At 46.0% G+C, this 133491-nt stretch overlaps 1 long non-coding RNA gene across 3 annotated transcripts; it reads right to left on the reverse strand.

Annotated features, from left to right (window-relative positions):
• Positions 1–5082: 5082 nt before the first annotated feature.
• On the reverse strand, positions 5083–70554 carry LOC308588453. 3 transcript variants are annotated; one of them, XR_014008779.1, is made up of 3 exons: positions 60975–61127; positions 60692–60777; positions 5083–5222 (listed from the first exon to the last, which is right to left on the reverse strand). It is a non-coding gene; the product is annotated as an uncharacterized lncRNA (long non-coding RNA). The 3 variants fall into 3 exon arrangements; XR_014008780.1 differs by lacking the exons at positions 5083–5222; positions 60975–61127 and adding an exon at positions 70444–70554 and having other exon boundaries at positions 60614–60777; XR_014008781.1 differs by lacking the exon at positions 5083–5222 and having other exon boundaries at positions 60614–60777.
• Positions 70555–133491: the final 62937 nt, after the last annotated feature.

Below are 133491 nucleotides of genomic sequence, written 5' to 3' on the forward strand. Positions count from 1 at the left end.
CAGATCTGAAGTGGCGATGGAGTTTGTGCTTTAGTACCAATACCCTCCTGTGAGCCACTACTCTGAGGCTGATTTGCTGACTGGAGGGGATTAATTTGCTTTACACTGAGTTCCCCACAATTTGTCTTCTCCTCCACTATTTGCACTGGAAGTGTTAGAATTCCTGCTCCATGATTGCAGTCATGGGATTTTTGTTTTTCACATGACAGTATATGTTTTGACTCCACAGAGTGGGAAGTGATGGAGACAGGATGTTTGTGTTACTGTGTTCCATGAAGTGGGACTATTGTTCTTTGTTCTTTCTCTTTGCTATCTGATACTAGAGAGAGAGGGAGCCATGTTGCAGTGCTCTCTGTGTGTTTATATGTAAATAAAGTAGATTAGCCAAAATGCTGAGTTGCTGAGGTCTGTCACGCATGATGCGCAGACTCTGCGGATCCCTAAGTGTGCCAATGTCTGTTGGCATCGGTCGCTGTGATGTTCAGGCAGAAGAAAGCTTCTTTAGCTCCCGAACGATTGACCAGGAGGGAAAGAACATGCCAGTTGGGCATGTGTCTCTGCCAGGGTCCTACTCGAGTGTAAGCTCGACTCCTGACAGGAAGATGGTCAAAGCCATTTTCAAGAGAGCATATTTTAACCCCCTCCTTTCTGCATTGGGTGGGTTGTACAGAGCCTTCCCCTTTTCATGGCAAAGTATTTAGTGTTCTCCATTTCTCTTGCACATCCAGGCCTAGAACTTTGTCACCATTGACCAACACACACAAAAAAAGACGTCGGAAATGGATGATGGATTGGCTGAGACAGGAAAAGGCAGAGGTTTCTTCCTGACTAATTCAGATGGAATCAGAATGACTGGCGCTGTGTGTGCATCTGTTATTGCAATATTGCTTGCGTGTAGCCAGATGGGTGGGGTATTATTATTATTATTATTATTATTATTATTATTATTATTATTATTATTATTATTATTATTATTATTTGATTTATCTTTAAAGCATCAAAAAACCACTTTAGACAAATTTGTTCTGGAAGGATGCAGTTAATCACCAAAGCCCCTTAATTGGGACACTGGCCAACAAAACTGATATGCTTCATTCTTATAACAAAATGTTGGCATGTGTGTGTGTGTTTCTGTAACTATAATTTCCAGTCATGCCTTTGTCACTGTTGGAAAACAACTTTTTGCCATTGAAGGTGAGAAGCATAGTGAAGAAAAGTCCTTGAAAAGATTACATTCCTCTGCATCATTTCATTTTGCTTCTCAAAGGAATTGTGTTGTTTCCTCCCTACTATGAATAACATTTCCCTGTTGCCTGAGTCATCCTGAAATTCACACATTCTGGGGGTGATTCATAGTGTGTTCAGTCGCAGCAAGGCAAAGAGGAATCGCAGCCTCACTGGGTGCAAAATCAGGAACCAGTTCAAGACAGCCAATGCAGTAAGGTGCAGAGGTGCCGACTAACCCCCCACCACATTGAGGGGTCGCAGTGTCACATGACCCATTCTGCCCCCCTGGCCGGGCCAGCTCTTGCCCATCAGTGGCAGGGAACCCCTTGCCCCCACCTGGTGGGCTAGTGCTTGCCTGGGGGGGTGGGGGACGGTGGACCCCTCAATATTGGGAGCCCAGAAATAGTCAGAGGGGACTGAAACCCATTTTGCCCCCTATACTTGCACCCCTGGTGAGGTGCTTAGAGTGTTGGCTTAGGGCCTGGCAGACGTGGATTCGAATCCCCAATTGGCCATGAAGCTCACTGGTAGAACCAGGAACACCCCCAAACTGTGGGAATGTTCAGGGATGCAGGAGAGGGTATATTGTTTGATTATAGCCTTTCCAACTTGTGTTAACAAGTTCACAATTTAGCAGAGTAACATCCCCCTTTTTAAACTCAGCGGATGCGTTTGCTCAGGCTCGCTAAAGCCTCTATAATAACTCTTCTGGTATTTCCCCCTTATTCCCTCATAAAAGATAAGACACGACACAGTCTTCTATAAAAGTATAAAAAAGAGTTTACTCACATTCTGTTCACAATCGGATCCCAGAAGGCAGACTTAGCTTAGAAAAGTAACATACACCTGGAAACTATCCCATAAAGAGACAGTCCCTTTGTCCTCTCTTGGCCAAGAGAGCATCTTTGGCTAAGCAGATGTGGCTTCTTCGATGCATGTAGTCAAAGAGAGAGATGGCTGCCCTGCCCTGTGCTTTTGTCGTTACCTGCACAGGTGAGGCCACGCCCACCTCTAGTCACATGCAAAGGAAGTCTGTCTCAGCCCAGAAGGAAACAGGAAGTTTACCTGCTGGCTGGACAAAGATTCCTCCCCATGTGTAAACATGTTCACTCTAGGACTATTGTACTTGACTGCTCTTGTGTTTCACATCGCACACAAACTATGCACCTACTCTTTCAAAAAGAGTTCAGCCCATGAACCACTTACTCACAGAACCTCTGTCTTGCCAGGAATTATGAGGATGATCCCAGTGCATTTAATTTTCTCAAACTTTGCAAAGTTCTGGATAAAACCTGAGCTCTCCCTGCCCCCATCCCCAGAATATTCTCAGATAGCCTGGAAAAATTGAGTGCTCTCTTAGGTAAACTCATTTAGTTTCCCCACAAAATATCTGGCGCCGCTTGAATTCTAACACCTGACATAGTTTCCTGAAGGGACTGGCAGGTCTGTCAAATTCAGTTTCTCATCCCCCCCCCGTCTTCAGTTCATTCCATGTCTATTTGCTTTTTCTTTTTGTAGAGTTGCCATATGTCCTCCTTTTCCAGGAAACACCCTCATTTTCATGGGTATGTAAGATGAGTCGTCATAGCGATCCAGAGTTAAAAGTATGGCAACCTTAAATCCTTGTGAACATTCACCAGCATTTTGAAAAGCACATTTATTTTTTTTAAATGCACATTTTTGTACACAGCTGTGGCTATGCACAGTTTTTGAAAGCAATGTTCCCTAATATTTCATTTTTGAATGTTGTTTTCATGAAACATGCAGTGATATGCCCACTTTCCATAATTTTTGGAACACTTAAAAAAAATTGCATTGCAAAATTCAAATAAGTATACATTTTAAAGCTTCTTATTCTTATTCTTCTTTTGCCTTTCATCTACAGATCTCAGGGCTGTTTGCAAGATAAAAATGCAAAGTAAAAGCACAAATAAATAGTTAGAACAAAAACAAAACAATAACCGCCCTTCCACAAACAATATAATGTTTCAGAAGTTTGAATTAGGTAGATAAAGATACAAAATGAACTGAATTTCTATACCACCCTAAACTGCACACTTGGTCCAGCTGGCCAGGTGGGTATTTGTTGATTCCTGTTTAAGGGAAGCTTTTTGCGAAGTGTGAGTTTCCAGGACAGACAAGCCCAAATCTCCTGTTCTATTATTCTGTTGCCATTCTCTGTGTTTGTTCCGCCATCGTGCTGATTTAACGTGGTGAATTTCTAATGTTGCTTCCAGATCTGGTGCATGCAGAGTTTGTGGCGGTTTCCAGTGACAGCATGTGCTCACTGATGGTAACACAGCACAAAAAAGGAACATTAATAAGGATTCATGTACACAATCACATTCTGTTTTGTGCTGTGTTCTAGCAAATGACATGCAAAAACAAAACACGAAGCAAGAGAAGGAATTGGAAGCTGTGAGAAGCAACTAAATATGCACAATGGTCCATATAAAATTTCTGATTTTTATTTATTATTTACTTGCAAGTAAGAGTAGCCGAGTGGTGATGCTCTGCAAATAAAACATAGCACAACCCTACAACTGCCCTGTTCCAAAATTCTGTTGAGTTCTGTGGGGCATAGGATTGCAGGAAGAGAACCTCAAAATCTGGGAAGAAGTTGTTCAGGGGACAATTTCATAAACATTCTACCTCTCTTTTAAATCAGAAGCAGTGAAGGCAGTGAAGGTCCTGTGTGAGTGCCTGGAGGCGGTTGGAGGATGGATGGTGGCTAACAGATTGAATCATAGAATCATAGAATTGGAATAGACCACAAGGGCCATCGAGTCCAACCCCCTGCCAAGCAGGAAACACCATCAGAGCACTCCTGACATATGGTTGTCAAGCCTCTGCTTAAAGACCTCCAAAGAAGGAGACTCCACCACACTCCTTGGCAGCAAATTCCACTGTCGAACAGCTCTTACTGTCAGGAAGTTCTTCCTAATGTTTAGGTGGAATCTTCTTTCTTGTAGAAAGAAATTGTAGAAAGATTGAGGTTGAATCCTGACAAGACAGAAGTACTGTTTCGGGGGGACAGTGGGTGGGCGGGTGTGGAGGACTCCCAGGTCCTGAATGGGGTAACTGTGCCCCTGAAGGACCAGGTGCGCAGCCTGGGAGTCATTTTGGACTTGCAGCTGTCCATGGAGGCGCAGGTTAATTCTGTGTCCAGGGCGGCTGTTTATCAGCTCCATCTGGTACACAGGCTGAGACCCTGCCTGCACGTGGACTGTCTCGCCAGAGTAGTACATGCTCTTGTTATCTCCCGCTTGGACTACTGCAACGTGCTCTGTGTGGGGCTACCTTTGAAGGTGACCTGGAAACTGCAATTAATCCAGAATGTGGCAGCTAGACTGGTGACTGGGAGTGGCCTAATGTTTGGGTCCTAGTGCTCCCATTGTGGGGAGCAAATGGATACACATAGCAGAGGTGGATTTAGGGCAGATTTAGGCCAGTTCCCCTGGACTGGGTGCTGAGCCAAGAGGGCGTTGTTGTAGCTATGATGTAGTGCACACACAGAATGGAAGGTGAGAGTCATGGGGCAAATTTTGACATTTGCACAGGGCATGGTTGAAGTTTGAAGGAGCAACGTCTGCCGCTGTGCACACACAGACATGAATTCAGGAAAGAAAGAGCGGGGTGTGTGTGTGTGTGTGTGTGTAAATCATTTTAGGCCCTGAAATGCATAACATTTGCCACATTTCTATATATGCAAGATAAATTTAGAGCGATTCAGTAACCAACTAGTGGTGATAAATTAGCATAGCATAAATTACCCGGCAGTCTCCACTGTTTCTTTAAATTCTTGGCTGCGGTGATTTAATCTTGGCAGAGCGTGACTTCCTGGTTTGACGTCATTTGCTACGAACAATGCAGAAATTATAGCAGGCAGCTGTGTTGAACTCCACATCCCTGCCTCAGCCATTCTTTTCTAATGAATATGCAAATAGGAGGACAGCCATCTTGGATTGGATTGTTGGCTCTGCGTTGGTTGTCTCCTGCTGGGCATGTTAAAAAACTAGACTGTTTTCTACAGAGGCTCTTTTCTACAGAAGCACTGCCATCTTGGTGCTTGCTGTGCATTGCTGTAGAAGAATCCAAAATGGCAGCCCTAATGACATCATAGGAATTTAGCAATGTCTAGGCAACACGATGGGGGACGCGGGTGGCGCTGTGGGTAAAACCTCAGTGCCTAGGACTTGCTGATCGTAAGGTCGGCAGCTCGAATCTCCGCGACGGGGTGAGCTCCCATCATTCGGTCCCAGCTCCTGCCCACCTAGCAGTTCGAAAGCACCCCTAAGTGCAAGTAGATAAATAGGTACCGCTTTATAGCGGGAAGGTAAACGGCGTTTCCGTGTGCAGCACTGGTGCTGGCTTGCCAGTTGCAGCTTCGTCATGCTGGCCACATGACCCGGAAGTGTCTTCGGATGGCGCCGGCTCCCGGCCTCTTGAGCGAGATGAGCGCGCAACCCTAGAGTCGGTCACGACTGGCCCGTACGGGCAGGGGTACCTTTACCTTTACTTAGGCAACACGATGACCATGTATATACGCAATAGACAATCTTTATAGAATTCCTTCAAACCATGACAAGCACAAAATGAAATCTTTAGTTTCAAAGTTTCTGAAAATCTTTAAATGATGCGAGGTACCAGACTTTGTACGGTGAAAGACAAGCTGTAACTTTGTACTGCTCCTTTAATCCCAAACTCCTTGTATTTGTATTGTTACTTTGCACTGTACCTTTAAACTCAACCTCCTTGTTATTAGCACCACCTGGAGTTGGCTTCATATGTTTTTCAAAAAATATTGTTAGCAGCAGTGACTACACTATTACATAAGCACTGTTCCACAGCATTTGATATTTTCATTTTCATACAATCATTCAAAATAAGATGGGGTACGTACTCTTGTTCATTACTGTTTGTATTATAGTTTATAATTTTTGTAAAGTGATATGTCATGCAGGTCATCGTCTGTAAAATTTTATTTTTGGTTTATGAAGCAATTCTATATCCTCCCACCACACTGACGAAGAATTCTACAAAACAGTAGTCAATCACTGTTCAGTGTTGGACATCATATTTGCTGAATACACAAAGCTTCACAGCTTGTCTTTCATCGTACAAAGTCTGGTACCTTGCTTCATTTAAATTTTTTCAGAGACTTTGAGACTAAAGATTTTCTATTGCATATGTCCATGGTCATTGTGTTGTCTAGACATTGCTGACATTCTCTTTGCAACACAGGGGTTTGTTTGGTTAATCATAGGAACTTAGGCAGCTGAGTCAATATGGTGTATACAGACTCATACAGACCAAGTGTCCCATTTTTATCAGGACATCACAAATTTCCAGAAGACCCCTTGGCTTCTTACTGAATCCCAGAATGTCCCGGGATCCATGCATCCTCTCCTGGGCAGCTGCTACTGAGGAGCATGACTTTCTCTCTTCCCAGTGTCTTAATAATTTTAGCAGTGGCTGTTGGGAGAAGCCTCACTCTCCTCTAATCAGAGTGGACATCGGGGAGCAGAAAAAAACACTGTCGTGATGGGCTGGTAGCAGAGCAATGGTGGTGAAGCAGAGAGATGAGGAAACTAGGAGCCAGGCCTGCTCTGCATCGGCCAAGGGCACCAAGAAGGCCTGATCACATGGTGTGCACCAAGGGAGAAGGTCTGACTGCACTGGTCAAGCTGCGCCAGAGGGGGAGGATGTGCTGGCAGATAAAGAGCAAGGCTGTCCCATCACCTCGTGGATAATAGAAGGGGAAGAAATGGAGGCAGTGAGAGATTCTTGGGAGAAAAGCGATGACAAACCTAGACAGCATCTTAAAAAGCAGAGACATCACCTTGCCAACAAAGGTCTGTATAGTAAAAGCTATGGTTTTCCCAGTAGTGATGTATGGAAGTGAGAGCTGGACCATAAAAAAGGCTGACTGCCGAAGAATTGATGCTTTTGAATTATGGTGCTGGAGGAGACTCTTGAGAGTCCCATGGACTGCAAGAAGATCAAACCTCTCCATTCTGAAGGAAATCAGCCCTGAGTGCTCACTGGAAAGACAGATCCTGAAGCTGAGGCTCCAATACTTTGGCCACCTCATGAGAAGAGAAGACTCCCTGGAAACGACTCTGATGTTGGGAAAGATGGAGGGCACAAGGAGAAGGGGACGACAGAGGATGAGATGGTTGGACAGTGTTCTCGAAGCTACCAGGATGAGTTTTACCAAACTGCGGGAGGCAGGAGTGCCTGGCATGCTCTGGTCCATGGGGTCCCGAAGAGTCGGACATGACTAAACGACTAAACAACAACAAAGATGGCAGTGGTGGTGGGGGGGCAGTGGGGGGTGCACATGGTGGCAGGCAATGCCCTGAATTGTGATTATAATAATTTGGAGGGTATGCTAACTCGCAGTTGCTCTCCAGGGATTCAGGCAAGGGACCTGGAGATGCTGGGGACTGAGTGTTGGACCTTGTGTATGTAAAGTAGGTGCTCTACACCCCTTCCATTTTGCTCACTCCATCTCTCAACCACCAATTCAGGCATCTTGCAAGACATGGACCACTGTGTGATTTAATAGCCTCCCGCAATCCAGTCAGACCTCACTGGGGTGCAAAGATATCAGACTGGGTTTCTTGCCTAGACAAGAACTCAATTTATGTTCCAAGAGAATAACAAAGAGATAGGATAGGTTGGTGCTTAGCAGACCACAAAGTGCAAAGGCAAAGCTTTGCTCCACAACCTGATTTAGCGCTATGATGCAGCCTGAGATTACATGAAGCAATAGGGAAATGATCTTCTGATCATGTATAAAGTGCTCCCTGCTCCCCACTGAGAGACAAGAGCTATTCCGCGATACAGACTGGATAAGTGAGCAAGCCTCTGCCACAGATAAGAGGGTGTACTCTGGGGAGAGACCTGATGCCTAACTTAGCATTGTTAGAACGGTGGTGTTAAATCACTGTCAATTACTGCTGTTGTCACAGGTCACTAAGTTTAACTTCCGCTGTACGTAGAATTGCCGCTGTGCATGAAACGTATGTTTCCCTCCCAATTTGATTGCCATTTGATCCCAAGGTTTACAATCCTCCACCTCCCAAATATACATGCCCCCCCAGCTGAGGATACTTTGAGCCTCTAAGGAACTTGATTCTATCCAGTTTATGAAAGCTTATGCCACTATCAATCTGTTATGATATCCATTGCTGCTTTCACAGAAACAGACGAAGACCTCTCTGGAAATTGCTATCTGATATCAACTGCCTAATATCCAACACTGGGTCCAAATATCACTAAGAGCCAAAGAGTAGTATCAAACATTTTGTGAATAATCAACGGTAATGGTGCTGAATTTTGCATTTCCCAGCTCAGAGATGTGAATCTCAGTGGCTTGCAATGTTGACTTCAAAGGAAAATCTGAGCTACAGTAGAACTTCTCCATCTCAACCTGCCCAAAACTTTGGTCGAGGAGTGAAACGAAATATTTGACATCAGAATCTATTGAGCAGGGACAGCCAACATGTTGGCCTTGAGAGGTTTTATATGATGGTGGTTGTTTATTAAATAATTTGCCACTTAATTCCAAATTAAGTTTTGAAGCAGTTTTAAAAAAGAATAAAACAAAGATTAAAATACAAATACCCATTAATTAAAACATGCAGTAAAGCAATCCTATTAGAATAACACCAATTAAGGCAGCAGATTGAGAAGAGAGATCAAGGGAATGATGGTGTAAACTGATGAGCTCTCAAAAGCTGGCAGAATGCTTTGATCTTAACAGGAATTTTTCTAAGGTGGGGTTCATGCATTTGGATCATAGGAACCCTTACCTTCAAGGTGATCAGCCAGCGTAATTGTTTGAAATATTTGAGATCTGCATGCTTACACAGTCAACTATTCTTCTCATAAGATAGTACAGGCATAGGCAAACTCCGGCCCTCCAGATGTTTGGGACTACAATTCCCATCATCCCTAGCTAACAGAACCAGTGGTCAGGGATGATGGGAACTGTAGTCTCAAACATCTGGAGGGCTGGAGTTTGCTTATGCCTGAGATAGTACATCTAACATTCTAACCCTTGATTTTATGTTTGAGTGTGCGGCCACTCAGAAACATACAAAGAAATAAGTCCTCCTTCCAGCAGAGGGTGCTGTGAAAAATGGAGCTGCAAGTCTTGTCATCCCTGGCCCTTGCTGACTGGGGATGATGGGAATTGGAGTCAAGCAGTACCTAGAGGGCACTACGTTGACTACACCACCAAAGAGGAGATCTGGAGAGAGCAATTTAATTCCATTTCTAGTAGTTCTTGAAGCTACCCTAGGTACAGAATACAACATGGAAAATTGTGTACAGTGGTGCCTCGCAAGATGAAATTAATTTGTTCCGCGAGTTTTGTTGTCTTGCGATTTTTTTCGTCTTGCGAAGCACGGTGTCGGGAAAGTTTTGGAAAAGCTTCAAAAATCACCAAAGTCTTTAAAAACCTCAAAAAAGGCTGCCACACCGCGTTCTATGAGTTGCTCCTCGAAGTCAAGTCGCAACTGTATTAACGGTGTTAAGAAAAAGGAAACAAACTTGCAAGACGTTTCCGTCTTGCGAAGCAAGCCCATAGGGAAAATCGTCTTGCGAAGCAGCTCAAAAAACAAAAAACCCTTTCGTCTAGCGAGTTTTTTGTCTTGCGAGGCATTCGTCTTGCGAGGTACCACTGTATACCGATCTAGTTTCTACTAGGATTTTGAGTCAAAGCAAAGTTGCTTCTCTCACACCCCCCATATTTTTTCCAGTTTCAAGGGATGAGGGATAATGTAGCTGGGAAAAGAGGAGACTGAGAGGAAATATGATAGCCATCTTCAAAGATCTCAATGGCTGTCACATGGAAGATGGCGCAAGCTTGTTTTCTTCTTCTCTGGAGGGTAGGACTCGAACCAATGGCTTCAAGTTACAAGAAAGGAGATTCTGACTAAACATCAGGTAGAGCTGTTTGGCAATGGAATGGACTTCCTTGGGAGGTTATGGACTCTGGTTCCTTGGAGGTTTTTAAGCAGAGGTTGGATAGCTGTCTGTCATGGATGCTTTAGTTGAGATGTTGGGAAACTGTGTACATGCAGCTACTCACACAGATTCAATTAAGGTTTGGCAGACAGCCAGAAGGCAATCTGAAGGAGTAAGTCCGCCTGGAGATAACAGAGACATGGAGACCTCTCCCTGATTGGTCAAGCTCTCTCAAAGGAGTGATAATTAATGGTCTACTAACTGGAATGCGTTAGTTCAGAGTTCGTGGTTCAGAGTTCTGTGTCAGTGTAGGAGTTGTGAGTCGTGTATGAGAGAGCTAGCTAAAGATGCGTGTTCTGTTCTGTTCCTGTAAATAGTCCACTGTATATAATAAACACCTAACTACAAGTTCCTGGTTCCTGCTTTGTCTATCCTGTCTGCAGCCAAGTCGCAAATTGCTTCCGCTGATTCTGCGTTTACTCTGCTAGGTCTGGCTAACTAGTCAGAAAGTTGCGAAACACCAAATAGGTTTTGCCAACTCTGGACCCAACTCTGAGTCTATTATTCTGTGATTCTATCCTCTCTTGATTTAAGTGCAATAAGCCCTTTTTGCTGAAAACTCTTCCAGCTGTTGCAGCTTTGATCACTCCCACCAGCCTGACACCACGGTATATGCCATCCTGTCAAATACTGGTAGATAAACCTCAACCTGGTACAACAGCCCTCGAAGGGTAAACAGCCTTATTTGCTAATGATCCCCTTGCCATTTACATGCCTGTAGGTCTGTTTACTATTTTAGCTGCAGCTGTCAGTCTCAAAACAAAGAAACAAACCTGCTAGAGCTTTCAATTTTTCAGAGGCGCATATTACAAATTCAAAATGATACTCACGGATTAATTGAGCCTAGAACCGAGTTCACCATTCCGGGTGAACTCGGGATACAGCTCGTAGTTAAACTATACAATTGTCTCTCACAAGAAGCAGCGATAGTCACCAACTTGTTTGGCCTTGAAAGAGAAATTCGTGGAGGGTAAGGCTATTGATGGCTGCTACTCATGATGACAAGGTCTACTTCCACTGTAAGAGTCAACCCTCTCTCCACTGCAAACTAGCCAGATTGCTCGGTACCAACTTCTCTTACTGATGTCCCCATGTTTAATAATTGGTGAAGGTTTCTTTCTTCTTTTAAACCTAGACAAGCATATGAAGAAGAAAGGCACATCCCCGTTTGTAGCACAGTCCAAGGAGGAAATAATAATAATAATAATAATAATAATAATAATAATAATAATAATAATAATTTTTATACACCACCCACCTGGCTAGGTTTTCCCAGCCACTTTGGGAGGCTTCCAGCACAAATAAAAACATAATAAACCATCAAACATTAAAAACCTCCCGATACAGGGCTGCCTTCAGATATCTTCTAAAAGTCAAATTGTTGTTTATCTCTTGGACATCTGATGGGAGGACATTCCACAGGGAAGGCCCCCTGCCTGGTTGCCTGTAACTTCACTTCTCACAGTGAGGGATCTGCCAGAAGGCCTTTGGAGCTGGACCTCAGTAGGAGACGATGGGGTTGGAGACACTCCTTCAGGATACAGCTGAAAGTGCACATCAGGTTTCTTCACCAAAGACCTTGGAACGGCCAATGCAATTCTATCTGCAGACAGTGCTTTAGTGACTTCAGAATGCCAAAGAAGATGTCATCAGGGTTGGCTTGAGCTGTTGCAGAAATGTATCTGCAGTATATTTTATTCATATGCTGCCACATTGTAGACATCGGCAGAAATGATGCCATGGCATCTGCCAGAGGGTTCAGCTTAGGTATAGTTCCTTTAATGAAAACACCTCCAGGTTCCCAGCCCTTGGAGGCATCTAGAATCCTGAGGTCATTATGGTAGTCAAGCCTTACAAGCAACCAGGGATGGTGGGCGTTGGAGTCCATCAGCAACGCATGACATTGCCTGTCCCTGGTCTAGTGCCTTGGTCTTCAGTAGGTGGCTTGCAGCTCCCTGCTGGGTCACAGTCTGATCCAAGGTTCCATGTCATGGGTAGCATCCAAAGAAACTCTTCCACTAGTGGGAAATTCCCATTGTTCAGCTGAAAGTCCTTGCGTCAAAGGAAATGCAAGGCTGGCATTTCCATGAGGTGAGATGCAGCAATTTACTTTGGGCCATTTGGGCAATATCTTGCTGGAAATTGGCACCAAAGCTGGCACTCCTTCTCCATTACTGGCAGAGGTAGCAGGGCAGATAGGGTGCCCATGGAGGTGCCACTGGGTGGACCAGCCCAGCATGAAAGGCAATTCACTAATATCTTTTCTGCATGTTGCCTCATTTCCCGGGCATTTTATGGACTATAATAATGGTTGTTATTTGTCACTGACAATTTGTTGCCGTCAAAGCTCTTGCTGCTGCTTTATTGTGACTGTGGATTTTTTTAAAAAAAGGGAGATCTTTTATGATATATTTTATGATAATATATTTTCTTATTTATGCTTATGCTCATGAAATTATTGTAAGCTGCTTGGAGACTACTTGCAACTAATAAGTTCAATTAATATTAATGTCGAGAACGATAAATAAATTTGAGTGCATGGGGAGCCAGCTAGTCCATTTGGAAAGGAAAAAGCTGTATCTGGAACTGGATAGGGGTCAAGAGGAGAAGGGGGTGGTGCTTAACCCTTTCCCCAACGAACTGCTATTTCTCCATGTCAAACTGTCTTCCAAGTGGCTTTGACTCTTGTGCAGGGCTGGACTTAGCTTTGATGAGCTACTGAAGGTAATAGGGCCCTTTATATGACCAGCTGTCCTTTGTCAACAACAAATTGCCACTGTTTTTTTGTGTTGAATATATGCTATACAGTGGTACCTCGGGTTACATACGCTTCAGGTTACAGACTCCACTAACCCAGAAATAGTGCTTCAGGTTAAGAACTTTGCAGAACAGAAATCGTGCTCTGGTGGCGCGGCAGCAGCAGGAGGCCCCATTAGCTAAAGTGGTGCTTCAGGTTAAGAACAGTTTCAGGTTAAGTACGGACCTCCAGAACAAATTAAGTACTTAACCCGAGGTACCACTGTATTGTAGTTTATGGACCTAATAGGTATCTAAAGACATTTGCACATGTTGCCGTGCAACCATTCCATGCAGAATGTTGTTGTTGTTGTTTAGTCGTTTAGTCGTGTCCGACTCTTCGTGACCCCATGGACCAGAGCACGCCAGGCACTCCTGTCCTCCACTGCCTCCCGCATTGTCTTTGTCCATGGAGTTTTCTTGGCAGAGATACTGGAGTGGCAGAGATACTGGAGTTTTCTTGGCAGAGATACTGGAGTGGCAGAGATACTGGAGTGGCTTGCCGGTTCCTACTCCAGGTGGATCACGTTTGGTCAAAACTCTCTACTATGACCTGTTCATCTTGGGTGCCCTGCTCGGCATAATTCATAGCTTCTCTGAGTTCTTCAAGCCCCGGCAAGGCAGTGATCCATGAAGGGGGGCAGTGATCCATGCAGAATGTAGGCACCTGTCAGGGAACTGCCATCGGAGGAACAGGTGGGGAAGAGGCTCACGGAGGCTGGGAGGGACTCAGCAGCTGAAGAAGGGACCAGCAGGGGGAGATATGGGTATCTGGAGGAAAGTCTCACGGAGGCTGAGAGAGACGCAGCAGCTAAAGCAGGAACTAGCAGGGAGAGAGGAGGATCTCTGAGGGAAAGCGAGCAAGAGGGAGGGCTCAGGGACACGTCCAGCGAGAACAGTGGGGAGGTGTCAGAAGCTCCCATAGGGAGACCCATTCCTCACCGGAAGCTGTCACGCCGCGAGTCCCGAAGACGTGTTTCCGTTAAGGAGCTTTTATGCTGGAGGCGCTTCCGAAAACAACCACTGTCGGAATCTGCAAGTGACTAGGGCAGACATGTCTGAGGAGCTCTGTCACACACAGAGGTTTGTGGAGTTGCACAAACTCTGAGGGACTACGATTTTACGCACAAGCAGCTCACCATCCCATCACAGCATTCCGACAGTCTCTGTAAGCTGCCTGTGCAGGAGAAGGCATCATGAGCGACCCAGCCGGAACCGGAGAAGCAGGAGTTGGAGCGGGTCCAAGTTTGGAAGAAAGGTACCGAGCGTTGGAAATCCAACTGGCGCTGCAGACGGCGAGGCTTGAGGAGAGAAGGGCTCAGGATGCAGACAAGAAGGGGAGAGCCACCCAGTTCACCAGAAAGGTACCAGGATTGGTGCAGAAGTTTGGGGGGGACCCCAAGGACTACCATGCCTTTAGAACAGAGATGCAATATGCCCTCAATGTGCAGTTTGATGAATTCCCTGACGAGGAATCGCGAGTGGCTTTTGTGATTGGGCATCTGGAAAGGGGGGCGAGGGACTGGGTTAGACCCCTGATGGCAACGCATAATGACGTCCTAAAGGACACCATGAAGTTCTTTCGTGCAATGGATCTCATGTTTTCCAGCGATATTGAGGAGGGAGTGGTGCGCAGACAGCTAATGGCTTGCAAGCAGGGAAGCCGATCTGTCCGTGAGTACTGGACTGAGTTCACCATGCTGGTTCACAGATTGGGGTGGGACTTATGGGCGGCACCCATTCAAATGCTATTTGAAGAAGGCCTTGCTTCGGCTGTGAAAGACGAACTTTCCCGGGGTCCTAGGGCGGATTCCATGGATCAGCTGACTAAATCTGCGCTGACCATAGGAGCGCGCCAGGAGGCGAGAGCTTTGGAGAGGCGGGAAGGGAAGGGGGAACGTTGGAAGGAGTTCCGCATTCCAGACATTCCAGAGACAACTTTCCCGCCGGCGGAGCCGATGGAAATCGGAACAGCGCGCGCGCGCGCAGTTTCAAAGCCCAGTGAGGGGGGAAAGAAGGAGGGAAAAGGCACCCGGAAATGCTATCTCTGCCAACAGCCAGGTCACTTTGCCAGAGTCTGCCCCCAGAGGAAGGAATGGCAAGGGATGGTGGGAGCTGTTGAGGGAAGAGAGGAGGAAAAACCGGAGCAGGTAAAAGCCAACGCCTGGTTGCCAGCGTCGGGGCACAGCAGCCAGGCCAAAGAGCAGTGAAAGTGCCCATGCCAGAAGCTCCTCTACCTGCTCTAGTGATAGAAGTGTCGCTAGAGCTGCAAAATGGACACCCCCTAAAGATAAAGGCGCTGTTGGACTCAGGCAGCTCCTGCAATTTCATGAGCAAAGAGTTTGCAGCTGAACACCAGATACAGACTATCCCTTTAAGCAACCCCCTGCAGGTGACCATGATCGATGGCAGGGAGTTGTTGGGAGGAGAAGTCAGCTTGCAGACCGTCCCAATGATAATGAAGGTGGCAAGGCACACAGAACTGATAGCGTTTAATGTGGCCACCTTGGGAGGAGCTCCTATTATTTTGGGGATGAGCTGGCTAGTGTTACATGATCCGCTGGTGGGCTGGCATCAGAGAGTGGTTTCCTTTGGTTCAGCACATTGCTTAGAACACTGCAAAGGGGGAAAGGGTTCAGCAGGGGCCCAAGCCACCCTAGCAGGGATGGAAGTAATGGAGAAAGTTTCCGGAAGGCATTTCATTCTATTTCAAAGAAAAAAAGTTCAAACTGTCTACCATCTCAGAACTACAAAAATTCGCAAGGAGATATGAGAAGGATCTGGGGAAAATGATGGGAGAGGAGGAGGTGGGGAACCAGCAGGGGGAAGAAAATGGGGGGAGTGAAGAAGAAGAAAGAGAGGAGAGCTCAAAAGGAGAAGGAGAAGAACTAGAGAAAGGAGACAAAGAACAGTAGATTGCGCATAGGTTTGATAAGTTAACTTATATTACAGAACAGATGACGTTAAAAATACTAAACTGGAATGTGAATGGACTGAACAATAAAAACAAAAGGAACCAGATTACACATGTATTATTGAAAAAGAATTATGACTTAATATGCCTCCAAGAGACGCATATAATAAATAAGCATAAGAGACTATTATGTAATAAGAGACTGGGAGCAGACTTTGTGACATCAGATAGAGTGAAGAAAAGAGGGGTGGTACTATATATTAAGGAAAAATATGAGCCACAACTATTATATAAAGATGATCAAGGGAGAGTAATCATTGTTCAGATGGTGTTTCAGGGAGAAAAAATAATTGTTGTTGGAATATATGCTCCAAACGATAAAAAATCTGCTTTCTATTCTGAATTAAGAGATAAATTGATGGAATGGATGGATCAAAAAATGATTTTAATGGGTGACTTTAATGGGGTGGTGTCTCCAAATTTAGATAAGTTAACAAAAAAACAAGAAAAGAAGGAAGGTAAATTACCGCGATCTTTTTTTGACATGGTAAATAATCTGGGATTAATTGATGCATGGAGACTCAAAAACCCCACTACAAAACAATACACTTTTTTCTCAAACCCAAATCAGAGCTGGGGGCGAATAGATAGCATTTGGATCTCGAAGGAATTAACCCAGAATTTAATTAAATCAGAAATTCTCCCAAGAATTATATCTGATCATAATGCGGTTTACGGTGAGCTGAAAGGCAAGGATATTAAAACAACTAGATGGAGAATGAATGAATTTCTATTTAATGATCAGAAGATTGTAAATAAGGCAATAGAGACAATAGAAGATTACCTTAAATGGAATCTAAACGGGGAAACTGCTATAGAGACGGTGTGGGACGCAGGAAAGGCAGTTATGAGGGGCTTTTTAATACAGAAAAACAGCCAAGTAAGAAAAGAAAAAGAGTTAAAGAAGGAACAGATCCTAACACAGATTATGGAAAATGAAAAAAAATTAACCATCAACCCCAGTGAGGAGATCGCAAAACAGAATATAAAGATATTACAAGCTAAACTTTCTACAATAATTGATCAAGAGGTAGAATGGAAAATTAAAATGATGAACCAGAGGACATTTGAATCCGCAAACAAGATAGGCAAATATTTGGCGTGGCAAATAAGAGAAAGAAGAAAACAAAATACGATTAGTAAGATAAGGGAAGGAGAAAGGATTGTGGAAGAGCCAAAAGAAATAAGGAAGATATTTCAAAAATATTATAAGGACTTATATAAAAGAGGAAAGGAAACAAAACAAGAAATAGAGCAGTTTTTGCAAGAACATCATTTAAAACAAATCCCAAAAGAAGAAAAAGAGATATTAGACCAGGAAATTACCCAAGAAGAGATAAAGAAGGCGATTAAAAAGATGAAAAACGGGAAAGTGCCAGGCCCAGATGGGCTCTCAGCCAAATATTATAAAACACTAAGTAACCAAATATCCCCAGTGTTAGGCGAAGTGATGAATAATATATTAAAGGAAGGAAGGATCCCGAATACCTGGAAGGAAGCATATATTACTTTGATTCCCAAAAAAGAGGCAGATACTTTGGAAGTGAAAAACTATAGGCCAATTTCACTACTAAATAATGATTACAAGCTATTTGCAGATATAATGGCAGAAAGACTAAAAAAGGTCTCCAAAGCTTGACAAACTAACAGGTAAAATAAGAGATCAGGATGAACAGAAATTTCTGAAAAATTGGAGTAAATTTTGGAAATATATTGGAATAAATGCTTAAAGTGAATTGACGGGGTTAGAACAATACGACCAGCGAGTGAATTTAAGACTATAGATTGAAAATCAAATACGTAATGGAAGGAGATATTTGATACTTATCAAAAGGATGGAGGGAAGTTCAGATTGTGTGTCTTTCTTTTTTCGGATGTGTGGTTTTTTCTTCTTCTTTTTTTTCTTTGTAATTTTTTCTCTGTATTTTCATATATATCTGTTTTTTGTGTATAACTTCAATAAAAATGCATTAAAAAAAAAGGGAAGTAATGGAGAAAGTGAAGGTACCACCACAATACGCAGATCTCAGCGACGTGTTCAGCGAGAAGGAAGCTGACCAACTACCCCCGCATAGACCCTTTGACTGTCAAATCAATTTACTCCCTGGGGCACAGCTTCCTGTAGGCAAGTTGTATGCCATGTCAGACAGAGAAATGCAGGAGCTAAGAGAGTTCATTGACAAGAACCTGAAGAGAGGCTTCATCAGAGAGTCCAGAGCAGTGGGAGGTAGCCCAGTGTTTTTTGTGGATAAAAAAAACACGGACAAGCCGAGACTTGTGTGTGACTTTAGGGGGTTAAACGCAGTGTCAGAACCCTTGGCTTTCCCTATGCCCAGGATTGACGACATTTTGACCAGGGTGCGGAAGGGAAAGATTTTTACAAAGCTGGACCTAAGGGGGGCGTACAACCTGATACGTATAAGGAAAGGGGATGAATGGAAAACCACCATGTTCACCCCTTTGGGGGCATTTGAATATCTCGTGATGCCATTTGGCTTACAAGCAGGCTCGGCGTGCTTCCAATCGTTTATGAACCACGTACTGGGGCCTTTGCTTTACAAGAATTGTGTGGCCTTCCTAGATGACGTGTTGGTGTATTCTGAGAATGAGGAGCAGCATGTGAGAGACGTCAGAGAAGTGTTGAGCAGGCTGCAAGCCAACCGGCTGTGGGTGAAACTGGAGAAGTGTCAGTTTCATACCAAGGAGGTGGAGTTCCTGGGGTACCGCCTGTCAGACAAGGGATTGGCCATGGATCCCGGCAAGGTCCAGGCAGTGCTGGAATGGAAAACACCCAAAACCAAGAAGGATGTGCAGAGGTTCCTAGGGTTTGGGAACTTTTATCGTAAGTTCATCCGAAACTTTGCACACCTGACGGCGCCCATTACAGACTGTCTCAGCAGTAAGAAGAAATTTGTTTGGACTGAGGAGGCGGAGCGAGCTTTTGAGGAACTGAAGAAGGCCTTCGCCTCTGAGGAACAACTTCTGCATGTGGATTTACAAAAAAAGATGAGAGTCGAAACAGACGCCTCAGACAGAGCCATAGGGGCGGTGCTTCTTCTGCAGCCAGGGAAGGAGTCAGAGTGGAGACCGTGTGCCTTTTTTTCGCGAAAGCTGAACAAATCCGAGAGGAACTACACGGTGTACGACCGAGAACTTCTTGCTATTCATGAGGCTTTCCGGAGATGGAGGCACCTGCTAATTGGGGCACAACATAAGGTGCAAGTGTGCACTGACCACAAGAACCTAGAGTATTGGAGAACGGCACGAGTGCTCAACCAACGGCAGTTGAGATGGGCCCAGGAGTTCTCCAAATTTAACTTTGAGATTTGTTACGTGCCAGGCCCAGAGATCGTTAGGGCGGACGCTCTCTCACGCAAACCTGAATATTTGGAGGGGGAGGGAGCACCCGAAGAAAGACATGTCATTCCAGAGGACCGCTGGGTGTGTGGGGTGGCATTGGTGGGGCAAAGGGAACTGGTAGAGGGAACGGTGAATGATGAATACGCCCAGGAGAAACTCAGGGGTCTCAGGAGGGAGGGAGATAAACCCGGGGGTTTTGAGGAGAGAAACGGGGTGTTGTATTACAAGGGAGCGTTATATATACCTGAAGGTGATTTGAGGGAGAAGGTACTCAAGCAGCTGCACGATAGCCCCACAGCAGGGCATTTTGTGCAACACAAAACCATGTGGCTGGTTACCAGGGAATTTTGGTGGCCCGAGGTCAGGGAAGATGTGCGGGAGTATGTAAGAGGGTGTGACCAATGCCAGCGAGCCAAGGGGGAGAGGCGGGCACCGGCAGGGTTATTAGAACCGCTACCCACACCTGAAAGACCATGGGAAGCAGTGGCAATAGATTTCATGACTGATCTGCCAAAGTCCAGAGGGAAAACAGCCATCATGGTTGTGGTAGACCTGTTAACCAAAATGGCCCACTTTATAGCCTGCTCACATGCTGTCACGGCAGAAGAAACCGCTAAATTGTTTGTAGAAAATGTGTTTAGGTTGCATGGCGCCCCCTTGAGGGTGGTTTCAGACCGAGGGAAACAATTTACTTCCAGGTTCTGGAGGAAGCTCATGAGCTTACTGCATGTAGAGGTCAATTTTTCGACTGCCCGGCATCCTGAAACCAACGGGCAGGCGGAAAGAGCCAATGGCATCCTCCAGCAATATTTGAGGTGTTATGTCAATGACAGAGAGAATGATTGGGTGGAGAAGCTGGCGTTGGCGGAATTTGCCTACAACAATGCGGAGAACGTGTCCACGGGGATGAGCCCCTTTTTGGCTAATTACGGGTGCCATCCCCGGGCTTTCCCAGGGGGGGAAGGGGAGAACTGGAGCGTTCCAGCTGCCGAACAGTTCGTAGAAGAAATGGAAGCGATCCATCGCCAGCTCCAACTCAACTTAGACAGGGCCAAGGAGGAATATAAGAGGCAGGGAGACAAAAACAGAAGAGAAGGTGAAACCATTAGGGTGGGGGACCAGGTGTGGCTGTCAACCCAAGGGTTGCCATTCAAAGGGGGTTGTAAGAAGTTAAGACCCAAAAGATTGGGCCCATTTGAAGTCACGCAACAGGTCAACCCAGTGGCTTTCAGACTCCGGTTACCGAACCACATGAAGCTGCACCCAGTTTTCCACAGGTCGTTGCTGTCACCGTATAAAGGGGACAGAGAAGGGAGGGTCACTCGGGGACCAGCGATGGAGGAAAGGGAACACAGCTACCATGTAGCAGAGATCCTCGATTCCAGGTGGAAGGGAGATCAAGTAGAGTATTTGGTAACGTGGGAAGGGGAACCGGAGTCGGAAAACACCTGGGTCATGGCAGAGGATGTCAATGACGAGGTTTTAATAGAAACTTTTCATCAGAGGTTCCCACGTAAACCTCAGCCTGTGGCGAGGTTCCGGAGGGAATACTTTGCCACCACCGACGAAGAAGAAGAGTTGGAGGGGTTCACAGATTCCGAGGAGGAGGAGGATTCAGCGAGCCGGAACGGCGACCGATGGAGGGAAGTGTTCGAGACGTCTGAAGATGAAGAGGATTCTTTTCAGGGTTTTACCTCCTCACCGCCCAGAGGAGAGGGAACGGGCGGGGGTGAAGGGGGTCCTGGAGGGGAGGTGGATGTCAGGGAACTGCCATCGGAGGAACAGGTGGGGAAGAGGCTCACGGAGGCTGGGAGGGACTCAACAGCTGAAGAAGGGACCAGCAGGGGGAGATATGGGTATCTGGAGGAAAGTCTCACGGAGGCTGAGAGAGACGCAGCAGCTAAAGCAGGAACTAGCAGGGAGAGAGGAGGATCTCTGAGGGAAAGCGAGCAAGAGGGAGGGCTCAGGGACACGTCCAGCGAGAACAGTGGGGAGGTGTCAGAAGCTCCCATAGGGAGACCCATTCCTCGCCGGAAGCTGTCACGCCGCGAGTCCCGAAGACGTGTTTCCGTTAAGGAGCTTTTATGCTGGAGGCGCTTCCGAAAACAACCACTGTCGGAATCTGCAAGTGACTAGGGCAGACATGTCTGAGGAGCTCTGTCACACACAGAGGTTTGTGGAGTTGCACAAACTCTGAGGGACTACGATTTTACGCACAAGCAGCTCACCATCCCATCACAGCACCCTATATATAGAAATGAGCAAACCTGTGATATTTTAGGGACCAGGCTAGCAGGCGGGGCCCATGACTTACATCATAGGAGCCTACACAACACAAAACACTGTTGCTGTATGTAGGTTTTATTTTATTTGGTTTTTTATCTTCTATTTTGGAAATGTACATCCAGTTGTTTTTTCCTTTAATTTTTTTGCCCCCCCCCCCCAAGAGAGCGGGGCCCTAAGGTTTGGCTTATACATAAATCTGGCACTGCTCTTGTGTGGCTTTAACTGAGGAGAAACAGGCATCTAAAATCCTGACTGAGAAAATGGCATGTTTTTTGGAGAGGACAGTTTGAAGTAATGAAATGACAGGTGGGGAAAGGGTTAAGTGCCTCTCCCCTCTCACATGTTCCCCTGACCATGATGGCACTCTGACATGCTGCAACATGGGCTCTGGCCGATCCTTGTGCGAGAAAAGACCCTTTTGCAGTGGACATCTCCATTCAAAGCACATTCATTCATATGCAACTGTTGGTTTCCAAAAAGGGGCTCTTGGCCGGGTTGTAAATGAGGTAAATTTGCAAAATGCTGCTCCATGCATGAAACCATTGTGGTCCAGGGCAGCATATATATTTAAAGACACCTTTATGTAATCTTTTTTTGGCGGGGGGCAGTGTCAGATTTATGTATAAGCTAAACAAGCTATAGCTTAGGGCCCCACTCTCTTTGGGGCCTCCCAAAAATTTAAAGGAAAACACTGGATGTACACTTCCAAAATATAAGATAAAAAACAAATAAAATAAAACCTACATAAAGCAACAGTGTTTTGTGTTGTGTAGGCTCCTATTTGTTATATGCAATTGGCTTTAGATACTTATTAGGTCTGTGAATTACCATATAGCATATATTCAACACAAAAACCAGCAACAATTTGTTGTTGACAATGGATAGCTGGAAACATAAAGGGCTCCATTACCTTCAGTAGCTGAGGGCCTCATCAAACCTAAATCCGGTGCTGGGGGGTACACTGTTGAAAATATTTCACCAATTGTTTAAAGCCTAGTAGACAATGTGTCAGAATCCCCCCCTTTTTTGGTAAGGATTGGAAAGCAAGTGCTAAGGCTGGTCTCAATAGGTTTGCATATGTTTGAAATACAGCCAGCCTTCAAAATTTATACATCTCTGAATTTCACAATAAAATTCTTCAGCCAAAAAGTGTGCATGAAAATGGAATTTTTTGGGGAGGGTGTTAACAGCTATGTGCGACCTATGTCATATTTGGGGGGGGGGGTTGCTTGTAGAAATGCATATATTTAAAGTAATAGACACAAAACTGCTTGGTGACAGTTTTGAATGGGGAATTAGCAAACTGATGAAGAAATGGGGCAAAATTAATTGTAGAAAAATTAGAAACTGGGAGAAACCAAAATGGACATGTTCATCTAATGCCAAGCATCCAAGCATCAATTTGACTTTTAACAAAAGAAGCTGTCCAGTTTGCTTCCATCTACAGAAAAGCCGAACGAGACCACCAGGAACTCACCCCCCCCTTTCTGTTCTCCCTCCCCTCCCTTAAAGATGTGATCCATTAAACCTCCAATAATAATAAAAGAAGGAGTTAAGGAGGTCAGGGTTTGCCAAGGCCCTGATGAAACAAAGACTTTTCATCCATGAGCCGGGAATTGGATTAAGATGTCAGGCAGCAAATTCCATCCACTCATTCGGGTAAAATGCCATTTTCGGAGCAAGTGGGTTGTGACAGCTGCAGGAGTGCATCACATCAGCGATGTTTGTTAACAAAAGTGAGGGGTGCTGGTGGAGGGAGAGAGAGAGAGAGAGAGAGAGAGAGAGAGAGAGAGAGAGAGAGAGAGAGAAGAGAGGCAGCTGAACTGGAAATACTTTGTATGCGTTTATTAATTTTTGATTGCTTGTGCCCAGAAAGGGAAAGTTAATAATGCATTACTGCCGACGGCGAGGCCCACTCCAGAGAGGAGGACATCGAAATGACTAAAGCAGTGAAGCGTGAAACGTGAACAACAAGGAGGAAGGACACCAGCCAGTAAGTTTCCATCACATGAGTTAAACTCAAACTGAAATGCCACGGCTAGTGACTTAGGAACAGAACGAGGGCTGTTTACCTGACAAATCACTCCGTCAGATGTCAGTCTGAAGAATGCGCAAAACTCTTCCTGCAGCCGACTCTCTGGATGCTGTGGCTTCTGGTGCAAAAGAATGGTGGGCGGTTTAGAAACGGGAGTCCACCGGCTTTGTTTCCAGACAGAGGCTCCAGACTGAAGCTTCTTAGGGTCCAAATATCTTGGAGACAAATACAGGGAGATTGTAGGCAAGAGGCCTGAGAGTGCAGATGGACAACTAGAGACTTAAACTCCAATGGCTTCCCAAGTGAGGAAGTGGGGAATGCAAAAATCAGTTCTAAGCTGATCAGATGTATATGATTTAGTTAAATCATTTATAAATGGCTTAATTTTTTTTAAAAAAACACTAAACTGTGTGCACCATAAAAAGACCAGTGAACTATCTATCATCTATCTATCTATCTATCTATCTATCTATCTATCTATCTATCTATCTATCATCTATCTATCTATCTATCTATCTATCTATCATCTATCTATCTATCTATCTATCTATCTATCTATCTATCTATCTATCATCTATCTATCATCTATCTATCCCATAAAATCAGTAGAACAGTAATATCAAAGTATATAAAAACAAAAACAGGAATTCAGAGAGTTCATATAGACAAAAACAGGGTGTGATCTTAAGGGCCTTGGCAAAAAAGATAAGTCTTTTTGCAAGACATCAGTTTTGGGGGCATTGCCCTATGCCATTCTGTAGGGTACAGAACCAAGGATTTTCCCCTAAGGGAATCTAAGGGATCTTACCGGTCTATAGAGGGGCAGGTGGCTTTGTATTCCCTATAACTATCTCCAGTACATGTGTGTGAGAGAGGCTGAATTCATTAGCCCCCAGCTCTGTTTTAGCCCCCAGCTCTGTCCCTTTGAACACACTTAACGCCCATAGTATCTGGGTTCTCCATGAGTCAGAGTTAACAGAATGTTTTCATCTCTGGGCTGCGGAATGCACAAACGCTATCTCACACATAGGCTTCTTAACACGCACAATTTGCACGCACGCACACACACACACACGTCAAACACACAGTCCCTTTCTGCTAGCCCTCTCCTTTTCCAGCTCAGTCGATTCATCCGACAAGCCAATGCCAACGGTGGCACGTATTCTTATCCTCCCCAGACAGACTGACAGCACCTCCGGTCAATCCTATTAGGCGAAGCAATCTGGAAGTATTTGAAAATGTTATTCTTCCAGGATGAAAAGAAAAAGAGGCAGATCAGGGTACCTAATGCCGGCTAAAAGCTCCTCAGCTCCCATCCACTCCTAATTAAGCTTAGAGTGTAATCTCAGTGAACTGCAAACCTGTTCTGCTAACCTGAGAAAAGCCAAGACCTTTCTAAAAATTACAATTATTGTTATTTTTTTAAATCACAGAGCAGACACCATATACCACGAAACATGCAAATTACCTTCAAATGTAATCTGAAGACGAAAGTGGGGGCGAGGACAGGAACATTTCAAACAAGAATTAGATGGGAATTTACTACTGAATAGACAGCCAAAAATTGTTTCCTCCCATTGCCCAGCATACCGCAGCAGTGGCTGATTTGTTTATTCTTTAAGTGTTATTACTCAGCTTTGCTCTTATGGGATTACAAACTTTTCTGGACTTACTTTTTAAGTAAGGATTATTTAAAATGTTTAACATGATTTCATGCAAAAGACGGGAGCTCAGTTGGTCACCTTGACCAAAGCAACACTGCTCCAAGATAGCAGCCAATAATTTAACCTTTATTCTGACATTTCTTTGCACGGTTAGAGGTAGAAGTGGACCAAAAATGAGGAAAAAGGAACCTGGGACAATTAGGGGCTCTTGCTTCGTGTTTGGATTTTGCCAGGATATGTGATTACACCCAAGCCTGACCACCGTAGCTCATATGTTGGCTGCCCTTGGACCTGGTTCAGAAATTCCAACTAGTGCAGAATGCTGCAGCCAGGTTGCTGATGGGGACACCCAGTGGAAGACACACAACACCATTGTTAAAACATCCCCACTGGCTCCCCAGCTGCTGCAAAGACGGGTTCAAGATCCTTGCATTAATTGACAAAGCCAGGGGTCAGCAACCTAAATGTGATGGCATGGGAATCTGATTCAGAGGCTGAACCTGAGGAATCCCAGCTGCACAGGAGTCCTCACCTTCAGGGCCGGCTGAGCCAGGGCAGGGGCTTGAACCTGAAGGGCCCTCACCTGTGCCAGATCCTCAGGAGCAGTCACCAGCTGAATCCACTCTGGCTCCAGAGGTGATCGAGGACCCATTGTCTGCAGGTTCTCCTCTCCCAGCCCTGTCAGGGGAAGGTGAGGCTGCCTCTGGGTCCAGTAACCCTCCAGCCTCTCCTGAGCTGCAAAGGCAGAGAGGCGGAGGGAACTAAGTTCCCGCAGGAGGAGTGCTCGCCTCCAGGCCAGGAGAGACGAGTCACCTGTGGACCGGGCCACCCTATGCCTCAGAGGAGATAAAAGCCAGCCAGCCCAGTCTCAGGTTGCGGGAGCAACATCGTTGGTTACCTGTTCCTGCCGACACCCTGTCCTGCTCCTGCCTGTTCACGCCCGACTCCCTGCCTTGGACCCCGCTTCAGCCTCGGACCGGACACGGACCACGCCGCACGGTAACCCCCCAGGACCAGCACACTAAGGCCCATGGGCCACAAACGGCCCATGGGGGTCGTTTAACCCATCCATGGACCCCTGCTGCCCATTTGGGGACCCCTGTCGCCTGCTCAGTTGCCTCCCGTATGCCGCGCTAAACTGGTGCAGAGCAGAGTGGGGACCGCCTTCTGCAATGCTGGCCAGCTTCCCATTGGCTGCAGGAAGCTCATGCAGCCAATGGGAAGCTGCGCACGCCTCCTCTGTGCCAGAAGGAGCACCAGAAATAGCATTTGTGCATGCATGCGTGCGTGCGCACACACTCTGGCCCACTGTGGCACCTGCAGGATCATGAACTGGTCCAAGCCACAAAACCTTTCTGACCCCCAGACAAACCCTTGAACATCTTGGGTCTAGGGTACCTGTCAGGAATGAGCCAGCTCCAAGCGAAGAAAGCAGCCAGGATCAGAGAGGCTTAGATGTTAGTCATGCAGGGGAGAGCCGGCAGCTGCAGAATTCGGCTCTTTCTGACCTTGATGGGCAAGCTGATAAGGCAGTAGATGAAAGCAGGCTAGAACACAGCCAAAGCTCGCTGGAAGCACAAAACGGTTCGGAAAAACTCAGAGACAGCCTCTCTGAAAAGGAGGAGGTGGGAGATGAGCCAATAAGTCCACACAGTCCGCGAATGGGAGGGTTGCTAGACTGGAAGCAAAACAAGAGACATAGGGTGCAAAAGTTCAATATCTTCTGTCAACACCGGAATAAGTCTTCAGAAGGGTCATCTTGAGTAATGATGCCGGAGGCTTTGTTAGAGCTGTCCGGAGTTATCTGTTTGTTTTTGCAATAAATCCTCCTTTTTAATTACTTACGCTTACTGTGTTATCAAGCTGGGAATCTGGACTCCTGACAGTACCTCAAGGATGGCCAAAATCCTTATATCTCAGCTCGATCGCTGAGCTCATCTGCAAGAGCGTAACTGGCTGTTCCCCGAGTTGGTGAAGCTCACTGGCAACAACAGAAACCAAGCCTAGAGTGTTATTGGCACAGTCCTGTGGAATAGTCTGCCAGGAGAGATTTAGCGGGCACCTTCTGTGCCAACTTTTAAGCACTTGCTGAAAACTTCTCCATTCTGTCAGGCTTATGCAGGCACAGAGTACATAGGAATGCATATTTCCACAATAGTTAACTGATTTCTGATATTAACTTTTTTAATATGGTTTTTTATTGTATGGCTTTATGTATAGGTGTTGTGAACTATCTCGATATTTCTTTATGAATTAGTTGCACATATATTTTCAAATAAATGAATAATATAAACAAATATGCATCATTATTACTTATAGTGCTTTTTTCTGGAGGTACGCAAGCCCCTAAACATTTTGTGAATCTTTGTACTTTTGTCCGTTTACTGTATTTATTTTCCCCGATTTGAACTATAAAATTGTGATTTTCTTGAGTCAAAATGAGAGTACCCCTAAATTTTTTAGAAAAAAATAGAAAAAACCCCCACACTGCTTATTTGCATTATTTAATTTTGATACCCACACTACCTCTGAGGGTGATAGTGTGGTTTACAATCTGATCTGATCTATGTGCAGTCGCAATCGCCTCACCTTCCAACCTTTGGACTGGATTAGGAAAGACGAAAATGTTTGAGTTGTTCCATGGATCAATCTAGCTCCAACCTCAAATGGGAACTACCATATTTTTTGCTCTATAAGACTCACTTTTTCCCTCCTAAAAAGTAAGGGGAAATGTGTGTGCGTCTTATGGAGCGAATGCAGGCTGTGCAGCTATCCCAGAAGCCAGAACAGCAAGAGGGATCGCTGCTTTCGCGATCCCTCTTGCTGTTCTGGCTTCTGGGATTCAGAATATTTTTTTTCTTGTTTCCCCCCTCCAAAAACTAGGTGCGTCTTATAGAGCGAAAAATATGGTAAGTCTTCCAAGTTGCCTTGTGAAGTTTTGAATTGCTTGGGAAAGAGCAAGCGAGACAAAAACCTTAAAGCAAAACAGCCACCTGGAGTCTAAGGTCTGTCCCCATGCATGCCTGACATTGCAATGCTATGGTGTCATATGTGTATTGCTTTGATTTTTTTAAAAAATCTATTTATTAAATTTCATAAGCAAATTTTAAACAGGTTTTAAACATAAAATACATAGCGCAATATATATATATATATATATATATATATATATATATATATATATATATATTCAGGAATAAGAAAAAATACAAAGCAAAACAGATATTCAGCAGAAAAACAGTTACCAAAAAGAGAAGAAAATCATAACAAACGCCAACCCAACCCGAAAAAGAAGAAAAAAGAAAAATTGTACCTCCAAATATTATATCTTATTCACTAGTTTCTTGACCTCCTCACACCTCCCTTTTTGTATTCCAATTCAAATATTTAGTTCAGCAAGTTCTTACCCTCTGTCATTTAACCTTATTCAACATCTTAAACTATGATAAAATATAATTTCCGTCATTATCAATCCAAATTTACATATTCTTATTAATCTTATTACTAACACCACTTATTTTCAATCCAATGTCCTTCTAACATTCATTAATTTTACAGTATTTCTGTAAATAGTCTTTAATTTTTTTCCAATCTTCTTCCACCAACTCTTCTCCCTGGTCTCGGATTCCGCCAGTCATTTCTGCCAATTCCATGTAGTCAATCACCTTCGTCTGCCATTCTTCCAGAGTGGGTAAATCTTGCGTCTTCCAGTACTTTGCGATGAGTATTCTTGCTGCTGTTGTTGCATACAGAAAAAAAGTTCTATCCTTCTTTGGCACCAAATGGCCGGCAATACCCAAGAGAAAGGCCTCTGGTTTCCATACAATATGTGTATTGCTTTGAACAGCCAAGCCTTGTTCTTTTATTTTTTCCTGCCAGGGACATCTTACTGGAGCAGGAGACAGATTGAAAGCGGGTGGGGAATGAGACGAAAGAGGGAGAACGATAATCACCCTCTGATATAGTGAAGGGGCAGAATTATCCTAATCCTTTTGGGTGTGGTGGTGGTGGGGGGACTGGATAAAAATACCGTAAGTAGAGATTATCTGTTTCCAGAGCCGTGTCCCGGGCTATACATTAAATACAAAAAAACCCCACCCCCCCCACTCCTCGCCACACACACACACAAGCATATTAAAATGAAAGGTCAGGAAGATTGAGATAAGCTGGTGAAACACGGCAATTGAGAGCGATGGCTTCTCTGAACTTCTCCTATTATGTTCAGAAACACTTAGGGGAGGGGAAAAACATCCCGGTAAAAGGTGGATTATCGAGTCAGCGGGGTTTCTCCTGAATCTGCTCCAGAGCTGACCTCCACCTCCAACATCTAGCCTTGTCTAGGCAGAGGTAATGGTCTGTCCCCCCACATTCTGTGTGTTATCTGTAGGGGAGAGAGGCAGCTTATGCTAGAATCATAGAATCATAGAATCATAGAGTTGGAAGAGACCACAAGGGCCATCGAGTCCAACCCCCTGCCAAGCAGGAAACACCATCAGAGCACTCCTGACATATGGTTGTCAAGCCTCTGCTTAAAGACCTCCAAAGAAGGAGACTCCACCACACTCCTTGACAGCAAATTCCACTGTCGAACAGCTCTTACTGTCAGGAAGTTCTTCCTAATGTTTAGGTGGAATCTTCTTTCTTGTAGTTTGGATCCATTGCTCCGTGTCCGCTTCTCTGGAGCAGCAGAAAACAACCTTTCTCCCTCCTCTATGTGACATCCTTTTATATATTTGAACATGGCTATCATATCACCCCTTAACCTCCTCTTCTCCAGGCTAAACATGCCCAGCTCCCTTAGCCGTTCCTCATAAGGCATTGTTTCCAGGCCTTTGACCATTTTGGTTGCCCTCCTCTGGACACGTTCCAGTTTGTCTGTGTCCTTCTTGAACTGTGGTGCTTTTTATAAAAAAAAAAGTCGCATGGGGTGGCAGCCAGGGCATCCTGTTGGAGCAGGAGACAGATTGAAAGCAGGTGGGAAACGAGCCGAAAGAGGGAGAACGATAATCACTCTCTGATATAGCATCCTGCAATCTGCAAGTCTGGATGGATGCTTTCTGACTGCTGCTGGATGTTCCCTCTGCCAGCCCCAAGGCAGGTTCCGTTGTGTGGAAAGGCAGCGGGTCAAGGAGGGGTCCCTGTTATAATGTCAGCTTAACCTACCTCAAAGGGTTGTTGGGAGGATAGCGTGTATGAGGAGGACAATGTATGCTACCTTGAGTTCTTCAGAGAAAAAAGTGAGATATAAATGTAATAAATAATAATAAATAAGAATAAGAATAACCTTTGCAATACCTGCATAAAACATTTTTGTTTAGGTAAGCCTATGCAGACATGTCTGTATAGTTAAAGCTATGGTTTTCCCACTAGTGAAAACCATGTTGGTAGAAAGTGAGGAGGAATTAAAGAACCTTTTATTGAGGGTGAAAGAGGAGAGTGCAAAATATGTTCTGAAGCTCAACATAAAAAAAAAAAAACGAAGATCATGGCCACTGGTTCTATCACCTCCTGGCAAATAGAAGGGGAAGAAATGGAGGCAGTGAGAGATTTTACTTTCTTGGGTTCATGATCACTGCAGATGGTGACAGCGGTCACAAAATTAAAAGACGCTTGCTTCTAGGGAGAAAAGCAATGACAAACATAGACAGCATCTTAAAAAGCAGAGACATCACCTTGCCGACAAAGGTGTGTATAGTTGAAGCTATGGTTTTCCCAGTTGTGATATATGGAAGTGAGAGCTGGACCATAAAGAAGACTGATCGCCAAAGAATTGATGCTTTTGAATTATGGTGCTGGAGGAGACTCTTGAGAGTCCCATGGACTGCAAGAAGATCAAACCTCTCCATTCTGAAGGAAATGAGCCCCGAGTGCTCACTGGAAGGACAGACGATGAAGCTGAGGCTCCAATACTTTGGCCACCTCATGAGAAGAGAAGATTCCCTGGAAAAGACCCTGATGTTAGGAAAGATGGAGGGCACAAGGAGAAGGGGACGACAGAGGACAAGATGGTGGGACAGTGTTCTCGAAGCTACCAGCATGAGTTTGACCAAACTGCAGGAGGCAGTGGAAGACAGGAGTGCCTGGCGTACTCTGGTCCATAGGGTCACAAAGAGTCGGACACGACTAAACGACTAAACAACAACAACATGCAGACATGTGGAAAGTTACAAGTATTTTAATTTATTTTTACTGATATTTTTACTGTTGGTTTTAGTTTTTAAATTTTTTAAAGTACCTGTTTCTCACTGTCTTTTACAGATAACCTTTTTTTGGAGGGGGCGGTAAACTGCTTTGAGAGGTTTTATTACAATCCAGTGGCATATAAATTTTGTTAAATAAAATAAACAAACTGCATTTGTATAAATGCTTTACCCTGGTATATGCATTTCTGTACCCATTGGTGCAGAATAGCATTGCAAGATTTGGAGATGTGTTTGTTTGGAAGGATAGCTGTGTTTCAGTTGGTTTATTGTTATGGGAATTGTGAATTGGGTAAAGTCACCTTTAAATGCAAATGGAACCAAATCTCCTCCATTGCTAGCTCTGCCCTGGAGCTAAAGCTCCTCCCCATTATAAAAGAAAATATTTTAAAAAGATTTTGGGAGTGTGGTGGGCGAGAATTGATACACTCATATCAATAACTTGGAAACTCTAACTCATTAAAACTGCTCTCTCTCTCTCCATGAGTAAAACTGAAAAGAACAATTTGGTGGCTTAAGAAATGAGAAGTTTCATTAGCTCCGTGGAGTGAGAAGGGAGAAAAAGGAATCTCCCGTGTAATGAGCAAATATTTCATGCCATTTCCCCACTCTCTTTGCCCTAGCCAAGATGCAGAGAAACTGATTACGGATTACTAAGTGTTTAATACTGTGTTTCAGGCACACAATTAACAGGCTATCTAAAGAGGTTTTCTTTTTTTTAAAAAAAAAAATCCCTCTAGAAATAATGATATTTGCCCATATTCTGAAGACCTGCGGGGGCATTTTTCAACTAGGATACCTGCTTGACTGCCTATTACCATATCCTTTTCTTCTTTCATAGGGAAAACTCCTCCAGGCGATGTACATAGTGCAGCCGTCTCAGCAAGCATAGAAGGGAGTGGGAGGTTTGGCTTTTCAATCCTTTGTTTATGTACGTTTGAGAATATAATAGACAAGTTCCATTCAGAGTCTGGAATGAGATCGGGCAAGCAGCGCCGGGGGGTGGTGGTGGTGGGGTGGGGGCCATGGCAAAAGGTGTCTAGGAGTGATGCTGTTGCCCTAATTTTGCCCCCGTCTGAAACATTGCTGGGAGCTACACGGCAACCAGGGATGGCTAATGCCGGGCAAAACTCATTTCAAGGCCTGCTTCCCTGGCATTGCATGGAGCTGGGGCGAGCTATGCCGTTGCTTCTCTGCCAGAGGATGCTCTTGAATGACTGAAATCCTTCCCTGGGAAGTTGGAGGGAGTTTAATTGCTACATTGTATCGACGGAGGAGAAGGCAAGACCTAAATGGCTGAAGGAAGCAACACAGCAGTATGCCTGGTGTATGGGGTGTTCTTTGCAAGTGATGGAATTAACCAACTGGACCACTGATGGGCAAGACAATGCACAGATTCCTGCTGTGAAATTAATGAAGGAGTGATACCATTCACCCAGAGTTTTGGTTTCCTTTGACTGAGGTCACCAGAGACTTAAGGGGTTCTGTAATATTTGTGTTTCAGTACAAATATGCCTGTTGTCTTTGTCCATGGAGTTTTCTTGGCAGGGATACTGGAGTTGCTTGCCGGTTCCTGCTCCAGGTGGATCGCGTTTAGTCAAAACTCTACACTATGACCTGTCCGACTTGGGTGGCCTTACACGGCATAGCTCATAGATTCTCTGAGTTATTCAAGCCCCCTCACCACAACAAGGATGAAGGAGACCATAAAGAAGGCTCATTGCCGAAGAATTGATGCTTTTGAATTATGGTGCTGGAGGAGACTCTTGAGAGTCCCATGGACTGCAAGACGATCAAACCGATCCATTCTGAAGGAAATCAGCCCTGAGTGCTCACTGGAAGGACAGATCCTGAAACTGAGGCTCCAATACTTTGGCCACCTCATGGGAAGAGAAGACTCCCTGGAAAAGACCCTGATGTTGGGAAAGATGGAGGGCACAAGGAGAAGGGGACGACAGAGGATGAGATGGTTGGATAGTGTTCTCGAAGGTACCAGCATGAGTTTGACCAAACTGCAGGAGGCAGTGGAAGACAGGAGTTCCTGGCATGCTCTGGTCCATGGGGTCATGAAGAGTCGGACATGACTAAACAACTAAACAACAACAACAAATATGCAGGCGGAGGTTCACACCATTAAGGTTCCTTTTCTTGCTTTTTAATAAATCTTCAGAAAGCCATGCATTAAACAGACTGGCATGGGGCTCTTCCTACCAATTCCCACCAGCTGCATTTCCTGGGATGGGTTGGGAGCAGTGCCAGAAGTCAGGGTTGGAAAACTAACCAGGAGATAGGCAAATGCCTCCCCATAAAGGGCAGCCTTCAGATGTTTCCTACATGTTATATAATTACTCATCTACTTAACAACTGATGGGAAGACATTCCACAGAGTGGGTGCCACTACCCAGAAGGCCCTTAGTAAACCTGGGTCCAGGCTGCACCACTTCAGACTGCAAGTGTGCATGTGTGGGGTGTGATTGTGTGGGTGTCACGACTTAATGCTGCACTGCATACATCTCAACATCTAACATGAATACAACAGCAACAGACAGTTGCAGGCCAGAAGCAGTCAAGAGTCAACCTTTCTAAACGAACAATTTGGCTGACTTTAAAAGAGGACTGTGATCCTCAGATGAAGGGTGGTAGATCAATTTAATCAATAAATAAGCTGTACAAATTCATGGAGGATAAGGGTAGCAATGTCCACTAAGCCACAGTGGCTAATTTTTAAAAATATAATAATTTTTATTAATTTTCAATTATAATTCAACAATACCCTCATTATAACAACGCCAATTCATAATACAATCAATAATAGCACTCATTCAGATAACAAATTATATAATTTAGATAAAGTGCCCCACCCCCCACTTGCTAGAATTGATGATTTGGTGATTTTCTGCTTTCCAAAATCTTATTGATTTCAATTACATTCCAGTCATAATAATAATCCCTTATAAAACAGCTGCAATATTTACAACTTCTATTTTGTGTGGACACATTAAATGATTTATAAAACTACAGGTGAGGATCTCAAACTATATCCTTTGTTCTTCCTGTGTGTGACATTTATTCTGTCCGTGGTGTTTCTTCCTGTCCTTGTAAAATGTTATGTCGATTTCCCCCCGGTTGTTGCTGTTTTCCGTCATGCCTTGAGCAGAGCTGATATCCCATTGTTGTTCCAGAAATTTCTCCCTCGCTCAGTCCCGTGCTTCGTTGTTTTTGCCACAGTGGCTACGTTCTGCCTCCATGGTCAGACACAGTCAGGGCCGCATTTAGGTTTGATGAGGCCCTAAGCTATTGAAGGTAATGGGGCCCTTTATAGGTCCAGCTGTCCTTTGTCAACAACAAATTGTTGCTGTTTTTTTGAATAAATGCTATATGGTAATTTAAGGACCTAATAGGTCCATACACAACACAAAACACTGTTGGTGTATGCAGGTTTTATTTTATTTGTTTTTTATCTTATATTTTGGATATATACATCCAGTTTTTCATTTAATTTTTTTGGGGGCCCCCAAGAGAGTGGGGTCCTAAGCTATAGCTTGTTTAGCTTATATGTAAATCCAGCACTGGACACAGTAATGCTTTTGAATAACACTCGCTGGAAACTTCAGGAGAGGGTTGTGCTTGTGGGTTTCCTACAGGCATCTGAGTGGCTACTGTGAAAACTGGATGCTGGACTAGATGAAGCATTGGCTTGGCCCAGCAGGCTCTTCTTATGTTGTTGTTGTTTAGTTGTTTAGTTGTGTCCGCCTCTTTGTGACCCCCTGGACCAGAGCACGCCAAGCACTCCTGTCTTCCATTGCCTCCCGCAGTTTGGTCAAACTCATGCTGGTAGCTTCGAGAACACTGTCCAACCATCTCGTCCTCTGTCGTCCCCTTCTCCTTGTGCTCCCAATCTTTCCCAACATCAGGGTCTTTTCCAGGGAGTCTTCTCTTCTCATGAGGTGGCCAAAGTACGGGAGCCTCAGCTTCACGATCTGTCCTTCCAGTGAGCACTTAGGGCTCTGATTTCCTTCAGAATGGAGAGGTTTGATCTTCTTGCAGTCCATGGGACTCTCAAGAGTCTCCTCCAGCACCATAATTCAAAAGCATCAATTCTTCGGCGATCAGCCTTCTTTATGGTCCAGCTCTCACTTCCATACATCACCACTGGGAAAATCATAGCTTTAACTATACGGACCTTTGTCGGCAAGGTGATGTCTTTGCTTTTATTGTGATGTCTCTTATGTTATTATGTCCTACAATTCTCCTTTTGGGAAACAGAAAGTTTATCACCTCAGATGTTGGGAGAGCACATTTTCATGGGGGAATTTGAGTCTCTTCCTTGTTTTACTAGGCTCTGCTAATTGCTGCAAGAAAGCCAATTCTGCTTGGGGATCCCTTTCTCTCTCTCTCTCCCCACCCCACGATTCCTGCTGAGTATCCACCTCCAAACAAATCTATTCAGCCTCCCTTGGCTGTACTGACTCATTCATTTGTCATAAAGGACAGGCTGCTCTGCAGAAACTGCTTTAGGAGGGGCATTTTTAATGTCTCTTTAGACACAGGATTTGTATAGACGTGATTCAAAACAGGACAAGGAGCAGAAGAGATTCTCAGCAGAGATGAGGGAAAGAGGAGAACAAACACTCAGACGTCAGCAAACGACATTTTTTTTGGAAATGGAGATGGGAGTAAGGAAGAGGTTCAGAAAGTTGCTAAAAGCTGGGCAAGGTGGGGAGAGGGAGAAATGTCAGGATATAAATCCCTGGCCAGCAACTAGATATCTGCAAGAAGGCAGTAAAGCACAGAGTGTTCCATGCCTCCATGGTTTGCCAGCAAGTTTGCTATCACAGCCATCACTTTCTTCACACTCTAAGTTATTGTGAGGCTCAAATTGGTCAGGAGTGCTGTTGACATAAGCAGAGCCGTAGTGGATCAGGCCATTGGATCAGGCCAACTAGGTACAAGAGCACTCTTCTCTCATGAAGTTTCCACCAACTGGTATTCAGAAGAATTACTGCCTGTGACCATGGAGGTGGAACACAGTCATTGTGGCCTTAAAGAATTTTTTTTAGCATAGTTTCCTGAACCTGGGCTGCAGCTGTGTGACCAGGCTTGCTCTCTCACTAGGGATGTTCTCATTGTGATGCAAACCTACCCAATTCACGCTTCCCGAAACAAAAACAAAAAAGGTAAAGGGATCCCTGACCATTAGGTCCAGTCGTGACCGACTCTGGGGTTGCGCGCTCATCTCGCTTTATTGGCCGAGGGAGCTGGCATACAGCTTCTGGGTCTTGTGGCCAGCATGACTATGCCGCTTCTGGCGAACCAGAGCAGCGCACGGAAACGCCAGAGCGGTACCTATTTATCTACTTGCACTTTGACATGCTTTCGAACTGCTAGGTTGGCAGGAGCAGGGACCGAGCAACGGGAGCTCACCCCGTCGCGGGGATTCGAACCGCCGACCTTCTGATCGGCAAGTCCTAGGCTCTGTGGTTTAACCCACGGAAGCCCAAACACAGCTGTCCTTCAAAATGTGCACTCCTCTGAATTTTGAAATAAAGTTTTAGAACAACAAAAATGTGTACAAAAATGCATACTTTAGGGGAAAGTGTCCATAAAAATACACTGATTTGTGAAAATAACATACAAAAATGCATTGGGTTAGGGAAATTGTGGGCAAAAATCTGCATATTAGGGGAAATTCAATGCCAAAAGGTGTGTAATAAGAGAAATGTGCACTAAAATTCTGATGAAGTTTCATGAGGGAAAGAAAAATAGCAAACTAATGTGGAAAAGCAGGCAGAGTTCCCATACAGTTCTCAGATCAGTAGATTGCATAACTTATATATGGCTCCGTTAATTTCCCTTTCTTTCTGCAAAGGCGAATTTGTATACAATCAGAGACTGCACTCCCTCCTCCATGCTGGCTATTTTCCTCACAAACATCCTTATTTCTGTAACCTTGCCTCGTTCTGTAACCTTGCTTCCTTAACTTATTTTCCATAATCGGCTGACCTCCTTCCAAGAGATCCCTGAGCCCGTAGAACCCTTCAAAACATTCTCCATTTCTTCTTCTAAATAAAAGCTACTAGTTTAAGCACACTTATTAAAGAGCATGTTTGTTGCAATGTGTAGCTTGCCCTGAGAAGTATGAGGGCATTAGGTCACTCCTCTCTCACTTGCAGGTAGAGTGAACCTCTGACCCCCTCAAGATGTTGTTGTTGTTTAGTCGTTTAGTCGTGTCTGACTCTTCGTGACCCCATGGACCAGAGCACGCCAGGCATTCCTGTTTTCCACTGCCTCCCGCAGTTTGGTCAAACTCATGCTGGTAGCTTCAAGAACACTGTCCAACCATCTCGTCCTCTGCCGTCCCCTTCTCCTTGTGCCCTCCATCTTTCCCAGCATCAGGCTCTTTTCCAGGGAGTCTTCTCTTCTCATGAGGTGGCCAAAGTATTAGAGCCTCAGCTTCAGAATCTGTCCTTCCAGTGAGCACTCAGGGCTGATTTCCTTCAGAATGGAGAGGTTTGATCTTCTTGCAGTCCATGGGACTCTCAAGAGTCTCCTCCAGCACCATAATTCAAAAGCATCAATTATTCGATGATCAGCCTTCCTTATGGTCCAGCTCTCACTTCCATACATCACTACTGGGAAAACCATAGCTTTAACTATACGGACCTTGGTCGGCAAGGTGATGTCTCTCAAGATCTTGGTTGACTGCAACTTCCATTAGCCATAGATAACATGATCAGTGGTCTGGATTGATGGAAGTTGCAGTCCAGCAACATCTGGAGGGCCACAGGTTCAAAATCCTTGTAATAGATTCATTCATTCACACTGCATTCCCCTCCCAGCTCTGTTCTCTTTATACAGAAGTCCCTTCAAACTAACAAGAAGGATCTACTGTTACCATAAAGCACCAATGCTGCAGCAAGCAAAGGCTCCAGCAGCTCAGTCAGCTGCTTGTGGCTGGAAAGCCAGACAGGATGTTTGTGACTGTTGCCATGGAAACAAAGGGGCAGTCCAATCCGTGCTGAGCACCGGATGTTAGCTCAGTGTGTGTGTGTCATATGACCTGTACTGGAAGTACATGGGTGGAGTTTCTTCTTGCTGTTGTCGAGTGCAGACGTGTTTCTCTGTACTGATATGAGAGACAGAAATAAAAGATGTAAATAGTTTTCTGTCTGCTTCTTTCCCCTCCTTGGGGGACACCAAAGGGGAGAGAGGGAGAACGGTGTGTTCCTCTCACACATCTGAGATGAATCGCCGGGACCTCGCCTGCTTATCAGCAGAGTGGCAGCCTTCGGATGGTTGCTGTTTTCTTCGATCCATCGGACATCTGCATGAGAGGCTGGTGAATTGTCCTCCTCTGCTCCATGGAAGCCTGAAGTGAGAGGCTGATTCTCTGCAGCCATAAGCTGACCAGAAGAAGCTGACAGCCAAGCCGATGCTCAAGGTATGAGACTTTTAAGGGCTTAAAAGTGTGAATGCAGAATGATTCATTCTCTGCTTCACGGAGAGCGAGTGTGGGAAAAGCAGCTCCAACTTAGAAGAGGCCTGCATACCAGGCATTTTTGTGGTTTCCTGTCCGAGGAAAGGAATGTGCTGTTGCTAGGCAACGTCCTTCAGGAGGCTGTGCCTCAGAGAGGAGAAATGGAAAGCTACTCGAGAGGGCTGGACAGTCAGACTATGCCTCAGAAAGGCGTAAACAAAGTTTTATTATGACTAGGTCCTCACGAACTGCTGGAAGGGACTTTCCAATGCAGCCATTGTCAGAGTTGCCAGGTGTCAAGAGTGTAAACAAGCCAGCTATTGGATTTTAGAGGCTTGTGTTTCATAGTCAATGCAAGGACTCAAAATGGATGCCAAGAAGGGGGGAGGCTTACCTTCTCCACCCCTCCTGACCAATGACAATTATTCATCTTGGTCTGTAAAGATGAAGGCCCTGCTGCAGAATCAGAGACTGTTTGGGGTGATTGAGAATCCCATCCCAGCAGCACCAACGCGTGCTTGGGAGTCACAGAATGTGAAGGCTAGGACTGCTATAATTCTGTGCGTCTCAGATGAGCAGCTGGTGCATATACAGCATTTGGAATTTGCGCAAGAGGTTTGGAACGCGCTGCGTACAACGCATCAGAGAGATGCTGGTTCTTCAGCGTTGCTGTATTTTGAGAAGTTGACCAATCTGAGATTAGCGCCTGATGGAGATGTTCAAGCGCACCTGACAGAGATGAAGTATCTGCGTCAACAGATGGTGGAACGCAATTTCCGTCTACAGGAGGAAGTGTTTTGCTTCATGATGATAAACAGCCTGAACCGGACCTACAAGGTTGTTGCCAGTCAGCTTGGTTCGCTACCTGCCGCGCAGCTAACCGCGGAAAGGGTGTGTGCTGTGGTCCTGAACGAACACGACAGACTTGCTGCACTGGAAGTGAAAGACAGAGGGAGGCTAGAACAGAGTTCAAATCTTCCCACTGCTGAATCTACTGGAGAGCATGCCGTAGCATTGAGTGCCGTCTGATGCTATAATTGTGGACAGACTGGGCATCTACAGCGAAACTGTAAGAAGCCGTGACAGTCAAAAGGAGCCAAGAACAGCTCTACGAAGCCTGAGGCGTCAAGCAAAAGCCGTACCAAGTGCCAGGTGAAACCTGCAAAGGCGATGATGGCGAAAGGAACCACGCCAGATGTTGGGAACGCATTCATAATCGATACCGGCGCCACGAAGCATCTCTGCCCACACAGAGAACTGTTTTCGACGTTGAAGAAGCAAAGCTTCACTGTGAAACAAGCCAACGGTCAAGAACTGGAAGCGACCGGAATTGGAACTGTGTATCTTGAGAGTCTGAACTTGACTATAAACGATGTTTACCTGGTTCCAGAACTGAAATTTAGTCTGCTGAGTGCTTCGCAGATTGCAAAGAAGGGACTAAAACTGTACTATGATGCTAAAAGATGCAAGATCTACAAAGATGGAGAACTGTTTCTTACTGCCAAAGAGAAAGATGGACTGTATTTGTTGACTTTTGATCAAAGTGATTACATGAAGTGTAATACTTCTGATTCTAACGAAATTTCTCTTGCAGGTGTGACCAGTATGAGCACCAGGAAGATGACCAAGAAGGTCCACAGAGCTTTTCAGCGGGTGTATGCTGATGTGATTGGTCCTCTAGAACCATCTAGGGGCGGTGCAAAATATTACCTTGTGTGTGTTGATTGTTACACTAATTATTCTTGGGTTTACTTGTTGAAGAAACCGCAGGAAACTTTAGAAAAGTTTCAGGAGTTTTGTGACAAGGTTAAAAGTATGCATGATGCTAACATTGATTGTCTTTTCACAGATGACAAGCCAGTTTTTCTTTTACAGGATTTCCAGAGGTTCCTGGATGAGAAAGGGATAAGACACAAACTTGCTAGTTCCGAAGAAGCATGGAAGAAATGTGTCTGTGTTAGGGTGAACAAAGAATTGCAAAAGGGGATGCATGCGCAATTGCTGAGTTCACATTTACCACATGAATATTGGGCCGAATCTTTAGCGTCCTATCTCCATGTGTGGTTGAGAAAAGTATCAACAGAGTTGGGATGTTCTCCTTTTGAGAAGCTGTTTAACAGAAAACCTTCTGTTGCCTATTTCAAGGTTTTCGGGTCTCATGTGAGAACAGAAGCTCCAAGTGGGGTAAAGAATGCCAGAGGCATCTTTGTAGGTTATGAAAAAGGTCTCTACAGAGTAATTTTGTCTGAATCTGGTCAGGTGATTCTCACAAAGTTTCTAGAGAGTGCTCCTGAACGGGAAAGAGTGATAGTTCACACTTTTTCCACAGAGGATTCTGATGATGATGATGATGAGTTTGATCTTATGGAGTTCAGTGGTACTGATGATGATGACACTGATAGCTCAGACAGCTCAGTTGTCACAGTCATTGAGAGGAAATCTCAAATAATGACTAGACCCTCAGAAGAGGAGGATAAACCACTGATTAAGCTTAGTACTGGTTCTCCAGAGTGTTCAGAGGCTGAACCAGAAAGCAGAGAAGAGCAGCAGCTCTTACGAAGGTCTGAGAGAGCAACGAAGGGTGTACCACCCAAGAGGTATTCAAAGGAGTTTGCTAACCTTGCATATGTTGCTGTTGTAAACGATCAAGGACAGATTGAAGCTGTGTCTGAGTCAGAGACAAAGGCACAACAGAGAGTTGTTAACCAAGGGAATGTGAAGTCACACAACCAGAGAGGTACATTGGTTAAACCAGTGGCGGGTAGTTCCAAGGGTGGAACTGAAACAACAGGGGAATGTTATAAGTATAACAACTGTTTGTTTTCTTCTCTGGATGACGCTTTGCTCGCAGCACGCATTGATACTTTAGGGGGAGTATGTTACCATAAAGCACCAATGCTGCAGCAAGCAAAGGCTCCAGCAGCTCAGTCAGCTGCTTGTGGCTGGAAAGCCAGACAGGATGTTTGTGACTGTTGCCATGGAAACAAAGGGGCAGTCCAATCCGTGCTGAGCACCGGATGTTAGCTCAGTGTGTGTGTCATATGACCTGTACTGGAAGTACATGGGTGGAGTTTCTTCTTGCTGTTGTCGAGTGCAGACGTGTTTCTCTGTACTGATATGAGAGACAGAAATAAAAGATGTAAATAGTTTTCTGTCTGCTTCTTTCCCCTCCTTGGGGGACACCAAAGGGGAGAGAGGGAGAACGGTGTGTTCCTCTCACACATCTGAGATGAATCGCCGGGACCTCGCCTGCTTATCAGCAGAGTGGAGACGCGGGGAGGTCGACAGGAATATCTGCCGGTGCCTACGCTGTGGCACATTCCTCTGACCCAAGCAGAATTCCGACATCTACCTCTCTGCTTTTCTTGATCCTCTAACTCTCATAGTTTCCTCCTACTGCTTCACATCAGAGGAGACATTATTGTCAGTGTCAAGGCATCTGCATGCCAGCATCTAACTTTTGCCCCACTTGCATCTTCTTCTAGAGTGACTGGTCATGTTGTGGGAGCCACTGACACAGGCCCCGCCTCCTGTTTCCAACAATGGAAGAGTACAGCTTTACCTGTCTGTGAAATGGTGTGGTTTGGCTGACTTGTCTCTTTTTGACTCTGCAGGCATCTCATTTGTTCCCTTCTTGTGGCTCACTGTGCTCTGAATTATAGCTGGTGTGTCTGTCTCTCTGTGTGATTCTGCCTTCTCATTAGCCTTTGAGTCTTCTAAAGCTCTGTGATTCTGCATTTTTACTTTTCAGCACCTTGGAGAGCATTCCCTTCCAATGTCATTGCCTAGCTTGAAACAGCCAGCACAACAGACAGACGTTCCTTTTAACTTCTCACTGAATTCTCTGCTGCTCTGGTGAATCAGACCTCACATGTAGCAGCCTGCTCAGGACTCTTCTTTCCAGTCGAAAGGCAGATTTTTTATTTTTAAAAAACCTTATGGCACTTGCTCTTTTTAGATCATCACACACGCACCCCTGCTCTAGCGGCATGAATTATTACTTAGTGACAACAAGGAACCTGAGCAGTGGTGTATATTCCTCCTTAGGTGGTCTGAACTTTACTAAGGACCACGAACTCTCATTTGAATGGCCAAAGGACAAATAACTTTTCTTGCTCACCATGTTGCCTTGCTGTGAACATGATCTGAAAAGTTTTGTATCTGGACTGAATTCAAAGCACTGGTCTTGCCCTCTGAGGAGACGAATCGTCTGGCACTTACATATTGAATGGGGTAGTGAAACAGCAATGCAGGGGGGAGCAGATCCAGTATCCCCCCCCCCACAGTAAGAATGATGAGATCATCTGCTGGAGCAACAATTTGCAACGTTTTATGTTGAGGTGACTCAAGGACTGGTCTGGTCGAACACATGATCTCTTTGTTAGGTAGGCTAAGCTGAGACACTCAGTGGTCCAAGGTCACACAATGGCTGATTGGAGATTATGACCAATCAGGGATGTGAACCCCAGACTTCAGGAACAAAGTCCAATGTGCTAACCACCACAACACCCTGTCAGACGTTGTCATATGTGTGTCATACGTGCAGAGGAAAACCTTAAACACGTTGCAGAGTTCAGCAGAGTTCCCAAAAAAGAAACCAGAGGTGGTAGTAATTCATTCAGCACAGCTATACTTGTGCTGAAGGCAAATGCGCATTAATGGTTACCAAATCCAATACAATCAGGATTGGCTCAGTCCATACAAAATCCACTTGCAGCATTTATAAACTTAACTCCTAATAAGACTAAACCTTAGCACTAAGCATCCGATGTACAGTTCTTTCCCCAGCAGCTATAAGTATAAATAGTTCTCATTAAATGTTCTTTAATGTGATGTGTAGCGAGTGCATTCTATGAGGGCAGCATTTCTGTACAGAGGTGAAGTGACTTTTGACAACGGGATACAAATAGAAGTTCTTTCTACATGCCCTGGTTCTGCGCCCGCCCCCCCCTTGCTATTTTAAACATTTGAAGGGCAGGTGTAGGAACCAGCCACTTAAAATGCACAGCTAACTAAGGGAGAGGAAAAACACACAGGCGAAGAACCTCAAACATTGTCAGAACAAATTAGCAGCCTGACAGATGACCCCGTTACTCAAAGGAATATTAATACCAGGTAACGTCTGAGGTCAGAACAGAGAGAGTCGCTGGAGGGGCTGTGGTGGATGCTAATATGGTTGGCACCTACCAATCATGTAGGAAGAAATGAGGTGGCTGCAGCAGAGTGACAAACTGATTTGTGCAATTATAATGACACATCGTGGCACTCTCAACAAATCTTCTCAAGGCCATTGGATGAACAGCCTCATTGCATAATATCCATTTCGTTTCAATTACGGCATTTATATCCCACCTTTTTCTCCAAGCTACTCAAGGTGGTGTATGTGGTCGTCCCCTTCTTCCACTAACCTCTACGACAACCCTGTGAGATAAGTGTCCCTCTCTCTAAATCCTGCACCAAAAACCAAGCAAACCTCTGGATTCTGGACAAGGTGTGCGTCATGTACATCCAGAAGAATGTACATGCATTTGCTTCCTTATGTTTCAGCTGGGTAGAAGAAAATATCAGGAGTAGACAGGATACCTGTCCTCAACAGGAACAGCCAGTATGATGTGATAGGGCCACCCGATGTCAGGGACTGGACTGATGAGAAATGGTGGGGGCTGCCCTCCCATCTCCTGAACCTTCCCGAAGGCAGGAGGACAGTGTAGATTTAGAACAGCGGCTTGCAGAAGGGCATAGTTCAGAGACTGCAAAGGGGAGAAGCTGGGAAATACTGGAAGAGGAACAGCAGGAAGAGGAAACACCAGGGGAGAGACAGCTGACAGACTCAGTGTATTTGGAAAGCATTCCTGACCCCCCCCCCCAATCTCCTAAGTCTAGACGGGCATTGAGGGTGGTAGAACAGAAAGCTCAGTGGAAGAAAGCTAACGTTAGTTGACATCGGGGTGGCAAAGAATAGCAGAGATGGAGGGGGTGGGACTTGGAGCAACGCCGTTTCTAGAGAAAGATGCATTCCTTTGTCTCTCGTTGTGATTATTGAACTGATTCCCCGAAGCCTGACACCCTGCTGCCACTTGTGTTGCTGCAGTTTACCTAAATGAGGTGTGTCAGGGTGACGACGAGGTTAAAGGTAAAGGACCCCTGACTCTGGGGTTGCACCGCTCATCTCGCTTTACTGGCCGAGGGAGCCAATGTTTGTATGCAGACAGTTTTTCCGGGTCATGTGGCCAGCATGACTAAGCCACTTCTGGCAAAACCAGAGCAACGCACAGAAACGCCGTTGAGAGCCAGTGTGGTGTAGTGGTTAAGAGTGGTAGTCTCGTAATCTGGTGAACCGGGTTCGCGTCCCCTCTCCACATGCAGCTGCTGGGTGACCTTGGGTTAATCACACTTCTCTGAAGTCTTTCAGCCCCACTCACCTCACAGAGTGTTTGTTGTGGGGGAGGAAGGGAAAGGAGAATGTTGGCCGCTTTGAGACTCCTTGGGGTAGTGATAAAGCGGGATATCAAATCCAAACTCCTCCTCCTCCTACCTTCCAGCTGGAGTGGTACCTATTTATCTACTTGAACTTGATGTGCTTTCGAACTGCTAGGTGGGCAGGAGCTGGGACTGAGCAACAGGAGCTCACCCCGTTGTGGGGATTTGAACCGCTGACCTTCCAATCAGCAAGCCCTAGGCTCAGTGGTTTAGACCACAGTGCCACCCGTGTCCCGATGATGAGGTTAGGGATGTCTAAAAGACGTCTTGATAGGACCACTTGACTAGTTCCACACAGACTCAGCTTCACCTTGCCTCTGCCCTAGTCTGAACCAGGTAAGCTGCAGCAATGCTGGTGTTGGGAGGGTGTTGTTTGCGGATCCAACCCACCACACACCAGACATGACTGGTCCTGTGGTCCCCTAAACACCAGCATCAGGAGCTCTGGGATCATGACAGAATCACAGAGGTTTTTTCCAGGGGCCAGGTGAACTTGAATAATTTTCATCTGACCCTTAAAGACAAAGTAACCAGAGGTTCACCTTCTTTCTCTCCTCACCCCACCCCAAAACAGCAACAACAAAAACTTGCTGTCTCCTTAAGAGGCAATTTGGCTGCTTTCAAGTGAGGTCAAGTTGTCTTGATGTAGCGCCATTCCTGGGGGCATCAGAGATGGCTTCCCTTATTGACCACAATAATTTATAGAATCATAGAATTGTAGAGTTAGAAGGGACCCCAAAGGTCATCCAGTGCAACTCCCTGCAATGCAGGAATCTCAGCTAAAGCATCCATGACAGATGGCCACCCAACCTCTGCTGAAAAATCTCCAAGGAAAGGGAATCCACCACCTTACATGGGAGTCCGTTTCACTGTTGATCAGCTCTTACCGTCAGAAAGTTCTTCCTGATGTTTAGCTGGAATCTCCTTGTAACTTGAAGCCATTGGTTCAGGTCCTACCCTCCGGAGCAGGAGAAAACAAGCTTGCTTCATCTTGAGATATTGCCGGGTAGAAAACAGTAGTAGTCATAGTAGTTTAAAGCCCTATGCGGCCTAGGACCCACGTACCTACGGGACCACCTCTCCTGATATGCCCTGCGGAGGACCTTAAGGTCCACAAATGACAACATTTTGGAGGTCCTAGGTTGCAAGGTGGTTAGATTGGTCTCAACTAGGGCCAGGGCCTTCTCAGTACTGCCCCCGACTTGGCGAAACACTCTATCACAAGAGACTAGGACCCTGTGGGACTTGACATCTTTCCGCAGGGCCTGCAAGACAGAGATGTTCCACCTGGCCTTTGGTTTGGACTCAGTCTGACCCTTGTGTTTCCCTCCCCTTATGGTTTTGATGAGGCTGCATTTTAAATTGCATTTTAACCTGTATTTTAAATTGGGTCCCCCCCCATTATGTTTTTACTGTAATTTTACTGTTGTTGGCCGCCCTGAGCCCAGCTCTGGCAGGGGAGGGCGGGTATAAATAATTTATTATTATTATTATTATTATTATTATTATTATTATTATTATTATTATTATTATTATTATTATTATATTACTATTATATTAGTAATTTATTTGTATCCCTTCCATCTGACTGGGTTGCCCCAGCCACCCTGGGCAGCTTCCTGAATATATAAAAAAAACAGTGTTATTACTTTATTTCATTAATCCTTGGCCCTGTTCTTGGAGTGGGGGGAGTCATTGTTAACCCATGAAGCAGTTATTCTGTAAGGAGGGGAAAACTCATCAGCATTGGCATTACAAAGGCATACATTCAGGAGGGAATGTATGTTTGCAGTGAGCTTAGCAATGCTCCTGATCTCCCCCTCAATTAACAGAGAGGGATTCCCTTTGACTAGAAAGGACTTGGGGCCACACAAGAAGAGCTATCAAAAGGTGATTATTCACTAATCCCTCCCAGTGTGTCCCAATGTGGGCAGGGAAGCCTAATGACATTTGGCTCGCAGTGAAGGATTTAGCCCTAATGAATCATATCCTCCGAGGACAAGCAATGCCAGCTGAGCATAAAATGAGTTGGGAAGAGGGGAATCCATTATCACACCAAGAAGATTTACAGTATATTCAGACCCCACCAAAGCAGCAGTCATGATTTGGAGAAACAGATCCCTGTCCACTTGGGGGATGTAAAACAAGTAAGGTTCCTGTTGGTGGGGCCTGTGCAAACTTTGGGGGGATGGTTTTTGTCACGACAAGTCATGCTTTTCTCCAAAACATTTGCAGAAAGCTGTGGCAGCTCCCTGTGAGATTGAGTCCTAGAAAGTCATGGTTCTTAAGTATGCAGGAAGTCTCCCCAAAGACAGGAGGTTCCTGGTTTCGCAAGTTTACCCTTCAGCACATGGAGGCTGAGAGGGAGGCAGAGCTTAGGGCACAAGGCCCTATTCTCCCTGCAGCTAGATTGCCTGAAGAGGGTTACTGAAGAACTGCAGACATCCTCAGGACCCTGGAGAGTGGAAACCCTGTGAACAGTACTCCTAGACTTTGCCAAGGGAGGCTTGAGTTCAACTCTGTGCTCAGCCAAAACATTTGCTGGTTGCCCTTGGGCCAGTGACTCTCTTTCATGAGAAATAATATTGCAGCTAAACAAAGGGTTAAGACACACGGAGTTCCCCTGTAAAATCAAAGAAGAAGAAGAAGAAGAAGAAGAAGAAGAAGAAGAGGAGGAGGAGGAGGAGGAGGAGGAGGAGGAGGAGGAGGAGGAGGAGAAGGAGAAGGAGTTTGGACTTGATATCCCGCATTTCACTCCCCTTAAGGAGTCTCAAAGCGGCTAACAATTTCCTTTCCCTTTCTCCCCCACAACAAACACTCTGTGAGGTGAGTGGAGGTGAGAGACTTCAGAGAAGTGTGACTAGCCCAAGGTCACTCAGCAGCTGCATGTGGAGGAGCGGGGAAGCGAACCCGGTTCACCAGATTACGAGTTCACCGCTCTTAACCACTACACCATGCTGGCTAGAGAGGGCACTCTGTGAGGTCACATCTCCTGCTTGAGTGTAACCTGGTGGAAAATAATCCTTACTGCTTCCTCCCTCCAACATTCAGCTTCACTGAACGTCCATGAGTTCTAGCTTCGGCACCATGCATAATCTTACATTCAGCTGTTGTCCCCCCATCTTACTGCACCACACATGATTTCATAAATGTCTGTCATGCCCTTCCTCAGTTGCCTTTCTCCTTCATCTAAAAAGTCCCGTCTATTTGTGCTCTTTTCTCATTAGGAAGAACTGTCTCCCGGATCACAGTCTCTTGTCTAATGCATTCCAGAAAGTCCCATGACTTCAGCATTCTCTCCTCTCCCCGCAACGCTGCTTCCAGGTGCCACAATTTGCGCTCCTTCTCTACGCGGAAGAACAGATCCACAGAGCAGTTGTGAGCAACAGCCAGTGACACCAGTCAACTGATAAATGGCTTTTACGCCACTTAAAAAATTAGACCTGACAAGGAATCATTACCCCTTAAGAAAACAGAGCCAGAGTGCGAAGGAAGCTGGCAGGGGATCTACTGCCGTTCAATGCTTCCCCCTTTGAAGGTGCCACTCAGCAGCCGCCTAACCTGTCACCGTGAAAAGATGCAGGAAATACCAGTGTTCAGTCTTGACTTCCACAATTGCCTTGGAACGCCTGCTCAAAACCATATAAGGCTCTTTCTGAGACTTCCTGTGCCGGTCTTCAAATGCAATAATTTACCTCCCTCCCCTGAAGTATAACCTACTTAATTTATTTCCTCTGTATTCCAGAAACTTTTACAGTGGTACCTCGATTTATGAACAGTCCTGTTTACGAACCACAGTCACACCTCAGGTTACAGATGCTTCAGGTTGCATTTTTTTGGGTTGCGGACTGCTGAAACCCAGAAGTACCGGAATGGGTTACTTCCAGGTTTCGGCAGTCGCGCATGTGCAAAAGGTCTAAATCGCGCTTTGCGCATAAGCACTGAATTGCAACCCGTGCATGCACAGATGTGCCGCTGTGGGTTGCAAACGCTGCGGGTTACAAACGTGCATCCTGCACAGATCACGCTCACAACCCGAGCAGCCACCGTATTCGGTTTACGAACTCCGCAAAACCGGAAGTAGTGTTCTGGTTTGCGAACTTTACCTTGGTCTATGAACAGAAGCTGAAAAGTGGAAGTGCACTGGCAGTGGGAGGCCTCATTAGGGAAAGCGTGCCTCGGTTTAATAATGGAGTTGGTTTAAGAACGGACTTCAGGAACAGATTAAGTTTGTAAACCTCGGTACCACTGTATGGGCTTTCTTTCATGCAATGACAGGGGAGCAAAGGGGAGCCTTTCTCCTTTGCTGGCCAGAGAAAGGAGAGGTGAATGCTCTTCTGCTTGAATCATAGAATCATAGAATCATAGAACCATAGAGTTGGAAGAGACCACAAGGGCCATCGAGTCCAACCCCCTGCCAAGCAGGAAACACCATCAGAGCACTCCTGACATATGGTTGTCAAGCCTCTGCTTAAAGACCTCCAAAGGAGGAGACTCCACCACACTCCTGGGCAGCAAATTCCACTGTCGAACAGCTCTTACTGTCAGGAAGTTCTTCCTAATGTTTAGGTGGAATCCTCTTTCTTGTAGTTTGGATCCATTGCTCCGTGTCCGCTTCTCTGGAGCAGCAGAAAACAACCTTTCTCCCTCCTCTACATGACATCCTTTTATATATTTGAACATGGCTATCATATCACCCCTTAACCTCCTCTTCTCCAGGCTAAACATGCCCAGCTCCCTTAGCCGTTCCTCATAAGGCATCGTTTCCAGGCCTTTGACCATTTTGGTTGCCCTCCTCTGGAATCCTGCTTGCTAGTTTCCCAAAGACATCTGGTTGGCCTCTGTGAGAACAGGACTAGATGGGCCATTGTCCTGATCCAGTAGGTTCTTCTTGTAGTCTTCTGTCATAGCTCAGTGGTAGAGCATCTGGCTTCCTTGCAGAAGAAGAAGAAGAGTTTGGATTTGATATCCCGCTTTATCACTAAGGAGTCTCAAAGCAGCTAACCATCTCCTTTCCCTTCTTCCCCCACAACAAACAGTCTGTGAGGTGAGTGGGGCTGAGAGACTTCAGAGAAGTGTGACTGGCCCAAGGTCACCCAGCAGCTGCATGTGGAGGAGTGGAGACGCGAACCCAGTTCCCCAGATTACGAGTCCACCGCTCTTAACCACTACACCACACTGGCTCTCAGGTTCAATCCTCAGCATTTTCAGGTATGACTTGGGAGCCTGAAACCCCGGAGAGCTGTTGCCACTCAGTGTAGAATATTGAGCTTGATGGACCAGTGGCCTGACTCAGTATAAGACAGCTTCTTAGTTTCCTTATTCAATAACAGTTGAAACTTGCAGTGGGGCTGGGGACAACTGATGGGCCTAACCTTTCAGTCATGCTAGCAGGGCAGCGGTGAATTAATAGGGTTCTCAAAGAATTCTGCTGCAAACAGACCCAGAAGTGGAAATTGCTGCAGTCTGCATGTTCACTGATGGTCACAAATAGAAAGCAGTCGTATGAATAACATCCAGACTCAAAATGTTATTGCTTTTTTCTTTTGAACCCCACAAATGACACATGGTTAATGATGTTTTTAAAATGGTTCCAACATTTCCTTTACAATGAACGCTTTCTGCAGGGTTGAGCAGAGGAACTCACATGTGCAGCCAACCAAGCTGGATTTAACCTTCTCCCATCTGCAGGATCAGTGGGGGTTAAATCCTGCTTCCTGCAGGATTGAGCTGCGTGCGTGGGTTCCTTGCGGAGAATTCAGGTGCACAGATGAACCAGGAAGGATGGCAAGGATTTCTGTGGGGTGGAGCTGCTTCAGCAACAATGAAACATGACAGAAATTATGAAAAATGCTGCCGTAGCAGTGAAATGAATGAGGTAGTATTTGGCAGAAACCGAACTGTGGAAGAATGGAAACAGCACTATGAAGAATGCAGATGCTTTCTTACATCCCTAGTGATATAAGAAGGTGTCCTCACTCTGCCCTGTTCGGCTCTTGCTAAAAGCCTTCTTGTTTAGCCTACCCTACCCATATGCTTGAGGTAATTTTGATCTGTTTTAGTCTTTCCGTTTTTCTATATTTGAAAGTTCTGCTGTAAATTTTGCTTAACTTTATTGCTTTATATTTCTGTAAACCACTTTGAGGTTGCTTTTTTTTGCCAGTGTATAAATTTTATGAAATAAATACATGATCTGTGCCACCCCCACCCCGAAAGTGCTGTTGGACTCCACATCCCATCAGCCTCAGCCAACATGGCCAATGGTCAGGGATGATGGGTGCAAGTTGGATCGCTACAAGTTCCCCAACTCTTCAGTGGGTAGATGTCAGAAGGTGCAAGAGATAACAAAATGCACTTCAAAAGCAAATGGGGGAAAGGTTGAATGAGTCTTTGACCATATCTATCTATCTATCTATCTGTCTGTCTGTCTGTCTGTCTGTCTGTCTGTCTGTTAGAAGGCTGATCGCTGAAGAATTGATGCTTTTGAATTATGGTGCTGGAGGAGACTCTTGAGAGTCCCATGGACTGCAAGAAGATCAAACCTATCCATTCTTAAGGAAATCAGCCCTGAGTGCTCACTGGAAGGACAGATCCAGAAGCTGAGGCTCTAAGACTTTGGCCACCTCATGAGAAGAGAAGACTCCCTGGGAAAGACCCTGATGTTGGGAAAGATGGAGGGCACAAGGAGAAGGGGATGACAGAGGACAAGATGGTTGGACAGTGTTCTTGAAGCTACCAACATGAGTTTGACCCAACTGCAGGAGGCAGTGGAAGACAGGAGTGCCTGGCGTGCTGTGGTCTATAGGGTCCCGGAGAGTCAGACACGACTAAAGGGCTAAACAACAACCAACAACAACATCTATCTATATATCATCTATCTATCATCTATCTATCTGTCTATCTATCTATCTATCATCTATTTATCTATCATCTCTATATCTCTATATCTCCAGAGACCAAGCCAGTCACAGCAAAGAGGGAAAATGCAAGCATAAACCACTGTGATGAGACAGATAGGCACCTCCTCTCAAGTCTGGTTAAGGGTTGATGTACCATTTTAACTTTTCAAGACTTGTACAATCATCATTTCTGCTCCATTCATTTGCTTCATTTCCACTGGATTATCTTGTCGTGCATAGAAATATCTTTTAAATATAACTCCATGTTGCTCTATGGGTATCTGGTATGTGGTGGGTATTCAGAAATGCAGTGCCAGCCTTGTGTGTTCACTCTTGAAATTAAGTATCAACGAGGGCAGAAAATTAATTGACGGGTGGAACAGCAGGATGGGATGGGGGCTGGAAAATAAAGTCTGTGGTCTTATGCCAGGGGATGACAATTTTGGGATTCATTTTATGTGTGGGAAGAGGACATATGCATGCCGAATAAACACAGCTTGAAACCGGCCAGAGGGCCTTTTGATATAATGAAATATACAATTAGTACAACAAAAATCAGAGGTTACTTTTAAACAGCTGGCAGCTAAATGCCTAGGTCTGTATACCATGGTGTCAATGCAATCAAAGTACAGCTGTTTTAACTATGATTGATTTCAATGGAAGGATTAAGGATGTATGTCATGCAATGCCATCAAGATCAATGGGAAACAGAAGTTTGTTGCCCTGGCTTCCTTGGGGAGAAAGGGTGGGATATAAATTCAACAAACAAACAAACATATGCAATTAAAACACAATCCTTCATAATTCATTAAAGAAAAGGAGCTGTCTGATTCTCAAGGTGATAAGGTAAAAAGGTAAAGGACCCCTGGACAGTAAGTCCAGTCAAAGGCGACTATGGGGTTGTGGTGCTCATCTCAGCTGGCGTTTGTCCACAGACAGCTTTCCAGGTCATGTGGCCAGCATGACTAAACTGCTTCAGGCACAACAGGACACCGTGATGGAAGCCACAGCGCATCGAAACGTTGTTTACCTTCCCGCCACAATGGTACCTATTTATCTGCTTGCACTGGTGTGCTTTTGAACTGCTAGGTTGGCAGGAGCTGGGACAGAGAAACAGGAGATCACACTGTCATGGGGATTTGAACAGCTGACCTTCTGATCGGCAAGCCCAAGAGGCTCAGTGGTTTAGACCACAGCACCATCCACATCCCTCCCCACGTGCTAGAGATCTGCCATAGCTTCCTAGAAGTCCACAGAGAAGGACTTTGTTCTAGATCAGAGAAGCTCCAGCTATTGGTTGATGGACTCTGTCCATCCTCACCAGCTTCCCTTAATTTCTACCTCCTTGTGCCAGCTTTGGAAACACTGTGCACCTCTCATCTGCTTCCAATCTAGCCGGCAGTCCTCAGAGGGTAGAAACACCAGCTGTGTGACAAGCAACTCAAAAACCAAACCTTTCCACCATCACAGCATCTCCGTGCCAGAATGAGCTTTCCCTGTTGAACACCTGCCAGTCACAGAGCTGTTGAAAACGCAGGAGCCATACCAGGAAATAAAGGGCTCTCTAAATAACAGCTTTTAAAAAGCTTTCGTTGATACTTGATTCGCCTGAAATTAAAATGCTTGCATACAACCTTCTGCAGCTGATGACAGTTATTTGGGATGCCATTTGCCAGCTGCCAATCTTTGTCACATGTTCTGGACATGTATATTTAGTGAGGTTTTGTGGAAACTGAGGATGGCATTCAGCTAAGTTTTACTCAGTAGAGACCCACTGAAATTAATGAACATGACAAAGTTAGATGGTGGGTTATTATGTTCCATACGATGACAAAATAGGGAATATTTCAAGAATACTGTTGAGTAACTTGCTCACTGATAATGGGAAAAATATGCATTGCTTCTCATTGGTAATCAGGGAGATCAACACCTTTCATAGATTGGAATAAATGAGTCTCGACTGAAGCATATTTTACTAAATGAATGCATTGCAGGACAGCAAATGGAAACATTGACTTGGGCAGACTAGCTGAAAAGCGGATTGCATATATAATACATTGCGTCAGAGCAGTAAATGTCAAAACAAGTTACAATGAATCTCCTCATTTGTAAACAGTATGCTTACTCCTATCATATAACTGATTATTATCATTATTATTACAGTGGTACCTCCATTGAAGAACAGTCCAGTTTAAGAATGATTCGGTTTACAAACTCCGCAAAACTGGAAATAGTGTCCTGGTGTGCGGACTTTACATCGGTCTAAGAAGAGAATCCAAATTGCGGAAGGGCGCTGGCAGCGGGAGGCCTCATTAGGGAAAGCGTGCCTCGGTTTAAGAATGGTTTTGGTTTAAGAACGGACTTCTGGAATGGATTAAGTTCGTAAACCAAGGTACCACTGTACAGTGGTACCTCACGCTTCAGGTTACAGACGCTTCAGGTTACAGACTCCGCTAACCCAGAAATAGTACCTCGGGTTAAGAACTTTGCTTCAGGATGAGAACAGAAATTGCCTGGTGGTGGTGGTGCGGCAGCGGGGGGCTCCATTAGCTAAAGTGGCATCTCAGGTTAAGAACAGTTTCAGGTTAAGAACGGACCTCCAGAACTAATTAAGTTCTTAACCCGAGATACCACTATATTAAAAATTTGTATACTGCCCTATGCTTGCAAGTCTCAGGGCGGTTCACACGATAAAATCACACTATAAAAACACAAAATGCATAATCAAAATAAAAACAAGAACAACCCAATAACCCCCCCCCCATTTATCTCACTGAGACACACACACACACAATCATGATGGCAAAAGCTGTTTGACAGTAGAACCGACCACTTTGCAAGGTGGCCTCTCCTTCCTCAGAAGGTTTTTAAACAGTGTTTGGATGGACTTCTGTCAGAGATTCTCTAGCCATGATACCTGGATTTCAGAGGGTTGGACTAGATGACCCTTGGGGTTCCCTTCCAGCCCTACAGTTTTATGAGTCTATGAAGGGTTGCATTTCCCTTTTCAGTATGGATGCTTAATGCAAAAGTCTGCAGCAGCAGCAGCTTTTGCCAGCTCAGTTCCCACCCCCAGACATTTTGGACTGCAACTCTGATCAGTCCCAGCTAGCACGGCCGTGCAAAGTCCAGTCTACAGGGAATCCTTAGCTGAGAAGACCAGGCTGTGACTGAGCAGCTATGGAAGCGCTGAGCCAAGCACAACATGACAGCCTTAAAGGGGCGGAAGAGTGCAGGGGCAAGAGAAGACATCTCGCTAGATACCTAGATGAAAAGGCACCAGCCTCATTAGTATTCCACGGAGGCGACAGCTCCTGTAGCAATGGCTCTGAGTGAAACAAATCAGAAAGGTTTTTAAAAAACACATCTCAAATGACGCGGGAAAGTGACTGAAATGGAAATCCCCGTCAGGAAACTGTTCCTTGTATCAGGATGCTTTGCTCCAGATCAATCGTTTTAGGACGGACGGCTCCTCTGGAGGAGAAATTTCTATTTCTTTCCACTTTAAAAAAAAAAAAATGGGGCTGGGGTGAGTGGTGGGGAGAAGAAGAAGGAAGACTCTTCTCTGGTCCTGGGTACCTCTCCATTGCTGCTGTGCACCTTAATTATGGATGGGGAAGAAATTTCATTCAGTTCATGATATGCCCTTTTTGAAACAATATGCAAAGTGAAGCACAGCCATCCTCCCCAAATTTCGCAGTGCGGTTCACCGTCTGAGTAATGTTGTAGAATATGTACTAAGGTAAAGAGTGCATAAAGGTAAAGGGACCCCTGACCATTAGGTCCAGTCATGGCCCACTCTGGGGTTGCGGCGCTCATCTCACTTTATTGGCCAAGGGAGCCGGCGTTTGTCCACAGACAGCTTTCCAGGTCATGTGGTCAGCATGACTAAACTGCTTCTGGCGCAACAGGACACCATGATGGAAGCCGACTCTGGGGTTGCGTCCTTCATCTCGCTTTATTGGCCGAGGGAGCCGGCGTACAGCTCATGTGGCCAGCATGACTAAGCCACTTCTGGCAAACCAGAGCAGCACACGGAAATGCCATTTACCTTCCTGCCAGAGCGGTACCTATTTATCTACTTGCACTTCATGCTTTCGAACTGCTAGGTGGGCAGGAGCAGGGAGCGAGCAACGGGAGCTCACCCCGTCATGTGGATTTGAACCGCCAACCTTCTGATCGGCAAGCCCTAGGCTCTGTGGTTTAACCCACAGCGCCACCCACGTCCCATAAAGAGTGCATAGAAATGTATTTATTAGAAACAGTTTGTTGCATTGATTCCAGATCTTCCCCGTCAGCTTTGCTAGCTCTATGTATTCCACCATCTTGCTCTGCCATTCGGAGCCAAAAGTATCCTTGCAGCCATTGCGGCATACTTAAACAAATTTATATTATATATGAAAGAACATTGTAAACACCTGAAAACGTTTGTAGGTTTGAGCTGAAATGTTTTGTAATGAGAATATAAGGAACTAATTTACATTTAATGAGGGGAAATACAAAAATAAGAGAGAAGGTAAAAAAAAGTGGTTATAGAAATGCTAAGAATAACGTAACTATGTACGGAAGTCAGAAAGAGGGGCAGGAGGAGGTTGACGCTCTGTTAGAACAATGTTTGGGTTTATTGAACTATGGAAACTGTGATTATGATAAAATCGAAAATGCAATAAAAATTATAAGAAGAGGAAAAAGAAAAAAGAAATGCGTATATTATATGGGATGACAGCATGAACCTATTCCATGCCGGGTACGTTTAGCCTGGAAAAGAGGAGACAGAGAGGAGATAATGATAGTGATCTTCAAATATCTTAAGAGCTGCCACATGGTAGAGGAAGCATACTTGTTTTTTTTTTCCATCTCTGGGGGGGGGGGTAGGACTCGAACCAGTGGCTTAAAGTTACAAGAAAGGAGATTCCAACTAAACATTCAGAAAAGCTTTCTGACAGTCAGAGGTGTTTGGCAGAGGAAGCATCTCCCTTGGGAGGTTGTGGGTTCTCCTTCCTTGGAGGTTTTTAAGTGGAGGTTGGATGGCCATCTGTCATGGATGATTTAGCTGAGATTCCTGCATTGCAGGGGGTTGGTCTAGATCAGTGTTTCCCAACCTTTTTTGAGCAAAGGCACACTTGTTTCATGAAAAAAATCTCGAGGCACACCACCATGCCAGATGGGGAAAGGTCACTTTTTACTTATGTAAAAAAAAATAAAAAAATAGTAACAGCATAGAAGGTAATGGTTAGGCTAGCATCCCTCTTCCAAATATGCTAGGTTTTTATTTGCAGGGACTGTTCTACATGGGAAAGCATTCAGCACTGTCATTCTCCCATCTGCCATCTGAATTGGTACTATTCTGGGTCAACTTACTCTGCTGCATGTGTAGATGAAAATGGCACCAAGTGTGGGGGAGGGGGCAGAACAGGTTTCAGATACAGGATATTAAGGATACACGTACTTCAGATTGAACTGGTTGCTTGCTTTGCAAGTTTTCATTTCCCAAATGACTGCCTTGGCAAGCGCAATACCTACCAGGCTCAACTCCGGTCTCGCGCTGCCGCTTCCCGCACTCTCAAGGACCCGGGAGGAGGAAGGCGTGAAGGGAATCCCGAAGGTGCGAAAACCTCGCGCATGCGCAGGCCTTCCGCCTGCGACAGCCCAGTAGGCCGGCCGAAGCGAGCGGCGATGGGATGTGAGAGGGAGCTCGCTCGCCGCCCCGCGTGTGCCTATGTGGGGCACGTTACAGCCCCGTGATGTCAGCACCACGCAGGCAGCCAGGCAGGCAGACGGCGAGAGCCCCGCGCTGGGCGGCCTCTCCTCGCCGCCGCCGCCCCGCCTCTCGCCACCCGCCTCGCCCGCCTCCCTCCCACGGCACACCAGGCAACGTCTCGCGGCACACTAGTGTGCCGCGGAACACCGGTTGGGAAACACTGGTCTAGATGACTCTTGGGTTCCTTCTAACTCTCTGATTCTATGAATTACTTGTTAGAATTCCTGCTCCATGATTGTGTTACTGTGTTCCGTGGGACTATTGTCCTTCTTTGCTGTCTGATGCTAGAGAGAGAGGGAGCCATGTTGCAGTGCTCCGTGTGTGTTTATATGTAAATAAAGTAGATTAGCCAAAATGCTCAGTTGCTGAGGTCTGTCACGCAAGTTGCAAAGACTCTGCGGATCCTAAGTGTGCCGATGTCTGTTGGCATCGGTCGCTGTGATGTTCAGGCTGAAGAAAGCTTTTGAAGCTCCCGAACGATTGACCAGGAGGGAGAGAACATGCCAGTCGGGCATGTGTCTCTACCAGGGTCCTACTCAAGTGTAGACTGAGCACCAGATGCTGACAGCAGCCAGGATTTTCATAGCCTAACAAGGGAAGGCAGCGCAGAACCTTCAGCTCTCTGCAGTGTTGGTATAAAAATATGTAGGCAACGGTAGAAATGATAGCGCATAAACTTTGCATTTCCAGAGCCAAGGAAACCCCAGAACACTTTTATGCCACACAGTGGGACTTCATATCTTATGTTTCTAACTCAGGTAAACAAGATTCTCTGCCTGCGTCACAAAAGGAGATCAGATATTGTAATTTTCTAATGCCTGTATAATTGTTTGTTTCCCTGATGCAATACCTATCTGAAGCACCAATGTTTTGAAGTTGTTGCTATTGTTTTATTTGGCACGTTACTAAAATAAGAACCTTTAAATAAAAGCACCTTTAAATTTTTTAAAAAGCATACAAATATAAATATTGGGCAAAGTAAGCTTTGCAAAAAGATGTATATTATCCCAAATTGCATACCAGAAGCAGCAAGCATATGAGGAGGAACGCTCAATAAGGTCATTTGGAGACCAATGAAACAAATTGATTGCTGCCACCTACTGAACCAGATCTGCCAATCAAACAGTTGATTCTGTACATTCTGCAAGCCGCCCAGAGCGGCTAGGGAAACCCAGCCAGATGGACGGGGTATTATTAATATCATCATCTTGGTTGGTATTATAATAATAATATCATATAATAAAAATGCCAAAAGATTTCTATGAGAAGTTCCTGAGAAAGCTTGCAAAAGCCAGTTCCAAATCAAATTAAGGGGAGTTTGACCACCATTAGCAAAAAACCGGAGCCAAATCACGGGTTATCACAAGCTCCTTCAAAACAAATACAGTGGTACCTCGGGTTACAGACGCTTCAGGTTACAGACTCCGCTAACCCAGAAATAGTACCTCAGGTTAAGAACTATGCTTTAGGATGAGAACAGAAATCGCACGGCAGCAGAGGGAGGCCCCATTAGCTGAAGTGGAACCTCAGGTTAAGAATAGTTTCAGGTTAAGAACAGACCTCTGGAACGAATTAAGTACTTAACCTGAGGTACCACTGTATTTGTATTTTTCTCCCATAGTCCCCTGTGGCATCCTGTGTGTCAAATAGCATTAGCTATTTTTCCAATCAATTATAGCATCGATGGAAAACCACATCTTCTTTTCAGTAGTTTTCTTCATTCTCTGTTAAACTGCTCGCTTCTTCCTTTGCATTGGCCTGACTGGCCTTCATTGATGCCATCACTTAGAGATTGCCTATGCTATGCTGTGACATCATCCTGTCTCTGATTGGGCGGGAGCACACATTTGACCAATCTAGGAATGCAAAAGCAACAGCAAATAGGGGGGAAAGACACAAAGGAAAAACAGCCAGAATAAAAGCAATTGTGCCAAACTGAATCAAAATCACTGATATTCTGAGAGTCTAAAGTATTTTATTTTTTTCAGGAGAAACCCCCATCTCAATGAAATCACCAGTTTTTGGCCTGGAAAAACATTTGACACAGCTCTAAAATGAGCTGCTTTGTAAGAGGACACACCAAACACCCAAGTGGTCAAGGGAGCACACTGTAAATATTTGAACTTGTGATATACAAGCTGGGGTGAAGAAACAGATTTGTAAAATGCTGGAGATCCGTAAGCTAATTTAATTACCTTTTACAAAAGAGACCATCTTATTGCTTTGTAGACTGAAAGCTGAGTGCATCTTAGCTGAAAACATTTCAGAAGAATTCCCAGGGCAATTTTAAAGCGGAAGGAGGGGGGGAAATATGTAATAAGAAAAATATATGTATTTTGTACAAAAGTGTATGATTCATACACAGTCACTATTTTTCTCTCCCTCTCCCCTCCCACCCACACAGGAGAAACTTACTTAAAAGCTTTGGCACTCTTTATAGAGGATATATTTAACTCAGCACTAATAGACGAGTGGGGAAGAAGTCCTTGGTACCTGAATTCTCTCAGGAATGTGAAACACCAGCTCCCAATGGCATCGATTGGTGGGAGAGAATCATCTGCACACCCCACAGTGAGTTACTGTTGATTAAACAGAAAGACAAAGAGGAAAAAGCTGCCATTCTAAACAGAGTGTCAGAAACGATTTTCCTGATTGACCTTGAGAAGAATTACACCCTCCCCACCCCTCTGTTTCCAGGCAGATATTTTTTCAGTTGATACAGCAGCGGAGGTAAAAAGTAAGGGATTTTAAATGAGGAACAGAGGGGAAGTCGTACCTTGTCATCATCCGATGCCCTGAAGGTGGACTCCACGACCTTCAGGACTCAAACGCAGCTCGAATTTGACCAACTTTAAGAATGTTTTCGGTATGCCCAAGACAACTGTTTGGGGAGGTCTGCAGGTAATTAAAATATGAACCAGTTGCTTGAAACTGCAGGAGAGGAGAATGGGCCCAGTGGTGTAGCATGGGTTGCCAGTGGCCAGGGCCATGTGGAAGGGGGTTGGGATATGGTTATCAGATTTTTTTCAATGAATCCGGGGACACATTTTTCTTTTTTTTTCTTTTTTTGAAGCTGGGTAGCAACAGGGAGTCAGTAGTGAGGATGGTGAGGCAAAAGACCCTGGGCCCAAGCACACATGCAACTTGTATAAAGGTATAAATCCCTTCTTTCGCACCCTGTGAAACATAAATGCATAGAGTTTTTTTTTAAACTGGGCAACGGTGCGCCACCCACCCGTGACTCCCGAGCCTCCCCAATCTCCTTCCCCTTTCCCCCTTTGTTTTGACAGATCAGGGGAGGCTCAGGAGTCATGGGCAGGCGGTCGTTGCCCAGGAGGGGCAAGCCTGGTAATGCAGTTGGCTCTGGCTGGCTTCAGGAGGTGCTCGCTGCTCGCTGCCATGGCGCCCACCATTTTTCCTGCGCCACGGCAGCGCACAGCTCCTGAAGCCAGCCAGAGCCAACTGCACTACCAGGCTGGCTCTAGGCTGCTGAGGCTGCCGCTGCCACGTTTCCCGGGGACAGATTTGCAAATCTGGGGACATTCCGGGGACGGAATTTGTCCGGGGACAGATTTGCAAATCCGGGGACTGTCCCCGGGAACTGGGAACGTCTGGTAATCCTAGGTTAGGAGGGCGGGTAATAGAGTACGCATGCGCCTTCCACTGCCTAATGGCGTCCATGTCACACAGGATATCACAGCCACAGAGATCAGAAAAGAAGAGTCGTTCCGTTGTCTGGAGAGGCCACTTCCTGGTTCACATAGAGAAGTTGTTTGTGATGGAAGCATGACGCTGTATTGAGGCAGTGGGGACAGAGCACGCTAACCCCTTGCCACTGCCGCCGCTGGGTGGACACAGAGCAGCTTCCACACCCTGTCCCCACTCGCGCACAAGTGCCTGGCAACTGTTACTACTTCGGGGTCTAAAACGGATACATTTTGACTTACCTTTAACATATTGTTACGACTGTTATTTTATAGTAGGGAGCAACAGGAGTGTCAGGAATCATGAGAGAAGAGGTGACCGGCTTCACATTTCCCCCCATATCACAATTTTTTTACACATGCACACACATTGTTATTTGTGATATATCATCATGCAAAATATTATAAAACCATTACCGCGATGTGGACTTTGAACCGATTTTGAGCGATGTATCGATACATCACCCAGACCTAGCAGATGACATAAGTGAAGTTCTAATCAGGAGCAGACAGTGAGTAGGGGCTGGTGACACTCACCTGGCCTCCCAACATCAGAATCACTGCTGCTTGCCAAGAGGTTGAGGGGCGAGGCAGCCAGGAGGTCAGTCTTGTGCATCCGCAGGAGCACTGCATGTGGGAATGTTAAGGATTGTAGGAAAGGATATATTTGTTAGTTTCTGTTTGCCACTGAGCAGTGCTTTGGAGTCACAAGACTCTGTTTACATTCCACACCTTCCAGAGACAGTCCAGGCTGTTGGAAGTCTCACAGGAGAGGAGACGGATGTGACGTTACTGGTTTCCTGTTCCTTTGTTCCAGTTGCTCTCTGCTTTCATAGAGAGAGGAGGTATATTTCTTTGCTGTCTGCGTAGTAAGAAATAAAGCATAGCGATGTAGCCATAAACCTCATCACTTCCCTGTGCTGGAAACTCTGCTGAACGGGAATGTGCCTGAGGCCTCATCAAAGGCTCAGGTCGTTAATTATCATCGGAGGCGATTCCGGAGGCTCGGCCGGAGGAAAATGAGCTTTATCAGCTTGGCCGAGCGCAGATTCCGTCTTTTTTGTATAAATATTATCCTTCCTTCACTCATGCTAGTAAGTGATGTAGCAGAGCAAATTCCCCTCAATATAGCTGGAAACTAGTTTGCAGATTTGTTTGAATCTCTTGTTGTTGTTTAGTCGTTTAGTTGTGTCTGACTCTTTGTGACCCCCTGGACCAGAGCACGCCAGGCACTCCTGTCTTCCACTGCCTCCCGCAGTTTGGTCAAACTCACGCTGGTAGCTTCTTGAATTTCTTAGTTAATTTTATTTCCTGGTGTCCCCTTTTGATCCCTCTTAAAAGAATAAAGACACAAGAGTCTTTCAAAGTAACAAAAAGTTGACTCACATTTCAGTTCACAATATCATTCCTGAAAGGCAGGGTTTACTTGGTAGTTACACAAAGAAATATGGTTCATCTCATATGGAGACTAAACTCATGTGCTGCTAGCTGAGAGCCAGCAGACAGCAAAATTACATTGAGACAACAAAATGGCTGCAGGAGAGCAGCATGGCAGCAAAAGATCAGCAAGCCAGTGAGCAACAACAAGGCAATAGCAAGACTGACAAAATGGCTGCATGACTCGGCTCTTTTGTGGAGTCAGCCAGGGCCATGCCCATCTCCCAGGTCACATGCAGAGGGAGGATGCTCCAGACCAGTGGAACAGGAAGTTACTCTGACTGGATGTCCTCCTTCCTGTGCCACTCTAGGGAAATAAGGAATGTTGCATTTGACTGCACCAATGGATTACATCCCACACTGGATTGGTTCCATCTATGCACTGTGCAGGGCCAACTTCCCAGCTGCTTCCCTCTTCCCAGTTAAAGCAGCAGTTCTGCAGTCAGGAGCTCAGGTGTATTGTGGCAACCTTCCTCACCTACTGCCCTGACTGGTACACCTAACTAGGTACACCACCTGAAATATGGTGCAAAGTGCACACCAGTTACCTATTGATTTTTTGCATGCTCTTGTGTGTGTGAAATCACCGGGCGTATAGACAGATCCTGACCTCCTGCATTGTCAGTGATCCATTTAAGGTGGAGGCACCTGTGGGGCAGATGTAATAACTTGGCCTTCCTTTTCCATTTCAGATGGACGAATGGCTCCTCGGCCAGCTCTCAACTTAGCGCACATCATTTTGTTTTCTTTAGATTTATGGAAGAAGAAGAGTCTTCCCCAAAGGCCTCCTGGGGGCCTCCAGATCTCCGAAATGCAATAAATCAGAGGAGAAACAGCAGCTTTGTAATATTACTAAATAACTAGATAACACTAATCCTCCCCCCGACCAATTGTTCCCCAGCTGCCCATAAATCACTCGCAATAAAAACGCTTCTTCAGCAGCCCCCATCTTCCTTTATTATGCCGTATGACTTGTAATTCTCCTCTTGAAGGTCAGTGGGCTTGAGTTATAGGCAGCAGACAGAGAGCAGAGTGCAAGGAGAAAAGGCTGGAGCTTCTGCATTTTATTACCTCTGCTAAGAGGCCAAAGAAAGGAGAGACTTCCAGTCTCAAAATCCCTCTACAATCAGGGCTGATAACTGAGCAACATGTGCTTTCTTTCTTGCTTGCTTGCTTATTTACTTACTTACTTACATACAGCATGCCTTTGGGGGGAAAGAGCGAGAAAGGATCTCTGCCTGAGTCCCTGGAAAGAATTGGTACCAAATCAGAGAGTGCTCTGGAACAATGTTTTGAGTCAGTGTAAAGAAGCCTTCTGGGACGTGGGTGGCGCTGTGGGTTAAACCACAGAGCCTAGGACTTGCCAATCAGAAGGTCGGTGGTTTGAATCCCCACGACGGGCTGAGCTCCCGTTGCTTGGTCCCTGCTCCTGCCAACCTAGCAGTTCGAAAGCATGTCAAAGTGCAAGTAGATAAATAGGTACCGCTCCTGCGGGAAGGTAAACAGCGTTTCCGTGCGCTGCTCTGGTTCGCCAGAAGTGGCTTAGTCATGCTGGCCACATGACCCAGAAGCTGTACGCCGGCTCCCTCGGCCTGTAAAGTGAGATGAGCGCCGCAACCCCAGAGTGGTCCACGACTGGACCTAATGGTCAGGGGTCCCTTTACCTTAAAGAAGCCTTCTAGAAAAGAGTCCTCTGGCTAGTCAAAGTTCTAGAGATGAAACACAGGGGTGCCTTTGCTGTGGATGTACTGCAGCAATTGAATTGCAATTTGTTGTTGTTGTTGTTTAGTCATTTAGTAGTGCCCAACTCTTCGTGACCCCCTGGACCAGAGCACGCCAGGCACCCCTGTCTTCCACTGCCTGCTGAACTTTCGTCAAACTCATGCTGGTAGCTTCGAGAACACTGTCCAACCATCTTGTCCTCTGTCGTCCCCTTCTCCTTGTGCCCTCCATCTTTCCCAACATCAGGGTCTTTTCCAGGGAGTCTTCTCTTCTCATGAGGTGGCCAAAGTATTATAGCCTCAGCTCCAGGATCTGTCCTTCCAGTGAGCACTCGGGGCTGATTTCCTTCAGAATGGAGAGGTTTGATCTTCTTGCAGTCCATGGGACTCTCAAGAGTCTCCTCCAGCACCATAATTCAAAAGCATCAATTCTATAACATGCAGAAACAGCATTCTTAGAGAAACCAAAGACTGGAACTGAGGGAAGTCGGGGTGGGGTGGGGGTGGGGTTTTGTGTGGGAGGGGGGGAGGAAAAGTGTGTGTGGGGGGGAACAAGGATGATATGTTTTTGGATAATATGTCTTGTTATAATTTTGAATAAAAAAAACTTTAAAAAAACTAAAAGCATCAATTCTTCGGCTATCAGCAGTCCTTATGGTCCAGCTCTCACTTCCATACATACATATGGAATACATACAATTCCATAAATTGCAATTTAGGGATGGACAAATATGTGAATTTCAATTTGTTCCTCATTTTCCTAATATTAAATTCAGTTTGCAACTTTTTTAAAAAAGTCACGAAAATTCATCAGCAGTTTAGTCTGTGTTTCTCCTGATATTCACATTTTTGCACAACAACATTATGTACTTCACTGAACTCTCATCTTACATGCATTTGACTTGCACAATCTCAACCATATGCGATGGCTTAAATTGTGCAAGTCAAGTGCCAAGCAAAGAGGACAACTTGAAAGCTATTTTTGCACTAGGTCTGCTTGGGTTACCTGGAAGGAAAAGAGCTTTTGAGCTTTCTGCCTTGCTTGGGAGGCAAGGCCCATGCAGCATGCCATCTCTGTGATGCTCTCATGTGATTTTGTGGGACAATCCAAGCTCCTGTGAGATCTCATGTAAACATCCCTAGTCTCTCCAGAGCCGAACCTGCCAAATCCTCACTTTCTGAAAAAATGCATGAACCAAAACACAGCCATCCTTCAAGATTCACACTCCCCCCAATGAAGTAATGCAGCTTTCCAGCAAGTTAATGTGTGCAAAAAATGCGCATACTAGGGTAAAGTGTGCGTTAAAAGGTGTATGCTGCTGAAAATAACGCCAAAAAAGTGCTACATTAGGGGAAAATATGCTTTACAAAAATGTGTGTGTTCGACAAGGTTCGCTACAAAAACACACATATTAGGAGATATTTTAGGATGAATTTTCACAAGAACTTTAAATCTTTTTTTTTAGCAAACTGATGTGGAAATGTAGATAACTGAATTTAAGATTGGAAAAATTAGAAACCAAGAGAAATCAATATTGACAGATTTGCCCATCACTGAAGGGACAAGGGTGGCGCTGTGGTCTAAACAACAGAGCCTAGGGCTTGCCGATCAGAAGGTCAGTGGTTCGAATTCCTGCGACAGGGTGAGCTCCTGTTGATCTGTCCCTGCTCCTGCCAACCTAGCAGTTCGGAAGCACGTCAAAGTGCAAGTAGATAAATAGGTACCGCTCCAGTGGGAAGGTAAACGGCGTTTCCATGCGCTGCTCTGGTTCGCCAGGAGCGGCTTAGTCATGCTGGCCACATGACCTGGAACCTGTCTGCAAACAAACGCCGGCTCCTTCGGCCTATAGAGCAAGATGAGCACGCAACCCCAGAGTCGTCCACAACTGGACCTAAGGGTCAGGGGTACCTTTACCTTTAACCAGAACTGAGCAGGGCGAGACAACCTGTGCCCTGGATTTGTGATGGCTACATCTGATGTTAAAGATGGTGATAGAAACCGTCCTGAGGTTCCAGTTCTTGGGTTGTTCTGACCTGTGTCGCAGTTGCTGCTGCAGCTGTAGTTGTTGATTTGAGCCAGAATAGGACTCAAGGGCTGTAACGCTCACCCCGCATTTGACAAATTGCCCAAGTTCTTGTTCCCAGCCAAGGAATTATGAAGCTCGGCAACATCTCTGCCAATGATCACAAATCTTTCCCATCCTGGATTTGGTTTATTTATCCTCTCTGTTGCCAGACTTGGTCCCAACAGCAAGCAGGCGCATTCACTAGCAAAATGTCATCCTTTTTCTCTTCTCTTATGCGCGTATACACACTTCTTCTTTTTCTTTCTTCTCTTCTTTGGTGATCCCTCGTAGCCGAGTAAGATTGTCTTCCATAAACACGGTTTTAACAATGAGTCCATAAGTGACTGTGGAGGCCAATTCTGGATCCACATGTCCTTCCACAGTGGGGACATTGGTTTCCAGGTGGGAGTAGATCACAGTGTGGATTTGCCAAGCATGCCTTCCTCTTAGCACCTTTCTCCCTTGAGTCCTGAGTTCGTGTGTCTCCTTTTTTTTTAATGAATATTTTTATTCAGTTTTCAAACATAAAATAGAAAGTCATTTAACAATTACATAAAAACCCTTCACCAAAGAGGTAACAAACAAAAAAGACATACAATTACACCAACAAATACTATTACAAAGCAAAAAGAAGAAAAAGAAAAAGCACAACTGTACATAACCCTTTTTTTGTATAACTAACTGGACTTCCTCACATCTCCCCGCCGTGCGTTCTTTGTACTAAAAGTGCCAGCAAATTATTACCTTGTTTCATTTCTTAATTAATACCTTTCAAATGTTATATTCCCAGACTTCAAGTAGTTTTTATCAAATAGTTGTAACTTAAATTTAAACATACTATTACTTTAAGTTTCGATCTTTTCATATATATCACTTAATTTTCTATGTCCTTCAATCGAGTTACTGGAACCTTAGTTTTCTAAATCATGCAATTTCTTAACATTCATACAATTTATAGTGTTTTTGTAAATAGTCCTTAAATTTTTTCCAATCCTCTTCCATTGTTTCTTCTCCCAAATCTCGGATTCTGCCAGTCATTTCGGCCAGTTCCATATAATCCATCAGTTGCGTCTGCCATTCTTCCAGTGTGGGCAAATCTTGTGTTTTCCAATATTTTGCAATATGTATTCTTGCTGCTGTAGTTGCATACATAAAAAAAGTTCTGTCCTTCTTTAACACTTTCTGGCCAACAATGCCCAGAAAGAAGGCCTCCGGTTTCTTGGTAAAGGTATATTTAAATACCTTTTTTAACTCATTATAGATCATTTCCCAGAAGGCCTTCACTTTTGGACAAGTCCACCAGAGGTGAAAGAATGTCCCTTCAGTTTCCTTACATTTCCAACATTTATTATCAGACAGGTGATATATTTTTGCAAGCTTGACTGGGGTCATGTACCACCTATATATCATTTTCATAATATTTTCCTTCAGGGCATTACATGCAGTGAATTTCATTCCGGTGGTCCATAACCTTTCCCATTCCTCAAACATGATGTTATACACAATGTCATGAGCCCATTTTATCATGGCTGATTTAACTGTCTCATCCTGAGTGTTCCATTTAAGCAGCAAGTTATACATTCTCGAAAGCACCTTGGTCTTTGGTTCTAACAATTCTGTCTCTAACTTCGATTTTTCCACCTGGAATCCTATCTTTTTGTCCAATTTAAAAACCTCTTGGATTTGAGCGTAATGTAACCAATCTCGCACCTTATTCTTTAGTTTCTCCAAGCTCTGTAACCTCCAATTGTCTCCAATTTTTTCTATTATTTCCCAATATTTTGGCCAACCGGCCTCCATATTGAGTCTTTTTCGGGCATTAGCCTCCATTGGTGATAACCATCTCGGGGTCTTGTTTTCTAATAAGTCTTTGTATTTTGTCCAGACAATTAGTATTGCTTTTCTGACAATATGGTTTTTGAACCCTTTGTGAACTTTTACCTTGTCGTACCACAAGTATGCATGCCATCCAAAAGCATTATTAAACCCTTCCAGATCTAGGACATCAGTGTTCTCTAAAAGTAACCAATCCTTCATCCAGCAGAAAGCTGCAGCTTCATAATATAACCTTAAGTCCGGCAGGGCAAATCCCCCTCTTTCCTTTGCATCAGTTAGAATTTTAAATTTTATTCTGGGCTTTTTGCCCTGCCAGACAAACTTAGAAATATCTTTCTGCCACTTTCCAAAACATTCCACTCTGTCCACAATCTGTAGGGTTTGAAACAAAAACAACATCTTTGGCAATACATTCATCTTTATAGCTGCACTGAGTTCGTGTGTCTCCAAAGCCCATGACACCTTTGGTAAAGGCCGTCATCCAACTGGAGCACTCACAGGCAAGTGTTTCCCACGTGTTCTTCCCAAGTGTTTGTCAGTGTTTATACTACATTTTTTTTAGGTTTGCCTTGAGACAGTCTTTAAACCTTTTTTGTTGACCACCAGCATAGCGCTTTCCATTTTTAAGTTCGGAATAGAGTAGTTGGTTTGGAAGGCGATCATCAGGCATCTGCACAACATGACCAGTCCAACGAAGTTGATGTTGAAGAATCATTGCTTCAAAACACACACACACACAGACAGACACACTCAGAGAATCTATCTATCTTGAAGCTAACTTCACACTGAAGACAAGGAGCCCCACTGGAACCAGCCATCACTGCTCATCAGACACTGTCTGGTCTCGACCTCAGCCATCTGAGCTCAGGCAGTCTGCTGTTCCTTCTCAGAAGCTACACTTCAAGGTTAACTTCATGCTGGTTTGCACAAGAAGGAGAGAACGGAACTGGGAGGATAAGATGCTGCAATCCTAAGCACATTTACTTGGAAATGTTTTATGCTGAAAGCAGCAGAAGATATTGTCGAGTAACTATGCCTAGGGTTATCTAGGTTGGATTGGGGATGCTGCCAGTTTGAAAACCTTAAGAACCTTAGGAAACATAGTGCCCTCCATCTGTTCCTGGACTACAATCAGAAGGTCGGCAGTTCAAATCCCTGTGACAGGGTGAGCTCCCGTTGCTCGGTCCCGGCTCCTGCCAACCTAGCAGTTCGAAAGCACGTCAAAGTGCAAGTAGATAAACATAGTGCCCTCCATCTGTTCCTGGACTACAACTCTTATCATCCCTGACCATTGACCATGCTGGTTGGGAATGATGGGAGCTAGAGTCCAAGAGCATCTGGAGGTGCCATATTGGTTACCTCTGGCATGGACAATACTAAGCTCAATGGACCAATAGTCTGCATGAAGCAGCTTCCTCCTATTTTCCTACATTATTGGCAATTAGAGCCAGACAGGCAATTTGTTCAGAGACATTTCCTACCTTGCCTTGTTGGTGAAGTTTCTCAGGGCATCTGATTGGTCCATTGCAGTAGACAGAATGCTGAAGGAGATGGACCATTGGCTGACTGCCACATTGCCATTTGCATGTTCTTCTGTGCTGCATAATCAACGAAAAAGATCACAGAAGAGCTATCAATAACCAGGCCTGCTGCTCCTTTGTAATGTCCTCTGGACTTATTAAGCATAGTCCCAAATCTATGCTGGTGTTTATTGCACTGTTGTAGCTTTATCAGCACAATTCATGTAAGCCCTTTTTTTTTGTTGGGGCACAAAACAGAACAGAAAAGAGAGGGAGAGAAAGCGAAGATCCAATTTATCTCCACTTCACACCTGCGATTCAGGTGCTTGATGGAGAATGACTTGGAGTCAGAGAAGACTAACTTTCTGATAGCTTGCCAGCCCTTCTGATAAACAGAGTCCAGAGCTATCAGAGAAGCCTGCCAATTAGGCACAGATCCCAAGGATGGAGCTGAAAGAACAGATCTCGTTCCGTATACAAACGAACACGCAGGTTGTCTTCTGATCGCTTCCCCTGACATGGTTTGTGTTTTCAGCTTCACTGTGCAGAACAAATTGAAGAAGGACTGACCTGTTGCTGGTTACCTGAGGGGTGTAAAGATCCCCTTGCAAGGCTCTCCCACCCATGAGGCAAGGTGAGGAGATCACCTCTGGTGGCAGGATCCACCGGGGCAGCAGATCTAGCCTCCAAGGCATGCATCACCCAAGGATGCATGCAGTGCTGGATTTACGTATAAGCTAAGCAAGCTATAGCTTAGGGTCCCACTCTCTTGGGGCCCCCAAAAAAAATTAAAGGGGAAAAAACTGGATGTACATTTCCAAAATAGAAGATAAAAAACAAATAAAATAAAACCTACATACAGCAACAGTGTTTTATGTTGTGTAGGCTCCTATGATGTAAGTAATGGGCCCCACCTGCTAGCCTGCTAATAATAATAATAATAATAATAATAATAATAATAATAATAATAATAATAATAATTTATTTATACCCCGCCCATCTGGCTGGGCTTCCCCAGCCACTCTGGGCAGCTTCCAACAAAATATTAAAATACAGTAATGCATCAAACATTAAAAGCTTCCCTAAACAGGGCTGCCTTCAGATGTCTTCTAAAATATCACTGGTTTGCTCATTTCTATATATAGGGTGCCTACATTCTTCATGGACTGGTTGCACGGCAACATGTGCAAATGGCTTTAGATACCTATTAGGTCCATAAATTACCAGATAGCATATATTCAGCACAAAAAAGCAGTGGCAATTTGTTGTTGACATAGGACAGCTGGACATATAAAGGGCCCCATTACCTTCAGTAGCTTAGGGCCTCATTAAACCTCAATCCAGCCCTGGGTGCATGGCTGCAGCAATGTCAGAACACCACCTCCAACGCCACCTTTATAGCAGCCTCTTGGCGAATAGGAAGCACTGCTAAACTCCTCCCACCCCTAGGGTGGCAATGGCAGGGGCTGTCCTCCAGGGTCTCCTGGGCTTTGCACCCACCCAGCATGATTCAGGGTGGGCCTCTCCCCTGCAATGGCCTTTGATTCACACCTCAACTGTTGGGTAAGATTGGTTTGATTCCCCCCCCTTCCTTGTCACCAATGCAGATCTCCACTCAGTACCCCTTGTTCCCTGGCAGGATGGGGACATTTTGCAGTCCCCTTCAGGTGCCAAAATGTCTTGGGCCAGCCCTGTCCCCTTGTGCTGCAGATGCTAATAATTCACATTCAACAATGCACATTTGTTTAATCTTCTCAGGGAAGAAGGACTGGGTTTTGTGATACGTTTCAAATGCGTGATTGATGCTTCACTCCCAAAAGTGAGAGGCACAGAGCAGGAAAGAGAAATGCTATTTCTCAGGTTGGTTTCTTTTCGTGAAAGCGGTAAGATCAAAGTCTGGCTCAGATGCCTATGTTGACACCATTGCATTGGGGTGGATAACCTGTTCAGGTGTTGTGGGGCTCCAGGTCTCATCTTCCTCTGGCCTTTCTGGCTGGGGTGGGGTGGGGGAATGGGAGTTGAAGTCCAGGAAGAAGAGTTTGGATTTGATATCCCACTTTGTTGTTGTTGTTTAGTCGTTTAGTCGTGTCCGACTCTTCGTGACCCCCTGGACCAGAGCACGCCAGGCACTCCTGTCTTCCACTGCCTCCCGCAGTTTGGTCAAACTCATGCTGGTAGCTTCGAGAACACTTGTCAAACCATCTTGTCCTCTGTCGTCCCCTTCTCCTTGTGCCCTCCATCTTTCCCAACACCAGGGTCTTTTCCAGGGAGTCTTCTCTTCTTATGAGGTGGCCAAAGTACTGGAGCCTCAGCTTCAGGATCTGTCCTTCCAGTGAGCACTCAGGGCTGATTTCCTTCAGAATGGATAGGTTTGATCTTCTTGCAGTCCATAGGACTCTCAAGAGTCTCCTCCAGCACCATAATTCAAAAGCACTAATTCTTCGGCGATCAGACTTCTTTATGGTCCAGCTCTCACTTCCATACATCAATAATGGGAAAACCATAGCTTTAACTATACGGACCTTTGTTGGCAAGGTGATGTCTCTGCTTTTTAAGATGCTGTCTAGGTTTGTCACTACCCTAAGGAGTCTCAAAGTGGCTAACATTCTCCTTTCCCTTCCTCCCCCACAATTACACTCTGTGAGGTGAGTGAGGCTGAGAGACCACAGAGAAATGTGACTAGCCCAAGGTCACCCAGCAGCTGCATGTGGAGGAGCGGAGACTCGAACCCGGTTCACCAGATTATGAGACTACCACTCTTAACCACTACACTACACTGGCTCTCAACATCTGTTGAACCCCACACCACACCACACCACACTACCAGTCTGAGATGGGAAAACTGGGAGAAGATTTGTGTGTGTTGAGCTACCAGATTGAAGAACAATTTTCATACCGCTGTGTGCACCCCAGTTATGCTGCATTTCACTGAGTGAGAACATTGGCCCATCTTGCTCAGTGTTGTCTACACAGAGTGACAATGGTGTTGAAGCAACAGTAGAGAAAATGCAGGCCAGTCATATATATGACTGGCACCCTTCTTTGGGAATTAGACCAATGTCCAGACTTTAACATTCAGATACTTTACTTCCAGAAACATATAGATGAATTAAAACATAAAGAAGGCTGATCGCTGAAGAATTGATGCTTTTGAATTATGGTTCTGGAGGAGACTCTTGAGAGTCCCATGGACTGCAAGAAGATCAAACCTCTCCATTCTGAAGGAAATCAGCCGTGAGTGCTCACTGGAAGGACAGATCCTGAAGCTGAGACTCCAATACTTTTTCCACCTCATAAGAAGAGAAGACTCCCTGGAAAAGACCCTGGTGTTGGAAAAGATGGAGGGCACAAGGAGAAGGGGACGACAGAGGATGAGATGGTTGGACAGTGTTCTTGAAGCTACCAGCATGAGTTTGACCAAACTGCGGGAGGCAGTGGAAGACAGGAGTGCCTGGCGTGCTCAAGTCCATGGGGTCACGAAGAGGCGGACACGACTAAACAACAATAACAATTTACATTCACATGCTTCTCCAAGCATGGGCTTACAGTCTGATCTTCCAGCTTCCAAACAACTGTATTTTCCCCTCTTCCTAGAGTTCAGCACTCGGTCTTGTATATATCAGTTAGCCCATTTCTTGCAGCTCCTAGGAGAGATTTCCACTTTCCTCTTCTCCTGCAACTTTGGCCTCTTTCTTTCAAGCAGAGCACTCCAACACTCTATTCTACTTAGCAGTGTTCACAGTGGATTCTAAAACACTGCCCTCCTGCTTCACATAAAAACAGAGTCTCTCCTTCACTAGATACCTCCCATGTGACCAATGTTAGCCAATCACATGAGACCTACTAGAGTCCTCTCTAGAATTCAGTTACCAAACCATCAAATTTAAACACATAGTAATGCATACAAGCATTTATTTTCCAGTGAATTAAATTACTATGCTTAACAAATGGCTCCCTGGATTTTCAGATAGGACATGCCATAGATTGAACCAGGGACATTTTACATGAAAGGTAGATTCCCTGACACTGAGCCATAGTCCTCCCCCAATTCTTCAAGTAATTCCAGGGATTCCAGTACTTACCTGAATTCAGTTTCCTTTGAAAGAAGCCAATAGAAGCTTGTGGCATTTTGCAATATTTGCATTTATCTACAAATATACAGGTTGAGCGTAGGTGGAGACTCGCAGCTGAATACTCCTACAAATGTCCCAAAATTTTCTCTCACAGAGGAAGATTTTTTAAAATATTTTTTTAGGAACTGTAGAATAGATTTTGGCACTGCGCTAGTACCGTGTGTAGTCAGACCCTGGGAAAGAAGGAAATAAAAATATATTTTGCATTGCTTAAAGTATGGGCTTCAATGTGGTTCCAATAACCTCACAAATAACTTTCAGGAAATGAGAGCATCCTATTTCTCATTACATTAACAGTGCAAACCTATCTGTGTCTACTCAGGAGTAATCCCACGGAGCGTACTCTCAGGTGAATGTGTGTGAGATTGCAGCCTAAGACATTTGCTTACTTTAATCTGTTTCTTAGGCTAGCTGTCATGCTTTATTGTCCAGAAAACAAATGCTGATTTGGTTTTGATGGATTCAGTCCTTTTTATGATATCTCCAGGCTATTCTTTCTTTTTTTTTAAGCAACCAAACTTCCAAAATAGGCATAAATAGCTATTTCTCCCTTTTTTTCCAGTAACAACAATGAAGTGCATGAATATGTATGCTGCTGATTACAATATTTTTAGTCAACTCTAAGACTTTTAACTGATTGCATACTTTTGTTCCAAAGGAACACTGTCAGCTACTGTTGATGCCTCTTGTTAGATGGAAAGTCACAGTTTTGCCAGGAAAGCCAAACTGGGACCGACAACTTCCTTTCTGCTCTTCCCTTCCCAGGAGAGCCTCCGCCTGTCAAATCCTGTTTGTCTGCATCAGAGGGACAGGTGAGGCAGCAAGGTTGCCTCCATTGGCCTGGCTGGGACCTACCCAGTATTGTTTGACAATTCATTTCCCAGAACTGTCCCCATCCGCAGCTATCCAACCTGGCTGGATCAGAGAGGACAGCTGAGAAAGTGACTGGACAGGGACTTCCGCCCATTTGGTTCCTGCACCTGGTCATTAAAGCACCCCACATTTTCTAAGTGCTGTACACAGATTAAAAGCCACTGTCTGCCGGCTCACATTGGAATAAACAGGACATAAAAGGAAAAAGGAATGGGGAGGGGAAAAAGTTCATTGTGCAATGTTGTAAAAGGGCAAAAGAGTATTGGGAAATAATTTATAATGAATCGAAAAATACGTTTAAAAGTACTTTCCCCAAAATGCCAGAGTCATTTTTGTAGGGGATAATTCAGAGGGAAATTCCCAGGTATCAAAAAAGGTTATTTATGTATGCTACTACTGCGGCACGTGTTTTGTTAGCCCCAAAATGGAAAACGAGTGAGGTCCCAGCTAAAGAGGAATGGCAACTTAAGCTGGCAGAATATGCACAGCTTGCAGACTTAACATATAGAATAAGAGAACAAGAAAAACATACTTTTAGAGAAGAATGGAAAATGTTTAATGAATATATGGGGGGAGGGGGAATTGTGTACACTTGAAAATGTTGGCAGCATTGAGATAAATTCAACAGTGTAAATAAGTTTTGACGGATGTAATATGGAATACTGAATGGTTTAGTTTATGTAAAATATGCAGGGATTTATGATATGCAAAATGAACCATGGAAAGAGAAGAAGGGAAGTCATTGATATTTTAAGGTTGTTTAAATGAATATTCTAAAATGCAAAATAGAAAAACTGATTTTTTTTTAAAAAAAGAAAGTTCATTGTGCAATGATTTGACGTAATTGTTTATCTTTTTATCTTAGTTTCTCCAAGGAGCTAAAGGCAGCATAGACGTTCTCCTTCCCTTTGATCTTCACAGTACTCCTTCAAATTAGACTAACTCAGTACTTGAATTGCTGCGTTGGGGAGTAAGGTAACGCCTACTGGACTGCTACTGCCACATCCACAACCTTCTGGGGCCTGGTGGGTGGAGCCACAGGCAAAAGTGGGTGGAGCAACAGCTGTGGCTCTATTCCAGCCACACTTAAATCGGTGGTTGCTCTGCACTATCAGTTCAACGTGCAACTTTTCATCCTCTACCTTGTTGAGTAAGAGGCAGTATCACAGACAGTTCAAGAAGGTGTTCCCCACCCCACCCCAGGCAAAAAGCACCTGAGGATGCTGGGGAATTGGGTGGACAAGGGATATGGCTTGGGGGGAAGGTTTATGGCCTAGGAAGAGTTCCCCAGGGAGAAGGCCTCTGCTAGTGCAGTATCAAGTGACATAAACAAACAGTTGTCATACACATAGTATACCCCTATTGTACCACTTCCATTTTTGACCAGTTCAAACCCCTGGCTACCTTTTTTCCATGGCACTAGAGCTTTTGCTCTACCTTGGTCTGAGGAAACAGTGCTGACTCTTGCAACCTTCAGGTGTGGCATTGTCTCTCCTGTGGACAAGCCTTGTACCTCACTCAAGACCTCAGTGTCTGAAACCTGGTTTGAGCTGCTAGCCACAGCTATACATGCAACAGCTGCCACATGTTGGAAACACGCCCGGGAAGGCTGCCAACTTCCCAAGACATCTCTTGGGTGGTCCTCCCTGGCTGTAAATCTCCATCAGTCCAGAGACACTGGTAATAAGCGACCCCTCCCTCCTGAGAGGAGCACGCTCGTCCTCTGGCATATGATAGCAGAAGAGTCAACTGTAGTTCTAAAACTACTTTATTCACAGTCTATATACACAGAGAATCCATCAGTACGTCTGTGCTCTCTTAGCACCAGTACAGAACAGCAACACTTTCAGAAGTGAAACTAACTTCCAACAGTACTCCAACAGTATAGTAGTACCTTGGGTTACATAGGCTTCAGGTTACATATGCTTCAGGTTACAGACTCTGCTAACCCAGAAATAGTACCTCGGGTTAAGAACTTTGCTTCAGGATGAGAACAGAAATCGTGCTCCGGCAGCAGCAGGAGGCCCCATTAGCTAAAGTGGTGCTTCAGTTTAAGAACAGTTTCTTTTTTTTAAAAAAGATATTTATTGAAAGTTTTTAAGATATAACAAAAAAAGAAAAATAAACATACAAAATAAAAAAACAGTTAAAAACACACATTAATTTTCAATAACATAACTTCCACACACCTATTTCCTCGGACCTCCTCATACCTCCCTTCTTTGTATTCCAGTTCAATTTGTTAGTTCAGCAAATCCTTACCATTAAACCTTTACCCATTTGTAAAACCTTTTTTTTCCATATCTCTTAAAGCATTGCAGCTGGAAACCGCTTAGTTTCTATCCAACATCCTTCTAACATTCATTAATTTTGCAATGTTTCTGTAAGTAGTCTTTAAATTTCTTCCAGTCTTCTCGGTTTAAGAACAGTTTCAGGTTAAGAACGGACCTCCGGAACGAATTAAGTACTTAACCTGAGGTACCACTGTACTCAGACTTCCTGTCTCATGCTCTCTTGGACACTCACATGATGTACACAAAACATAATGCCACTGTTGGAGCAGCACGGGTGGATAAAAACCCTAACAGCCTCATGGTTGTGTTTAGCTCTATGACTGGACTCCATCTTCTCCTAGGAACCAATGAGCCTGCTGGATCAGGCCAAAGGCACATCGAATCCAGCATCCTCTTTTCACAGTGGCCGACCAGATTCCTATGGGAAACCTGGAAGCCGGACCCGATCACAATAACCCTCTGTCCTCATGGGGTTACTAGCGACTGGTATTCAGAGGCATCACGGCTTCTGACTGTGGAGGCAGAACAAAAACGTCATTGCTAGCAGCCATTGATAAGTCCTCTCCTCCATGAATTTTTCTAGTCCTCTTTTAAAGCCTATTTTGTTCAGGGCCAAGGGTGGCAGTGGCAGGAGCTTGTCCTACACTCGAGTAGGACCCTGGCAGAGACACATGCCCGATTGGCATGTTCCCTCTCTCCTGGTCAATCGTTCGGGAGTTTCACAAGCTTTCATAGAATCATAGAATCATAGAGTTGGAAGAGACCACAAGGGCCATCGAGTCCAACCCCCTGCCAAGCAGGAAACACCATCAGAGCACTCCTGACATATCGCTGTTATGTTCTTCAGCCAGAACATAACAGTGACCGACACCAACAGACATCGGCACACTTAGGGATCTGCAGTCCTCGCAGTTTGCATGACAGACCTCAGCAACTCAGCATTTTGGCTAATCTACTTTATTTACATATAAACACACACGGAGCACTGCAACATGGCTCCCTCTCTTTCAAGCATCAGACAGCAAAGAGAAAGAACAAAGGACAATAGTCCCACTTCACGGAACACAGTAACACAAACATCCTGTCTCAGTCACTTCCCACTCTGTGGATTCAAAACATATACCGTCATGTGATAGACAAAAATCCCATGACTGCAATCACGGAGCAGCAATTCTAACAGGCAGCCACTGTTAGGCCCACACATAGTAGAATCATGGCATTCTAGAGTTGGATAAGAATTTTAACTCACCATCATTTCAATAAATCCCTACTCTAGAATAATGCATCAAAACATTTGCCAGCTCCTAGTTCTGCATTCAGAGCTCCTAATGCATGAATCATTCCTAGCCATAACCATTCTATCAGGTTTCAGAACAAAGAAGCAAAGTTATTCTTTGGTGGGTACCAAGGGCCATCTAGTCCAACCCCCTGCAATGCAGGGATCTCAACACATGGTCCCTCGTCCAGTTTGAAACCATACCAGGTGCTGCTTAGCTTTGGAAATGTGCTAGCCGTTTTGTTGCTGCACCGCTGCAGTAAACATGTTGGAATGAATGGACCCAAGTTAGTCATATCCATGCATTTTAACGGGTCTGCTTTGAACAGGGCAAACACTGCATGCAAACTCAAATATGGATATTTCTCTGTGGTTGTTTGGCAGCCTTTCTGCAGATCAACTGAATGGAGCTCGCAGACCGCATTTTGACAACCTCTGCTCTAAATAATTGCAGCTGCTTCATGAAAAGCAGACCACAGAGGAAGTAGAAGAGCAGAGGACTGGGGGTTCAGGGGCTTGAATGAAACCTGAGAGGATGCAATCCATTCCTTCTGCGTCGCTCCAGTGGTTGATTTTCCCTGGACTTGTCTCTCCTTCCGCAAGATTGTTCTTGCCGGCTGGCAGAGGGCGGCTGCTTTGACTGACACAAAGCAATTTGGGCCTTGAGGAAAAGGACATGGGGGAAAATTAAATGAAGATGACAAGCTGGAAGTTTGAATTAGCAAGGTATACACATGCGGGATGCTTTGTAAGCCTAATTAGAGATAATTGGAAATACTCAGAAGCAATCCATCAAAGCCCCTCAGAAAGCCAGAGACCACGCACAGGTGCCTTCGGGAGAGTCAGTCCTGGAAACAATGGTCTGAGAACAATAATTGTTGTTTTCTCAAAGCATTCCTCCTCTCCCTCCTGTGCCAGGCATGCAATGCTATTTCTGCTATTTCTGGCATTTTGCAGACCCATTCAGAATCTAAGCAGAAGGCAAATAAGCTTCCAGGGGTGTGAAGTATCTGACTGACAAATTGGTAAATAGTGGATGTGTTCAGCTTCTTATTCCTGACCCCCCAATTCTCTCATTTGTTTTTGGATTGGGTCCTACGTCACCACTGATTCCTCTTCAAAGAATCATAGAACTGTCGAGTCGAAAGAGACCCCAAGTGGCATCTATTCCAACCATAGTTGTTTGAAAATTAAGTCAGCAGATTTTATGGCCCCCTGTCTAAGTCAAAGAATCAAAGAATCATATAATTGTAGAGTTTGTAAAGATCCTAAGGATCATTTAGTCCAACCCCCTGTGATGCAGAAATATGTAGCTGTCCCATAAAGGATTGAACCTGCAACCTTGGCGATATCATCTCCATGCTGTAACCAACAGAGCTAAAATGTGAGCTACCAACAGTGAAATACTCAAAACAAGGCTTATGAGAAATGAACAACAACAACAACTTTTAAAGGGTGCATTCAGAAATTCAAGTCTGGAATATTTCCAAGTGGCTGGTTTCTGAATGGAGATATCTGCCTGGAAGCCACAATGCCTGGCATATAAGCCTTGCTCCTAACTCCTGATATAGGTGGCTGAAATGCACTTTGCACATGCGCAGATGCCCATTCATTTTCTTTATTCTTATTCTTATTCTTTGCTGTTTGCAGTCCTTCCACCCCATGCCAGAAATTCCTGACTGCTGACTCTGCAGTGAGGTTTACTGGGCCAAACTGCAGTGATTTAAGCGTACAACCTCATTCCGAGTCCTGGCTGTTGCTCCGCCATAATCAACAACTGTCAAGCAAGTAGTCTTAGTGGGAAACAAGCAGCAGGCTGCCATATTGATTATATTACTTGCGGCCTGGGAGATGGGGAAGGGAGAGGGGGAAAGAAATCGGCTAAGTGCTAATTTCAGATATATGTCTTTACAGTCTGGCTGCAGCTCCTGCTCAGTTGATGGAGGGAAAGCCAAGATGTAAAAGATCCCTGGCGTTTCGTTCTCCTCTTTTGCTTCTGTAGAAACAGGCAGAGCCAGAGACTCTACCTTACAGGTGGTCCTCCTTGTTTTTTATGCTCTTCAGTTCGCGAAGAGGTGAAATGTCCTGCGCTCGAGGATAAATCTGCTTCCTTGAAGGCCACATTTTCCAATGACAAGTCAGGCTTGCCTTGAAAGAGTTCCTACTCCCCCTTTAACATATGGGGAGGGGGAAACAAGGACACTTTTGCAACACTTTGAAGGCCATTGCCTAGGGTCTTCCTCCATAATTAGGCATTGCTCAGGGTTCTTCTTCACATGAGCGCTGTAGAAAGCCTTAATTTATCTTACAACAATCTGCATTTAGATTTACACAGGACAAAGAGCTTGACCATTGTCCTACAAGTACCGTATTTTTCACTCTATTGGACGCAGTCTTTCCCCTCCAAAAATTGAGGGGAAATGTGTGTGCGTCCTATGGAGCGAATGCAGGCTTGTGCCATAGCTGCGCACAACCCCTCCAGCAGGGAGAGGCTGCACGGGGCTAAAGAGGAAGCCAAAACAGCGAGCGGGATCCAACCCCTCCGGCAGGAAGAGGTTGTGTGCAGCCTGTACGCTGCTCTTTGGGGCTGGCGGCGGAAAAATATTTCCCCCCCTTGATTTCCCCCCCTAAAAACTGGATGCGCCCTATGGTCCGGTGCGCCCTATGGTGCGAAAAATACGGTAATAGAAGAAGAAGAGTTTAGATTTGATATCCCACTTTATCACTACCCTAAGGAGTCTCAAAGTGGCTAACAATCTCCTTTGCCTTCCTCCCCCACAACAAACACTCTACAATGGTGAGGCTGAGAGACTTCAGAGAAGTGTGACTAGCCCAAGGTCACCCAGCAGCTGCATGTGGCGGAGTGGAGACGCGAACCCAGTTCACCAGATTACAGTGGTACCTCGGGTTAAGTACTTAATTCATTCCAGAGGTCCGTTCTTAACCTGAAACTGTTCTTAACCTGAAGCACCACTTTAGCTAATGGGGCCTCCTGCTGCTGCCATACCGCAGGAGCACGATTTCTGTTCTCATCCTGAAGCAAAGTTCTTAACCCGAGGTACTATTTCTGGGTTAGCGGAGTCTGAAACCTGAAGCGTATGTGTCAGGGGTTCAGGAGCAGAGGCGAGGGCAAGGGAGGAAACAGAGAGCGAGGGGGAGGAGGCAGAGGAAAAGATGAGTGATGACGACGACCCGAGATCTCCGAGTCTTTCCAGTGAATCAGAAGATTCACAGAAAGGAGCACCAGTGGCCAGAACAAGGGGGGAACCTAGGGGGACACCCCAGGAAGAAGGGTCCAGAGGGGGCTCAGAGGGGAGCAGTTGGAAATCAGGACCAGCGTCACCAACAGAGAGCAGGGGAGAAGAAGGGCGCCAGGTATCAAGCGCTGGCAGCTCGCAACAGGAGGGAGGGCACGAGTCAGGAGTGGCCACACCTCCATCGGGGAGCGAAGAAACGGTCAGGCGGAAAGTGGAAGGTTGGGCGCGCGCGCCAAGTTCAAATGCACAGGAAGGTGGCGCAGTAAGCAGCCCGGAAAGGGAGCCAGGTCCTAAAGCCCGGCGCAAGGAGACAGGAGGGTCCGGGGGGTCCGCGTCAGAAGAATCCCGGAAGGAAGAGACCACGGGGGGCAGAGGGACCCAGAGAAGAACGGTCAGGCGGAAAAGGTGGAGTAAGGCTAGGTTAGTAAGCTGGTGCACAGGGGGCGGAGACTCAGACGGAGCTTCGCCGGTCTAACCTATAAGACGTAGAGCTGCACGCAGCAGCTTGAGAATGGAAACTGTAACTCAATAAAGACTTTTATAAAGTGAACGCTGGCTAGCGTGATCCTCTGTGAGCTAGGATCTGGAAGCAGCTCTGACAGTAAGCTCCGTCCCACGTTGTGGGCATCTGCAGCCTCGCGGAGAGGAGAGAAGGAGGGTGCCTACGACCCAGCTCACGAACGGCAGACAATATGACGGCCGAACAGCAGATAGGAGAACTCAGAGAAGCAGTGACACGACTGAATGCCGAGATACTTGCATCCAGGAAGAGAGAGGAGGACGCAGCTGCTGCCTACAGGGATCTCCAGGTCAGGTTGGAAGTGCTTACGAAGCAAGGGCAACTGACACCCAAACCGGAGGGGATTGGGTTGGGGAGAAGAACAGGCGGTCTAGTCTCTCACTTCGATGGGAATTTACAACAGTACCCCAACTTTAGAGCAGATGTACAGTGTGCATTGCAACTGCTGGATAAAGACTTTAGAGATGAGCAAGAGAAGGTGGGATTTATCATGTCCCATTTGCATGGAGATGCTAAAGCATGGCTGCGCAATTTGTGGAGAGATAAGGATCCGGCACTCCAAACCGCGGATGCCTTTATTAAAGCGATGGATGGCTGCTTTTTATCTAGCATAGACGTGGATCTTGCCCGGAAGGAGGTACATGGGCTGAAGCAAGGGAGGGCCAGCGTAAGACAGTACCATGCCTGCTTTTTTGCATTGGTCAGTGCCCTGGAATGGGACAGAGATTCAGCTCCGGTCAGAGACCTATTTTGGGAAGGATTGAACAGTGCGGTTAAAGACGAAATTGCAAGGGGGGAGCGACCCAGGACCACGCAGGAGGTCGTTCAGAGGGCGCTGACGGTGGGGGTGCGGCTGGAGAAGCGTCCATGGAGCAGGGACGAAGGGCGTGGAGGGCGCGAACCAGCGAGAGGGTTCTCCTTCGTTCCCAGGGAAGCTGCGCATGCGCAATCCACGCCTCCGCCAGGAGGGGGAGCGGAACCGATGGAGGTTGGCGGGGCCAGGGCTCAGTCAGCAACCAGAGCCACAGCACCGGGAGCAGTCAAAGCGAAGCCTCCTAGAGGGAACAGGAAGTGTTACATCTGCGAAAGTCCGCAGCACATGGAGAAAGAGTGTCCCCAGAGGCTCCACAAGCACACTGCAGCCTCAGCAATGGTAACTGCAGCAACGCAGCAAGGAGAACCACAGCAGGGAAACGACGGAGTCTGGCTGGAGACAGAGGCATTGGGGCCCAGCCAGACGAGTCAGTGAAGCAGTCCCCAGAGATTTTGCAGCCCACAGACCCCCTCCCGCCCAAACCAGTAGTGAGGCTCACCGCATCGCTCCAGCTACCCAATGGAATCACCATGGACGTGCCAATCACCATTGACTCAGGAAGCAATGCGGACTTTATAGGGCAAGACTTTGTCGACCGGCACGCTATACAGTTGCTGCCTGCCACACTGCCCCTGCAGGTTGTCACGGTGGATGGCAGGGAGTTGCTCGGAGGGCAAGTGGTGAAGCAAACGCCACCAATGGTGATGCGCCTTGGGAATCACAGGGAAGTCATCAGCTTCAACGTCACTCAACTATCAGACACGCCTATTGTATTGGGCATGAGTTGGCTGGACAAGCACAGCCCGACGCTGGCTTGGTACCAGAGGCAGCTGACCTTCGGCTCTTCCTATTGTGCTGAACACTGCATCCTGCCCCGGCAGGAAGGACAGGAAGAGGAGTCACAGCTGCAGTTAGGGACGCTGCAAGCGGTTCCCCACAAGTACGCAGAGTTTTTGGAGGTTTTCTGCGAGAAGGAGGCGGACAAGCTACCCCCCCACAGACCATACGACTGCAAGATTGACCTCCTGCCAGGGGCGGCGTTGCCAAAAGGGAAGCTGTATTCCATGTCTGAGGACGAACTGCAGGAACTCAAAGAGTTCATAGATCACAATTTGGAGCACGGTTTCATCCGAGAGTCCAAAGCGGTGGGGGGTAGTCCTGTATTCTTCGTCAAGAAGAAGGACACGCCCCAAAAAAGGCTGGTAGTGGACTACCGAACCTTGAACAGCATGACCAAGCCATCAGACTTCCCCATGCCCAGGATCGACGACCTCCTCGTGACGGTGCGCAAGGGACGCGTCTTCACCAAGTTGGACCTGCGAGGGGCATACAACCTCAATCGCATGCGGGAAGGCGATGAGTGGAAGACAGCCATGTTCACGCCCCTGGGCACCTACGAATACAGAGTTATGCCTTTTGGATTGCAAAATGGCTCCCACTGTTTTCAAGCTTTCATGCATCACGTGCTGGCGGGGCTCCTTTACAAGAAGTGTGTCTGTTTCCTGGATGACATACTCATCTTTTCTGAATCGCAGCAGGATCACGGCAGAGACGTCAAGGAAGTGCTGGGCAGACTGCAGCAGCATAGGCTCTACGCCAAGCTGGAAAAATGCCAGTTCGACGTGTCGGAGGTGGACTTCCTGGGCTACAGGTTGTCCGACAAGGGGCTCGCCATGGACAGTGCCAAGGTGCGAGCGGTGTTGGATTGGAAAAGTCCGCGCAACCGGAAGGAAGTCCAGCGGTTTGTCGGCTTTGCGAACTTCTATCGCAAGTTTATCAAGGGGTTTGCGATGCAAAGGGCGGCCATCACAGACACGCTCAGCTCCAAGAAGAAGAAGTTCATCTGGACGGAGCAGGCGGAGCAGTCCTTTCAGGCACTCAAGCGTCTCTTTGCGTCGGAGGAGCAGCTACTGCACGTCAATCCCAGCAGACAGATGAGGGTGGAGACGGACACCTCAGACAGAGCCGTGGGAGCAGTTCTGTTGCAGCAAGACCCGCAGAGGGCTTGGAGACCGGGAGCGTTCTACTCCAGGAAGCTCACTAAGTCAGAACAGAACTACACCATCTGGGACAGGGAGTTGTTGGCCATTCATGCAGCCTTCAAGGCGTGGAGGCACTTCCTGATCGGAGCCAAGCACACGGTGCAAGTCTGCATGGACCACAAGAATCTGGAGCACTGGCGCACGGCGTGGTTCCTGAACCAGAGGCAGATACGTTGGGCAGAGTTCTTCGTGGACTTCGACTTCCGTATAGAGTATGTCCCGGGGGACACCAACATCATGGCGGACGCCCTCTCCCGTAAACCGCAATACCTCGAGGAGGCGACACCAGCGGCGGCCATGCACATTTTCGCACCGACAGCGTGGGCGTGCGCTTCGGTGACTGTTGACCTGGAGGCGGTAAGACGTGTGTTGCAGGACGACTCCTTCGCGCGAGCCAAGATGGCAGAGGCGCAAAGGGGCACGGCGGCGACCGGCGAGTTCCAGGTTCGCGATGGATTACTCCTCCGTAAAGGGGCCATCTACGTGCCGGGGGACGATCTTCGAGCCAAGGTACTGCAGCAGTTGCACGACGCACCCACTGCCGGGCACTTTGGCACAGAGAAGACGATAGAATTAGTCGCCAGAGACTTCTGGTGGCCCAGAATGAGAGGGGAGGTCGCGGACTACGTGGCGAGGTGCGACACCTGCCAGAGGGCCAAACCAGTACACAGACCGCCGGCGGGACTGTTGGAACCGCTGCAAACCCCGTTCGAACCGTGGGAGAGAGTGGCCCTGGACTTTGTCACGGATCTGCCCAGCTCGAGGGGCAAGACGGCAGTGCTAGTGGTGGTAGACTTGTTCTCCAAGATGGCACATTTCATCCCGTGTGCGAAGGTGGCCACGGCGGAACAAACCGCCAAATTGTTCATAGATCACGGGTTCAGGGTTCACGGTCTGCCGCGGTCGATACTGTCCGACCGGGGGCGGCAGTTCATCTCGAACTTCTGGCAGAAGCTGATGGGCTTCCTGAACGTCAAGATCAACCTGGCTTCGGCTAGACACCCGCAGACCAACGGACAAGCGGAGCGAGTCAATGCCATCATGCAGCAGTACCTGAGATGTTATGCGAATCAACAGCCCGCGACGTGGGTGGATTACCTGCCTCTCGCCGAGTTCGCCTACAACAACACGAAGCACGTCTCCACGGGGGTGACGCCGTTCTTCGCCAACAACGGAAGGCACCCCAGAACCTTCCCGGGACTGGAAAGAATGGGAGAGGGGGAGCCGCAGACAGCAGACGCGTTCGCGTCAGAGTTGCAGGAGGTCCACGATCAGCTTCGGCGGCACCTGGAGCTAGCCAAGCACGCATACAAGGTACAAGCAGACAAACACAGGAGGGTTGGCGAAGAGATCCATGTGGGAGACTGGGTCTGGTTGGCAGCCCACGCAGTACCGGCCAGGTCGTTAGCGAAGAAGAAACTAGGGCATAAACAACTGGGGCCCTACCAAGTCGAAGAGCAGGTCAACCCGGTGGCTTTCAGGCTGGCGCTTCCAGAGGGCTCCAGGATGCATCCGGTGTTCCACAGATCGGTGCTCACTCCCTACAAGGCACCTCACAGATTTCAGGAACCAGGAACGGCACCGAGTCCGTTTCGAGAGGGAACCGAGCAAGGGGGAGTGGCACAGGAGGAGCCCCTCAACGAAGTCACAGAGATTTTGGACTCCAGATGGGGGGAAGAGGGGGTAGAATACCTTCTCGCCAAGGAGGGCACCCCAGCCAGTGCCAACAGCTGGGTGCCGGGCTACGCTTTGGAGGAACCTCTGCTCAAAGACGAGTTTCACGCCCTCTTCCCACATAGACCCATGCCAGCAGACTTTTTCGACGACTGGCTTTTCACACCCACGCTTTCAGCCAGCACGTTCCAGGGGTTCGACTCGGACGAGGAACCGACACGAGACGCCCGCTCCCCGGAGGGGTCACCCTCGGGATCTGCCTCAGAACCCTCGTATTGGTGGGACGATAGACCAGAGGAGCAGTGGCGCAGGAAGTGGCTGGAGGGTCCCGGGCGAGCAACGCCCCCAGGAGGGACCGACGACGAGGCGGACATGGATGTGTTCGGGGACGATCCGGGTTTCGAGCACGGCGGCACAGAGATGGAAGCGGAGGTGACCGTTGTCGACGAGAGCAGGGAGGAAGAACCGGAAGCTTTCAGTGGGAGGCCCGCCACGGGAAGCGAACTGTATCCGACATTCGTCCCCATGACACGGCAGCACCCAGCTCCCGCACCGGAAGGAGGGGAGGGGGGAAGGGGGGGCTTCGAGGGGGGGATGGATGTCAGGGGTTCAGGAGCAGAGGTGAGGGCAAGGGAGGAAACAGAGAGCGAGGGGGAGGAGGCAGAGGAAAAGATGAGTGATGACGACGACCCGAGATCTCCGAGTCTTTCCAGTGAATCAGAAGATTCACAGAAAGGAGCACCAGTGGCCAGAACAAGGGGGGAACCTAGGGGGACACCCCAGGAAGAAGGGTCCAGAGGGGGCTCAGAGGGGAGCAGTTGGAAATCAGGACCAGCGTCACCAACAGAGAGCAGGGGAGAAGAAGGGCGCCAGGTATCAAGCGCTGGCAGCTCGCAACAGGAGGGAGGGCACGAGTCAGGAGTGGCCACACCTACATCGGGGAGCGAAGAAACGGTCAGGCGGAAAGTGGAAGGTTGGGCGCGCGCGCCAAGTTCAAATGCACAGGAAGGTGGCGCAGTAAGCAGCCCGGAAAGGGAGCCAGGTCCTAAAGCCCGGCGCAAGGAGACAGGAGGGTCCGGGGGGTCCGCGTCAGAAGAATCCCGGAAGGAAGAGACCACGGGGGGCAGAGGGACCCAGAGAAGAACGGTCAGGCGGAAAAGGTGGAGTAAGGCTAGGTTAGTAAGCTGGTGCACAGGGGGCGGAGACTCAGACGGAGCTTCGCCGGTCTAACCCATAAGACGTAGAGCTGCACGCAGCAGCTTGAGAATGGAAACTGTAACTCAATAAAGACTTTTATAAAGTGAACGCTGGCTAGCGTGATCCTCTGTGAGCTAGGATCTGGAAGCAGCTCTGACTAACCTCGGGTTAAGTACTTAATTCATTCCAGAGGTCCGTTCTTAACCTGAAACTGTTCTTAACCTGAAGCACCACTTTAGCTAATGGGGCCTCCTGCTGCTGCCATACCGCAGGAGCACGATTTCTGTTCTCATCCTGAAGCAAAGTTCTTAACCCGAGGTACTATTTCTGGGTTAGCGGAGTCTGAAACCTGAAGCGTATGTAACCTGAAGCGTATGTAACCCGAGGTACCACTGTACGAGTCTACCGCTCTTAACCACTACACCACACAGGAGCCAACATGTCACTGGGCACTGAATGTGAAACCGTAAATTATGTGCTCCATGTTCACACACCCATGATGCAGATAGTTTCCCCTCTTCCTCCAGAAATCTAGCTTTTGAAGAGCCAGGGGAAAGGAGCTTGAAACCCAAGGAATGGCAAATCACAGCAGCTCACAGTAGACCAGTGGTGTGCCCCACTAACCTCAGTCTGCCCTCAACCAGCCCTCATCTGCCAACCTTCTTACTTACATCCAGGGGGTGGTACTGCACTGTCTTTCTCCTCCCTTTGGTGTTGCCCCTTGTAGAACACACCAGGGTGGAGGAGGACATTAGAATTGGTTTGTTATTTATTTCCTTATTGCATTTATTTATTGCACATCTTCCTCAAAGGAGCTCAATGTGGCACACATGATTCTCCCCTTCCCCATTTAATCTGTACAACAACAGGTGGGTTAGGCTGAGAGGCAGGGATTGGCTGTGAGCTTCATGGGGATTCGAACCCTGGTCTCCCAGGTCCTAGTCCAACACTCTGAACACTACACCACACTGGTTCTGCCTGCTAATTGGTTGTGGCTCTACTTACTCCTGTCCTCCTTGCCTTCCCAATGGCCGCCATCCACCATTGCATAATGGTTCTGGCATCTCCAGCTTATAGACTCAGTTCTTCCAGACTTCCTGGCATGCCAAGCGCTGCACCCAAACCAGTGATCATTGGCTTAAGCAGGGCGAAATAATGAGAGGAAACGAAGAGAAAGTTGGGGGGAAGAATGGCACATTAAAATTTAAAGACGAGGGCCTTCAAAGAGGTGCGAATAACAAGTAGGAGCCAATGAAAAGACTTCAAAAAAAGAGAGAGAAGCCTGATCAAAAGGATGAGAGGGGAAAATTAATTTGGCTGCAGTTTTCTGATTTGATTGAAGAGCGGGGAGGTAAGAGGCAGCTGATGGGAGATTACAGTAATCGAGGTGAGAAATGGGAAGAGAATCGGAGAGCTGAACATCATAAGAAGAGCCAATGGCTCATCTTGAATACTTTCCCCTCATCAGTTTCCAGCAACTGTTTTTTCAGAAGCATCACTGCCTCTGACCGTGGAGGCATCTCCTAGACATCATGCTTAGTAGCCAATGAGATCCTCACCACCCATGAATTTTTCTAATCCTCTTTTAAAGCTATTCAGGTTTGTGGTCATCCTGTGGCAGTGAGTTCCATAGGCAACTATCCACTGCACAAAGAAATTCTTCCTCAGTTATGTCCTGAATCTTTCAATGTTCAGCCATTCATGAGTTAGGAGAGAGGGAGAAAAACTTTACCTACTTTGCCATGCGGAAGTTTACAACAGACCCTCCAAGTGCCCCTATTTTCCAGGGACAATCCTGGTTTCTGACTAGGTCCTGGAATGTTCCGCTTTTCCTTAGGATGTCCCTATTTTCATCGGAGAAATGTTGGAGGGTATGGAGTTATGCGGCCCCTGAACCAAGGAGATAAGGTGCTATGGAACCTTTAGAAGACATCTGAAGGCAGCCCTGTATAGGGAGGTTTTTTAATGTTTTATGTTTTATTATGTTTTTATATATGTTGGAAGCCACTCAGAGTGGCTGGGGCAACCTCATCAGATGGGCAGGGTAGTAGTAGTAGTAGTAGTAGTAGTAGTAGTAGTAGTAGTAATAATAATAATAATAATAATAGAACATCCCTATTTTTATTGAAGAAATCTTGGAGGGTATGTTTTAAATTTATATCATGTTGCTTCTTACTCACTGTTTCTCCCAATCTCCTTCTTCTCCTTCTTTGGCGATCACTTGTGGCCGAATAAGATTGTCTTCCATAAACACGGTCTTAACAGGGAGTCCATAAGTGACTGTGGAGGCCAATTCTGGATCCACACGTCTTTCCACAGTGGGGACAGAGGTTTCTGGGCAGGAGTTGATCATGGTTAGGGTTTGCCAAGCGTGCCTTCCTCTTAGCACGTTTCTCCCTTTCAATCCTGAGTTTGAGTGTCTTCAAAGCCCCTGACGCCTTTGGTAAAGACTGTCCTCCAATTGGAGTGCTTGCAAGCCAGTGCTTTCCAATTGTTGGCGTTTATACTACATTTTTTAAGATTTGCCTTGAGAGAGTCTTTGAACCTCTTTTGTTGACCACCAGCATTACGCTTTCCATTTTCAAGTTTGGAATAGAGTAGTTGCTTTGGAAGACGATAACGATGGTGAAACAAGAACAAATAACAGCAGCAGCCATGTTCATAGAATTGTAGAGTTGGAAGGGACTCCTAGGATGATCTAGTCCAGGGGTCAGCAAGGTTTATCTTGCTTGGGCCGGATCGGTCCTGCGGAGATCCCTCTGTGGGCTGGAGTGTGTGTGTGTGTGTGCGCGCACCCATGATTTTCGGTGTCTGCATCTGCACAGACAAGATTTTCAGCGTCTGTGCATGTGCGGATGAGATTTTCGGCACCATGGAAGCGAGTCCCTGTGCAGCGCTGTGTCAGTTTAGCACAGCGCTAGAGCAGGTTGCTCTAGTCAAATGGCATCTGCGGGCTGCTTCCGGCCCATGGGCCTTAGGTTGCTGACGCCTGATCTAGTCCAACCCCTGCAATGCTGGAATATCTCTGTCCCATACAAGGATCGAACCTGCAACCTTGGTGTTATCAGCACCATGCTCTAACCAACTCAGCTATCTAGCTCAGTAGGCAGTTGGGGGGGGGAACATTCAGGAAAGGCGCTTGACTCTCCCTAACCTCGGCCCATCAGCCTGCTCTCTAATTGCTTGTGCTGACAGCAGTCCTACCAGGATACCCTAGTGCTGACTGTGCATAACTGAGCATGAGAATTCTTTTGTCTGTAATTGCCTGTAAATGGCAAATTTGTTCCCACATTTCATGCATGACAAGCCCGAGGTGGATTATTTGTTTTGGTTTTTTTTTTGCATCCGGTAGCCTCACAACAGACTCTTCACGAGTGCGCCGGCTTTTCAACACAGCAGTAAAAGTTCATCCTTCGACGTTCTTTCATCCTCAATTCTCCAACCTTGCAAGCACCTTTGCCAGACTCTAGGGTGACTGAAAACAACCCCTGGCTCTAGGATATGTTTCATGCCTTTTGGAAGGGGGAGGGAAAGAAGCCTTAACATTCTTTCAAACCTGTTTAGGATGCACTTCCAATCATGAGAATACAGGTCTTGCTGTTTACAGACGAAGTGCGGAGATAATGATGATGTGAGATGAAAGTGAGTCTGGAGAGCTAGGCTGCTCAGTATGCTCTTAGTTTCTCAGCCTCCAGTGTTAAAAATCTTGCTCTGATGATATGAAATGGTCTTTGTAATGCAGACACCGAGCAAAACTTTGTTTACTCTTTCTCTGATTCCACTTACAAAGAGCTTATTTTTACAGGTTCTTCTCGCTCAAATATGTCCCCCCCCCCCCGAGTTTTGGGGTGGTAGCGCTCAGGAGATTGTTCCATCAGTGGAGACATTTTTGTTTGCCCAATGGAACAATTCCACCCTCTTTCCTCCCTTGTGCTGTTCTGAGGGTATTCCCAACCAGAGTGGATTTGGAGAAGGTGAGATGGGGTGTGCGGGGGGGGGGGGGAATCAGGGGAAAAATCAACTGCATTAGCAGGAGTCCCGGTGTTGGCTTCTGCGAGTGGCGCTTGTTGGCATCCATCAGTCTTGAGAGACAATGGATTGTGCCTCCGGGTGTGAAGCCAAACCACTGTGTTAGCAACACTGGTGACCTCCCGGGGCTGACCTTCCACAAGCCTGGAGGTATATGGAGGTCCTGAGCTGCCCAGATGACAAGACCCCCACCACCCAGCCTCGCTGGTGTGGTCCAAAGGAAAGGAGGTGATGTGGTCTGCAGAAATCATCTGGTGATAGGATTGGTGCACAGGTCAATTTCAGTTTTATCTCAGTTTCACATTTTTCCCCTAATCAGAAGTTCAGTTCTCCACTTATCCAGATCAGTGTGTGTGTGTGTGTGTGTGTGTGTGTGTGTGTGTGTGTGTGTTTCAACGTCCTCAGGAGAATTCACCAGCTTTTTAATTTCTCCTAATACATACATTTTTGTATGGCTACCGCAGACATTTTTTTGCAAAGCAATTATCCCCAGTATAATGTGTTTCTGTGTATTATTTTTCACCATGCACAGTTTACCCTAGGAAATGCATGTTACGTGGAGAACTGCACTTGAAATTTCAGAGAAATACAAATTTCAAAGGAGGGCTGATTTTTTTTTCCGGTTCGCATATTGCGTTGGAAAATGGGAATTAGGTCAGTTCACCTTTAAATGTGGACTGAATTTATCCTCCAGCTGTAACTGGGATGTCGAAGGCTGAACCTGTCATCCAAATGAAATGGGTACAGAAAGCATTTCAGATCTGCTCCTAGTTCTTTATTGCTATGGCTCAAGGTCAAAGTATCTGGCTCCTGTTCCTTTCCCATCCGTAGCCATATTTGACTCAACTGTACCTTGATTTTTGGCTTCTGGTAGAGAAGCAGGAGGTGTTTGTCCAGTTTGCATTTAGTGCAAGCCTACCTGTTTTGCTGTTCCTGAACTAACACATGAACCAAAACCCAGCTATCCTCCAAAATCCACCCTTCTCCGAATTTTGCGGTGCAGGTCTCCAGTCAAAATATGTGTGCAAGAAAGCAAAAAAAGCAAACTGGGAAAATGTGGATGTTTCTGAAAAGTATATACAGAAATACATTACATTAGGAAAAACTATTTGGAAAAAATATTAGGATAAACGCACACATTTTCATGTTGACTATTTTATTTGTGAAGCTTGCAAATTGATGTGGAAATAGAGCGGACTGAGTTTACAAGTGAAAAAATGAGAAACCAAGAGAAACCAAAACTGCCAGATCCACCCATTCTTAGTTTCCTGGCAGAAAGATTGAGCTTGTCAGACTTCTTCCTGCTCAGACAATGTCTGCTCTGCCGAATGATCTCTCTCGCCCCTTCCCAGTAGCTGACAGTTTGCCTCCGGGAATATCATTTCATGGTACCAAGCAATTTACACCTTGCCGCAATGGTCAGGATATTAAAATCACATCATTTTTGGTACTGGGTATGATTGGATTTTTAATAAGTGACTGCCCTGGCTTTGCAATACATAAATATGTTCAATGAAGGTTCATCCAAACCAAATATTGAATCCCTCGAGGCTGCATAAGAACCACTTTCATGTTCTCTTCCAGGGAATAATCCAGTGAAAGGATGTATTGGCAAAGAGGCACAAGTGACAACTAACTTTTAAGCAAATATCAAGTTTAATTAACAAACAGCCACATGCTTTGTGTAAATAGGGAAAATAAGGAATATATATTTTTAGGAAAGATGCAATAAGCCCAGCTTGTCAGAGAGCTGGGACTGTTAGTGGTGGGAACCTGGCTGGAGGACTTTGATTCAACTCCTAGTTTCTCCAGGCGAGGTTGGGAGGCAGGGGCATAGGAAAGGGTGTGTGGGGTGTGTCCTGGGTGTCATCTTTGAGGGGGGTGACAAAATAGCACACTGCGGGGGGCAGCACTTACTGCGGGGCCTGGCCTGCAGCATGCCCGAGCCACGCGTCCCTCCTGGGAGAGTAACGCGGTGGCTCGGGGCCCCACGCTGCCCAAAATGGCAGTGTGGGGCTTTCATCTGCCAGGCAGACTCCATGGCAGCTCACGGCCCCCCTGGGTGGATCGTTGTGAAGTCCCCGTGTGGGGATTGCCATGGTGCCCCCATGTGATGCCCCTGAGAGTGGCTTGCTCCGCTGCCCCGGGTGCCATAGCAGCTAGCTATGCCACTTTTGGGAGGGACCACAGTCTGGAACACTGGATATCCTCTGCCAGTCAGCACAGGCAATATGGCCCTAGATGATCCGACTCAGAATAAGCCATCTTCTTCTGTCCCTATGGAACCACAAGTCGGCAACACTGATAGTTCACATTAGTCTACACATTTATAAACCGCTTCATGGCGCGTGCCCATCAGAGTGATGTACAATACAAACCATAAAATAAAATGTAAATCCTAAAAACACACACAATTAAAATAATTAATACCAATTCTATGTAGAATTATAATATTTTCTACAGATAATATTTCATAAATGGCAGAGTTTAATCTCAGAGAAAGCCTTCATGTACAGATATACCTTCAGTAGGTGCCTAAACTTTATGATGCTGACCACCTGTCTACCTTCAAGTGGTAATTGATTTCCAGAGGAAATTCATTCCTCCAATTCGGGAGATTTTGCTAATCTTGTGCAAACTCCTCTTTGCATTCCTCAACATTTACCCAACGAGGCACCAGGAACTCCAAATTCATCTTGGAATTTTGCTTTTGGTAAAAAGTTGGTGAAAGCACCATGATGTGTGGACACCCAACCCCTAGCCTTGTAGAAACTTATGAGATACATAAAAGGCCTGTAAGATCTCTGAATCTGAGAACAACCCACAGGCCTTATACAAACCCACAAGACTTTCGAGTGCTTGACAACCTTCCTGTTCTATTGCTTTTCCAGGAAGGCAAGAAAAACTCAGGAGGTGTTGCTGAACAGACTGAGAAATATCAGGGAAAGGAAACAATTGGCAATGGAGAAGTACCAGGAGGGAGAGGTCCTTAACCCCTCTCCCTGTAATTTCTGCTTACAGCCCCTTACACTCCAGCTACTATCCCCTTAGCCGGGGATTATGGAGAAAGCTAGAGAGTTCCAGAAAGACATCTACTTCTGCTTCATTGACTATGCAAAAGCCTTGACTGTGTCGACCACAGCAAACTATGGCAAGTCCTTAAAGAAATGGGAGTGCCTGATCACCTCATCTGTCTCCTGAGAAATCTCTCTCTTTTTTTTTTAATAATAATTTTTATTGCTTTTTTTCCAAGGTCAGATCACATCGTCAGTAACACAACAAAAGCGGTTTTACAAAGAAAAGAAGAAAATATGAAAGAAAATTCACTTTTTCATATCAATTTTCATGATCAACCGGACTTCCCCACGTCCTCCATCCCCTGCTTTCTTTACAATAAAAATAAACAGCAAATTAATACCTTATTTCAAATGTTTTTGTGTTTTCATTTAGTTATATAGTCTGCAATTTATACTTTTATAAATCATAACTTAGTTTCCATCATTTACCAATCTCAATACTGAAGCATGTTTTTCCCAAAAGCTTAGCAAATTCTCAACATTCATATAACTTGTAGTATTTTTGTAAATAGTCCTTAAATTTTTTCCAGTCCTCGTCCACTACTTCTTCTCCCAGTTCTCGAATTCTGCCTGTCATTTCGGCTAATTCCATATAGTCCATCAGCTGCGAATGCCATTCTTCCAGCGTGGGTAACTCCTGTGCCTTCCAATATTTGGCTATAAGAATTCTTGCTGCTGTGGTTGCATATAAAAAGAAGGTTCTGTCTTTCTTTGACACTCTCTGGCCCACAATGCCCAGGAGGAAGGCCTCTGGTTTCTTATGAAAGGTATACTTAAACACCTTTTTCAACTCATTATAAATCATTTCCCAAAAAGCCTTCACCCTCGGGCATGTCCACCAGAGGTGAAAAAATGTCCCTTCAGCCACCTTACATTTCCAACATTTATTATCAGACAAATGATATATCTTTGCAAGTTTGACTGGGGTCATGTACCACCTGTATACCATTTTCATAATGTTTTCTTTTAAGGCACTACATGCCGTAAATTTCATACCGGTGGTCCACAACCTTTCCCAGTCTTCAGACATAATGTTGTGCCCAATGTCTTGTGCCCATTTTATCATAGCTGATTTAACTGTCTCATCTTGAGTGTTCCATTTAAGCAGCAAGTTATACATTCTTCAAAGCACTTTCGTCTTAGGTTCAAGTAGTTCTGTCTCTAATTTTGATTTTTCCACCTGGAAACCAATTTTTTTATCTTTTTTAAAAATCTCTAAGATTTGGGCATAATGAAACCAATCCCGCACCTTTCCTTTCAATTTTTCAAAACTCTGCAACCTCCAGGTATCACCATCTCTTTCTATTATCTCACAGTATTTTACCCAGCCACTCTCCATATTCCGTAGTTTTATGGCCTTAGCCTCCATCGGTGATACCCACCTCGGAGTCTTACTTTCAAGTAAGTCCTTATATTTAGTCCAGACAATGAATAGAGCCTTCCTGACAATATGGTTTTTAAACAGTTTATGAAGCTTTACCTTGTCGTACCACAAATATGCATGCCACCCAAAAGCATTACTATGCCCTTCCAGATCTAGGACATCGGTGTTTTCTAACAAAAACCAGTCCTTCATCCAGCAGAAGGATGCAGCTTCATAATACAATCTTAAGTCCGGCAGGGCAAACCCCCCTCTTTCCTTTGCATCTGTTAATATCTTAAATTTTATTCGGGGCTTTTTGCCCTGCCAGACAAACTTTGAAATATCCCTCTGCCACTTTCCAAAACATTCCACTCTGTCCACGATCTGGAGGGTTTGAAACAAAAACAACATTCTTGGCAATACATTCATCTTTACTGCTGCAATTCTACCCAACAAGGAAAGTTTCAATCTTGACCAAGTTTCTAGGTCCTTTTTGATTTCCGACCAGCATTTTTCATAATTATCCTTAAATAAATTCAAATTTCTCCCAGTCAAGTTAACCCCCAGGTATTTCACTTTTGTAACCACATTTAATTCTGTTTCCTTCTGGAACCCATCTATTTCTAAAGGTGTCAAGTTTTTTGCCAAAACCTTGGTTTTTTGTTTGTTCAACTTGAATCCTGCCACCCGACCAAACTCAGAAATTAGTTCTAAAGCTCTTTTTGTGCTAGCTTCTGGCTCCTGTAATGTCAAAACCAAATCATCTGCAAAGGCCTTCAGTTTGTATTGTTTTTCTCCGACCTGTATTCCTTCCACCAACTGATCCCTCCTAATCAAATTTAGCAACACCTCCAAGACAGAAATAAATAACAAGGGTGATAGGGGGCACCCCTGTCGTGTCCCTTTTTCAATTTTAAACTCCTCTGTCACCACACTGTTTACTATCAATTTAGCCTTTTGTTCTGAATAGATTGCTTCGATACCATTTTGAAACGCCCTTCCCACTCCCATCCCTTCCAGGTTTTTCTTCATAAATTTCCAAGATATATTGTCAAAGGCCTTCTCCGCGTCTATAAAAATCAAAGCTGCTTTCGTATTCATATTTGTCTGTAGTAACTCCAAAACATCAATAATATTCCTAGTGTTATCAGACAAATGTCTACCAGGGAGAAAGCCTGCTTGGTCTTTGTGTATTACTTCATTCAAAACTTTTTTCAGTCTGTTTGCTAAGATATCAGCAAAAATTTTGTAATCCACATTTAGGAGTGAGATGGGACGATAGTTCTTAAGTTGAGTCTTTTCAGATTCCAATTTTGGTATCAGGGTGATGAATGCCTCTTTCCACGATTCTGGTGCCCCCTTCCCTTCCAAAATCTGATTACATACCTCCATTAGTGGCTGTATCAAATATTCCTTCAGTGTCTTATAATATTTGGAGGTAAGTCCGTCTGGGCCTGGGGATTTGCCTGTTTGCAAGTTCTGAATGGCACTTTCAATTTCCTGTTGTGTTATTTTATAGTTCAGGGTTGTTTGTTTATCTTGTGTTAGCTTTTGAAGGCCATGACTTTTTAAGAAATTATTTATTTCAATCTCTGCTTGGGGTCCTTGGGTATAGAGTTTTTTAAAGTATCTCTGGAAACACTTTCTAATCTCTTCTGGTTTCTGAATACATTCACCTTCGACCTCCAGATTGGTAACAAAGTTCAATTTTTGTCTCTTTTTCAGCTGCCATGCCAGCAGCTTCCCACATTTGTTTGCCGATTCAAATGATCTTTGTTTCATCTGTTTAATTTTCCATTCAATTTCTTGGTTTATCAATTTCGTATATTGTGTTTGGTAGAATTTTATTTCTCTTAAAACTTCTTTTGATTTTGGATTTAGTCTCAGCTTTTTCTCTCCATCTCTTATTTTGTCCAAAATCTTGTCCTTTTTACCATTCCAGAATTTTTTCTTAATGGTGTTCTGTTGTATCAGGAACCCTCTCATAACAGCTTTACTCGCGTCCCAGATTATTTTCTTTTCCACCGAAGTATTCAAATTTATTTCAAAATAGTCTTTCAATGTTTTTTGGGCCTTCTTCACGATCTCCTGGTCTCTAAACAGGTGGTCATTCATTCTCCATCTGAAGGATCCAGTTGGTATAAGTCTCAAGTCCATTTTCAAAGCGTTATGGTCGGAGCAAGTTTTGGGGCAGATCTCTATTTTTCTTGTCTTAGGTGCCAGTCCTCTAGATATCCAAATTTGGTTGATTCTTGTCCAAGATAGGTGGGCCTCAGAAAAGAATGTTCCTTCCTTACCTAGAGGATTCTTTGTCCTCCAGATATCAATCAAGTCCATATTGTCTGTCAGTTCAAAAAAAGTCTTTGGCAGTCTGCCGTCTTTGTTCAAATTTTGGTTTTGTGACTTATCCATGTAAGTGGAGACTACCCCATTCATATCTCCCATCAAAATGATGTTGGTATAGTCAATGTGGTCCAGCAATGTCTCATGCAGCCTCTTATAAAATTCCGATTTCCCATCGTTTGGTGCATATATTCCAACTATCAAAAATTTTTCTCCTTGTGATTGAATTTCAATCGCCAAAATTCTTCCTTGTTCATCTTTAAAGACCAATTTTGGTGCTAGGCTCTCCTTTGCATAGATCACAACTCCTCTTTTTTTAACCTTGTCTGATGAAATAAATTCTTGGCCTAGTCTCTTATTAATTAGCACTCTCCTGTGGAGCCTAGTCACATGTGTTTCTTGAAGGCAGATGACGTCCAATATGAAAGATTTTTTTCCTTTTCTCGGGAGAGTTAGCGCCATTAATATTCCAACTAAGAAGCTGCAGAGACATCCTGGATCAATTTATTTACCAATAGGGGTGTCTCCTTTATCTTCTTTATCTGGGGGTGGAACCGGGTTGAGGCCAAACGAAGGAGGTGGCCAGACTCCTGCTACTCCTTTCCAAAGGTCCTCCCCGTGGTCGTTAAGGAACTTTTCTTGCTCCTCTGCTGTTCTAATTCTTACCTTCCTCCCTTTCAAGGTGAAAGATAATCCTTGAGGGAATTCCCACCTATAGGGGATTGTGTTGTTTCTCAATAGGCTTGCTAGGTCTTTATATGTAGCTCTTAAATCCAACAGCTGTTTTGGTATATCTCTGAAGATTTCTGCCGTCTTTCCCTGAATCACCAATGAATTTTTAAAGTGCAGGCCGAGTATGTTATCTTTTTCTTGCTTGGATCTCAAAATGATCAGGCAATCCCTTGGTTTATCCTTCTTGACCACTCTTCCTAATCTGAAGGCGGTGACAATTTTAAAGTCTTTCTCTTCTGCCAATCCCCAGAATTTAGATATTTCAGTTGTCAAGAAACCAATCAAGTCCTCTTTTTCTGATTCTGGGATATTTCTAAGCCTCAGATTGCTTTCCCTGTTTTTCAATTCTGCCAGGGACAGGTACACTTGTTGTTCAGTAACCTGTCTACTCAGTGGTCTTACCTCACCTCTTAATTCCTCTATCCTCTTTTTGTTTTCGTCTGCTTTTGTGTTTACTTCTTCAACTAATTTTCGGTTCTCTGATGTAGTCTTTTCAATATTACCTATTGCCTGTGTATTCTTAGTGACCTGGTCTGTCAATTTATCAATAGAAGCTGTCACCTGGTCAAATTTAGCAGATTGTTCATCAAATCTAGCTGCTTGTTCATCAGCTTTCTTATTCAATGCTGCCAGTTGGTCCAATATTTCTTTAGAGACAGGATCTAACCCTCCTGCAGCCATCTCCCCAAGAGGTGGCTGTGTATGTTGTCCTTCTTGCAGGCCTGTCACAATTGGAACAGACGATCTACGTAGCTGCACAGGCAAAGTTGTTTGCAACAGTTCAGTTTGTTTTGCTTTCTTTCCAGCCCTTGTTTTTGGTGCGCCACTCATTCCACAGCTGTCCCTGAGTCAAGGTCAAATTGTAAATCCCATGGGAAACAATCCAAAAGAAAGTAAACATCCAAGTATAAAAGCCAGCAGTTCTCAGAGATTAATAATTCTACAATCCAGTAGGGGGAGCTCCCAAAAAATAAGACAGTTAGGAAGGAAGGATGAAAAGTTTCCACCATTAAGTTCCCACACACAAAAAAATTAAATAAAGTCCAGGACAGGGGGGTAACCCTCCATTCAATTTTAACTGCAGAGAGTAAAAGTTCTTAACCAAGGTGCATGCAACAGTTCCTTTTTTTTTTTTAAGATACAAGGTAGCCCAATATAGCTTTATAAACAGTTACCGCAGTCCGATGTTACTTGTATCCAGGCAGACCGATAGCCAGGTTTCGTAACTTTATAATCCACTGGTAAGCAGGAAGAGGAACCACAGTCTTTATCCTCTTACAAAGCTATTATAACTTTTTTTAAGTTTTAGACAGTCTAGATCGAATTTGCAAAGTAGATTCCAACTTCTTTTAACCTCCTTTCAATGCTTCCGCTTTAGAAAAGTCTTTGCTCGCCACTTTAAACAGAGCCGGAAGACTGACTTCCTTTTTAGCGTCTCCCGCTTTCAGCCAAATTTCGCCAGATTAAATTCAAATAGAGCCTCAGGTTTCTTACTCACGAGTAAGTTGTTTCAGTTCAGTTGTTCAAGGAAGAAAGGTCAGCGCTGATCAGCAGCAGCCGCGCGGCTTCGCTTCCGTGGAAAGAGCGATGGATTCACAGCACCGCTACCCCCTCCACGTTCCGATACCCCTTACGGGGTCTCTTCTGCGTTTCCGAGGTCGCTTCTGGTGCCCGCCGAACCCCACGGCCACGGGCTCACTCTACCCGTGGTTTCTCTAAGTGGGTCGTCGCTGTGCCGCAGCGCACGACCCTTTTCCGCGGAGCCCCTCTTCAGCAGCTGAAGAGGACCGCCATTGCTGAGCGCGCCGCCTCCGGAAGTCCTGTCTCCTGAGAAATCTCTATGTGGGACCAGATGCTACAGTTAGAACTGGATATGGAACAACTGATTGGTTCAAAATTGGGAAAGGAGTACAACAAGACTGTATATTGTCTCCCTGCTTATTTAACTTATATGCAGAATTCATCATGCGAAAGGCTGGGCTGGATGAATCCCATGCCAGAATTAAGATTGCTGGAAGAAATATCAACAACCTCAGATATGCAGATGACACAACATTGCTGGCAGAAAGTGAGGAGGAACCTCTTAATGAGGGTGAAAGAGAAGAGTGCAAAATATGGTTTGAAGCTCAACATAAAAAAAACGAAGATCATGGCCACTGGTCCCATCACCTCCTGGCAAATAGAAGGGGAAGAAATGGAAGCAGTGAGAGATTTTACTTTCTTGGGCATCATGATCACTGCAGATGGTGACAGCAGCCACGAAATTAAAAGACGCCTGCTTCTTGGGAGAAAAACAATGACAAACCCAGACAGCATCTTAAAAAGCAGAGACATCACCTTGCCAACAAAGGTCCGTATCGTTAAAGCTATGGTTTTCCCAGTAGTGATGTATGGAAGTGAGACCTGGACCATAAAGAAGGCTGATCACTGTAGAATTGATGCTTTTGAATTATGGTGCTGGAGGAGACTCTTGAGAGTCCCATGGACTGCAAGAAGATCAAACCTCTCCATTCTGAAGGAAATCAGCCCTGAGTGCTCACTGGAAGGACAGATCCTGAAGCTGAGGCTCCAATACTTTGGCCACCTCATGAGAAGAGAAGACTCCCTGGAGGGCACAAGAAGAAGGGGACGACAGAGGACGAGATGGTTGGACAGTGTTCTCGAAGCTACCAGCATGAGTCTGACCAAACTGCGGGAGGCAGTGGAAGACAGGAGGGCCTGGCGTGCTCTGGTCCAGGGGGTCACGAAGAGTCGGACACAACTAAATGACTAAACAATAACAAGAGGGGGAAATGGGTAGGTTGGGAAGGGTCATGCAACCCCTCCCACCCACTCCTTCTCCATTACAAAGCCCCCATGCCTGCTATCTTGCAGCTGTTGGGCAGCTGCCCGGTTTCCAAATCTGCAGCCTAACTGGCTTCAGTTTACTTGAACTCTATTAAAGATTCAGATCTTTCTTCCCTGGCACAATACACACACACACACACACACATATACATCCACCAAATGCCATGCATCTTTTTAAAGGCTTAAAAAGAAGATAGAGATGGAGAAAGAAAGAATACCAGGTACCATCCTAGTTGTCTGCTAAGTGCCTTATCATTTTACCTGCTGAGAAAAGCGGCACAGAGGAAGCTTTTGGACTGCAATGCCTTTGTTGTGAGCAGTTTCCAAACAGACAATGAAGGATCATTGATTCACCTCTCTCGCTTCTTAAACAGCACATCTTGTAATTCAGCCAGCTCCCTTATGATTGCGCCAAGCTGCTTCCACTGGGCTTACACGAGAAATAATTAAAGTTAACATAAGCCTTGCTACTAACAATGGTCTTTTCCCCTTTTCTTTTTTTTTGGTACTGTCCTCTTATCTGCATGTAATTCTCTGTAAGACAACCCTAGAGTCACATTTACCTTCCTTTCTGACACAGAAAACCTTGTTTGTACAAGCTTCTGTATAGCTCTCTATACCAGGGTTAGGGAAACCTTGTTTTCTTAGCCCAGGGGCCATGATCACTTCTGTGCAACCTTCTGAGGGCCACAAACCAGCGATAGGGAGGCCCAGAGGCCAAAGTGGGTGGAGCAAGGAATGTAAAAATGACCTTTGAACTGTAGGCATCCACACCTGTCTGTCTAGGCAAGCAAGAGGCACTATCAGAGTTCAAGGACACATCTCAGCCGACAAATGCCCTCAAGGAGGGCATAAAGCAGGGGTAGAAAGGGTTGTGACCTGGGGAGAGAGAGGGTGGTTGGAGAGGGGCGGAAGGGCCTGAGGGGAGTCCCAGGAGGCAGATAGGGATGCGGGTGGTGCTGTGGGTTAAACCACTGAGCCTAAGACTTGTCGATCAGAAGGTCGGCGGTTTGAATCCCCACAACGGGGTGAGCTCCCGTTGCTCAGTCCCTGCTCCTGCCAACCTAGCAGTTCAAAAGCACGCCAGTGCAAGTAGATAAATAGGTACCGCTCTGGCGGGAAGGTAAATGGCATTTCTGTACACTGCTCTGGTTTGCCAGAAGCGGCTTAGTCATGCTGGCCACATGACTCCCTTGGCCAATAAAGCGAGATGAGCGCCGCAACCCCAGAGTCGGCCACGACTGGACTTAATGGTCAGCGCTCCCTTTACCTTTACCTTTATGTAGACTATGTGGAGGGTCCTACAGGGCCGCATTTGGACCTCAGATCTGAGGTTCCCCACCTGTACAACTAACAGAGGCCATTGCCTAAAAAGAAATAGGAAAATTCATACATTGCCAATGCTATTGGTTTTAGAATCATAGACTTGTAGAGTTGGAAGTGTTCCAAAAGGGCCTTCCGGTTCCAACCCCTTGCAATGCAGGAATCTCAGCTAAAGCATCCGTGACAGGTGGTCATCCAACCTCTAATTAAAAACCTCCAAGGAAGGAGAGTCCACCACCTCCCAAGGGAGACCGTTCCACTGTCAAACAGCTCACCAGTGCTTTAACAGAAGTTGAAGATAATAGAACCATAATAGGGAATGAGTTGGGTGCAGGACTCAAGCATGGGGTGGCAGAGGGTAAACTTTACAGGAGTCTGGATGTCCAGGGGGACTTGACTCAGGCCACATGCCCGTTACAAAGAGATCAGCTCTTAGATAATATCTAAAGATAGTCAGGCTATATCCCTGTTTCTTTTTACTTATATGGGGTGTCAAGCTATTATAAGCCAATGAGATCTTGTGAGCCGATCAGAAATAGCATCAAAGCAACATGTGTGAACTGTGAAACCAAGACTCTTCTGATCTGTTCTTTTCTGGTCTGAATGTAGATGATAACCATAGATGCGGCATTTTCAAAATCTTCCTTCTGAAATTTGACCTGCAAGAGTGCTGCTAGAGAAAGAAACACATCTTATGAAGCATTGTTGACAAATTTTCAAGTGGCTGCATAAAGTTACCAACTTCCTCAATTCAGTGGTTTTATGCCAGTGGTGGGGGAACCTCAGACCTGGGACTGATTTAATCTGTCAGGTGGAAGAGGATACAACCCCCAAGGCAGGTTGCCAGGAATGGACAAGACAAGGAAAAGTTCTTACCAACTGCTTTTTATTCAATATTCACAGAAAGAGGCTTGGAAATGCAGCCTATTGGAATAATGGTGTTGACCCAGGTGAGTCTCCAACCTCTCCCTCTCTCCTGTGCCACAGCTACGGGTGCAGAAAAGTACCCTCTGCGTTTGAGCTCTTTGCTCTCCTACTTTCAATGCTCTCCAGGTTCTGGGAGGGGGGCTCCTGGAATACTTTCTAAAGACACTGTGTCCGTCAGCTGTCGCCCCCCGGTGCTTCCTCCTCCTCCTCTCCCATTATTTCCCAGCTTTCCCCCTCATCTGCCTTTGAGCTGTGATCTCCCTCAAACCCCTGTTGTAATTCTGAACTGTCTTCTTCTCTGGAAGGAAGGGTCAGGCTGGGAAGGGCATCTCCACCGTTCCTCCTCTGCCCAGTCCCTGATATCAGCTTTCCTGGCCTCTTGGCCAAGCCTTTGGGACTCTACCCAACACTGGCAGACTTTGGGTTTTTACATTTCAGCAGTGCCCTATGTGATGTCAAAATCTGACACCTCTCCAACTCTTGCCTACCACCGCTCATCATTGTTGCAGCATCCCCTTGTGTTACCCTCTTGGCTCAGCGCCCGGTGCGGGTGAACTGGTCACACTCCCGCAAATATGCTTCTGTGCCCAGGCCACACCCTTCATGAACCCTTTCCAAACCTTTGCCTAAGTTTGTGCCTGAAATGTGCCCCTTGGACTATGATAGTCGAGGTTTGCCTCGATGGAGAAATGTATGCACTGAGATATCTGAGTTCTGCCTGGCTTAAATTGGCCTACTGTTATCAAAGTCACATCTGTAGCTCCACAAACTCTTGACCTCTGCCCCCACCCACCATTGGTATGTGGCCCCCAGAAAGTTGTCCAAGACGAAGAATGGCCCTTGCGTGGAAAAAAAATTTCCCACTGCTGCTCTATGCTTTGCTTTTAAATCCTTCTTCTCTGAAAACAAAAAGGCCAATACAGTGGTACCTCGGGTTAAGAACTTAATTTGTTCTGGAGGTCCGTTCTTAACCTGAAACTGTTCTTAACCTGAAGCACCACTTTAGCTAATGGGGCCTCCTGCTGCTGCCACGCTGCAGGAGCACAATTTCTATTCTCACCCTAAAGCAAAATTCTTAACCAGAGGTAATATTTCTGGGTTAGCGGAGTCTGTAACCTGAAGCATATGTAACCTGAAGCGTATGTAACCCGAGGTACCGCTCAATCCAAATCCAACATCATCCATAACTGGAAATATTGCAAAACCAGGACATTTGGGGACAAATCTATTTAGGGGGTTATAAGCAAATTTGACTGGCAAAACATTTCTTGAGAATTCTACTCACCCACCCAAATTTAATTCCAGCTGCACCGGTAGTTCTCCATGAAGGCTATCAATTCTCTTCTAGAAGTGGCAAAATGGCTGTCTGAGAAATGAAGGGAAAACATTGGGTGTCTGGCTGCATGCCAGCCCTCCCAAATAGCAAACAGCAAATAAGGAACCAACTTCCACCCCGTTAAATGGGCAACTCTACATACCTCTTGCCCAATGGGTGGGCAGGCTCAGCAAGACGATTACATCATCCGAGATGTGTGGGTGGGACATATGGCAAATAGTCCCCTAGTGCTAATTATTTAATAGCAGCCAGTACACGAACCAGTGGGAAGATGATTTAAGATTTTAGGATTTCAATAACACAGACACGCAAAAACATCCTGAATGGGAAACACCAGATGCTACCTTTCCTTTCTCTCTCAATAATATTTCTTATCCTAAACTTGGGGAGGTAACATGCTTGTTAGAAGAAATTAAGGAAGAGTTTGTTTTTTGAGGCACTGTGTAATCACAGGAAGGACATGGGAGTGCACATCCCTCAACCACACTCACCACAGTGATTCATATATACTGGAGATGTCACTGGTGTTCATAATTATCAGTCTGTGCAAAGTTGCCCAGCTTGTGATGCTCAGATGTACTATGAATTGAGTATCATCTTCTCCCAGAATTTCCCCTCAAAACAAAAAATCTTGCAGGGAACCAGGCAGAGGGCCTTCTCCGTAGTGGCGCCTGCCCTGTGGAATGCCCTCCCATCAGATGTCAAAGAAATAAACAACTATCTGATGTTTAGAAAACATCTGGAGGCAGCCCTGTTTAGGAAAGTTTTAAATGAATGATGTTTTAATGTATTTTTAATCTTTTGTTGGAAGCCGCCCCGAGTGGCTGCGGAAACCAGTCAGATGGGTGGGGTATAAATTACTACTACTACTACTACTACTACTACTACTACTACTACTATTTTGCACATGCTGGATGCATCATCCATGCTGATCAGTTTTTGTAGGTGCATGGGCATGTCTTGAATACAGTGGTACCTCGGGTTAAGGACTTCATTCTTTCTGGAGGTCCGTTCTTAACCTGAAACTGTTCTTAACCTGAAGCACCACTTTAGCTAATTGGGCCTCCCGCTGCCGCTGCAGCACTGCCATGCAATTTCTGTTCTCATCCTGAAGCAAAGTTCTTAACTCGAGGTAGTATTTCTGGGTTAGCAGAGTCTGTAACCTGAAGCGTCTGTAACCTGAAGCGTCTGTAACCCGAGGTACCACTGTATTAGCTCCTTGTTTCAATGAAACTCTTATTGATCAGTGTAAAACTAAGTGAACTACAAAGTCAGCAGCTTTAGGCAGATGCCCAGAAGTTACCTAATATTATGCCTATGCTCCCAACAATATTAGCATTGATCGCTATGAAGCACTTGAACAGAACTCTCATACAAGCATCCTTTAGTTTGAGGAGCATATCTACTCTATTTGGGTTATTCGATTCTCTGGATTGCAACATTTAATGCGGTTGCTGCCCGCAGTGTAGAACCCATTATTATTCACAGGTGAGTCCAACAGGACTGGTGCTATGGAATGGGTACAAGTAAGCAAAGACAAATTGGCCAATTTCAGTTCCTCACTTTTCCAATCTTAAGTCTGCCCATTTCCACATCAATCTGCAAGCTTTATTTTCAAAAACCCTCTGAAAAATTGTACATATTTCTCTGTGTGCATTTCTCCCAATCTGCACATTTGTGCAAGCAATTTCCCCTAATATAATACATTTTTGTGCCTCATTTTCACTAATAGTCCCACCTTCGTGCACACTGCTGCCTGTTGTGTGCTGTTTTGGGTTTGAGAACTACACTGCAAATTTCAGGGAAGGGTTTTGAAGGATATCTGTGTTGTGGTTTGTGCATTGTTTCAGGAAGTGAAAAATAATCAGGTTTGCAATGCAAATTGAACAAATTTCTCCCCCTTCCCTCGGTGCTGGGCACTGACAACCAAACTATACTCTTAGAGGGACAGTGATACAATAATGCACATGGGTGCAACATCACCAGTATGTAATGGACCTATGGAAAAGCAACAGACTTTCCCCTAGATTCCTCTGAGAAAGCATTCCTGCTCTAATAGGCAGTGATGGGCAAATCGGTCCATTTTGGTTTCTCTCAGTTTATTGTGCTTCCAAGGAGCGTCTCCATCCCCATTGCTCAGCCCAGACACTGAGGTCCAGCTCCGAGGGCCTTCTGGTGGTTCCTTCACTGCAAGAAGCGAAGTTACAGGGAACCAAGCAGAGGGCCTTCTCGGTAGTGGCACCCGCCCTATGAAACATCCCATCAGATGTCAAAGGAAAAAACAACTACCTGATGTTTAGAAGACATCTGAAGGCAGCCCTGTTTAGGGAAGCTTTTAATGGCTGGTGCTTTAATGTATATTTAGTCTTTTGTTGGAAGCCGCCCAGAGTGGCTGGAGAAAACCCAGCCAGATGGGCGGGGTATAAATATTATTATTTTCAGTTCCCCACATTTTCCCACCAGTTTGTGGGTTTTTTGTATGCTCCCCCCAAGCTTATTTCACCTAATATTTTCCTCAATGTAATGAATTTTTGTATGTTAATATATGCATTTTTATGGACACTTTGCCCTAATATATGCATTTTTGTACACATTGCTTGGATGGAGAACCGCCCTGCAAAATTCTGAGAATTTCGAAGGTTGACTGAACTGGGTAAACTGCACTGGATTTCTGTCCTGTTCCTCCTCACAGGGTGGGCGCAATTTGCATTCTGGCTCTGCATTTTAGTTCCCGGCTACGGCTGATGCCTGTACCAAAAGCATCCCAAACTCTTGCCTCTGAGCATGGAGACAATCTTTTGTCAGTCAATCCTTCCCAGATTCCTATCATGCGCAACCTGGGATACATTTGTCCTTTTGGTGAAGAAAGGGCAGAAGCCAAATTTAGCTCTCCAAAGCTGTGCAATGAAACCAAAGATCTCCTTGGAGAACAAACTTGTCTAAAGAGACATGTTTCTGTTCTCTAATTTAAAATCCATCTGCCTGGATCTCTGGGGAAGGGAGCCTGCCTGCGTCTCTCTTGTTTCCTCCCCATCTTTTTGTAATAGCCGGCATTTACAAAACAGAAGTTTGGATCATTTGTAATATTAAGTCCCTAATTGCCTGGGGAAATGGGGTCCTTTAATTAAGCTGTCATTTTGCCTTCTTGACATCTTTCTCTCCGCAACGGCCCCCGCCCCATTAGTGCCTTGTTTCCAAATGTGGTCATTGTAGCCACAAACTTGCATATGACCTTATCTGTCACTTGGTTTCAGATGCTTTAGCACAGCAAACGCAAAATGAACAAACGTGACAAGGGAAGGAATGAAGGAGAGGAGAAACGCAGACGTTCTGAAATACAGCGTGGCCAGATCCTGTGAGATGCTGTGTCCGTGCTGCAGCTTTTGAGGTGAGGGGGGCAGCCGGAGTCCAGGGTTGCGTTGCTGTGTGTTGGTTGGATCTCGTGATGGACAAGAGCAGTGATGGGGAATCTCTGGCCTGTGGGCCTCATTAGAGCCACTTGATCAGCCCATTTGGGCCAAGCTACGTCTACCTTATAAGGGACGCGGGTGGCGCTGTGGGTTAAACCACAGAGCCTAAGACTTGCCGATCAGAAGGTCGGTGGTTTGAATCCCTGCGACGGGGTGAGCTCCCGTTGCTCGGTCACTGCTCCTGCCAACCTAGCAGTTCGAAAGCATGTCAAAGTGCAAGTAGATAGATAGGTACCGCTCTGACGGGAAGGTAAACGGCGTTTCCGTGCGCTGCTCTGGTTCGCCAGAAGCGGCTTAGTCCTGCTGGCCACATGACCGGAAGCTGTACGCCGGCTCCCTCGGCCAATAAAGCAAGATGAGCGCTGCAACCCCAGAGTCGGCCACAACTAGACCTAATGGTCAGGGGTCCCTTTACCTTTACCTTACGTCTACCTTAGGGTTACCAGACATCCCCGGTTCCTGGGGACAGTCCCCAGATTTGCAAATCTGTCCCTGGACAAAATCCATCCCCAGAATGCCCCCAGATTTGCAAATCTGTCCCCAGGAAACATAGCAGCCTCAGATGACCCTCCAGGTCCCTCCCAACTCTGGTCTAGATGGGCCACTGGCCTCATCCAGTAGGCTCCTCTCATGTTCTTATCCCAAGACTGGCAAAGTCTTGAAACACACACCCAGGAACAGGTTGCTTTGATGTGGTTTTCTTGGTAATAAAGGTTGAGCTGGTTGCAAGGCGTGACTTTGATTTTCCTCTAGGATCTTCTAAATTGTTGTTTTGTTGATGTTTTATTTGCTGCGATAGCTTCCGAGGCGCACAACTAGGCAACAGGGTTCACTGCACCATGGCGGTTAATGCACAGAAATTCATTAACAGCGATTTTGCTTGGAAGTGACCCCCAAGTAGATAGGCTAGTGAGCAATTGCGCCTTGCACTGGAACACATTTTTATTCAGCCAGCAGATCTGTCTAATCTTTCATTATTAGCACTCTTCCCTCCAGTGGGTTTGCTGCACCAAGCAGGTCCTGTTTGGTGCATTGGCAGAGCTACCCGGGAGAGGAAGCTCATTTGATGCCAGTATTGCAGTGAGCCATCATGCCTGGCTCGGCTGCTGTGACATTCACAGTTTTACCGGCACCCAGATCAATTAAGTTAACACCTGCATTGCAATGGGAACTGTGGCATGAAGAAGGGTGTTCAGCGCAAGAGCCACTGAGATGTAAAACTGCTCCAGAAGGGACACCCTTCTCTCTCATCCCCACATCTGTGGGACGTGGCTGCAATTGCTCAAAAGGAAAGCATGCCTTAGTAGAGGATGCACTCTGCAAAGCCCCATCTTAGTTAGGCACCGTTTCACATGTTTTGTAAAAGTGAGAGGTGTGGGATATGTAAAGTGCAGTCGAACCAACAATTCATGCTTTGCTAGATAGGCACATGACAGAAGCTGAAGCTCACTAAGCTTGTTAGAAAGAGGTCCATGAGAGACACTCCCTGCCTGAGCAAACCCTCTTTCTCCTCTCTTTCTTCTTTTCTTCTTCATCTTAACACCAAGCCAGAAATCTGAAGGACATCTACATGTCTGAACTCCAATGCTCAGATTCCATTTTAAGCTAGACTTAAGCATGTCTTTGTAACTGAAATACCATTTTAAACCTACTCTTCAACAGTTATTCCAAGTGAGTAAATGTTATTTTTTTACCTTTTACAAGACTGTTTGTTTGATTATTGTTTTAAGGGGGAGATACCAGGAAAATTCAATCTGCCTTAAAGCATCCTGGATTACTCAAACTAAAAAGCTAAAACAAGCTGATCTAAGCTTCCCTTTTAAGCTGCAAAGGGATGGCACTCTGCTGAACTCACAGACGTGAGAAAGGAAGGATGATATCTAATAAAAATATCACCTCCTACCTCTGTTCATGGGATGCGGGTGGTGCTATGGGTTAAACCACAGAACCTAGGACTTGCTGATCAGAAGGTCGGCGGTTCGAATCCCCACAACGGCGTAAGCTCCCGTTGCTCGGTCCCTGCTCCTGCCAACCTAGCAGTTCGAAAGCACGTCAAAGTGCAAGTAGATAAATAGGTACCGCTTTGGCAGAAAGGTAAATGGCATTTCCGTGCGCTGCTCTGGTTTGCCAGAAGCGGCTGAGTCATGCTGGCCACATGACCCAGAAGCTGTACGCTGGCTCCCTCGGCCAGTGAAGCAAGATGAGCACCGCAACCCCAGAGTCGGCCACGACTGGACCTAATGTTCAGGGGTCCCTTTACCTTTACCATCTATTCACATCCCAACAAGAGGTGCATCACCAGCAGTCTTCAGAGGGAAACATGAGATTATCAGGGTCCTCTCTGCTGGTGTGGAGACCAGTGGCGTAGCGTGGGGGGTGCCAGGGGTGCCAGCCGCACCGGGCGCAACATATGCGGGGGGCGCGAGTCCAGAGGGAAGAGACAAGTTCCTTCCTCGGCCGGGTGCCCCGCCGCCGCTGCCGCCAGCCTTGCGCCCTAGCGCGCGTGCGCCCCCCGCCGCCGCTGCGGCTGCGCTCCACTCACTACTCGCAGGAGGAGCAGCCGTACGACGCGCCTCGTTTTTGCAATCTCCAGATCGTTGCGCGCAGCTGCAACAAAACCTGCCGCGAGTCGTTGTCTTGCGAGGGAAGCGCTGAGGACTTCCGACGTGCTCCTCCAGAAAAGGATGGCCAGAAAAAGCGATGCGGGGGCCGGCCCCGTGGGGCTGCTGGGGCTGAGCGTGGGTCTCGCCCTCCTGCAGCTCCTCGGAGGGGGGGGTCACCGCCGCGACGCTGAAGGGCAGCGCTTACCAGGGGCTGCTGGTCGCCATTCACCCCTCCGTCCCCAAGAGGCAAAAATCGTCTCCAGCCTTAAGGTAAAAGATGAAGGGAGGAGGCAACCAGTGCTGTTGCCAATGGACCCTTCGCGCATCTGGTGATGGGAAGCGGACCCCAGGGCGAAGGGACCCCGCAAGGTCATCCAGCCCAACCCCGCAATGCAGGCATCGCAGATAAGACCTGATGGCTCTGCCCGCCTACCAGTGGCGTAGCGTGGGGGGTGCAGGGGGGGCCGGCCACACCGGGCGCAACATCTGGGGGTTAGGGTTAGGGGGCGCAAATCCACGGGTTAGGGGGCGCAAATTACTTGCCTTGCCCCGGGTGCTGACAACCCACGCTACGCCACTGGTGGAGACCAACTGCCATTCGACTCCTTCCTGCCACAACTGTCTCCTTCTGAAGGACTAGCCTCTTGGGAACAAGAGGGTGCAATTTGCTATGGAAACGTTATGGGCAGAGGAAGTGGGCTTAGCGCCTCCCCTTCCTTCTAGTTTACCCTTGCAACTCTTCCTAGGGAAGCTGCTTTCCCACCCTATTCAGCTTCCAGGCCCATGTTTGTGATGAAAACACAATCCTGGAAGTTCAATAGGGAGTAAAAAGCAAGTAGCAGTTGGGGGAAACCCACTGGGCAAGGAAGGGTTAAGCACTCTCCTCCCACCCAAAGCTTCTGTGCTGCAAATTCCACCTTTCCAGACTTCAATTTGTCAAGGAAATGGAGCACCTGGACGTCACACATAATTCCATCCCTGCAGAGAAATTCATTTTCTGGCCACAGCTGTGCCATGTCTGCATTGGACTTCCCTGACTGCAGGATGAGTGGAATTAACAGTGGTCAATTCTCATCCCTGTTCTGAAATACTCTCAGGCTGCACGTCATTCATTTGCTGTGGTCATCTGCATCTGTGATCATGGTGATTGGCTCTGTAGTGGTACAGCTTATTCCAGGGAACATTTGGCATTTTGAGAAAGCCCTGATAGGTAGCAGTTGCAAAATGGCTGCTGTGAGGGTGTGGCAAAACATTAAATGGCTGACACATCTGAAAGAGTAGGAAAAGAGACTGGACCACAAAAATGGCATAAGCACGGCCCCTCCACCAATGCGGAAGAACAACCCACCTTCATCAACTACTGCTGGACCTGCTCAGAGAAAACTTTGCTCCTCTCCTCTGGATAGGAGGAAAGGCAACTGTTTAGTCCTGGAATCCAAAGAAATGTGGGCATTTTTAATGTGGCATGCTCAAAGCAGGAGAGGCTGAGCCAGGGCAAATGGGATCAGGATTTTTAAGGAGGTACTCACTGGATTTTTTTTCCAGGGATGTCATAAGAAGGTATTGGTGGTGCCCACAGCTGCAACCCCTCCTCTAAGCTGCTCCTCATATTTTGCTAGACTGCTTCCCTCCTGACTTTCTGCACCTTTGCTGTGCCTTGACCTGCTGCATCCTGCCTTGGCCTCTTACTTATGATCTCCACTTTGGACCTCCAGTCTTTCCTTTGGCACAGGCTCGCCAGCATCACACCAGAACCTGCAAAATGTCCTTCAGCACTGAGAGCCAAGAACGTTCACCCGAGGCATGAAGACTCTCAGCATGCATATGACAATCCCCATGGGAAGCAGGCTCAGTTATAGCCAGGAGGCTCGTGGGAGGTTGTTTTAAAATATTTTCTGAAAAGAACAGAAGAAGAGACTGGCTGGATCAGACCAAAGGCCCACGTAGTCCTGGCATCATGCTCTCCACATCTGCTGGCCTCCTCCAGTTAAAGAGTTCCTTTAACCATTGAACTTTCATTCACCTTAGGAGCTTCCTCCCCTCCTGCATGGTGGCCATGTGTCCTACTTTACAGAGGACAGTCCTCTATTTGAAGACACTCTCTTTTTCAAAGGGCTGCCCAGCCCAAGTCTGGTTTAAGGATAAAGAGTCATCAGAAGGAAGAGCAGGAAGGACCTTGAAGATGCCCATCAACAGTGAGCAGATGGACAGCACTGAGCAGCCACACAGCTCACCTGGCCGCAGCCTTCTCTACAGTAATAGACTCACAGAACTGTAGAGACAGAAGGGACCCAAAGAGTCATATTGTCCAGCCCCTTGCAGAACATTCTTTCTAAAAGTAAATCTGTGCACACAGGAAGCTGTTGTTGTACCATGTTGCACCCCTGGTCCATCGAATTCAGCATTGTCTAAAACGGGGTGGAGAACCTCAGGCTGGGGGTGCGGGTACAGCAAATGTGATCATCCAGTCCTCTCTGTGGGACTCTCCCTATGCCACACTACCTCCCCAGTGACACCCCCTCTCCCCAGACCACAGCCCTGCTTTGCACCCTCCACAACTGCTTTTGCCTGCCTGGAATGTGTCCTTGAACTATGATAATGCCTCTTGCTTGCCTGGATAGAAGATGGATATATATTTGTTTCTGCGTGTAACCTCTGATTTTTTCCATGGCTGGCATATTCCCACTGTATTATTGACTCCGACCTTTCATACACCCATTAATTGCAATGGGCCCTAAGTGGCAAAGATAAAAATCAATTAAAACTATAAAATGAGAATACAGTTCAAATGCCTGCTGGAATACTAATACTAATACAGTCATACCTCGGGTTACAGATGGTTCAGGTTGCGCGTTTTCGGGTTGCACACTGCGCCGAACCCGGAAGTACCGGAATGGGTTACCTCCGGGTATTGGTGCTCGCACATGCACAGAAACACTAAATTGTACTTTGTGCATGCACAGAAATGCCAAATCACGACCCGCACGTGCGCAAGACGTGGCGCTGCTGGTTGCGAACGTGCCTCCTGCACAGATCACATTCACAACCCGAGCATCCACTGTGCTAATACTAATACTAATAGTCTTCAATGGGAACTGGAAGTTCAACAGGTAGAAGGCCTTTTTGTCCTTACCTGGAATAGAGTTTCATAATAGTGGGCTCACAATACTGAACACATGGTTTCTGGTGGCAGGAATACGCAGCTATCCCATATGGGGATACAACCTGTGACACTGGCATTATCAGCACCAGGCTCTAACCAATTGAGCTATCCAGTCTGAAGTACCTTAGAAAGGGCCTTGGAAATTAATACAAGAACCTTGAACCTGACCTGCTAGTCTACGGGCAACCAGTTCAAGCTTTTGAGTACTGGAGTTTTGTGCTGGCACTTGTTTGTCCCCATCAACAACTTAGCCATGGTGTTTTGTAGTAGCTGGAGCCTCTGAATAAGGCCCAAAGGTGGCCCCACATCCAGCACATTGCGAGAATCAAGTCCGAAGCTTACCAGTTGCATGAATCAGCATGGCCAGACCATCCCTGTCCAAGAATGCCTCTAGCTGGTGGACCAGCTGTTAAGACACAGGTAGCTCCTGAAGCTCCAGCAACGAAGATGGATCCAGGAGACCCAAACCTGTTATTTTAGAGGGAATGCAACGCATCCAAAGCAGGCAACAGGCCAGTCTCCCAGACACAGGAGCCACCAACCAACAATGCCTCCATTTCCCCATGGTTCAAGCTTGGTCTACAACCCTTATCCATGAAGCAATGTGGTCCTCAGGCTGAGAAAGTTCCCCCATGCCTGGTCTACACTGACAGGCAGAAGCTCTCCAGAATTTCAGACAAGAGATATTCCCATCCCTACCTGGACATGCTAGAGATTGAACTTGAGACCTTCTGAATGCAAAACAGCTGCTCTCCCACTGAACTCTGGCCCTCCCATCTGTTCTCTTTTTGAGGATGCGTAAGTGATCACTCTCTGTTCCTGGCCTACTATCTGCCTGCTACATCTGTGCTGCTGGAGCTTCTGCCCAAGAGAGCTGAGTTCCCTCTATTTCTCTCAAGTTTTAAAGCATATCTCTCAGATTTGGACGGTTAAAAAAGAAGGAACAGGATGTATTGAAGCACTCACTGTACCTCAGCAGTCCTGGGGATAACCCTTAGCCAGCTCAAAGTAAATGACTGCAAGCGTAAAAGCTATCCTTTGCTTTATTGAATGGGATTTTTTCCCTCCAGCATCTGTCTGCTGATCATGATTTTGAAATGCAGCTAGGGAAGAAATTCAAACGGCATAGGCAGAACATGTCTCGCTTAATCATGCCTACGTTTGGGTTTGCATTGCACAATGCGCATTAGAGTTCTGCCTTCTGCTTGTTCCTGACCCCATATGCAAAGCAGATTTGCTCAGCTAGTTCACATGAGGCCAGCAAGACACTTTGGGGAGTTAGAGTGAAGCACAGGCCTTTTCCTGGGGAAGAGCTGCTGCGATGGGAAGCAAGGGAGAAGACTGATACAGAGGAGGAGGAGGCTATTGTACTATTAAGAGTTTGGTAGAATATGGAGTTCTAACAAGGGTTAGAAATTACATCTCTTGGATGGGGAAGACCCCTTTTCTGCATAACTGTTAGACTAAATACTTGTTTTGTACAGCATGTTCAAAGTGATTCATAAACATGGTCTTGCAATTCTTACAAATCCTTTAGCTATTCCAGCCCACCAGCTCCGTATAGGAGCATGGAAAGTCTCTTCTCCTTCCCTGCAGCTGATCTCTATAACGGGAACAGAGGAGAATATTTTATACCAGACCAGGCTACCACTGATCTAAGGACTTCTCTGTGGCCCAGACAAATAGGGATAGGGGATAAAATTTAATTATTTCACATTTATGGGTGAAACTACCTCATTCATACTTTCCAAAACAATATGTGACCCTAATCACATCTCTGAATTTTGCAATGCACTTCTCTGGCCAAATAATATGTACAAAAACGCATCTCTCAAATAAAGTGCAGATAAAAATGTGCAGATTTGTGAATATAGCATGCAAAAATGCATTGTGAAAGGGGAAATTGCTTTTCAAAAATGTGCATGTTAGGTGAAAGTGTGTATAACGACATATTTGTTAGAAGAAATATGCGCTGAAATGCTGATGAATTTTCATGAGGGTTTTTCTTTTTTTTGCAAACTGATTTTGAAATATGGAGAACTGAACTTAAGCATGAAAAGATGAGGAAAAGAGAAAGATTGAAAATGACAGATTTGCCCATCCCTTTTAAAACTCTGTTTCTCTGTTAGATCACCAAGCATGGCAAATTCTGGCTAAAATCAATGTCTAGCATTTCTCAGAGTTAACCACATCAATAATAATTTAAGTTCCAGCATCCTACCGAATATTACAGGTCTCCCTATCTGAAAAAGATTACTATGTACCACTCTGAGTTTGGTGTAAAGCTGGTGCTTTTATGAAAATGCACCATAGTACTATGAGCAGGGCAGGTGTTCTGCTGCTCGTAGTAAAGGATGAGTTGACAACTGCCTCAGTTGCATGGAAGGATTGAGATTTTGTGATTTTGTTTGTGCCTTAATGAGAAACTACCTGATTTGCACTTCCTGACTCAATCAGTACATGAACCAAAGCACAACTCTTCTTTGAATTTTGCAGTTCTCTGAATTTTGCAGTGCAGTTGTACAACCAAACTGTCTGTACAAAAATGCATATATTAGGGGAGAGTATGCATTAAATGCATGTGTTAGTGAAAAGATCGTACATGCATCATAAAATGCATTATAATTGGGGAGAAATTGCTTGCAAAAATGTGTACAGTATATTATTCAAGGCTGCGAATATGTAGCTTCATTGGATACATTCCAGGGGTCAGCAACCTTTTCCAGCTATGGGCCAGTCCACCGTCCCTCAGACCATGTGGTGGGCTGGACTATATATATATTTTTTGGGGGGGGATGAACGAATTCCTATGCCCCACAGATAACCCAGAGATGCATTTTAAATAAAAGCGCACATTCTATTCATGTAAAAATATCAGGCAGGCCCCACAAATAACCCAGAGATGCATTTTAAATAAAAGGACACATTCTACTCATGTAAAAACATGCTGATTCCCGGGCCGTCCGCGGGCCGGACTGAGAAGGTGATTGGGCCGCATCTGGCCCATGGACCTTAGGTTGCCTACCCCTAATTCACCCTAAGATGCTGGTGGATTTTCACGTCAACCTTTTTAAAATCACATACAGTGGTACCTCTGGTTACAAACTTAATTCATTCCGGAGGTCCGTTCTTACCCTGAAACTGTTCTTAACCTGATCTACCACTTTAGCTAATGGGGCCTCCCACTGCCGCCGTGCCGCTGCCGCACGATTTCTGTTCTCATCCTGAAGCAAAGTTCTTAACCCGAGATACTGCTTCCGGGTTAGTGGAGTCTGTAACCCGAAGTGTTTGTAACCCGAGGTGTTTGTATTACACCCAGCAAGCTAGCAGAGTCCAGGTCCTGGTCTTTCATGCTGCAACAGATCTCTACGCTCTCAGGAATTATGGTTCACTCCCTTATCTTTTCCATCTTGGCATCCGTAAAAATAGGCAAAAACTAATAGAGGAATTCGTGTTTTGAGATTAAAGGTCACGGTATCCAATTCAGACAAAGCTTTTCCTCTCTCATTTTGTAAATCTGAAGGGCACTGACTGTTTCTTTTGAAAGCAGAGAGTGAGAGAGAAATACAATCCGGGCAATTATTAAAGGGGGAACAATAAGATGATGATCTATGGATGGGACATGGGCATGATGGAAGATTGGGAGAAGCAGATCTATTGCCCATATTAGTTTGCTATAAATTATGTCTGAAGGGGGATCTGTGCCAAACATCCAACGGGAAGATATCTAGTCATTACTCATAGGGTGAAAAATTAATTTTTCAGTTCAGATGCTGTAATCTAATGTTCTGCACCCCGGCAATTGCTTTCTCCCTTTCTTCTTTAAAGTCTGCCATAATGAAAATGTTTCAATAAATAATGAGGCATAAAAGAAAGTGAAATGGATTTGTGTTCCAGTCTCTCAAAAACTGCTTATTCAGAGGAGGGGAGGGGAAAATAATTTAAAAACATCATGCTTTGAAAAGAATGCATGTGCTGAATCCCCAAGTCCGTTGTGCATCTATTGAATCCAAGTAGCAGATATCCAAGAATTCGGACTGAATGTTGATTTTAGAGATTTGTTTTTAAGAGGGAACATAGGTTTCCTGTTTGGGTCTTACAAGTTTGTCTGTGGGGGCTGCCCTGTAGGACAGGGACTTGATGTTGAAGGTTTTAAAGCAGTTTAGGCATGATATGAGCCTCTACAAAAGGATGGGCGTGAAGTGTGATTATTCTGTTGCCAGCAGGTGATGGTCAAAGTGCCTTTCCTTGGCCCTGCTGAACCAATTAAATCCCGAGAAGAAAAAGAAAACCTCATTGCAAAGCACCAGGGAGTGGGGCTGATTTGGGTCAGGACTGTGGTCTTGGAGGAGAGGGATTAACAGTTTACTCCATGCTGTTTTCCTGGTGGAAATTCCCCCCCCCCAAGTCAATAAGGGACAAACAGCAGTATTAGAGACATCTATATTGGCAAAATGATTTGTGGGGAGGGCTAACTCCCTCTCCCCCAGGGCTGTGGTCCAGAACCCCTCATTCTCTAGCTGTTTAACTATTAAAAAGACAGGATCTACATCGTCTCGTTTAGCCTGGCTTCTATTCACCACATGTATTCAGAAACCTCAGCTACAGGGAATCAAGGACTGTAATGCAGCAGGGGAAAAAAAAAATCTAATATGAGAAAGGATGGGGTGCGGGGTTGATTGGTTCTGACCTTTTGCAAAATACTGATCCAATTCCTCCCAGGAGTTGTTTGCTACTAATATCTCAGAGGAGCGGTAAATAGAATTTGCCGTGAAGGCCAGAGTAAATAATACTGGGATGCAGTTATTATTGATTCAGTATAATTTGCCACATATGCAACTGGCTCCTTGCAAAACAAATTTACAAAAGGAGCTCCCACCCGGCAGAATTTGCCTGCTGGTGCTCGGCTGCTTAAACCCATGGGACGAGCGTCACAAACCTGACGAAGGTCAGGGATGGCTGAGGAATTCCATCTGTCCAAATTCCGATATCAATCAACCTGACCCCACATTCCTCAGAGGTTCGTTATCCACAAGCTTTTGCATTTCCTGAACGTTCTGATGCAATTCTCAAATTTTATTTATCTTTTGCCTGCCTATATTCATTTTTTAAATGCGTACCCCCTTGCGTGTTCAAACCCAGAAACCTCCCCCCTAAATAAATTCACACCTGACAAAAATTTTGGTTTTTGGCAGAATTTAGGCCACAACTTTATTGATTACAGAAAGTGACTGGTTGCATAAGCTCTGGTTCGACTAGCTCCCTGCCATGCAGGTAGCGCTGACCTAGGGCACCAGCACAGGTCAGCCTAGGGTGAACACCTGGATAAGCAGAAAGCTGGGAAGGGGCTAACTCCACCACCCAAATGTCCCCCTCGACTCAGGCACGAGCACAACCCCCCCTCAGGGGTTGACCAAACCATCCAGTCCCTGGATTCCTTTAATGGAATACCCTTCACATAGGGATGGGGAGAGCCTTCTCCCATCCCTATCACCTGAACCAGAGCCTATCTGCAACCTTACAAGTTGTGATGATTTGCTATGAGGCAGGTGAAACCCAAATGGCAACAGCCAATCAGCCAAGTGGGGGAAATTCCTGCCGTGCCCCTGTCCCAATGACAGATGACACACGATGGCATAGCAAGGTAAAGCGGAAAGCCCGAAAAGTAGGGAGAGCTGGGCAGGTGTTCCGAATGCACGCACCGAAAGAAGAAGCTCTGGGTCATGTGCATGGGCATAAATAGGTCCCTCAAACCATTTGGACTGCGTCCCATTGGCCAGATTGCACCCAGCTTCGAGGCACCTACCAATCGGGTGTTGTGGCTGACCAATAGTACCCACCCACAACACAGGGTGTCGGTTTTCCAGGTCTCACCGCAATACATGCCCTCTTTAAGGGAGGACCCAATTTCTCCCTTTATTTATTTTTTAGAAATTTATTTCCTGCTGCGTTGGCTGCATGGGAACTTTTTTTGATCTGGTTGGCAGTCTGATCATGCATGTGCCATCGGGGTGAATCTCGCAGGTGGCTCTCCCAGTGGTGCAGTCGCATGGCTTCTGTATGGGTAAGCAGCGACGATGTAGCAGCTAGACCTCACCTGCTTCCGCTGGCTGGAAGAGTGCTGCTGCTCTCACATCTTGCTTGCTGACTTCCTACAGGCATCTGGTTGGCGGGGCCGGCCCACCCATTAGCCTTGGTGAGGCAGTTGCCTCGGGTGGCAGGCAGGCTGGGACAGCATAGGTGGCATCTGACATCTGAAGGCAGCCCTGTTTAGGGAAGCTTTTAATGTTTGGTGTATTACAGTATTTTAATATTTTGTTGGAAGCCACCCAGAGTGGCTGGGGAAGCCCAGCCAGATGGGCGGGGTATAAATAAATTATTATTATTATTATTATTATCCCGGTTCCCTGTGCAGGGGAAGGCCTCTCCATCACCACTGCTGCCTTGGAACCAGAGCTGTTTCCTGTGTGATCCCACCACTGAAGAACCTCAACAGCCATCTGTCCACCAAGACTCGCCTCCTCCTCATTCTCCATGACACTGAAGGCTCCTGAGTGCATAGCTGTCAACTTACAGATTTAAAAATAAGGGACCAGCAGCCTCGAAAATAAAGGATCAGCAGTCAAAATAAGGGATTTTCCAAGCACAGGTATGTTCAACTTCTGAGCCCCTCCGAGCCAAAGGCAGAAAGCCCAGCCAGCAGCCAAATGAAGCCTCAAGGAAAGGAAAACCACCGTTACCTCTCCACTGGGAAGCACTGAGCAAAGGCGAGTCCCTAGGCAACGCAGCCAATTTGATCAGCACAAGGCATGCAAGCTCCACCCCCCAGTCGTTCTTAGACTCCTTATTGGGTGAGCAACGCAGCCAAGCAACACAGTTGGAGCCTCCCTCCTCCCTGGCCGACAGGGAGGGAGGGAGAGGAGCAGCTTCCTTTGAAACCCGGGAAATTTAAGGGACATCATCAATAAGGGACAGCAGCAGGACATGGTGCTTGGATAAGGGACTGTCCCGCCAAATAAGGGACGCTTGACAGCTACGCCTGAGTGGCGCTGGTCACCAGCACCCAGCACCTATTCCTCTCTGGACTCCTTTTTTTCCCCTCCGCCTTCAGTGCTCCGGGGCTTCCTCAAGCCACCTCCAGTTGCCTCAGGTGGCGGAACAGGAGGTGCCATTTTCTGTTTTGCCTCAGGCAGCAAAATGTCTTGGGCTGATCACTGTGAGAATGGGGTGCTGGACTGGATGGCCCATTGACCTGGTCCAGTGGCCTATACTTGTGATCTCATGAACCTACTGCAGCTGCACTGACCAGCTTTAATGGCACGGGGCTCCTGTGTGTCACACAGAACCAGGATTTACTGGGGCCCCAGTCACCCACCTCCACTAGCCCCAGAGCGTAGCTTTCCTTAGCACAGTGCCGTGATGCATGCCTTGAACCTCAAACCTCTGCAGGATCAGAAATTGTATTAAATATATCTCCTTTGGCTTTTAAACAAAGACTCTGGTTTATTCAGCTCCCCCAAAGAAATCAATAGATGTTTATAACTGGGGGGTGAGGATGTGTTTCAGGTTAATAATGTTTTGATGAGCCTGGAAAGACCTTGGAACATCAAACAGACAGTCTTGCCTTGACAAATCCGTGGGTGGCCGGATCAGAGCGTTGCACCAATAAGGAGCCAGAGACTGTGCAAAATATTGTGTCCTCCTTTAGCTTTTCAAGATCCTTGGCTGAGTCAACCCTTGACCTTCACACTTAGCAATGTGATTAATCTTTACCGGGAGCTAACCACTGCTGATTTACTGGGCTTCTCATTGATTCTCCAGGACGCGTTGGGGGTCATTGGAAACTGCCATTTCTCACACGAAAATATATCGGTGATGTTACTTGTGTGGCCAGCTTTGCTTAGAGGAATGCAGGATTTGTCTTGCGCATTTGATAATGGATCAGCTATAATTAGTCTAGTGGCTTTCTCCTCCTCCTCCTCCTCCTGCTGCTGCCAGATATGTGCACTACATGCATTAAAGCATGCTTAGAGATAGAAAAATACCGTAGATTCCAGCGTATAAGATGACCTTTTAACCCCAAAAAAGAGGTTAAAAAGTCGGGTGTCGTCTTATACGCCGGGTATGGGTGCCGTGGAGCAGAGTCCGTCCACCGCTGCTTCGGAAGCAGCAGCAGCGAGCGGCAGGCTCCGCTTCGGATAACTTTCTCCCGGCGCGGAGTTGCCCAGCGTATTAGGGTTAAACCACAGAGCCTAGGACTTGCCGATCAGAAGGTCAGCAGTTTGAATCCCTGCGACGGGGTGAGCTCCCGTTGCTCAGTCCCAGCTCCTCCCAACCTAGCAGCTCAAAAGCACGTCAAAGTGCAAGTAGATAAATAGGTACCGCTCCGATGGTAAGGTAAACGGCGTTTCCTTGCGCTGCTCTGGTTCACCAGAAGCGGCCTAGTCATGCTGGCCACATGACCCGGAAGCTGTATGCTGGCTCCCTTGGCCAATAAAGCGAGATGAGCGCCGCAACCGCAGAGTCAGTCACGACTGGACCTAATGGCCAGGGGTCCCTTTACCTTTACCTTTACATAATACGCCCAGTCGCCTAATATGCTGGAATCTATGGTAATAAAAACAGAGAATGGTATGTTCTGAACCATTAGCTCTTATCTTCACCCTCTCTCCTCTAGCCACCTCTCTTGCCAAATCCATACTCAGTAAATACTGTTTAAATTTTCCAAGTGAGGGGAGGGTCTTAATGTGGCCCTCCAGGACTCTCTATCTGGCTCTCTGGATTCTCACTAGGCCGCTCCTCCCTCCTAGGCCACACCTTTCTCCAGCATATCTCCACCCTTTCTCACCTCCTTTTTAAAAAAAAAAGTGTCCCTGAGCTGCGATAATGCCTCTCGCTTACCTGGATAGTGTGTGTGTGTGTGTGTGTGTGTGTGTAAAGCTCTGGCCTGACTGTGGCTGCAGTGAGCCAACTGTGCAAAGCTAAGAGTGACATCTATTGATCTGCCCACTTTTGCCATAGATACACAACCCTGGAAATGTGGCCTCCAAGCTGGAAAATAACCTTCCAATTCTGCATTATGCCTTTGGCACAACTCTGCAATTCCCATCTCCAGTTAAAACACACCTCAATTATATGCAACTGCACTTCTACAAAGTCCACATCTTTGCCTCTCTCAATCCTTCAGTCTGTTCCCATTTATCTCAAGTCCACACACAGACTGGGGTTGAGGAGAGCTGGACTCCAACAACATCTGGAGCCCACCATGTTGGCTACTCCTGCCTGAAATACCAATACATAGCTGTCAACTTACAGATTTGAAAATAAGGGACCAGCAGCCTTGAAAATAAGGGATCAGCAGCCAAAATAAGGGACCTGCAACATCACCTGTTCCAGGCACTCCAGTCTTCCTGTCCTCCTGCAGTCTGGTCAAACTCATGCTGGTAGCTCCAAGAACACTGTCCAACCAACTTTGTAACCAGAGGTTCAACTGAATAGAATCTGAATGACATGCACCACAAGGCCTATGAAGCCTCAACTTAAGATGGCTCCCCGGACTGGCTTTGCACTGCAAAGTTTGCAGCAGCACGTGCAACAAAATGGCGCTCAGCATTAAAAAAAACCCTCAGCTTGCATTAACTAGCCACACAAACACAGCCTCCCCCCTCTCCACGAGATCTCCTTTCCTTTCCCCCCACCATGTGCCCCCACTCCAGACAGACCTGTTTGCCAGCAAGGGTGAGTGGGCCGTCGATGACGTATCCATCCGATTCCGATCTGAGCACTCAGCACAGGTATGTTCAACTTCTGAGCCCCTCTGAGCCAAAGGCAGAAAGCCCCGCCAGCAGCCAAATGAAGCCTCAAGGAAATCCACCGTCACCTCTCCGCTGGGAAGTGCTGAGCAAAGGCGAGTCCCCAGGCAACGCGGCTGGGCACAAGGCATGCAAGCTCCCCATTCGTTCTTAGACTTCTTATTGGGTGAGCAACACAGCCAAGCAACACAGTTGGAGCCTCCCTCCTCTCTGGCCGGCAGGGATGGAGGAGAGGAGCTGCTTCCTTTGAAATTTAATGGACATCATTTAAGGGACATTTAAGGGACATCCATCAATAAGGGACAGCAGCGGGACATGGCACTGGAATAAGGGACTGTCCCTTCAAATAAGGGACACTTGACAGCTATGTATCAATAGTGCATCCACAGGCCTATACAAGTCTACTCAGAAGTAAGACCCATGGAGAGAAATGAGGAATTCTCCTAGGTAAGTGTGCATAGGATTAGAATCTAGACCGAGCCTAAGAAAAATAGTAAACAAACAATACTCCTAGGCTGCCGTGTTTTACACACTTACATGAGGGTAACCCCCACTGAACTCAATAGGTGTAGGATTATGCTGTCATTGTGCCAGACAATGAAGGAGTGTAGCTCAGTGGAAGAACATCTGCTTTGCATGTAGAAGGTTTCAGGTTCAATCCCAACCAGCCAGTGTGGACAATACTGAGCTAGATGGACCAATGGCCTCATTCAGTATGAGGTACATTCCTATATCCATATACTGAGTTTCTTGTGGCACATGCATGCTTTTAATAAAGGGACAGGGTGGTGGTTTGAGAATCTGTGCTTTTAAAATAAAGGTTTGCAAGAATCCACACGATGAAGGGGTGTCAGTGTGGACTGGGGGCACTGAATCTTGCAAGGAAATGCTTGGGCTTTCCTCCAAGCTTGGGAATTTTTGCTGGAAAGTAAGATGATATCTGGTTTGTACACACACACATGCACTCTTGCTTAGTCTTCTGGCTGAACAAATAAATATGAGAATACACTGAAAGCTGTTCTTCACCAAATGCAGGAGATAGACAGATAGATGATGATAGATAGATAGATAGATGATAGATAGATAGATGATAGATAGATAGATAGATAGATAGATAGATAGATAGATAGATAGATAGATGCTAGATGCTAGATAGATGATAGATAGATGATAGATAGATAGATATAGATAATGATAGATAATACAGTGGTACCTTGGGTTAAGTACTTAATTCGTTCCGGAGGTCCGTACTTAGCCTGAAACTGTTCTTAACCTGAAGCACCACTTTAGCTAATGGAGCCTCCTGCTGCTGCTGCGCCGCCGGAGCACAATTTCTGTTCTCCTCCTGAAGCAAAGTTCTTAACCTGAAGCACTATTTCTGGGTTAGCGGGGTCTGTAACCTGAAGTGTCTGTAACCTGAAGCGTATGTAACCCGAGGTACCACTGTAGATGACACATAGATGGTAGATAGATAGATAGATAGATAGATAGATAGATAGATAGATAGATAGATAGATAGATATGCATTACATTACATTATATATTTCACCTGGCCAACCTACTCACCCTCCCCAATATTTGAAGAAACCTAAATGCTTGTGAAAAGCAAAACTTCCGTTCAAAGGAGGTGAAGCAAGCAAAATGGGTTAAGTTTTAAAGAGGTGATCCATGGGTCCTGACCCCCAAGGAAACCTTGAACTACAGCTGGCGTTCAATGCATAGATGGGAAGTGATGGGAAATTCTCTTCCAGGAGCAGTGATGCGGGAAAAGAGCCGGCAGTGAGATTTAGCAAGGTCAGTTCAAGGTAGAACCAGCCATTGTAAAATGCATTCCTTCACCTCCCCCCAGCGCTATCTTCTGGAGCCGGTGGGGGTGGGGATCGGTGGGAGAGATTAAACCTTTTCTCTTCCATGGAATGACAACCCCATGATGAATATCTCCCAGAGGGGATTCCATTTTTTAATCAAAATTATTTATAGGATTAACCCCAAGCCAACCCTTGCACGCCAGATTTATTGAGAACCAGTGCGGCCGTTTAGTGTGGGCTGGAAGGAGATGGAGCATGACAGCACCAGTGGTATTTTGCAAAGAGAAAGTGTAGTTTTTCAGAGCTTGAGCTCAAATTCCCATCTTAGCTCTGCCGTAGACCAAGCAGCTTGCTTAGGCTAGCTGCCATATCGGTCTCAGGCCTAATTCATTAGTATTAACTGTTTTTGTTTTAGATGTGTTTTCTTGGCTTTGTTTCATTCGATGGATGTTGGTTGTATGTTTTGGTGCTTTGTTTTTAAATTACGTAACCTGCTGAGGGGCTGCTGTGCGGGAAATAATAATAATAATAATATAAAAAAATATTTTTATTTATTTATACCCCACTCTCCCCAGCCAGAGCCTGGCTCAGGGCAGCTAACAACAGTAAAATTACAGTAATAATAGGGGGAAAAACCAATTTAAAATACAGGTTAAAATGCAATTTAAAATGCAGCCTCATTTTAAAAGCAGCCCATAGATCAAGGCCATAACGGGAGGGAAACATAAGGGTCAGACTGAGTCCAAACCAAAGGCCAGGCAGAACAGCTCTGTCTTGCAGGCCCTGCGGAAAGACGCCAAGTCCCACAGGGCCCTAGTCTCTTGTAACAGAGCGTTCCACCAAGTCGGGGCCAGTACTGAGAAGGCCCTGGCCCTAGTTGAGACCAATCTTACCACCTTGAGACTTGGGACCTTCAAAATTTTGTCATTTGTGGACCTCAAGGTCCTCTGAAGGGCATACCAGGAGAGGTGGTCCCATAGGTACGTAGGTTGACAAATTGAACAAATAAACAGACAACAAATAAATAAATATAATAATAACATAGCGCATCCATAGGCACTTCCAGTCCACTTACTCATTGAGTATTCATCCTGGTTTCTTTGCAGGGAAGTTAGATGGTGTTGCATTGAAGGAAGTATTATACCACACTTTCCAGGGCATTCTTGCTGCTCACTTTCCTTATTAACACTCTGGATAGCTCAGTTGGTTAGAGCATGGTGCTGATAATGCCAAGGTTATGGGTTCGATCCTTGAATGGGACAGCTGTATTGCAGGGGGCTGGACTAGATGGTCCACAGGGTCCCTTCCAACTCTACAATTCTAGGATCGTGACAAGCCCAATCTGTTGGGGAAAGCGGGGTTTTTGCGCAGGACCTCCCAATGAATTGCAACGGAGCAACCTGAATTTGCAGGCATGGGATTGAATCCTGTGGGAATGTTCAGGGAGACAGAACAAATCCATGGAATAATAGAGTTGTAGAGTTGGAAGGGACCTGAAAGACCAATTGGATGGATTCATGGAGGATAAGCCTATCAGCAGTACTAGCCGCGGGATGCGGGTGGCGCTGTGGGTTAAACCACTGAGCCTAGGGCTTGCCGATCAGAAGGTCGGTGGTTCGAATCCCCATGACGGGGTGAGCTCCTGTTGCTCGGTCCCTGCTCCTGCTAACCTAGCAGTTCGAAAGCATGTCAAAGTGCAAGTAGATAAATAGGTACTGCTCCGGCGGGAAGGTAAACGGCGTTTCCGTGCGCTGCTCTGGTTCACCAGAAGCGGCTTAGTCATGCTGGCCACGTGACCCGGAAGCTGTACACTGGCTCCCTTGGCCAATAAAGCGAGATGAGCACCGCAACCCCAGAGTCGGTCACAACCGGACCTAATGGTCAGGGGTCCCTTTACCTTTAGCTACTAGCCATGATGGCAATTCTCTGCCTCCATTGTCACAAACACTAATGCTTCTGAATGCCAGTTGCTGGAAACCATGGGAAGGGAGAAGGGTCTTGTGCTCATGCTCTGCTCCCTGGTTTCCCTGGTTTCCCTGGTTTCCCACAGACATCTGTTTCCCATGGGCATCAGGTTGGCCACTGTGAGAACAGGATGGTGGACTCGATGGGCCATTGGCCTGATCCAGTCGGCTGTTCTTATGTTTGTTCATTTCTATGACTGAGCAATATCAGTGTTGGAGGCAACCCATTCTTTGGATGATGTGAAGCTGTCGGATGGGCCTTTCCACTTCCTCAAGCCAAATCTAACTCCCTATGTATATAATCCCTTTCTTAAAAGAAGCAGAATAAATAAATAAACCATTGTTAATCTCCCTATGGCCTGAATTAATATGTGTTTTCTCTGAAGGATGCCAAATGCCAACATCTGCCATCAGCGGCAGATAGCCCTGTTGGGGGCTACAGTTGCATCCACTACCTGTTCCCTAGGTAACCAGCTCAGGAAGCACTGAACCTGACTTCATTGAGGTGGAGGGAGTTAAAAGCGTGCCTGCCTGCCTTCTAGCCCCAGCCTATTAGAGACCCTGACTAGCCATAGAACACACTTTGCAAAATCTCACATATTAGTGAAAACAATACAATGTGCATAATGAGAAGACCTTCAGATGTTATTTCTCACGTCTCTGGAACGAGCAGAAAACAACAACCTTTGTTACTCGTGAAGGAAATCATTCTTCTCCCTCACCTCCAGAACATTTCGCTTAGCTAGAGACGGCGTGAAAGTCAGCTGTGATCTGTACATATCAAACAGGAGACCCCTCAACCGAGTCTTATTAAAATGTTTCTTCCCCCGTTGCAGAAGTGTGGCAAAGGGGGCAGAGGTCTGGCCAGGTCTGGCCTGCCTGCTTTCATTCTACAATTGGCCCCAGAAATTCTCCTTCGCGTCAGGGTTCAAAAGGAGTTTCCGCATTGGCCCCCAAGCTCAAAGGTGGCATCCGGATAGCTGAGCTCACTGCCAGGCTCATTATGCACATTTTGGGGGTGTTACTAAATTGAATTAAAAGAGCAGCTGTGATTTTGGCTGATGGGCACAATATAGTAGCCCATGGCCACTGCCACCTGTGCAATGGTGTTTTGGTCTACAGAGCTCCTGGAATTATGTCCCAATGTTCAGGGCTAATGGGAGCACTGAGAATTTTGTGTTAATTTTTAGATATTTATTTCATTTATATCCCATCCCGCCTTTCCTCCAAGGAGCTCAAGGTGGTGTACATAGATCTCCTCCCCACCCCCCAATTTTATCCTCTCAACAACCCTGTGAGGTAGGTTAGGCTGAGAGAAAGTGACTAGATGTCAGGGACTGGGCAGAGGAGGAATGGTGGAGACCGCTTCCCCAGCCTGACCCTTCCAGAGAAGAAGAAGAGAGTTCAGAATTACAGCAGGGGGTTGAGGGAGGTCACAGCTCAGAGGCAGATGAGGGGGAAAGTTGGGAAATAATGGGAGAGGAGGAGGAGGTAGAGAAGGAGCAGCTGGCTGACAGGTTATCACTAGAAAGCATTCCAGACCCTCCATCTCCCAGAACCCGGCGAGCCTTAAAAGTAGGAGAGCAAAGGGCTCAGAGACAGATGGCCCTAAACGACAACTGTAGGGGTGGTGATGCTGTTGATGAATGAAGAAGTGGAAGAGAAGGGGGTGGAGATTTGCTCGGGACAACACCATTATTCCAAGAAGCTGCATTCCCAAGCCTCTCTCTGTAAATATTGAATAAAAACAGATAGTAAGGACTTTATCTGTTCCTGGCAACCTGGGGGTTGGTTCCTCTGTTGCCTGACACTAGCCCAAGGTCCACCCAGTGAGCTTCAGGGCCGAGTGGAGAATTGAACCCTGGTCTCCCAGCTCCTAGTCCAACACTCTAACCACTACACCATGGTGGCTTTCAGTACTATGTGCATTGCTGTCTAGTCTTATTAGATAGTTAGAGCATGGTGCTGATAAGGCCAAAATTGTGGGTTCAGTCCCTGAATGGAAACTCAAAACGAAGTGGCTGTACAGTGTAGGGGTTGTTCCTTCCACAAATTTGCCCATGTCCTGCTGCTAGGAGGTCATGCAACAACATCAGGGCCCTCTTCCTGATGGGTTGTAGTCCAAAACATAGGGAGGGCACCAGGTTGGGGAAGGCTGTGTCAGAGCTTCTTATATTGGTAGTGCCGTCTATCTTGGTGCACCTTCACCTTCGACCCAGTAGTACTGCTCTCACTTTCTTGCACCATCTGGATATGAAAAGCCCTGAAACACATTCCTTGCCTTGCAGACATCTTTGACCTTGGTGCACCTTGGCTTCTCCTGCTCTCTGCAGAAGTCGCATGGAAACTCACAAGCTACATCCTTTGATCTTGCTTCACAAGAGCATCCTAAACTGCTTACCTAGCAGAAGAAAGAGAAACAGGGGAGAAGGGGCTGCATGGTCTCCTTGCAGTGTGTCACAGAGGAGAAGCCAATGGACTTCACCCAATTGCCACCACCCTGCCCATGCACAATAAGGTGGTGTATTCTTTCGGGTGCATCTATTCCTTGAAACTTTTCCATCCATCTATATAGGGAAGTTTTTAACGTTTGATAACTTACTGTGTTTTTAATTTGTTGGAAGCCGCCCAGAGCGGCTAGAGTAACCAAGTCAGATAGGCAGTATCATCATCATCACCCTCATCATTCCAGCTGGTTATCTGAGCATGCAACTAAGACCTTGAACCTGGGCTTACTTATTTCCTCCTCCTCCTCCCCAACTGATGTTCCATTTGTTTTCTCATGTCTTCTTTAAATTGTAAGCCTAAAGGCAGGAGCTGTCTTTTTCTCTCTTTTTTCCAAGTGATTTTCTTTTTTTTTTAAGCTGCTCGGGGAGCCTTCTTTTGGCTGGGATAAAACACAAACCAAAACCCAGACACCTTTAAATAAATAAATGTGAAGCCAAAAAGAAAACCATGAAGAATTTAACAGGCCCTTAAGAGTGTGGCAGGGCATTCGCACATCACATCGTTCTGGGTTCTCTCTTTCTGTAGTCACTCCATATTTATTCCACAAAGCGAAGGCGTTCATTTATTTATTTAATTCTAATCCATAGGCTCTCGCCCCTAGAGGCTTGAGGTAATTAAAAATGCATAAAAACATAAACATAAAAACATAACAGAGATGGGCATGGCAGATAAAAACACGTCATTCAATAAAATCACTTCGACGTGGCAAATTAAAAGCTGGCCGCATTATTTGTTTAAAAGAAGAAGTTTTCACAAGCAGACAGAAGGCTCTACCTGACCCTCAGGCCGTGCAAACCTCATTGATCATGCTTCTCCACAATACTGATGCAGACACCGGGCCTGTCTGCATTTCTGCAGGTCCTGCAGTTTTCCCCTGGGAAAACCCTCTGAATCAGAGCAAATGTCGATCGGGTTTTCTCCGGAGTGACGTTGGCTCTGATTCAGCGGTAAACAGCGGGTTTCGGGGTGGGGGGAGTGGTGGAACAATCATGTTTCCAGTATGGATGCGGCACAGAGAATGACCATCCTTCATGATCCCGATGAAAGTGAATGTCTGCTATTGAAGAAGGCAGACAACGCGGGTATCATCGACTCCAGCCATCTAGATCTTAAAAGGTAATCGCTACTCATTTGGGCTCTGCCAGGTTGGCAACCAGTGCAGGCATTGCATTGCAGGATAGGTGCAAAATGGCCCCATGGGGGAGCAACCAGCACCAACGTTCTTCCTGCTGCGTTCTGGACCAGCTGGAGTTTCAAATTCTCTTCCAGAGGGAGTCCCACAAAGAGTCGGTTGCAAGAATCCAGACAGCCAATGGGGTGTAGTGGTTAGAGTGTCAGACTCGATGCTGGAAGACTAGGGTTCAAATTCCCACTCGGCCATGAAAGTCATTTGTTGACCTCAGGCCAGTCATTGCTTCTCAGCCCAACCTACTCCACAGGGTTGTCGTGGGGGCGGAGAGAGAAATGTATGCACCACTTTGAGCTCCTCGGAGAAACCAGGGAGAAATATGCAATAACTAAATAATAATGGGGACGCGGGTGGTGCTGTGGGTTAAACCACAGAGCCTAGGACTTGCCAATCAGAAGATTGGTGGTTCGAATCCCCACGACGGGGTGAGCTCCC

The sequence above is a fragment of the Podarcis bocagei genome (genome assembly GCF_964188305.1).
Source record: "Podarcis bocagei genome assembly, chromosome: 5".
NCBI lineage: Eukaryota > Metazoa > Chordata > Lepidosauria > Squamata > Lacertidae > Podarcis > Podarcis bocagei.